General features: G+C 36.1%; 1 protein-coding gene across 1 annotated transcript; it reads right to left on the bottom strand.

Annotated features, from left to right (window-relative positions):
• Nucleotides 1–24,382: 24,382 nt before the first annotated feature.
• On the bottom strand, nt 24,383–85,279 carry LOC129226195 (tyrosine-protein phosphatase 10D-like). The gene is made up of 16 exons (XM_054860795.1): nt 85,271–85,279; nt 83,977–84,154; nt 83,164–83,313; nt 81,242–81,373; nt 79,290–79,440; nt 73,111–73,175; nt 63,390–63,525; nt 55,486–55,557; nt 53,850–53,931; nt 51,567–51,657; nt 45,984–46,060; nt 34,084–34,344; nt 33,037–33,188; nt 32,075–32,210; nt 28,802–28,880; nt 24,383–24,574 (listed from the first exon to the last, which is right to left on the bottom strand). Exons 1-16 carry the CDS (start codon nt 85,277–85,279, stop codon nt 24,531–24,533), a joined length of 1,815 nt encoding a protein of 604 aa, XP_054716770.1. The 3' UTR covers nt 24,383–24,530.
• Between the last annotated feature and the right edge of the window lie 58,900 nt (nt 85,280–144,179).

Here is a 144,179-nt window from a genome sequence, read left to right as displayed (position 1 = left end):
AAAGGAATGGCGATATTTGGTTGCATGGTGAAAACCGAAAAACAGTATTACGTACTCTTTAGCTTCACAAACGGCGACAGTTGAAAAATTTGGCAATTGTTTGAAATTGTGCGCAAAGACAAATTAATGGAAGTTTTTGTGCTGTTTATGGATTTGCTTGATTTAGTTGGCGAATTATTTTACGTGTTGACAAATTTAAAGAAAGAAATATTAAAGAAATGGCGATATTTGGTTGCATGGTGAAAACCGAAAAACAGTATTACGTACTCTTTAGCTTCACAAACGGCGACAGTTGAATTTAATCCTGCTGATCGATTAAATACCCAGTCAACACAAATAAATAAAAAAACAGATTAATTGCCTCAAAGTTGCATTAAAATGGAAAATAATCAGTCAAATCCATGTATTATTTGCCAATCTTGTGCAAAAATCTTGCTTTGTGCAAGATTTGACTTGAGAAATGCCTTGAACAGTCACGAAAAGCAAAGATAGTCAAAAATACAACAATTTTCGCTATCGACAGGAGTTGAGATGGTACACTAAATACTGTATTGAATTGAGGAAAGGCCTTCGAACATGGATCTAAAAAGCTCATAACTCGTTTCTAATTCTACTTAGAAATTTCGAACAGGTGCCATCTTCAGCAGAAAAATCAGAGCTTCGATGGACATGTAATGTAAATATGTGCAAGTATTTTTTCATCCCCATATTAGTGAAATTTATACGAAAATTGTGTTTTATTGCCCCCCTAAGGGAGTTTTGCCCCCCCATATCAGGACGAAAACTACCCAATGTGTTATTCTGATGCAAAGGCTATATTATTGTAAAGTTTCATCAAAATCCGTTCAGTAGTTTTTGCGTGAAAGAGTAAAAAACATCCATACATCCATACAAACTTTCGCATATATAATAGTAGTAAGATTATGAGGAGAGATAGCCCAGGTTTCATCATTGAGTAGAAAAAATAGGCCACAATTTATAAAAGAAAATGAGGAAAAATTAACTATTCCTCTTGCGAATAGTAAAATTCCCTTCAGTTCAGGGCCGGATTTGGAAGTGTGGAGGCCCCGGGGCAACGAAGGAGTGGAGGCCCCTAATCAGGGTTCGAAAAGATCATCATATTTTCGAAAATATCCGATACTTTGATATATATCCGAATATTTTGATATATATGTATATATCCGATATTTTCGACCCGTGAAAGTTAGGATATTTTGTAAAAACTTTATTGTGGGGGCCCTTTTGTTGTGGAGGCCCCGGGGCAGTAGCCCCGCCTGCCCTCCCCTTAAATCCGGCCCTGCTTCAGTTAGAAACCAACAGTAATCTCCCAACATTTCTTCATTCCGTTTTCCTTTGTAACGTTATTCTATACGTTTAATCTTTACTAATATTAAAGCTGAAAGTCTCTCTGTCCGGAGGATATCTGATATCTATAGGATGTCTGGATGTCTGTGACGCGTATAGCACCTAGACCGTTCGGTCGATTTTCATGAAATTTGCACTAAGTTAGTTTGTAGCATGGGAGTGTGCAGCGTGCACCTTGAAGCGATTTTTCGAAAATTCAATGTGGTTCTTTTTCTATTCCCAATTTTAAGAACAAAAATATCATAAGATGGACGAGTAAAATTACGAAATTATCATAACTTGGAACCATAACATTGGGCACAAGCCAATTGGCGAGATACGAAATTATCATATCGTGTAACCGTAACATGGGCACAAGCCAATTGGCGAGAAAATTCACCACACATTATTTGTAAATATACGGGCGAACCAAAAGACCTTTTAATTTTTCTATTACGGGCAAAGCCATGCGGGTACCACTAGAATCTCAATAAAAGTGTTCACCTTGCTCATCACTCATTATTGCAAAATTAAGAGAGAGAATCTCAAAGTGAGAATGCAAGAAATGTTGACATTCTGCACCCCATCGTTTAATATTTTTTGCTATAAGTTTTTCAGTAAAAATTTGCCATTTTCAGTTTTATGACTGACTGAAAATCCTCGAGTTACCTCTCTTAGAGATAACCAAGCCGCTAGTTCTACAGTCGGACCTCCATATATCGAAGTAGCAAATTGTCGGGAAAAAATGCGATATATAGAAATTTTGATACATAGAAACGATCTTATTTTATCCTAAAAATCTCCTGAAACATTAAAATTAAAGCTAATTTTCATGTATGAAACCCAAACTCTAATTTATACGAGCATCGAATAAAATGAAAGTTAATAAAAAATTACAGAAATTACATTTTGCTCCTTCATACATCTTCATTCTTTGGCAATTCAACTTGATCTGCAACATTAGGGGATTTTGGTTTTGACAATGTAATCGAGAGAAAAGTAAAAAACCAATCAACTTAACTTGAATGATTTTTTACTACATCTACAAAGACTGGGAATGATAATCAACAGACAATAGGGATAACTTGAAACTGATTTTACAATGTTACTGGTTACAACTAAGATATTTGAAATAAAGTTGAGGGAATTTAAGAACTCCAGAACGAAACAACGACCTATCTACACACCCTTCAACCCCAAATTCCTAATGAGCTTCGAGGCATCCTTTAGTGTGAACATAATTTTCTCCCCTAACCTTCATTTTTCATGAGACAAACAGTCTACGAATGTCTCGAAAAAAAAATTCGATATATAGAGATTTTTTCGATACATAGAAACAATTTTTCTATGCAATGAACATAGAAATTTGCTGGAATTTCGATATATAGAAAATTTTCATATGTGGAAGTTCGATATATGGAGGTTCGACTGTATTTGGGTAAAATTTTCGTCAAGGTCATTGTTCTTCATAAGTTTTCTGATCTGTGGGCCTTCTTTTAATTTAGCAGCACATAATTTGGGAAATTTTTTTTTTCAAATACAAAAATCCTTTGCCATTCCTACATATAGTGACAAAATTTTTCGTGAAACCGAGTTTTATATGTAAGGGCAGAAGAATAATTTTCTTGCGGAATAAGAGGTAAATAAAAAAATTAAGCGTTGCCACTTCAGAAACTTACAGCAATTTTAATTGAAATAAAATATTATATTAAACACTAACTATTGCAGATGGTATTTTTCACATAACCCTATGCTAATAGGCTGTTTTATACTTCTAATCAGGGCTCGGAGTCGGAAGGAAACATGGTCGACTTCGAACTTAAATTTTTTTTTTTTCAATCCTCTCTCCCTGATGGGAAGGGAGAAAAAACCTCTGAACATAGATTGAAATATTAATTACTTATTATGAAATTTTATAGCTGTATTTTATTGCAAATCTAAGACGCGTACAACGTTAGAAATTAAATTGGAAAATCAAATTCTCCATTAGTTACTATTTTAAAAGTGAGATTACTTAAAAATTCCATGTTTTAAAAAAAAAAATGAAGCAATTTGCTCTGCTTTGGTGTTTAACAAATAGGTGTTGATCAAATCGTGTGCTTTTAATTTTTTAAAGGTGTAACTTGAGAGAAAAAAAAAACTTTTTTGCTTAGTCAAAAAATCTTTCTTAAGAGGGGGCGGTTAGCCCCAAGTGACACCCATCTGGTGGGTGACACCCAGGATTGCCAGATTTAAGAACAGTGATTACGAGACAGGCTGCTAAGTGTGAAATGAAGGGGGGGGGGGATTTTTGTGGTTGAGGGCACTTATTGGTTATGATGCAATTTTAAGGGGTGATATAGTTTTTTTTCAATAGTTTTCGGGAGATTCCTCTGAATATGTTTATGGGTGAGGACATTTTTGGAGGAACTCCAGCTCAAAAAATAAAGTAAGCAATATAATGAGATTCAGTATACAGATCGACATTGATAGGAACAAGTGCTGATTTAGTCACATTTTTCGTTTTATTTAACTTTTTTACCTTAAAATACTGTCTCGTATTGTAAAACATTGTTATTAGTTAGGATACGGGACCTAAGCCATCCCGTATGGAAGTTCCCCAGGACGTGGGACAAATTTTTCAAATTACGGGACTGTCTCTTGAATTCCGGGACGTCTGGCAACCCTGGTGACGCCCTAAGTTAATTTCAGAGTTGATAAAAAAGATAAATACTTTAATTCTGAAAAGTTTTCCCCATAAGTCTTAAATTATATTTCATCAATAAAATTTCAATGAAAACAGGACACTATATTGCGTACGTCTGGAGCAAGTAGTGCTCAAAATGCGGCGGTATACAGCTTTGTACGAATAACTTTTACTATTCCTATATTTTTTCTTCGCTCAATGTTTAATTTTAATTTTATTGGCTGCTTTTAGAACTAATCTAAATATGAAGATCTTAAGATTAACTGCAGTTATTGAGTGTTGTAACCAAATCATATACTTATTTTATTTCATACTTTCTAGTGAGAACCAAGTTTATAGAATACTCTTTAGATTTAGACATATTTTATCGGCTCTTTGGGTTCGTGCTTTTGCACCAAAACTTACCGAACACCCTCAGAAGTTTCCACCCGAGCTACAGGTTACGACTTTCTAAAGTGATACATTTCTTTTATAATTGAGATCGAAGTGAAAAATATATTATTATTGTTATTTAAAAAATGTTAGGTAACAAAACCGTTTGCGGACAGTTGTTAATAGTTAAAGAAAGTAAAAACAAGCAGACTAAGGGACGGTGTAGGTAGCTTTTACAGAAAGTTCGATAAACAATCAAGCCAGCTGGTTGCCAATGATAGGTTTTTTTTCTTATTAATAGGCCTTCATACACATAATGAAAGCAATTGGTAATCAGTTTGTTTTTAAATGCAAGTAGAGTTGGTGAAAATTAAAGAAAAAAAGAAGCCCGGAGTCAGAATGTTTTCTAACGACTCCGACTCCTTTGCCTCAAAATCAGTCCAACTCCGACTCCACTATTGAAATAAATATGAAATTAAAATATTTTTGGTCATATTATAAGAGATGGTGCATGAAATGGTTATAGAGGCTCTAACAAAAAAACGTGACGTGTTAGACACCCATATCAATTGGCAATTTTGGTTACAATTAAATAAGTAATTCAATACACATAATAGTATTTGTGTTAGAAAAATCGTGTCACACAGTATAATATATTAGCTGCTTTATTTAAAAAGTGCTACTACTTTATTTGTTGGTTTATTTATTTTTTAGGCATGTATTTCTTTATAGGAGCGTGGCATATTTTATTTATAATAATCAGCTTAACATGTTAAAAAGTTATGCCTGAAATAATTTGCGATTTTAGCAAATTTTGAGAATATTGATCAGAAACTAGGAAATCAATATTGGTAGGCAGGAAAGAAGGATTGTTTAGTTCTGGATGGAACTTCTTGTTTGAAATGTCATTTTACAGTTTTAGGGAATGTTATTCTAAATATTAAGTAATACAAATACAAATACGACGACCAGCAACAGGCTCTGGGCCCAGCTAGACTGGTCCTAGTCAATTTACAATCCCCAGTAAAGATCAATGGCCCTCTTAAAACTGTCTACTCCTTTGCTCATTGCCACCTCTTCCGGTAAGCTGTTCCAAGGTTCCACTACCCTGCTAAAATAATAATTTTTCCTAATATCCATGTTAGCCTGAGATTTAAATAGCTTAAAACAATGACCCCTTGTCCTGTTTTCAGTGCTAAACTTCAGCCCCGTAACATCTTTCGTTTTAATAAATTTAAACAGCTGAATCATGTCCCCTCGGTCTCTTCTTTGCTCAAGACTGTACATTTTTAGCCTTCTAAGCCTGGAATCATAGTCTAAGTGAGAAAGTCCATTTAACAGCCTTGTAGCCCGCCTTTGAACACTTTCCAATACATTAATGTCTTTCGGTATTTAATGTTTTTCTACAGCATCAGCTTCAATTAGCAAAGTCACAATCGCTTTGTGTGCATAAGATTTCACCACTTCAGAACCAATTATTACTATTTCTTCATTATTATTTTGAGAATCTTACAGGGTTACTTTCATTCTTTAAAGGGGAAGGAAACAACAAAGTAAAAATATGCAGTTCTTTATACCCTAATATGGCTTTGAAAAGTAGTTGTTCAATAAAACCTTTCTTTTATTAAAATCATACATGTCCATGAAGAACCTATGAATTTTCAATCTTCAAATGCATTCAAAACAAAATCATTTTACAATACACCACAGATTGTTACCTTGATTTTGAACATTAATATTTCTGATAAATTTTCTGAACTATTCGAATATTTGTTCTGAACATTAATGAATACTTGAACATTAATATAGTTTTTGAACATCATCCTGCTGTGGGAAACCCCCCCTGCCCCCATAGCCGAACGGAAACTGCTCCATGAGAATTCCTGAGCATCAAATAACTTCTGTGCAAATTTGGAAAATATCTGACAAAAACTAGAATTTTACAAGGAGAACCCTGTATGGGTTCCTCTCCCCCTCACCATAGAGGGACGAAAAAAACCCTGTGTGAATTCCTGAGCATCAAAGAATCTCCGTGTTAAATTTGGAAAAAAATCCCAACTAAAACTTGAATTTTATAAGGAGAATTCCCCTATGGGGGTTGTCCCTCATAGTCAGGCCCCAAAAACTACCCTATGTGAATTCCTGAGCATCAAAGAACCTCAGTGCCAAGTTTGAAAAATATCTGACAAAAACGTGAATTTTACAAAGAGAACCCTGTATAGGCCCCCCCCCCCCTTTTATAGAGGGAAGAAAACACCCCTGTGTGAATTCCTGAGTATCAAAGGATCTCTGTGTTAAATTTTAGAGACGTACCGAGTACTCGGTAACTACTCGGTACTCGGCTTACTCGGCCAATTTGCCGAGTACTCGGCACTCGGCCAAATTCTAATCAGATACTCAGCCAATACTGACCGAGTAGTTACAAAAAATTGAATATTGTCCTAAACAGATACTAAAATTTATAAAAAAAGAGCAAGCATTATATTCTGCAATCATTTACAATTAAAATTTATAAGTCAAATTAAGATTTTGAGAATAATGAAGTTTGTAATGCTTCAATGGAATAAATCTTTATTTTAATGTCCCCAAAGTTAATAAAACTTATTTATTAAAAATTATGCAAAAAAAGTAAATATAGAAAATATGGAATTTTTATATTAAAAATGGATTTTTAATCGTTGCTACAAACAAAAGTTAGTTCTAAAAAATATAAAAGTACCTTTGCTTAAAAAATAAAAGGAAATAAAACAACATTAAAAGCACAGTGCAGGAACACTGCAGACACGTGTTTTGGTGTTACAAGGAATTCCTTTTTCAATGCACAAAATGGGAGCTCGTGGATTTCAAGGCATCCGACAAAAGTTGGATTTTTTTGTCGAATGTCTTTACATTCTTTAGCTCACATGTTATGCACTGAAAAAGATGTTCCATGTAACGGGGGGGGGGGGGGGGGGGGGGCAGAAACACGTGTCTGCAGTGTACCTGCACATTTTTTTTTATCTGCTTTTAAAAATTATTTATGTTTGGCAGACTAGAACTATAATTGGTTGGTTTAATTTGTTTTAATTCCAACTTGAATAATCATACCTTTTATTTATTTATTTTTAATTTTAAAAATAATTTTTTTGTAAAATTTTTTACACAAACAAAATTGTTTATATAGTGCGTAATTAAATTTCAGCAAGAATTTAGTTTTAAAAACTATTATATGGACAAGGAGGTCTATTCCAATAAGCTCAAAATTCATCACATGTGTGTCGGTGGTTCTTCTTAAAACATAATTGGTACTTGGTAACTCGGCCGAGTAGTGAAAGGCCGAGTGCTCGGTAACTTGGTACTCAGCCAAAGTGCTACTCCGTACGTCTCTATTAAATTTGGAAAAAAATCCCAATTAAAACTTGAATTTTATAAGGAGAATTCTCCTATGGGGGTTGTCCCTCATAGCCAGGCCCCAAATACTAAACCATGTGAATTCCTGAGCATCAAAGAACAGCAGTGCAAAATTTGGTCATTTGGAAAAAAATCCGACAAAAACTTGAATTTTATAAGGAGAACTCTCCTACGGGGTTATAGGCACCCCCAACAAAGCGAAGGCCATAAGCTTCTGCTTGTTTTGCTTATAAGTAGAGACGTACCGAGTACTCGGTAACTACTCAATACTTGGTCAATTTGCCGAGTGATCGGTACTCGGAACAAATTTTGATCAGATACTCCGCCAATACCGAGTAGTTGTAAAAAATGGAATATTGTTAAGGCAGATTTTAGAATTAATAAAGAGTACAACCATATAACATACTGCAATCATTTACAATTCAAATTTAAATTTTGAGAATAATGAAGTTTGTTATGCTTCAATGGAGTAAATCTTTCCAATGTCCGCAGAGTTAATAAAACTTATTTATTCAAAAGAGCTGCGTAAAAAATATGAAATTTTTACATTATTATGTTTGGCGGACTAGAACCAGGAGCGTGAACAGGGGGGGGGGGGAGAGAAGGGACACCTGTTGGCCCAAGCCTGTAGACGGCCCAACATTTTTTTAACTAGGCATGAAATTTAGAGGTAAACAATATGGAGGGGGCCCCAGAAAAGTCTTTTGTGACGAACCCTAAAATTTCTGTGCACATCCCCGACTAGAACTAAAATAGATTGATATAATTTGTTTTAATTCCAACTTGATTAATCATACTTATTATTTATTTGTTTATTTTTATAAAATTTTTGACACAAACAAAATTTTTTACATAATGCATAATTAAATTTCAGCTGGAATTTTGTTTTAAAAACTATTATATGGACATGGAGGTCTATACTACTATTCCAATAAGTTCGAAATTCATGACATGTGTGTCTGTGGTTCTTAAAACATAATTGGAACTCGGTACTCAGTAACTAGGTATTCGGCCGAGTAGTGAAAGGACGAGTACTCGGTACTCGGCCAAAGTGCTACTCGGTACGTCTCTACTTCTAAGTAAATCCGGCCCTGGTCATGACGCCTAGATTTGAATTCCCATTTACAACATTGCAGTAACTCAATTTTAACCCCCGACACGCGAAGGAAGGGGGGTTATGAGTTTGATGCATCTGTGTCTCTGCCTGCAGCGCTCTAGTGCCTAAACGGATGGACTGATTTTGAAGAAAGTTTTTTGCTCAAAAGGAGAGTTGATCGAGAGTTTTCTTAGCTAGGTTGCATCTTCGGATGACATTAATTAACAAAGATATTCATTAAAAACCTCTAAAAGGTTCTTCACAATTTTTGCAGTGAAAATATACCAAAAGGTTTAGTACCAAAATAAAGAGTTTTTTTCTGCGTCTGATAGAATGTGGTCGGAATTGTTATATAGAATTCAAATTATAACATATTTTTAACGCAGATTTTATTCACGAGATTGGGAACCGAATTCATGATCATGTTGGTCGACAAGGAAAGAAAATGCAACGATTTAAAATTTTTATCTCTGATCAGTTTCGATTTGTTAACAAATAAATTACTCGTAAAAGTTTTTTAACAGTATAAGGCTTTTAAAAGGCTTTTCGATTCCTCCTTGACTCTACATTTGTGACCCAGTCGGGGTTTTTAAAAATTTTTAATTTTAGCTACTTGTTAGTAAATATACAGTCTCTCTTGTAATGAGCTCGAAGGGGCCGCGATATTTTCTCGTATAACCGAATGCTCGTAAAAAATGGGTTTGTGAGAAAATCATACAAAATCAAACACATTAGCTATGTGTTATTTTTATTTCTGTCAAAGAAGTTAGTTAATAGCTTTGAACTGGTCTTATTGTCTCTTTCTTGTTCTAAAGCTCTTTGAGAAATGGTCATGGCTTGAAAATCATTATCATTTGCACCCCAGGCTTCCAAAATACTGTCAGCCCCGATCAATTGGGGAACGGATAAACGAATATCCATCTTATACAAATAAAACCTCGCGGAGCCGAATATTTCCTCAATGTTAAAGATCCTCGCTTAATCGAACATTGATCAGCTTTCGCAAATATTTTTGCTGAGAAATGTTTTGAAGAAATTAGAAATAAATTATGAAAGAACAATTATTGAAGTAAAAATATAAAGTAATATTTTTCACCAACAACGGGCGAGAAAAACAATTCATATTCCATCAAAACATTTCCAATATTCTATCAAATTTCTTTTGTCTTTGCCATTATATAAAAAAAAAACGCAATCGATATTTAAATGAAACAACACAAAGAAATATGCACATTTTAGATGTCGATAATGGGGTCGTTTCCAAAATTTTAAAGTATTTGTTTTCTGAAAGAGCATGCTTAAAAACATAGGATCTGACCATATTTTAAATAATTTGTTTAAGTTTAATATTTAAAAAAAATTACTTTAATCGGTGCACTTTCATTGTTTACGCTTCTGCCGATGACATAAAAATGATGAAATGCCACTCATTGTTGCCATTCACAGACCACAATATTTAAGTTACATCTTCACTCACGTGTATTGGTGACGATAGGGTTGATTGCAAGCGCAGAGCTCAATTTTAATTTGCTTCTTGATTATCATAACGTGGAAATGCGGTGGAAAGATGCGCCAAAGAGCATCATTTGTGATGTCATCAAGACCACACCTTGCTTGAAAAATCGGACATTTTAAAAAATTAATTAAAAAATAACTGTTGGGAAAATCAAAGTTTTTCCTGGCTCCATGTTTCATTTTTTTTGCTTATTCTAAGTACTTTTGACTGAAGGAAACAACCCCATAATTAAATGCAAAACACAGTAGACAATTAAGGGAAAACGGGAGTCTGAAAAGTGTTCCCAAAAGGCTTTGAGCAAGCAATTAACTATTGTGGAGTTTTTCTTAAAAAAAAAAAATATGTACTGAAAAAGGTGACAAAACAGATTTTGTAATTCACAAGTTGTAAGTTAAAATTTCCATATGTAATTGTTATATATTCTAATTTTTAACTGTTTTGTCGTTTATTAAACTTATCTCAAAAACTGTTCGCCAATACCAAAAAAATATTTCCTTTCTGTAGCTACTGATTTATTATTATTACGTTTTAAGACAAATGTTGCCAATTTAGAAAGTTTAAGAAAATTTCCTCGCTTAATCAAATACCCCACTTAATCGAATAAAATTTCTCGGAACCGATGATATTCGATTAAGCGAGGCCGACAGTACTTTGAAGCTTTCCTGCACATCAAAAGCCACCGACTATGTTGATCGTGGTTCAGTTTGAAATTCTCCACATTTGTCCTTATCGATATCGCTTTCATGCTTGTTTTCATCTGCTTTAATTTGATTTAGAGCATGGCACCACTTAATTCTTATAGGCTGTGACAATCTATGAAACTCATGGCAACAAAGAGGGCGCTACAAGGAATCCCTACCTCCCTTACGTTGCCATTGATTGGTGGATGCAGGGGTTGGGTGCAGCGCCTCTTGGGATCAAAATGGGTCAGTGGCGGATTTATTAGGGGGGGGGGGGGTGCGACCACCGCCCCCCCCCCCCCCCATGACTGTCATTTTCTAAAGCCAATAATATACAATTGAAGGAATTATTAGCAATCGCTACTAATTTCAATCAAGTACATTCGACAAAGTTAAGTTTAGACAGTTAGTGTAGTCGAGGATGGACAGCCTTACCCACTTTTTTCTTTTAACCTAAGTTCGCCCCTCCCCCCCCCCCCTTTTTGAACTTTAAAAGGTGTCTTCCAACATTTTTCATCCATGTACTACACTGGTATGATAATACACTGCTATGACTTAGAACAGTGGTTTCCAACCCTATGGGTGATAGCCCCAAAGGGGAGATTCGACACTACAAGGGGGCGATAAGTTTGTGAGGGGTGTTAGGGGGCAATTAGTATTTAAAAGACAGGATAAAAGGGAGCAATTGACTCCCTGCCCACCCCCCCTACATGACGAGTTGGGGGGGAGAAGTGGCTTTTAGGGTTTTCAACCGCCACCCCCTTGAATAGACTGTAAATCCGCCTCTGAAATGGGTGATGTCCAATCAAAAACAAAACAAATTTTGAACCGTTGACATTGATTAGTGGATCCATAGCAGATCATAAGTTGCATTGGTTTAACACAGAAAAGTCAAAAATGGCCAAGGCGCCATCTAGTGGGCCCATGACTAGAGCTACAGTAATCTGGGAAGTGATAAAGTTGGCAGCAACTACATGACAAATATTTTTCAAATGCTTCTCAACTCCATAAATTAAAGAAAAGTGCAGTCATTACTTGTTCTCAGGCTTTCTAACTCATTACAAACTATTGGTAGACTTTGGAATTTTTTCAGGAATTTTCTCAAGAAACGAGAAACTGAGCTGGAAGTCGATAGCAATTACATGAATCTCAAAATATTGCTCGTTTTAAGCGGGTTTTGCTTGTTAGAAGCGAGTTATGTTCTCTTAGACTTAACATTGTACCAACCAAATAATTCTGATTTCCTCATTAAATGAGGGTTTGTTATAATACTTTCTTCAATGTCTAGTATTTACTGTCAACATTACTGTGTTGCAGAGCAAGACTAGTTTAAGTTAAAAATTTGCTATTTTCTGTTTATTAGTGAATTGTATGTAGAATCTTATTCCATATTGAGGCATGTAAATTCTATAAAAAAAACTCTTTGTCATTTTTTACCAGTGTTGAATACAATGAAATGAATGAAAGGGGGGCTCAACCAAACCAAGCAATGCAACCAGAGGTCGATTGTACTACTAGTCCCCAAACAGTTAAGTCTTAAAACAAAAACAGACCAGTAGCAGAATTCAGCAAACACCTAATAGGAATATAATGAATCACGCATGGTTCAAGCAAATGATGACCAAGGTGTTCAAACCTATAGACAGAAAACACTTCACAATCATACAGGGTGTGAATAATACAGGTTGTCCGAGAAAGATCCGTACAACTTCAAAAATTTATTGAAAAAGAAACAATAGGGTTACAGCGAAACTAATTAGTACATTAGATAGAATAACTCAAAAAGTTTTTTTCTGCAGTATGTTTCTGACTATATATGGCGCTACATGTCACGCAAAGGAATATTAAAGCACTTTAGGTTCAATGGTGGATCGCGTGAAGAAATATCAATGTGTTGCGTAGTTTATCGAAACGAAATCCAATAAGCAAACACAACAGAACAAAACATCCTAACAGCTGTAGCTACTGTTGATGTTAGCATGCTGAAACTGTCGTGGATGGAATTGGATTATTGTCTTGATATTGTTCGTGCCACGAAAGGGTCTCATAACTTAAGTTATAGGAAAAAAACTTTTTGAGTTATTCTATCTAATGTACTAATTAGTTTCCCTGTAACCCTATTGTTTCTTTTTCAATAAATTTTCGAAGTTGTACGAATCTTTCTCGGACACCCTGTAATTTCCTCTTTAAAGATCAGAGATTAAACTCTGCAAATTGGATCATTACTGACGCCCATTACAGCAAGGTGCCGCTCTTTAAGGTGTAAAGACCAATAAGAAGACCAAAGGCATTCCTAATACTATTTTTGCTACGAAGCCTATTGCATTTTCGGCATGTGATCCTCAGAGAGAATCAGATCAAGTTTACTGGTGTTAAAAAAGCACACTTCTCATCCTTTGCAAAAGACTAAAGGTTTTTCTTCTCTTCTTTAAAGTAGCGATTATGCGACTTATGTTCTTCTCAAGGACGTATATAAGGGAGGGGCTGAGGGGGCCCGGGGCCCCCTCCAAAATCTGGGGGGAAAATCCAAAAATAAAGGTAGCTATTCTTGGTTTTAGTTGCTCACAAATAATTTCCAAACTTTTAGCTACAAAAATAATATGAATAAATAAATACTTAGTGATAATAATTATTACAGTACGTTAGATGAGAGATTTCCGAACTAGGTGCCGCAGGAAGAGGTGAGGGGTGCCGCAAAGTGCCCATAGTAACAATAATATGTATATAAAACTAGAGTTGGATGCCATAAGAAAAGTCTAATTCTTCAAAGAGTGCTGCAAATCGTTAAAGTTTGGGAACCCTGCGTTAGATGGCACTAGGCAATTGGCAATGGTGTTCAGAAGGGGTCTGGGGATCCTTACCCCTTACTCAAGAAAAGAACATGTCTTGGGGAAGTGAAGTTATTTTAAGAAAAAGTCAGTTTGAAAAGAAGGGTCTTCAAAATGTTTCTCTCGTTAACTCTCGTCCCCTGCAAGAAATTTAAAATAAGTTTTAATTGTTCGGTTTCAGTACCAATTTAAATTGATGTCCTAAAAACGCATTTATTTAGGCCTTTTTCGGACATCAATTTCAAAACATTTCTGGAGGAGGGTCCCCGAACCAACACCCTTTCACTAAGGTTACTACCAAAAATAGTCTGAAATTGTGCCTTTAAGATTTCAACTTTGAAAAGTTTCGGAGGAAGATTCCTAAAACCGTTCCTTACGTCTAAACGTCTCCAAAGATGACTTGAAATTGTTTTTTACCTTTCAAGGGAGGATTCTTGAACTCCTCTTTTCCAAAAATTGCCTAATGTTGGGAAAAAATCTGAATTGATTTTGAAAATAACCTTAAAATAAAGAAAAAAATCAAAAGTTACTGACTTTTGATCAGGTAATTATGCCCAACTAACCCTATTTCTTTCACCCCCCCCCGTCCCATTTTCCCCCCTTTTTTTCTATTGGTCTAAAAATAAGAAAGTCTTCAAAATGCTACACTTCGCAATCCCCCTCCACCCACTAAAACCATTAAAGAGCTTCTCAAACCTCGTTTTAAGGGCTTCAATGTCGAAAAATTTCCAGAGAATAATTATCAAATGCTTTGCCTTCTGAAAACATCGAAAATAGTTTAAGATTGCTTTTGTGGAGCTTCAATTTTGAAAAACGGCCGAACTCATAACGTTACCAAATTTGTTCATAGGTGCGCTTTTAAGACTTCAATTACGAAACAATTTCGGATGAGGGTTCGACTGCTCTCGTATGAAATCTGAAAAATCAAAAACTACAACTTCGAAAAATTTTAAGGTTAAGAGCGTTTAAATCCCTCCACTTGATACAACTGAATACCTCTTTAAAACTTTTTTTAGAACTTAAATTTCAAAATAGTTTTGGGGAGAGCCCCAAAACTGCGCTGCCAGTAACATCATTGAATCATTGAAGTTAGTCTAAAATTGCATTTTTAGAACTTCAATTTCAAAAAATTGGGTGGAGGGGTGATGGATTTTGCTCTATTTAAAAAAAAAAGCCATTGAGGGCAACTTAAAGTCTCATTCATTTGATTACACTAACGTCAACAAATATAGCCTATAGCGGTGTTTTTAAAATTTCCATTTCTAAAAATTTCCGCAGAAGGCCTTCCGAATTTTTTCTCCCCAAGCATCAAAAGGTCTAAAACTGCGTTCATAGGACTACAATTCCAAAAGATATTCGGGGGACCCCCCCGGGTCCCCCCACCCACCAGAAGTGAGAATATTTTAAAAGTGTCCTCCTAAATCTTTTTTTTTTTTTTTTTTTGCGGCAGACAGCATGAAGTCCTGGCCCCACCTCGAAAAAAATGAGAAGATCAGAGCAATGTTGACCCCCCCCCCTCAAAAAATTGAGATTACAAAAAAAAAATGTATGGGGGGGGAACTAATCTATGGGGCCCCTTAAAAATAAAAGCATATATACGCCACTGATTCTTGTGGCTGTAAGGAACAGGTTTGTGAACTCCATGTTACCTTATATTTCACTTCTCAACATGTGCTATACCATTCACAGGAAAGAAAAATGCTAGATGTAAGTTAAAAAAATGTGCCAATTGGCAACATCAATCACTTGTTTGGCTTGGACAAGAAACTGATGCCAAGCAGACAGCAAATGTGAATTCTATGGCTTTTCTTTCTTTCTTTTTATTCCAGGAAAAATTCCGAAAAGTGGCAAACCTTTTGACAACCTGTTAGTTTACTTTTGAGCTATCTTTTCTGTGAACACAGCACAGAACAATATAACTCAAGAAACAGCTTTACTAACATTGGATTTTAACCATTAAGATCTGGAAATAGAAGCAGCTTATAAGTATAATTAAAAATCTGAGCGAATTCACAACAAATTTTCAAGAAAATTACTCCATTAATAAAATTGGTTCAGCTATTTTTGCTTCTGGAGCTTTGATTTAACATTTGATGGAACTCTTATTTTCTCTATTAATTAATGCATTTATTTGGTGCTGAATTCACTTTTTTTATTCTTCAGTTAATTGAAGATTTAGAACTTATCACTTGTTTAACCTAGTCCTTTTAAAAAAAAAAAATAAGCATTTAATTCTTAATATCAGATTGAAACGTTCGACATAAACAGATAAGCTTTTGGGTGTTTTCGAGAATTCTTTTAAAAACGCGTGAAACGTTACACGTTATGATCATTCCCCCAAACAACTAGAATGATTTTCTTGCAAAAAAAAATAGATTACTTACGTTTAAACAGTCAAGATCGTTTCTTCATTAATCTCAAAGTTCAAAAGTTAACTGCTCGGTAACAGACACGTTCGAATTTCTTCGAAACTTGTGGGTACACTTCAATGCACCGATTAGCACTTCTCAAATAATGTAGTCACATCTTTTCGTATTTCAGCTGTGTGATACAAAAGCGGCAAATAGAAATAGTGAACGACGAATGATCGAATAATCAGACGAATATGGACCACACCACTAGAACGCGCCTTTTTTCTTAACAGATGATAAACAGCATAGTCTGGTCACAGTTAAGAGCCATTAATCTGTTCTATGTTTCATTCTTCTTCTTCTTCAACGTTTTGTATAAATTTTTCCCCCTCGTATAAATTTAACTCAAAGAGTTCTATAATAGGGTAGAGACTGAATCTGGCAACAGTTCCATGTTTCAGTAAGGGGGAAAAAGAGTGGCAGAATACAGAACGAGGCCGTGGTAGCCTGATCGGTAGGGCATTGGACTCGGGGCCGGAGGGGCTCGGGTTCGATCCCCGCTGGTCGAAGACCCACCGTCGTCATTAAAGGGGACTGGGCGACGTTAAATATGCTCGTGGTCTCAATGTCCTCCAAGTGAAACGATACCTCTGGGGGTGCTAGTACCAGGTAGCTATTAGCTCTTGGACTAGTTCTAAATTCTCATTAACTGTTCGATCCGGTGATGGTGCTGCCATCTATCGGTATATAAAATAATGGAGGCAAGGCACTAGTATGCAGACCTCGACATAAAATACAGTTGTAGTCAGTTGTGACTCTTGAATAGGAATAGGAATAGAATACAGAACATTGTATTGAGTTCGAGTCGACTAAAAGATTTTAATTCTGCATTTCGCCTTTGTTTATGTTTTTAAAATGGTGAAATCTTGTTCATCATATGGTTGCACAAACAGAGCAGCCGCACTCAATCAATGCTTAAAAATTTTTAGATGAGTAATTAAAAAAAAAAAAACTTTAATCATGCTTGTGTTAGTGTTTACAAAAATGAAATATTTTCCATTTGATAAAAATATATTTCAAACTATTATCGAACTGTATGATGACAGATGACTTGTGAAATATGTACAATTAACTTTTTATTGGTGATGTGATTTAGTAAATCTGTCTGAAGTTTACTCAAAGGCAACGCAGAATTCTTGTTGGATACAACATGCAGAAGTAATAAACAGTGCAAATAAATTTATTTCATGTTATTAATTAGAGGATCATCTTACAGACTTTGTTTTGTTAAAAATAAATGTGACATTGTAAATAAAAAATGATGCATAAAAGTTTTATTTATTTTTTCTTATGAAGCAGGGTTGAGTGATTTAAATCAGTGGATTTAAAAAATTCATTGATTCACAAAAATCATGATTTTTAAAGATAAAATTTTTAAAAGTTCAAAAGGCTGAGTTTGATGGACATGAAGTTCAGAGTATTTTTATTAGAAAAACAATGAGCAAACAAGTATTAATTATAAGTAATCTTACTAAAAGAAACAAAAAGAAAATCATATTGTTATTAAATAAATTTAATTGAAATATATGAAACGAGATTACCTTTAAATGAAATTAAAAATATGAAATTAAATTGGATATGTACCTATTAAGAGTTAAACTTTGAGAGTGGTTAAAAAAAAAAAAAAAAACTTTTTTTAGCTAGAGTCCAGGACACACCCTATTTTTTATTTATTTATTTATTTTTTAATTTAATTTAATTTTTTTTAGACTTACAAATAGTATTATGCTGTAAAAGTTTCAGTTTCTTACTCAAATTTTAAGAGGGTGCTCAATTTAACATTAGTCTTAGCATGGAAAATGTCACAAATTTGGAGACATTTAATTTCCCCAGCTGAGTTTTTGTAAATAATTTTTTTTGCAATGTATATGCATATTACTTTCGTATATTATAATATGTAGCATTGTTTTTTCAGTTCAATGTAATTTTTAACGCCTCTCCTCATATTTACGATGTTTGGGGGAGGGAGTTGAGCACCCTCTTTCAGTTGAAATAAGAAGTGAAAATTATTTCGGTATATTACTATCCACAAGTCTAAAAATATTGAGGGGTGTCCTGTTATCTAGGAGAAACGATTTTTTTACATGTATTTTTTAACCACCCTAGTTAAACTATTTACTTATTCACTAAAAAATTAACATACAATCCTCCTCAACTTACAGTAAGTCAAAAAAGTGGAAAAAAATATGCATGCGTTTTATAAGATAAGAATTCTAAAAAACAGTCTTCTTTTCATTCCTTGATGAATTTTATTAAAATATTTAAAATACAAGAAGCATATGGTTTCCTTTTTTTTCTTCGTGCATTTTATTTCAGGTGTTATTTTTCAAAAAAAAAAAAGGGGGGGGGGGAATTTAATGTTCGACGCTATTTTTATTCTTTCTCAGATTATGTAATTCCATATTATTTCCTTTTTTTTCTTAGGAAAAAGAAAGATGTTATTTTTTTTGATTGTTAAAAAATGTCTGGGAAATACACCCATATGGATGTGGGACTTGATATTGTAGCAAGATTTTATCAAGCTCTGATGTGTAATTATTTTTCACTGATTTCTGAATTTTATGAATTTTTAACCATATTTAGGAAAAGAATTACCTAATTTCTAGGATCTAACTAGGGCATTTTAACTTGTTAATATCAAATATTATATTTAAATAAATTTAAATTTCAAAAATTCTATATTTAGGGTAGACCGACCTGTGAGTGAACTCCACCCAGTGAATGAACAGCGCGTCATTAAAAAAAAAAAAAAAAAATAAGCTTCCAATTTTTTTTTCTGAATAAATTCACTACAAAAGCGTTCTTTATTGATATTCTAAGCTATCTGACACCTGATTGGTTGCTTTGGATACGTATTTTTTTCCTGGAAAAAATTTGAAATTTTTACTGCCGTGAATCGTTCTTTCTCTCTTTTAAAATAATAAGGCTGGTTTCGTGCTAGCAATTATTTTGATACATATTATTTTTTCGATAAATTTTATTTTTTAACTCTACGAAAGAAAAATTAAGTGTACATATTTAGGCTATGGATTTAAATTGTTTCAGTCAATGCAGAATGCGTAGATTTTCAGGTAGAGGTTCTTGAGTACTGGTTAAAAAATTTCCGATTTATCTGTTGAAAATCACTGTATTCTGTCTGTGCATTATGTTTTTATATATCATTCATTAAAACTGACACAGTTTAACCTCAAATTATTTGACAAAAATTCCCAGCAGATTCCATCGTTATTTCCATTTGAAATTGAATTTGAGGAAAAATATCAGCAATTTGACGCAGTAAAAAACATTTATCGCCTCTTGAATTTCAATACGTTTCATAACGAAACTACTGTTCTTGCCACTCTAATCTCTCTCAAACCGGTCTTCGTGCTTGGTCATGGCGGCCAATGGAAGCAGTATACGAGTCGCTCCTCTACCCTATTATAGAACTCTTTGATTTAACTCCAAAAAGTTGTAGAACACATACAAGCAGCGCATGAAAGAGTTTACAGCAGAAAAGAAATTACACCCGGAAGGGAAAGCGCGAGGTTGTAGTCGAACTTGAAACTAGTGTGCCTGCATGGTGCAAAACCAAGCACTCAGACTAGAGTCTCTATATGAAAACGCAGTTTATAGCAACAATTCTCAATCTTTTTTCCCTTGCGAACCCCTCGTAAAATGTGAAGGAAGTATAGGCGAACCTTTTTTGCAGTAAGTGATGAAAAAGGAGAGAGAGAAAGGTAGAAGGGTTTTTTTTTTGAGATTTTTTTTCCATTTGGGGGGGGGGGGGGCTCTTGTTTTTCTTAGGGGGGGGGTCTTTGCCGTATTAAGGGGGTGCGCATTTGCCCTTAGCGGTCTAGAAAGATTGGGTGCCGTCAACTGAGCGCCAGGAACATTATGGGCTCAGGAAAAGTGGGCACCGTCGATTGGACGCAGTTTTTGGGCACCGAAAATGTTGAAAAGTACCCAAAACCTGTGCGTCCAATATGCTTGGCGTCCAATCTTCCTATTTCGTGTCCTTAGGGTGAGGGGCACCCCTGAAGATAATGTACAAATATAAAAATTTGGGAAAGGTCTTTCAGTTTAATGTTGCTAAACAGTTCATAACAACAAGCAACGGTAAAATTAAAAAAATTTAAAAAACACCGACTGAGTCGCAACTGTAGAATCAGGAGGGAAAAGTGAAAATCCCTTTAAAAGCCTTATATTATTAAAACTCAATGTCAGGTATTTTATTTGCTATTAAATAGAAACTGGCAACAGATAAAAAATTTAAATCATTGCGTTTAATTTCCTGGTCGGCCAACAATGAATTCGGTTATCAATCGCGTGAATAAAAGCTTAGCCTTTATTAAAATTTGCTTTAAAAAAACCTTATGATTCGAATTCTATGAAACATGGTAGTACTAAGGCCCCTATATATACGAGCCGACGCATCAGCTTAAGATCAGCCTTTTTGGATCGGAGCGCGTGTTTGAGTGGTTGTCTTTTCTGGCGAGTAATCGCGTTTGGTGATTGCTCACTGCGAGCGATTATTAGCGGCACGTGAATTGTTTATTAAATAAAGTATTATTTTCGGCAAATTTGGCGAAATCCGAAACTTTATTATGGTAACCCTGGCAGTGCAACAATGAAAAATCCGATCCAAAAAGGCTAAACTTAAGCTGATGCGTCGGCCTGTCTATATAGCAGCTCTAGGTAGTACCAAACACATTATATCAGACGCGGAAAAAATCTCCTTATTTTGGTATTAAATTAAAATTTTTTTTTAACTATATGTTTTCACTGCAAAAATCGCGAAAAACCGTTTAGAGTTTCTTAATTAATATCTTCGTTAATTAATTTCATCCAAAGATGCAACCTAGCTAAGAACACTCTCGATCAACTCTCCTTTCGCAAAAAAAATTTTTCTTCAAAATCGGTCCATCCGTTTAGGCGTTAGAGTGCCACAGACAGACACATAGATACACAGACACGTCAAACTTATAACCCCCTTCCTTTGTGTGTCGGGTGTTAAAAACGAAAACGTTGCGGTAAAATAAAGAAGCACACATTTCTACCAACTAAAGTGATAGCTAGAATGAATGCAAAACTAATTAAACAAACAAAAAACCCAGTGATTATTTTCTGTTAAGAATGAGTTAACTTAGGAAAAACTTAAGTAGGATAGTTGTGGAATAAATGAGCTCAAAGTTTGACTGAAATATCTGACAATTTCAATCTGATTTTAGGATCAGCATTTAATTTGTTTTTGTATTTATCTCCGTGTGTGTTAAAATCCTTCTTAACATTGAAACCTTTTAGATAACTCTCAGTTTAACAATATGATGTTTTAACTTGTAATAAAATCAGAATAGTCTATAAATTTATATCTTCTTTTAAAGGACTACGAGTCTAGCTGTTGGTAGGAATATACTGCGTTCTTTAATCATGTGACTGCACTCTTTGAGAGATAATCATATTGCGATTTGAAGTTAGAGTGTTGAAGAATTTTCTTGTCCTTATGCTAAAAATGCGGAATGAATAACGTTGTTAATTTTAATTTTATTTCTGAAAAATAGTAGAAACGTGTAGAATTAACTTTTATCATTACATAAAAGGTAATTTTTACCAATATTATTAAAGTCGTTTTAAAATTCGGATATATCCGAATTTTAAAACGATTATCGATTCGGAATAATCAGTCACACTCTAAACAGCTCAATATCAGCAATCAGCCGAAAATGGCCGACTATTGGTAATGCGGAAGAAACCAATACCTAATGATCGCTCCACCCCTTTAAATACAGCTTGGTCCACCGATATATTTATTTTTTCATTGACTCATTTGTTTTTCACTCCAGTTGAAGTCATTAAAATTTACAATATTACGAAAAACAAACGAATACTTGCCATTTAATAAATGTGTTTTCAGTTAACGAAAAATAAGCGGAATGGTAAACTAGAATGTTCGAGCGCGCGACTTTAAATAAAAGGATTTATTAACAATTTCAAGAAAATTTTCTCACAACTGACTGCTATTAGCTGATGATTGGTGATAGGCAATTGAAGGCGGGAATGCGTCGTATTTGATTTTAAACTATATATGTTCTATTAATAGGATGTTTTACGTCATTGTGACTGACTTCTGGAGACAGGTCGAGCACCGGAGCACTTACCTTAATGGAGAGTTTAAGTACAAGAGGGAGTAGGATAGCAATTTTTCCCTGTTGAACTGTGGTCAGTCGTGTATGGAAATCAAATTATAGAATGAGACAATAAAGATACATATTTATGCTTCCACATACGTACCAAAAACATTGAAACATTTGTCATATCGCTTGATTAGCTTCAAAAAGCTCTCCAAGAAAAAATCACGACTGGTTTGACATCAGCATTGTTTCCGAAGCGCCTTACGCACGCCAGATTCTTCTTAAAAGCCGGGAACAGATGAAAGTCACTTGGTGCGAGATCAGGAACGTAAGGCGCTTGGTGTAGCTCCCAAAAATGAGTTGCTATATGATTTTGCATTGTCGTCGCTGAGTGTGGTCTCGCATTGTCACTGCTTAAAAAAATGAGACGCTGCAATTATATGAAATCGATGACTCACAGATGAGTCGCGAGAAGAATCAAATTTTTATATTAAGAACTTCCGGAGTAAGCAGCTCTTTCCTGCTGAGGTGGGGAGTATTGGTGGAAGCTGGAGGGAATTTATCGCATGAATTGGCACTTCTGGGTCACTTGACAAACTGAGAGGAAATGTCTAGTAACCTTTTATTTGTGCTCATTGATGTTTCTTTAATTTTATCACGTTACGCTCAAAATAACCTCCTTATAATGTGGAGATTTTTTTTTCAATATTAAAAAGAACAAACTATGGAACTTTGTTAACAATAAATATTTTATTCACAAAATGAATATGTACATATTTCTTCAATTCACATGTCCAATATCGCATGCTCCATAAACCAAGCTTCAAATATGCAAGTATAAACGATAAAAAATATGCGTGAAAATAACAAAAGGCGAATGGCTATTTGTTCATAGTAACACTCAGTTAAACTCCCGAAGTTGGCATTTCAAAGTTACATCTCTGTAAAGGTGTTTTTTCGGTGTCACAGCTCTTCTGATTCATCCTCTTTCCATATAGATACTTTTTAGGGTTTTTGAGTTTTTGATATAAGAACTGTGGATTAGAGGGGTGCCCACAGGAGGAGGGGGGGGGGGAGAGAATGACTATGACGCAAGTTGCGCCATCAAAATTTTTTGGGGGGAGGGATTTTGTTTATTTATTTATTTAAATTTATTTATTGATTTATTTTCAGTTTAATTAATTTTATTTATTTCATTCTGTTTACATTTTATTTCATTTATTTATTTAGTTTGTGTGTGTCACTGACGTTGCACAGAACTTTTCTAATAAAATAATAATAATGATAGCAATAATTAACAATAAATAAATAACTCAATCAAAGTATTTAAAAGAATAAATAAATAAAACACATTAAAAAATGAATAAAATAAAAAAAAAGAGCTAGAAAGTAAAAAATATACAAGGGAAGGAGAGTTGAAAAATTTTTTGGAGCGGAATTTGCGCTATTGAACTTCTTGGGAGGGATAGCCACCCATGTGGACTATTAACTACTTTTGAAAGACCAAGCTTTCGAAAAGATTTTATACAATATCTTTTTAATATTTTATTGAAAAATGAGAATACTTAATTATTATCAGGAAGGATTTTTATGACCTGCACAGTTATTTATTTCTTTGCGATGATATTGGGGTTGTTGGATTTTCATTAAGTTGGAATATATACAACTAATTATTTCTATCGCTTTTTCGCGATATCTTTTTCGAGTTGAAAATTTTCTACTACCCCCAATTTGAAAATCAATGATACATAAAAGTTGAAATATAAGTCTGCAGCTATCCATGTCTCATATATTTAGGAATGTAAAAATATACTGAGAATAAAATGTATAGTTTTCAAAAACTTTTCTTTGATCGACTGCAATACAAATCAGATCCTAACTCAAAATCCATCCTCGTCTTTTCTTCGTATTTTCAGTACAGATTTGAAGTTCTGAAGATTTGATTAGTCTGAGTTTTCTTGGTCAGACTACAATAAAGATCACAGAGTAAGAAAAATCAACCGATAAGAGTTCCTCTTACCGAAGAGATTGCATTGCGACTAGATGCTTTCATGGCGGATTCACCGCCCAGTAAACTAAAAATATACAAAGAAGTGTTTAGACTCCAGACACGTGAGCTCCAATGTTAGAGTATATCACATCTGAAAAGAAAAAGAGAAAAAAAGTTTACTACAGACGAAGGGGATGTTATAAATGATGTCAGACTTATTTCCGACATATTCGATCACCTCCCCCACTTTGTCAATGTGTCACACTTCATCTTACTCCTTTCTCCTTACCTTGTCACAGTCCCGCTGATTGCATGAGCTTATTCTGCAGTGGGCAGGTAAACGGCAGTATCTGCAGAAAGAAGCCTTTGAGATGTTTGAAGAAACGCATTTTGAATTCTAATTGGGAAATGATGGATTTACTCTTTTGCGTGCTATATTTTTAGTGGAAACTAAGTAAGCAAGTTTGTACAAAAAAGCTAACGTTAACATACAATGGAAGACAAAAATGTGCAAAAGAGAGGGGAAAAAATGGAAAATTTTCAGTTACTGCGATATACTTGCCCATGGCAGTATTTTTTTTTTTTTTTTTTATAAAAACACGCTTTTGTTTCAACTAAACTCTGGCATGTGACACTTCTTATCAGAGCCTGATTACCGGAGGGACATGTGGGGCACAGGCCACTCCTCTTAGATTTCAGGGGGGCCCCAAATCCCCTTAATTTATCATGCTAATTAAATAATGATTTCACTCAGAATCTAGAGTACAATGATATCACTGATAGTTTTGCAAATGCAAAACAATTAAAAAAATCGATTTGTTGATAGAAAAAATTCTTTTTAAAAATGTAATCTCTTTGCAAATCAGAAAACCACTCAAAATTTGGTCTGTATTTACAATTAAAAGTTATATCATAGATAGTTTTGGTATTTAAAGTTTACTGCAATGGGCAAAGTTTAACCACATTTTATTTATTTATCGTATAACTAGCTGCGTTGCCCGGCTTTGCCCGGTCTACCTTGAAAATAAAAATTGTGTCAAGTGAAGTATATTCAACAATCAGGCGTAAAAAAATAAATAAAGAAAACCCTCATGATTTCCCTTCCAAAAAATGACGACAGATATTAAAATACTTTTGAGAAATTAAATCCAGAAAGATGGATTTAAAATGCGTAACCATGGAAACACAAAATAAAATAAGTTTAAGGAATCGAAATGCGAAAGAAAATGGTTCACAATTTGAATGAATCGAGATTTCTTAAACTTGATTTAAAAAGGCTTGTAACTTTTTTTCCTTTCGAGATGAAAGCTTATTATTTCGACCATAGGTCGAGTTAGATCTAGAGTAAAAAAGGTCACTTTTTCCAATGGTGTCAAAAAGAAAGCTGTGGGGCAATTCCTTCATTTTTTATTGATTTTTTAATGAAGAAAGTAGTACCTAAATTTCAGCGAAGCCTAAAAAAATTCGAGCTAAAAACGCAAACTGCTCCCACCGTAATAAAGTTAGAGCATTGAAACAAATTGCGTAGAACGCGGAAAATTCTACCCTTTCTAATGATATGTGATATTAATATGTGCAAGTAATTTTTCACCCCCATATTTGATAATTTATGTGAAATTTGGGCCTAAATTGGAATAAAAAAAGAACTATTCATCGAATTTAATTCGAACTGGTCTGCAAACCTTCTCAGGACTCAAAGGAACAAACTGTGAAAATTTCAGCGAAATAGGTCGGGTAGTTCTCGAGTTTTGCGAGTTCAAACACACAGACGCTTTTTGGGGACTTCATTTTATACTATGTAGATATAATATATCTCTTCTACGTTTTAAATGTATATATTACATTGTGATATGAGGTACCACCAAATTTAGTATGGTTGTGTAAAAATGCAAGTATCGAAATATTTTATGGCTTCAACATTTAAAAAAAAAGAAGGAATGGGGGGGGGGCACAAAATGAATTTTGTGCCCCGTGTGTTCAAAAATCTTAGTCAGGCCCTAGGGGAACGCGGAAATAGAAATGTGCCCCATGTCCAATGTCAGGATAATCGGGTTCTGCTTCTTACCACCTCCCTCACCCTTGTCTGAATCTCAGACTGTCACAATTTTATAAAACCTCCTTCCCCTTAAAGCGTGACATTATTTATGGACAAACCCTGATTCAAAAATCAAGATTGCACACAGTTTTAACGCCATGAGAAACCAGGGACATTAATCTCACTCTACTCAATCGAATTCACTTCCCTTCTTGTGAACCAGTTCATCAGTTCTTTTGGTTACAGCTATAGATGTAGTATTAACTAAATATACAAAGAAAAACCGGTTCCATGGGCAACCCAGCCTTTCTAGTAGATTGGCAAACGTCCAAAAAGCGTATGCGTGCGATTTAGCAAACGACTTTTGCCGTAGCCTGATAAGATGCTTTCATCCTCGTATGCTACGCTTTTTCCACACTTTTAATGACCGTCAGTGGCTGTCGCTATGGAGTTGTGCGTATAGTGGTACTTCATCTAGGGTTACAGCCTGTGAACTTGTCGTCAGTTGAGATCTTAGAGTAGGAATTATTATAAATAGAGGGAAGCAAGTCCAATCATTGACTAAGCAAAAGTTTGGATCAAGTCACGTGACCAAACAACGACGCATGATTGACGCGTTTTGCGTGAAACTAGAGAAGGAAACTTGATTTCTTCCAATGCTTCTCTTTAAAATCTATCACATGACTTGGGGTATTTCCTTCATGATGAAAGTCTTCACTCCCTCGTTTCATCTCTTCTCAATGGTTGAGATATCTTTTGCAAACCTTCGAAGTGAACAGAATGACAGTTGGCACTGAATCCCGCGGAGTGAAATGAATCGAACTGAGTAAAGATAGGGAACTAAAAACCTTATTACAGTGGAGGAATTGACTTTCGCAAAATGGATATTAAGCGAGTTTTTCACCATTAGTGTATCGCATAGCTAACGTGAACTCCTTGCTCGAAACACGAGGTTTTTCGGAAGTGAAGAGCAGGGATAATCATCAGCAGCTCGGTAAGTAGTAAAGTGACGTTCATTAAACGCAATTTTGAAGTCAAATTGAAATCAGAAAATAAGATCCTGACGCTTTTAAAACGAGTTTAAACCCAGAAACGTGAATGGATAGTTTAGTACCTATTAATTTATGACCTGAGTGGTCTGAAAGTGTACGTACTGCCTTTCATATTTACCATATGCCCCTCACAAAGGGGAAAAAAAGAAAAAGAAAAAAAAAACTCAAAAAATCAGCATCGAAGAAAATCAAGATTTTACGCAATAGTCGTTTTAAAGTATTTCTTTTTAACCATGAAATTTTAATGATGATATCGTTTGAATATATCGATTGATTTTATCGTTTATACGCCACCACGCAGCAGGCATGTAAGCTAAATTTTCGCGTGTTTTACGGCAAGAAAGAGCGTTAAATTTAGACTTTAAATCAATATTGAGTACGTTTTTTGAAAATTTTGAGTTGCGCCGTTTTCCTTGCCGGGGTGCGACATGCTACTTATGGTTGAAGGTTTGTAAACAGACACATTGAAGTCTTAAGAGTCCTAAACATCGGCGGAGCACCATCCATGTCGGGACACTAGTGAATTCTGAGCAGGGCCGGATTTGGAAGTGTGGAGGCCCCGGGGCAATGAAGGAGTGGGGGCCCCTAATCAGGGTTCGAAAAGATCATCATATTTTCGAAAATATCCGATACTTTGATATATATCAGAATATTTTGATATATATGTATATATCTGACATTTTCGACCCGTGAAAGTTAGGATATTTAGTAAAAAATTTATTGTGGGGGCCCTTTGTTGTGGAGGTCCCGGGGCAGTAGCCCCGCACGCCCGCTCCTAAATCCGGCCCTGATTCTGAGCTATGTTCTCGCAGATGTTTTTCGGTCAAACAACTCTCCGAATCCCCAAATTCCTCAAAGTATCTGCTTGAACAGGGCGCAGAATGCATCTGTGTCAGGACACGGATAGTGTTCTGCTGATGTTTATGACTCTTAGGCTTTAATGTAACTGTGTATGACAAACGTTCAACCAAGACTAACAAAATATTGAAAATTAGAGCCCACTTTCGGAACAGTCTGTACTGTGGCAAACGTCTTATAAGGATCTGACTGGCTTAATTAGTTAAGATTAAAGTAGGAATGAAATTTTAGAAAAGTCCAACAATTTCTTGTACCACTTCGACATATACTAGCAAATTGTACATGTTTTGAGGATTTTGAAGATTTCCTTATTTACGATTAATCGGTGTTTCGATTAATCGGTACTCCGATCATCGATGTTTTACCATAAACCGAATCTTCCGACTAGGGAATGGTGGAGTGTTGTATTAAACATAATAAAAAAAATTGTTACCTTCGTACTTATCACCGACCGGTTTATTTCTTTCCAGCAACAACTGCAGCACACACCTGTGGATGTAGACGTACTGGTCCTAGAGGGAGATAAAACGGGGATATATATATTTGTATCAATAAGAATTTGTAGTGATGACTTAAAGAGTGTTGTAATTAACATAATACAGTGTGTCAATAATAAACAACTGTACTTGAAAGTTTCCTTGCGACGAAACTACTGCTCAAAAATTTTCGAAATTTTGTGTACAACTTAATGAAGGAATGAAAATTTCATTAAATGAATAATAATAAAAAAAGTGCCCTATTTTGCCGCCAGAGAGCGTTTTTAATGTGATACATCGATCATCAAACTTCGATTCACTTGACTTTTAGCTTTGGAGGGATTTGAAACATCTCGTAAATCGTGATAGTCCTAGAACTTTACCTGATCTCAAATGCAACATTCAAACAGCTTTCGCACATCATTTTCGACAGGACACTGCTGTCGCTGCAGAACAGCCGACATAAGAGCAATGCATAAGAGCAAGGGCGCACCCCCCTAAGTATCGAGAAGACCCCCAATAGGGTATAATAACCCTCAAAACAGACCCTCAAAAGAAAAAATTTAAATGGCGCAGTTTGCGCCATGCCTCCCTCCCAGGTGGGCACCACTGCTGTGGAATATGCTATCTCACGATTACAAGGTGGACGAAAATGATAACCGTTATATTGCATTCGTTTTGAGGCAAGATTTGTTTTAAAACCATCTTAAATGTGTAGCAAATGTGTAACTCATAAAAATGGGACCTCTTACTGCGAAATTATAAAATAATTTTTTATTCTCTCAAATTCCCATCCCTTGATTATGTTGCTTACAAAATTTCTTTAATTTCTGAGCAAATAATTTCATCATCTGACAACTTTAAAGTAAGGCCGTTTAATTGCCCCCCCCCCCTGTATTTCTATCGCCACTGTATTAATCCTACTAATTTCCACGGGCAGCGTAATTGTAGCAAAATTTTATCATCCTGATACCATAAGATATGATCTTAAGTCTGAAATTTAAAAAACAACCGAATCTGCAAATAAGGTAAATTTTGGTGTTTGACGCAAGTATTAGGAATACATAGAATGTTTCTGAAATGAAAAAACAAGGTAAATAAAGCACTAATTGATAGCTTTTTCTCTGCAATTTGTGCTTTATTTTCATTTTTTTAACACTTCAATCATATTTTAGCGCAAAGCTTATGTGATCAATTTTTACATAAAATGTTGTTGTTAATGCCACTTGGGTACATAAGCCCCTTTCACGCGTAGCGAGCAAGGATTTGAGGCATAACGGAGCAGCTCCTGCGAAAGTGAGGCCCACTAGTGCAATGCAGTCCGGCTTAGCCCCGACGGAGTGCAGCACCATCTCCATAATTTAGGCATATAGTTCTGAAGGGAGGCAGGAAGGCTCAGGAAACTCTGTGCCCATTACGAGGGCAAATCAAAAAGTCGTTGCGCCTGTTTTATTTTAGCCAAAATACGGCTGTGAATACAAAGCAAGCATATACATTCCCAGCAGTGACAGTTCCTTGAACCGTACCAGCCGTATCTGTTTTTTGTTCGGAAGAGCGGAGCTGCTACCTGTCATTTAAGATGGCGGTGGTTCTTCAGACGTCCACAGCTTATGAGCATCGAAGTGTTATTCGTTTTGTATGGAGCAGCGAACAAAAGCCCATAGCAATTCACAGGGGCACCTACAGTCCAGACCTTGCCCTAGTTATTTTCACGTTTTCGCTCAACTGAAGAAATTTCTGGCAGGACAGAGATTCACGTGTGACGAAGAAGCCAAGAATGAGGGCCAACGGAACTTCCACATGCAGCTGGAAGAATTCTACCACAGGAGGATCTCTATTTTAGTGCTGCGATGGGACAAATGTCTGAACCGGTTGGTGACTATGTGGAGAAATAGTATAAGTGGCATAGTTTACCACGTATATTTGTAAATACCTGTATGTATCTTTTTTTTTTTTTGGCAAATAAAAAATAGGCGCAAAGACTTTTTGCTTTGTCCTCGTTCTAAGACGGACCACAGGACATTCTCGAAGGCTCCGGAATCTCTGTACCCTTAGTAACTGCTAATACAGATCACAGGACATTCCGACATACGGATTTAATGAGCGCGTAATTCGCGTATACTCGGTAGTATTTGGCCGTACCATCTGTCTAACTCGGAAACTTCCGATTTTTAGTCCAACTCCCTCTCCCCGGCCAACATATGGAAATTCTGTCATGTTAATCATGAAAATATTAAAATTTTGGGGATGACACATTTTATAATATGAAAGTTGTTTTTTTCTAATCAGCGATAATTTAATGTCTCGTAGATGACTTTAACCTTTGTAGGTGAAAGAAGTATTTAACAGACCAGATTCAAGATCGGTTGTTTGATCGGTTGGTTCTAATTTTAGTGGTTAAGTTCATCGCAGCTTAAAGTGGTAAATACCCTTAGTTTTGGAAACTACCTTTTGTGTCATAGACCAGCGACAGAGTTGTTTCCTTGAGGCCAGCATAAAACAAGTTTTTATTTAATTATTACCATCCGTCACTCTCCAGAATTTCAGTAGAGTCGAATGTTATTTATCAGTTTTTTTGGAGAAACAAGTACTGCGTAACTCGAATTCACATACTTTGAACAACGATCATTGATGATCTGTTTCATTAAAGTGAATACGAAGATCTGTCACGTGTCAGCGAAGAAAAGTGACAGATCTTAGCCGAGCTTTTCTCATGTTTACATGAAACCTTTTGTTTCATCGATTACCCAATGTTTTAAATCTAAAATTTTAGAGCGCTCAAATTTTAACAAAATTACTTTTCATGTGTATATTTAACTTCAGCGGAATAGTTGAAATTATTTATAATATTTCATCATTTGCTGTTTTTAACAAAACGTTCCTTATAGTAATAGTTCGTTAGATAAAATGTAGCGAACTACCTATCAAAGTTCAGCCTTTAGAAGCCATAACCTGTCCTGACTGCGGAAGAATACATAAGTATCGAGTCAAAATGACCGACCGTGTGAAGAACAACGTGGAATTTAGAAGATTCTTTTGAATATTTTGAAAGTAAGATCATGAACTTTGCAGCACTGAAATTATTTTTCCTGTTTTAACTGTACGCCGCACTCTTATTTCTTAGTATGATCAATCTGAGATCAACTCGCGGCACTGAAACTAAAACTCGTATCATTGATTTTGAAGCAACCTATCGCTATCTCTATGTGATGTCAGCTCTGGGATCTTACCTCTGTTTGCACCATGTTCGTCCTGTGCTGCCTGAGATCCATCACAGTCCCGTAGACATCTATATAATTTGTGTCCTGCAGTTCTTGTGCAATGCGATCCACTGCGATGAAGGTGCCCGTTCGACCGACGCCAGCACTGAAACCAGGATTGATAAAAAACATGATTTTAAAAATAACATTTAAAAAAGAAAAAAAAATTAATTTGAATTTTGACCTCTTGAATTCAAATTATGTTTTTCGCAATCACGAGTGTGCGTGTGTATGTAGGCGTGTGTGTTTATGTGTGTGTGGGTGGGGGTATGTGTGTAGGCATGTGTGTTTATGTCTGTGTGCAGGTATGAGTGTGCGTGTAATTGTGTGTATGAGTGTTTGCGTGCGTGGGGGGGGGGGAAGGAGTATGTGTGTAGGCATGTGTTTGTGTCTGTGTTCAGGCATGAGTGTGTGTGTATGCGTAGGTGTCTGTATGTGTATGTGTTTGTGTGTGTAGGCGTATGTATGTGTGTATATGTTTGTGTGTGTGTGTATGTATGCGTGTAAGTGCAGGATATGGACGCAACCTGGAGACGGTTTTCGCAAGAGGAGCAGCATCGGGAGGAGCCGGTCGACGGTGATGCTGCAGAGGGTGCTGGCGGGAAAATAAAATCATAGCACATTAAAACAGTCAAATAAAAGCAATAAACAATCGTGATTGCTCAAAAAAAAAAAAAGGTAAGATCTCTTAGCACTTAATCGAAGTTTTCGACCAACGCCAAGTCATGACTTAAAAAAATATAAGAAAAAAAGTCCTTTCAGAATTTAAATCAGATTTTTTGACCGACGCCAGCACTGAAACCAGATTTGATAAAAGTCCTGTCTTTATCAACCCTGAAAAACTGAAAGGGAGTCATTTTACCTCCATCTAATACACTAAAGATTTATGGTTTATGTTATACCTTCGAAAAGTAGCCACACCTCCAACTTACCTGCAATGGACAATGATGGGTCCAGGTTGCGTCCGGGGCAAGTGATCTCGTACAGCCCTGACAAAGTTGAGCAACTCTTCCGGACTTTCTGGGCAGCCAAAGTCCGGCCACCGGGTGAAGTGCAGCTGCTTCACTTCACGACCTCTAGTCCCCTGGAAAAACGAAAAGCAGACTTGAAGCAGGTGACTATTCAAAACACGGATGCTTTTACGTTATTTTTTCACAAATATTTCAGCAAATATGCTGAAACACTTCTTGAAAAATATTATGTACGTAGAATATAAAAGTAAAAATACGAAGGCAAATCAAAGTCTTTGTGCCTAGTTATTATTTGCCAAAAACAGGTACATACAGGTATTTACAAATATACGTAGTGTACTACGTACCTTACATTATTTCTCCACATAGCCACCACACCGGTTCAGACATTTCTCCCATCGCAGCGCTAAATTAGAGATCCCCCTATGGTAAATTCTTCCGGCTGCCTGTGCGACCGCCGTCAGACCGCGTTCTTAGCTTCTTCGTCACAAGTGAAACTCTATTCTGCAAGAAACTTCTTCAGTGGAACAAAAACATGAAAATCACTAGGGTAAGGTCTGGACTATAAGTGCCTCCGTGAATTGCTATGGGCTTTTGTCCGTTACTCCATACAAAACAAATAACACTTCGCTGCTCATAAGCTGTGGACGTATGAAGAACAACCGCCATCTTAAATGACTAATAGCAGCTCCGCTCTTCCGAGCAAAAAGCAGATACGGCTGGTACGGTTCAAGGAACTGTCACAGCTGGGAATGTATATGTTTGCTTTGTATTCACAGTCATATTTTGGCTAAAAACAATTAGGCGCAAAGACTTTTTTATTTGCCCTCGTAATATGGTGTTGGTGGTGGCACTAAGACATTTGATCTATCAATACTAGACCAGGTGCACGAGTCAAGAGACATTCAAGAAGTCAAGGAACAAGATGTTGCTCTTAGAAACATCCTCCAAGGAGAATCCCATAGTAGCTTTTGAAACTAGTATAAGATGACAGAGAAAGTAACTTACCAGCTGCACCCGGAAGATCCTGATAACGTACGAGTCCAGCATGGATACGGAGATAGTTCTCACGAGGAGGTCTCCGTAGTGCGCGCCCCCTTGCGTCGGAGGCGGCCAGTATTCCTCGCACTTGCTTTTCCCTCGCTCGACGCACTGCGTCAGCATGACGATGGTGCTCACCGACTGCTCCCAGATCATGCGCCAGAAATCATCCACAGTCGTCGCCAGAGGGCCCTGAGTGGCTATGTATTCGCGGAGGCTGGAAGTACCCTGGTGGGGAAAAAGAACATCAACCCTTACTATTACTCGACGAAATCTGTCATAAAATAATTTTCCAGTACATAAAGTAAATGTAATCTACCAACATTTTCGTTACAATTGTCCATCAACTATAGAATGAGAAGAAAATTACGGTTAACTTGGCAAAAACAGAAAAGTTTCGTTTACGTCGTCGCCATGTTTGCCCTCCGTGCTTTTCATTTCATATGTTAAAGGAGTTCTTAATTGTTAATGACTTGATGTATTCATTTGGCGGTCATTTTACAATATAATGGAGCTTGAATCTTCTTTCATAGTTTGTATTATTAAAAGTTATTAGAATGACAAAATGTACGGTACCGTCATTTGACTACTTTCCATGTCACTATGACTAAACATGATGACAAATATTGGTATTACCATACAGTTGTATAACGTTACCAACTAGAGATAATTACTATACAACAGCAAAAAGTTCATTACATCTCCAATTTTACATTTTAACCAACATTGACATTCTGAGCTGACACTTCCAAAATTTTGCACCAGTGCTTTAAAGGCACAAGGCCGAAGGTCTTACTTCCGAGAAAATTAAGGTTTTCTCCATTATTTATTTCGATTTTCTTCTGTGAACTTTAGTTACGGGATGAACTGCACCCTAGATATTATTTTGAACGAGTGACTGAACACTCCTGGTTCTCTCAGGACATTTCTGTTTATAAGGTTTGACTACAGAGGGCCGCCCCGAAAAAATGTTTGGCCTAAAAACCTCTAATAGCTCAGCCGGGCATTGCAAATATTTTACACTAAGATCCAACTCGTCGCGAGAAACGATTATTATGTAAGGCCAGAACTTACAAATTGACCTTAATCACTGCCAATTCGTTGGAGCGTTGTTATTAAACCTGTCACATATTTACTGAATGCAGTGATTTTTCCTGGAAATAACTGGACTGTTGACTGAAGTTAGGGAAAATATGCAGGGAGCAATCCTTGTTTCTAAAGCCTATGCTTGCTTTAAAAGTACGCTAAATGGAGTTAACCAGCGCATTTTGTCCATAACAGCGGAACTGATTTGAAAAAATCGAGCTGGTAGAGGAAAAAAAAAATCTTATTTCGATTCTGCTGGGATTTTTTTTGTTTTTTTTTTTGTTGATATTCTAGTGATATTCTTATTGTTTACTAATGCTATGCAGAACTATGGATATTAGGTTAATGGTTAAATTGAGTTTAGTTTTACAGTGCAAATCTGCCAGTATAGGCCTCCATGTTTGTTCCCATTGAGAAGAGGTAAAATGAAGGGAGTGAAGACTTTCGTTCGTGAAGCCAAGTCAAGTGATGGATTAAAAAAAAAAAAAAAAAAAAGCGTTGGAAGAAATCAGGTCTCTTCCGCTAGTTTCACGCAAAATGCGTCAACTATTCGTCGCTGTTGAGCCACGTGATTTAGGATCTTTGCCTCATTTTTTGCCAAGCAAATGGTTGGACTCGCTCTCTCCATCTACAAATCCCTACTCAACGAGTGTTCCTAGTATCGGATATCAAAGTGTTCCATTGATCCAATTATCGCCCAGTAAGCGCTACACAGAACGGAGGAACAAAGGAAAGAATATCTTTTGCAAGCTCCTCAACATCATTACACAGGTCTGATCATAGTACTATCAACCAATACCAAGTCTTCTATTACTCTCTACTAGGACTCGACCGATGCATCGGCCTGGCCGATGCATCGGCGCCGATGGTTCAACAATTTAGCCATCGGCATCGGCATCGGCGGCCGATGCTAACTTGCAGGAAACATCGGCCCATCGGCCTTAAAAAACATCGAAAAGCCGATGGAATTGGCCGATGTTTTTGAAAAAAAAGGACCTTTGTTGTTTTACTTTTTAATACAAAGTAAAGGGAGTTATTGTTTTTATATAAATTGTTTACTTAAATTTCAGTATGAATTTCTATTTTAGTCACAACTGGAAGAGTTTTGAATACTGCATTCAGGTACCAAACAAATACATGAATGTACGTATGTATCTCTTATAAGTCATAACTCAAAAATGGTAAGCTGTAGAAGGCTAAATTTTCGCATGTGGGATGTGCGTACGTTCCAGCTGTGCACTTCCCTTTTTGATTTCGATTGGATGTTCTAAAAATCCTATTTACTCATTTTTTGTGGCTATTAATTACTTATTTCAATGCAAAACTCATATAGCGTCTCAGACTGACGATCATTTGGTGATATATTGCCGAATTGGAGACTATGGAAACAAATATGAGATGGCGAAACCGGTTTTGTTTCATTTTGTTAGATTCCCGTTGAACGGAAGGTAACTTTTAATTTTTCTATATTTGTATTATGAATCACAGTAATGCAGTCTTTTCTGTATCGGTTCGGCGGAGCTACAAGTTTGGGGCCCGTCGAAATACATTTTGGGGCCCTATTTCTCTATCACAGAAGTTGTAAAACATTTATCATAAGCATTGTTGTAACTCCTACGGTTCCAGTATGGTTATGGGGCCTCACGCGCAATTGCAACATTTGCTATATTTTAAATCCGCCACTGCACGTCAAAACAAACTCGGGTGCAAGTTTTAAAAGGGTATTTCTACTCAATGTTTATGATTATTTTAAACTCTATTTTTTACGACCATTTTTTGTATTTCCGAGAAAACTTGCGAGCCCCTCCTCCAAATCCCAGTTTCTGAAATTAAACTCTAGTTGTTCTTCTGAGTTGCTTAAAACTAACACCATCCATAAAATTAGAGTTTCTTTTCAAGCTTTATCTATTGTTTAGGAAGAATTCAGAGCATTAATGTAAGAAATTGATTAAAGACGTTTTCAATGGTAGCATAACTCGGAAATCAAAATGACTTTTGAATTTTTTTCTTCTTAAGTGCTGGAGTAGCTTCAGAAACTCTTCTAGGCGTTGGTAGAAGCGGTTCTGTACTAAAAAAAACGAGGCCGTAGTTGGGGCCGAAGTTTAATGTTGTGAGTTACTCCAAAATCAGAATGTGGCCCCCCCTAACCCACACTCGTTGTTTCAAGCATTTCTTGAATATTTAGCAATTATTTATTTTGATCAAGAAATATCATTTTGCGTATTTCTTATACTTGTTTCACCTATATTTCGTAATGCGCTATCTTTTTGGCATCATTAATAGCGATCGATTTTTTTTTCTGTTGTAAGTAACTATTTTTATGTATTTATATAAAATCAATGAATAAGTTATTTTCGTTTTCATCATATTTCTAATAATATGTTATAGAAAAGTTTAAAGGATTTTCTATTATGCAAATTTTTGAATTTCAGAAAATTATTGTTAAATTAAAAAAATTAATTTGAACTTGTTTGTAGTGCTTCATAAGAGATTAAACAATCAAATTGTTCAATATTACGTGTGCAAACATCAGATCGAGTAGTATATGTATTCAGTTATTAACTTGGTCTAAATATTGAGTTTGTTTATTGTGGCTGCGTTTTAAGAACCTCGCTCTTTTCATGGCTATTTCTTTTTTTCGCAAAATTTATGTCACTGTTTATAGCTTTTATGAAAAATGCAAACTTTTCAGTTCATAAATTTTAAATAAGTATAAAAATATAACTATTATGATTTAATATTGTAATTTATCTGTTACCTTTTTTGTTTAATTTGATGACTAAAAAATGTCTACGTGCAATCTTTCCACTTTAATTGCGTAATTTGTTGACGGTTTCATAGTTTTATTCTTATTTATTTATTCACTTTTCGAATAATTAAACAATATAATTTAATGTTTTTTAACTATGTTCAGTGTACCTAAATCCATACATTATTATAATATTACTGAAATCTTAGTTATATGTTCAATTAAAAAAAAAAAAAAAAAACAAATCAGCTAGTTATTAAACAGCCTCTTTGTTTTTCTTCTTCTTTTTCTTTTTATTTTCTTTTTATTTTTTTAAATTTTATAGCTGTTGTTCTCTGTCTTCCATCATACAGCAGTCAAAAAAGGAGAAGTATAACTACACCCTATACAGATTGTACGTAGTACGATCCAAAAATTTATGGACAAGCTGCATAAAACCTTACCCAGAATAGTTCACATTACCGAAGCACATCCACCTTCAAAAGGTTACCCTTGAACTACTATGTACTTCTGCCAGTGTTCATATAACTTTTGGAAACACTCCTGGAAGCCATTTTTCGCTACGTTTTGTGATGCTGCTTTACCTTCTCCTGACGGAAGAAAGCGGCGTCCATGCAATTTCTTTTTTTTTTGCTGGGAACAGGTAAAAGTCGCACGGAGCTAAGTCCGATAAAACGTTATGTTATTCGTTTGTCATATCAGAGTATTGACCAATCGAACCGTGCATCCTCAACATGAAAGTCGCCTTCTTCCCCACGATGAAGTTAAAGCAGCAGCGCAACAGGTTGCGATAAATGTCTTCCAGGAGTCCTTCTAAAAGCTATACGAACGTTGGCAGAAGTGCATAGGCGTTCAAGGTGACTATTTTGTAGATAGATGTACTTCGGTAATGTGAACTATTCAGGGTAAGGTTTTATGCAACTTGCCCTCGTATGAGTTTTCAACTTACGATTTCATAACGTTTTTGAGTGACGCAAGTTTACGCGCATGAAGACGTCACAAGAGAATTTACGATAATTAACTAAGGAGGCGTTCAAAATGGATATTTCGATCATCTATATGTTCTTAGGTACATATGCATGTACAAATGTGCCGAAAAAACTTGTGAAGTTTCAATTGGGTGGTCGTAAAATAGAAATTTAGATCGAAATCTGATTTTTTTTTTTGTGATTACAATTCCTTATTCGTAGAAAGGAAGTAAAGTGAAATAAATCAATGATCCTTTAAATCCCTGACATTGTTATCAATTTATTTCTATGTTTTTTTTTGCCATCGGCCAACGGCATCGGCCATCGGCCATCGGCAATCGGCCATTTGTAGGAAAACAATCGGCCATCGGCCATCGGCCATCTTTGAACAATCGGCCAACAATCGGCATCGGCCCATCGGCCAAAAAATGCCATCGGTCGAGCCCTACTCTCTACATCAAGTTCCGGAGCTAGATCAGCAGTTATATCAGTTCATGGCCCCACTGAATGCGCTGGCGCTTACCAGGCCTTGACAATTTTTGACTTTCCTGTGTTAAACCGGGGCAACTATTTCTGCACTTGAATATGGCCACACTAGATGGAAAAACTTCATATTTGCCCATTCTGACCGCAAGAAGGCGTCACAAGCCACGGTTGCACCAACCAATCAACGACAAGTTTCAAAGCTTGTTTATTTTAATTAATAAATGAAACAGAAAACAAACATCAATATTTCGCAAGATGCTCAGAAACATGCCGAATCAACCAATTCGAATCGAATCAGTAATGTTATTCAGCTGATTATTTAATGCGTAAATGGATTATTTTACGCTTAATGGAGAAACTTAATTATTCAGAGGATTATTTTTTATTTTAATGGACTTTTTGATCTTGTTTTTAGGCTTGCTTCGCTTATAAGTCTTTAAAAAGACAAGATAGTTTATGGTATCGCCAAATAAGTACTTTATATGTAACTTGAAATAGTCCCTGAATAAATAAAATTGAAACTAACCGCCAGCTTAAAAAATGCACCGCTACGTACCTATAACGGAAAATTACCCCCCTCCCCACCCTTTTTTTAATTTAAGAAATGCTAGATATTTAGAGCTGCTCCTAATGCTATACAATTAGAACAAGATTACAAAAATTTGTAAGCAGATCTTAGACTGCTGCGGATTCTTGACGGTTTACTGTGTGTGTGTATTTTATTTTTCCAACAGAAAATTCATATCCTAATTTTCGCAAACTTGGCGATCAAATTTCTTTCAAAGTTCCTAGTTCAAAGCTCTTTTCTCATTCATTTTTCAAGTGTAGAAAATAGTTTTTTATGACTAGAATTCAATGTTTACAGGATCGCTAAATATTTTAATTTTCTTAAAAATACAGTCGATTTGCGATAACTCGAAGCCCTGTAACTCAAATATTACTATAACTCGAAGTTTTTATCAAGTCCCGACTTTTTTGTCTTTAATACCATTTGAATTATTCTAAATAACTCGAAGTTAACTTCTTTCAACTCGAAGTTTTTTTCAAGATTACTCGAAATTTATTTCGAAAGAACGAAAAAAAAAAAAAAAAATAAAGAAAGAAAGAAGTGACTATGGGAGAATAATTATTTCACCTTCACTTGCAATCCGAATTTGAAACGAATGAAGAAGTGCACATTTCCTGAAGTAGAATCAGCTCTATTCAAGCGGTTACAGCATGCTTTTGATTTTTTTCTATCAATACATTTGATTAAACTGTGCATATTGTGCTAAAAAACTTAAGTTCTCTAATTTTGTCTGTTATATGTACATATTAAATAAAGTATTCGATGGTTTTTAATATTAAAATATCAAAAACCAAAACTATCGTTAAGTCAAACTTTCCATAAGTCGAAGTTTTCCGTCGGTCTTTTCACATTCGAGCTATCGCAAATCGAATGTATGTTTAAAAATATCTTAAAAATGGCAAGTAAAAAAAATCATATCATTGTTTTGCTTTTGCAAGGAGAAAATAAATTTTGTACGGAACTCTCCCCTGCTAGGATTTTACAAAATATCAACAGTGTTGATATTTTGTAAAATAATCTGTTCCCCATTTTTTTTTTTTAATTTTTTTCATAAATTCATGTGTAGATATTTGAGGAGTTTCTTTCCCTATTGCATGTATTTGTTAAATGTTAAAAATAAATTAAAAAAAAAAAATAATAATTTGAATTTTGGCTGCTTGAGTTCGAATTAAGTTATTCACGATTGTGAATTGCGATAGGATCCTACTCGTTGGGTTTCTTGTTTTTACAAATGGAATGAAAGGGAAATGACCAAGAAATTTGCACCCGTCATAATATGACTGTTGATTTTCTAGAATAGGTAATACGAAGCCGTAAATAAGATAAATATTTTATGGCCGAATCTGACCTTTATCATAAAAATTATTTACTGCGTGAACACATTATAACAATAGAAAAATATATTGAAGTAATAGCACCTGGGATGCTATAGGTAAGGTGGGAGCCTGGGGGTGGGGATAGAACCTGAGCTAAAATGAACGCTCTCCGGTCTATGCGCCTTCCGATGTATGTGGTACAGTACACCCAAACATGTTTTTGTGCGGACTTTTTTTTGTGTAGTTTATAAAAATTATCTATAAAACGAGCGAAAATTATTTATCAAACGAGTGCTTGGTAGTATCATCAAGGGCCGACAGAGGCATCCGATGGGAAGTCACTGTGACTTTCCAAAAATTTCTTAATTCGGGAAATTTTTCGGGAGTCGGCAAAATTATCATCGCTTGGTTTATTTTGATTTCGTTTAAATATAATATTTTGGGTATTTTCTACGTGAGACGTTTTTTATGCAGTCCCTTCCACAGCATAAAAAAATATTTTTTAACTCAGTTGCGAAAACTTTTTAAAGCTACTGGTGAAGTTTCAAGCATTTTTTTTTACACGATTTTTTTATTCGGTCCCTATTCACCGCATAAAAAGAGGATTGGGTGTATATATATACATTTTTTTAATGCTCAAAGCGTGTGAAGCAACAGGGTCGTTTCCGAAATTTTAAGGGGTTTTTTTTTTTTAAAGAACATTTTTAAAATCATAGGAGCTGACCATTTTTTAAAATAACTTGACTAAGTTTAATATTTAAAAAAAATGCATTAATCGGTGAGCTTTCATTGTTTACGCTTCTGCCGATGACATCACAAATGATGAAATGCCATTCACTGATGCCACTCACAGAGCACAATATTCAATTAGTTTCTTTACTCACAAGTGTTGGCAACTATATGACTGATAGTAAGCGTAGAGTGCAATATGTAATTCGCTTCTTGATCATCATAACGTAGAAACGCGGTACACAGATGCGCCAAAGTACATCATTTGTGACGTCATAAAGACCACGTCTTATTTTCAAAATCGGACATTTAAAAAAATTAATTAAAAACTAAGCTTCGGGAAAATGAAAGTTTTTTCTAGCTCCATGTTATTTTTATTTATTTTTTGATTATGCTATGAATTTCCTTTTGTAAGGAAAAAAATCTGCACTTTTTCGAAATAGCTCTTGTGCACTAAACGTTTGTGCATCTCATGCGTATTATGCACTAATATACTACTAAAATCTACACTAAAGTTATTATAACATGAGATGTGCTAAAAATGGAAGGGGAAAAAGATAAATGACATTATTTTGGTGTCCGTAAAATATTGGTGCGAGAACCACGCACCCGTCGTAGAACCATGTATTAGTTACACTCTGATTTTAAATGTTTTTAAAATTATGTTAATGGTTCATTTTCTTAAATTGCCATCATATTTTTAACATTTCTATTGTTCTTCTTCATTTGAAAAAGAATATTCCTAACCAGGCCTGTCAAGTGGGGATATCACGGAAGGGGGGGGGAGGGGGCAATTATGACACCCATAAATTTTACAAACATACTAAAATTAGGCATTTTGCTCGTATTTTGTTGTTTTTTTCTCGAACACAAAACCTGTGCCCCCCCCTGCAAATTTTTAATTGTCGGGCCTGTTCCCAAGCGTACATTTTTAATTAAATTCTAGTCGTTGTAAAATATACACTACATTACGAGCGAAAAGAATGGCAATTGTTAACGTAAATTCCTATACCCCCCCCCCCCCCTCTAATCCCCATCATGGTCAAAAGGGGCAATGAATGACCCTCTCAAGTTTTGAGAAATGAATGTATTTACAGATTGCGCAGCGTGTTTTTTTTTTTTTTTTTTGATGTAATTTATTGAGCAGAAAAAATTCGCACGTAAATGAGCATGTAAAATTAGCAATGAGGGCTGCCTGCCATATATCATCAATCTTAGAACTGTTGTATTCAAAAAGGAAACCACAGGGGATTTTCAATAAAAAATTTGAAAATTATTTGCAAAGCTTTCAAAAAAAAAAAAAAAGTTTAAAAAATATAGTAAGAATTACGCATTAATATTTAAAAAAATCATGTTTTCTGTGTTTAGTTAAAATTTTTTTATTACGCGTAATTTTTGATATGATATTAAAATAACAATAAGAAATGCTCTTCACCTTTGTAATACAATGTTTATTCAGCACTTTTTCTCTTCATTCCTTCTTTTGAAATTAAAATTTTCATCAAATGACGTACGCCCGATAATAAGTGGAGAAATCACGTATTCACAGATGCCAAAGCGCCAACGCTCACAATCACGCCAAGTGGAAACAAAAACAGGGGTAGCCAGTGGCGCCCTCTTTGTTGCCATGAGTTTCAGCGATTGCCACGGCCGTTAAGTATTAAGTGGGGCCATGATCAGTTCTATACAAATACCATCCAAGGAAAAACTAGTATGTTGTGGCCATCACGAAACTTTCTTCTATATTTTTCTTTTTTTTCTGATCCCTCCCCATGCTTGACGAGGAAGCAATATTCCCAACAAAAACAAAATTACACATCCAAAAACTTGACGACCAACCCAATGTCTGAATTATTGCAAAAGCAAAGCAAAGAGCGAAAATTGAAAGTTATTTTAAAAGCCTTGCTTGAATTAATTACAAATATTTTATTTGTTAACAAACATAAGATGGCAACAATTAAAAATTTTAAATCATTGAGATAATATTTCCGATCATTTCCATACAATTAAAATCACGAGAAATACGCAGACGACAATGTATCACGATTTATCTTTCTTATTGTTGCATTAATAAAGCTATTTTTTTTATTCGCAAAAAAAAAAAAAAAAATCAACACCTCTTGGAGCGATTGGCGTCAAAATTGAACCGAAGCCTGTTTACATATGGATTCACATATATTCCAAATTTCAACCAGAACGTAGCATTACTTCTTGAGATAGGGCACTCACAATGGAAAAAAAGAACGGGTGATTGCGCTACCCCCTTTTTAGCTGTTGAAACCAAAATAAAATCAGCTCTTATACCCACTAAGGGCTACTTGCCGATAAATTTTTCTTTCATTCCGTTCATTATTTCTTGAGATACAGCAGTCACAATTGACGACAAAAAACGTTCTATAGCTCAACCCCTCTTTGAGTTATTGACACCAAAATTGAATCAAGACCTTTTCCTGTTACTGGCAGCATATGGACCAAATTTTGTTTGATTCCGCCAGTTACTTCCTGCGGAATAGCAAGCACGCGTAACTCAAAAAACGTCTCATTGCTCCATCCCCCTTGGAGGAATTCGCGCCAAAAACCAATGGGCACAAGATCACATAGGGGCACATATGTGCACCAAATTTCGTTCGATTTCATGCGGTAGTTTTTGCTGTAGAGCGGCCACAAAAAACTGGTCACACACAGACGTGACACACACACAGACAGACAGACATTTTTCAAAAATAGTCGAAATAAACTCGGCACTCCTCAAAACCTTCGAATCCGTCAAAATTCGAAATTCGAAAATTTGCACGAATCCAATACTTTCTTCTATATATTAGATATAGAAGAAAGTAAAAAAAGAGAGCCACGCCACAAGGGGATCAAACTAAAAAGAAATGAATCGCGAGAAAGAAAACGTCTTCTCCTAATCCCTCCCCTTCGGCTGATGACGACGAGTCACACTGATGATGATGATGACGCACTGACGATGATGACGAGGCCGCACAATGTGGCATTTGTGAAAGATTTTATTCATTTGCGAGCATGGTTATTGGTGAAACTTGATTAAGATGCTTTAAGTGTTTTCATTGGTTTCGGGAAAATCGAAAACGGGAGAATTCAAAAGTTTTGTATTTTCCATGATTTTAGCGTGTTTGTCCACAGCATGTTTCACAAAATGCATGCAAATGTATGTAGAACTATAACATTTGCTTTAAAATTGTTTCTTTGATTTTTCAAATCTTTCTATGCAGGCATAATTAAATACACGAGGTAGGCGGTATTAGAAGATCTTATTTTTTAACTAAAAAAAGTTTTTGTTTGGCTATTTTTTATTAAAATGTCCAGCATGCTGATGATAATAAAAATTTATTGCATGAATATCTGATAAATGATCAATAAATATGGCTGATGCATATTTATTGCATCAGCCACACAATATCACAACAACTTCAACTAAGGTCCCTATAGGTGATAATGTGAAAGAGAAATTTCGCTGACATTATTTCTATGTGTGACTGAGCGTTGTCCTGTTAAAAATGCCTCCTGGGAACCCTGCCATGAGTGACAACATATGTGACTGAAGCATGGCATAACACAACGTTAGGCTGTCATAAGGCCCGTATGTATACGAGCCGACGCATCAGCTTAAGATGAGCCATTTTGGATCGGAGCGTGTGTTTGAGTGGTTGTCTTTTCTGGCGAGTTATCGCGTTGGTGATTGTTCACTGTGAGCAATTATTAGCGGCACGTGAATTGTTTATTAAATGAAATATTATTTTTGGCCAATTTGGCAAAACCCGAAACTCTGCTGTGGTAACCCTAGCTGCGCAACAATGAAAAATGCGATCCAAAACGGCTAAACTTAAGCTGATTCGTCCGCCTTAGAGACTCTACTTCAGATCATTTTCATGCTTATTTCCGAAGTATTTATATCTTTGGGAAGCGATATTTAGGCCCCCTACCGCATCACCATAACTTACTGGAATGTAGTTGGCATTGATGAAATCAGAACCTGGTTCGTCACCCAGCGGAAGTAGTTTCACTCGTGAGTGGTCGACTATATAAAAATAAAAAATAAACTATGAATCAGAAATCTATGCAAGAAATTAAGCAATATGATTATCGTATTATGACTTGTTATGTACTGTCTAACCACGGGTTGCATGGAAAGGCAAACAACCGGTTTACACGCGGAAATGGAAGCATCTATTAGTTTTCAGGGATGTCAGATTTTGCAGATGTATGTTAGCCTCTAAATTAATCAGAGTCTCATTCAAATAAGCGGAACACGCGCATAAAATTTTAATTTCTCCCCTCATTCAGATGGAGTCGCTTTAGCTGGATGTTTGCCAATTCCATATAATCCGCTGGTCAAACAGTACTTTACATTTATAAACATAATATATTTCCAACACAGTATAAAACAGTCAGGTCAAACAGTATAAAAATTATATAATTCTTTCGAGCTACCTTTCCAACTTGACGTTAAATCCCGGTTATCACAAATTTGCCATTTCAACTGCGCTTGCGCACGGACTTTGCTTTTTGGGCTTTCTGTTTTAAGATTTCGTGTTGCTTGTTTATATATAGGCTGAGCTATAAAGTCCCAACATATTAATGAAAGCGATTAGAGTATTTTCACAGCGATTTCGGGATACATTATATGAAACTACGGATATGAATAACTGATAATCTTTATAATATTAAGAGAAAAATGACATTTCAATATTTATTGGTTTGGAAATATTTATTTAACGTAAACATAAAACACGTTATGTACTTCAAAAATGATCGGAATATTACAAATATTCGTCTTTTGCGGATATTTTACGTTAGGCGTAAACAGCTTAGTATTATACATTTGTATTAAGTTGAGGGTTCGGCTTTGTATTGGAAGTGATGCTGCAGATCGAGAACGCTCTTCTGAGGTTAAAAATTTGGCCCTCGAAAGGGCCTTTGTTTGATAGAAAAATCAGACTCCGAATCCATTAATAATTAAGACGCAAAACTCAATCTTTACCGAGGCGTAAAAACTAAATCAAAGAAAGCTTTGTAATTTCTAATTTTTATCTGTTCTTATCTCATACTAGCATTCCCGTACCCGGCATTGCTCGGGTAGTGGAATTAGCTGGGGTTAACAGTGCTTGGTGCACCTAGTTTCGAAAATCCCCTGTAATAATAATTACTTATTTTAATATATAAAAATCTTCTGTGCGGACGTTTGTCACCATAAGGCTTTTAAACGGCTGGATCAATTTTGATCAAATTTTTTGTGTGCAAGCATGGTTTCGAAGCGCGATGGATCGAATCGGAAACGTTTTTGTTAATTAATTAATTAATTTGAACATTGGATGGTTATACTTCCCAAATGATTAATATTTATTTTAACCTATTGTTGAGTGAGAACTGAAATAAATATTTAACCTGTTGCCAAAGGACAATAAGAAAGCCAGTTCTGCTTTTTGGAATGAAATTTCCTACTGTGATATGTCAATTGAGAATAGATAAAACGTAGAGAGAGAATGAAGCTTTCCATTTCTTAAAAGCAACGATTTTAGGTCCCGTGATATATTTTAAAGTAAAGTACTGGATGGTTCACGCAAAACGTGTGTTCTGTCGTCGTAGTTGAACCATGTGACCGGATCGGTGCTTTAGATTTTCTTAACCAAATGATCAGAAAGTACCGTACCTAGCAACATTTGTTTCTCGGCTCAAATCCATCTGAGTTTTGGCACCAATGTCAAAAATACTTTAAGGATTATCTAATTAATCAGTACATTATTAAAGGATAAAATGATGGAATTTAAAGCCGAAACAAATTTTATTTTCGTCCAGATAAATTACAACAGGGTACTTCTGTACACAAAAGATCAGTGCAGTGGACGATCTTTATCTTTGGTGGAAAGAACAAATTAGGCAATATATGAAGTTTAAAAAGTTTTCGTTCAAAAGATCGGAGCGCTAATCGATCGGAGTTGGCTTCGCTCACTTATCGGCTGGATTACAGTAACGTGGTGGCTTGGCGACTTTGGCTGTAAACAATAGAGTTGTGTGATCATTTGTTTACAATTTAAAGCTACTGTTAATGTAATTTATTGTATATTTTGTATATTTGGCGAATTATTTCCAATTGCAAAGAGTTGCTTTTCGTTTTTTAAAGAGTTTTTAGTCATTTTAGTTGAAGAAAGCGTTTATTTTACATCGTTAGGGGTGGGGGAGGGATGAGTGATTTTCGCTTATTCAGAGAACTGTTTTTACCTTTATCATTTTTTATACGATATCTTTTTCATTGTTTTCTTCTTTTTCATATGGGGGATGTTGCAACGGGATTTCCCGTTTGTTTTAGATGGGTAGTTAGTTTTTTACACTTAATATCTGAGGACGCTTTTTATCCTTTGAGTATGGCTGAAAGAACAAACCATCAAGTACGGGAGAAAAAATAGTTAATAAAACAACTGCTCAGTGGGCATTAGATAAATCAAGTTGTAATAAATATACGCATTCTGACACCAAGCAGCTTAAAACCTTTTCTTTTTACTTATTTTTTTCAACAAAACTACTTCAAACACTTGATAGTTTATTGAAATTTTTTTACTTTTCAATTTACAAAGTTTGAACAGAATAACGTCTGTCGGGTCCTCTAGTTACCTATAATTTTTCCTAATTTTGGGAGGATCCCGGGGTCCCTGGACTCCTTATATATATGCCCTTGTCCGTAATCGATCTTTAACTGTTATTAACGATCCTTTTAAAGTATTGATTATCTTTGCAAACACAGACCATCCACATTTTATTGTTATACCTATGTTTAAGCAAGAACTTCTTTGTATATAACATTTTTAGTTTCTTTTCCTGGTGCTATAACATTGGCCGTGTGAAAAAAGTCTTCTCTTAAATCGATCCCTGCTACTTCTAATGTATGTCCTTGTGACTTATTAATGGTTATTGCAAAGCAAACTTTAACAGGAAACTGCACTCTTCTAACTTCAAAAGGATAGTCCGCCTGTGATGATGTTCTTAAAAACTACGTTTCTAGTTTTGAAAAAATAAAAGCAAAAGACAGAAATATTATGATTTGACTTGAGAAAAGCCTCGAAGAATCACGTGAGAAACAAAAACAATATCAAATTTATAGTTCGCTATCGACCAAAAGTTGAGATGAAGTACTGAATAATGATTTGAATGGAGGAAAGCCTTCGAAAATAAGGAATTTGAATTTCAATGATAGGTTTTAATTTCGCAGAAATTAAGAGGTTTTAATTAATTTCTCCTGAACTAATTGAGATTTCAAAAAATCCTTTCTTAGTGGTTACTTTCGTAATCATGCAGACATGCCTGCCAAATTTCAAGTCTGAAGCTTCAGCGGTTTCGGCTGTGCGTTGATATATATATATATATGTATATATGTTATCTCAGGACATTGATTTTTAACACGCTTTTATTAGCTTCACCTGTATGTATGTATGTATTTATGTATGTATGTATGTATGTATCTTGTAACGGAGTCTTGCAGCTCAAATTTCGCCCACTTCCTGCGATCGGAGTCTTTTGAAATTTGGTACGCGACCTCAGACCCGATGACAATGCAATATTCTATAATCAAATTAATTAATTAACACTTTTAATTGTTAGTTTCCCCCAATTTTAATCAATATTTTGGCATAAATCCAACAATGTAAAAAAGGAAATTTTTTTAAAAATACATTAAACAATGCTCGCAAAAATTATTTAAAAATATCTACAAAAACCTTTAATTTTCCTGCATCAGACAAAATTTGTTCCAATGTTCCAAGGTAATTAGAATATGAAATATAATTGTTTTTAACTAATTTCATGCCAAAATTTTGGTGAGCCTTCAGTTAGAAATTCATTGCTGATCAGACCATTGTTGAACAAAACTTTTATTCAAATGCATCTCAAATTTTCAAAGTAATGTAGATATGATTTCCGCACACATACATCGATATATTTTCGTAAAACAAGTTAAACTAAAAAGAAGAAAATAAAATAATAGTTTAAAAAACTAAAAAAACACGCTTTCGTAGCAAAATGAACTATAAAGTGAAAAATAATCTTTGGATGATAGTAGTTGACCAATCACTTAATTTTAATGTAACACAAAAAAGCGTGGGGGGCTTCTTATCAGTTGCCTTGAATTTCTTCCATTTGTTGTCCAAGCAAAAATGTAAATAGACAGCACCCCACGCTTTTTTGTATTACATTAAAATGAAGTGATTGGTCAACTACTATCATCCAAAGATTATTTTTCACTTTATAGTTCATTTTGCTACGAAAGCGTGTTTTTTTAGTTTTTTAAACTATTATTTTTTATATATTAAGATTAACAAATTTAAATGTTTTTCATTAGTTTGAGCAAGAGTTTCGAAATCAGCGAAGTCCGCGCGCAAGCGCAGTTGAAATGGCAAATTTGTGATAACCGGGATTTAACGTCGAGTACCTTTCCATATACACAAGGAAAACGAGTTTTATGTGGTGAAAAACAGTAACATTACCACAAAGTAGGTTGTCTAATTGGATGTTAATAAAACTAAAATAATTATCTTTCAAATTACATAGGTATAAGTAGTATTTATAATTAGAAAACAAATTAATTTTACTTTTTAATACATTAAAAAAATTTTTTTTTGTTCTTATGTTACTGCAACTGACATTTTGGGTAACTTTACATTTACTGGTTTTAAATTATTTACTTCGAACCTAGCTGGTGAAGATATTATTAAAAGCGCCCATTCGTTTATTTAGATGGAAACAATTGCAGGTTTCATTATTTCTACAAAGAGAGGATTAACTGACAGGGGCGCAGCAATGGGAAGTCACCGTGACCTTCCGAAAGTTTTCTCATTCGGCAAATTTTGTCTGATGATTTGGCAAAATTGTCATTATTCGGCCAAAATTTGGAGAGTTCCATTTGGCAAGGTTATCATCATTCATTTGGCGAAATTTGGAGTTCCATTCAGCAAAATTTAGAGCTCATTCGGCAAAATTATCAACATGCGACGAAAAATTTGGAGTGACATTTTCCAAATTGAGAATTTCCGCCCATCCAAAACTTTAAGCTATACCAAGAGCGCCCATTCAGGGGGGAAAGGGGGGGCTCCCCCCCTAGAAATGAGAATTTTCTTGCTTTTAATTTTTTTTTGCAAAAATGTATAAAAATGTCTTTTCCAGCCATTAATAAATAAGTTATTAAAAATGCCAAATTTTAATATCGCTTATCTGTACTGAAATCGGTTTCCATGGGGAAAATATTCTGCTAAACCATGGGGAAAATTTCGAGTCCCCCCCCCCTTTAAAATTTTGTATATGGGCGCCCTTGAGTTATACGAGATAATGCTGAAGGAGAAGTGTACATTTGGTGCAAGCCCTAAACGTGGAACTATTTTTATTGATGCTCTGATGTAGTAAATGCAGCAATTCATATCTGTTTCCCGAAAAAAAATTCTTGATTGCAAAACGTTTAAACAACAAAAACAAATTCCTTTGAAAATTTTAAATTAATAAATTTTGCAGTGGACCTGCTCAAAGGAATAATATATACTTACAAGGGAAGATATTCATCCATCTGTTCTTGGCTCTGTTTTCCTCCATCTCCGCCACAGTACATGGAAGTTGTTGACTGTCATGTTTGAGTTTCTGTCGGAATACAGGAATAACACAGTCTGTACAATTTCAAACATAATTAATTTAAATATCGTAGCCTCAGAGCAACACTAAGATATCTAATCCCAGAAATAACACTAAGATATCCTACTGTTGCTCTGAGGTGACGATATTAGGGTACCGCGGTCGATTCAACTCTTAGTATTTTATTGCAAAACATTTTTTTTTTTGTTTTCATTTAACACATCCATACACTTACTTTTTTTGAATTAAATGTTTAACGCCAACGATTCATTCTTATCTGTAATCAAGACTGTTTTTGAAAAATAAGTTGTTTCTAAAATGTTAAATAACTTTTAATCATTTTGCAATTAATTCTCCTCATCATTTATGTTTTTGAAAGTAACATCATTTTCTCTTCAAAATTGTGCTTAAAAAAAAAAAAATCATTTATATGTTTTTCTTCAAGTTGCAATCAACCTTCATTATGTACACAAAATGTTGATTTTGATGGCGTTACTGTATTTTTTTCACAATTTCAATCAAGTCAGGTGTTGTTCCGGGTTTTTTAGTTGGATGGCGTCGGAAAGTCACTCCACATCTCCCACCAAAGGAGGTCTTGTTACCATTCGGGGGAAAAGTGGAGGAGTTGCCTTTAACGCCAACGTTTCGGACTCCAACATAGAGGGGTGGTTTTTAATCTTGCTTTAAAAATCCTTGCAAGTTCCTCCGATATTAATTGTACAGGTCAATATTACAAATATGTACTTCAGAGCCAACTAACGTAAGTCACACAGTCGCTACTTTACAGGAGATAAGAAAAACATTTGTCTGGTGCATGCAAGGGATAGGACGCGCGCTCTTTTAACACTGGTGAATAATTACAGAGGATTTCTTTTTATAGAATTACGTTTGCATGGCTCGATGTGGACTAAGATTCTACATACAATGCAGAAAAAAAACAGAATAACGCAATTTTTGGACTTACGTCAGTTTGGCTTTGAGGTACAGAAATGACGTAGTCATTATTTGAAATAATCTTTTAAAGTCAATTATTTTTAGACTTTTTCGGTCATCTATAGTCAAATATATCATTTCCCGGGACGTGAAGTAAACTGACTGGGACACTGGGATTTTGTCTGAAAGCCGCGACTGTCAAGGGCAAATTGGGACGTCCGGCAAGTCTACCCAGCAGTTAACTGAGTGCATCAGGAAGAGAGGAGGGGGTGCCACGAAGTGTCCATGGTAACAATAACACAGTCGAACCCCGATGAGCCGAAAGTTTTGTACGTTAAATTGGGGTTATTCGTAATATCAGGGTGTGAAATTTTTCTTTTAAAAATTGCACTTGCCTTACCTAAAACCCCTAATAAGCAACGGCGCAAAAATATCCGTTATTAGAAAGTGAACATTTTTTTTTTTAAATTTAGCATTTCACGACTTATTATGCACTAGATAATTTGAATTTTTAAACTACTGAGTATAATAGATGTTTGACAATTTCCTTGATACTTGCCTCGAAATAGTTCTCTTTCGACTTTATGAAGAGAAGAAAATACAGTGTCATTTGCAGCCTGCTGCATGAGATATGGTTTTACAGTTTCCAGGCCACGCGTAAAGTATTTGAAAAAGCAAGGTTTAATGGGAGTTTCATTATCTCTTTCTGCATCAGAATCGCTATTCATTGGTTATCCCCTGGCCCGTTATAAAATTGCTGATTCCAAAGAAAAGTTTTTTTTTTTTTTCTGCTTCGGACAATATGGATATACCATTTGGAAAACAGCCCGATAATGCCTAACTCAAATACTCTAATTTAAAAAAAAAAATGATTCGTTAATTCGGGGTTTATTGTTCGGTAAATAGGAGTTTTTGCCTTCATTTCTGTCGGGGAAAAAGAAAAATTCACTAAATCGCGAAATTCGTTAAATAGAGGTTCGTTAAATCGGGGTCCGACTGTATGTATTAAATAGAACTGGGCTAGGGTACTGTGAGAAAATTCTGATTCTTCAAAGGGTGTCGCGAATCGTTTGGGAACCCCTCGGTTAGACAATGTACCTCAAAAACCAATCCACTTTGCTAACACTGGGAAACGAAAAAAGGCGGTCCGGATAGTCTGGTGCCTGGTTTTTATACACTAAACTTAACCAACTGATAATGAGTTGATGAAAAATAGCGGATAATAAAATGAATCGTCAAGTTCTTTTCAATTTTCCTTGCATACCTACCTCGAATTCTTGCGAGAACTTCAGTTGAGAATCCAACATCATCACTCGCACGTGCTCCGGAAATTTTTCCACTGACACTTTTCTATGGGGGGAAAAAGTGAAAATTCTGTATCTTTATATGTCGTACTCAAAAAGTAAAGAAAAGTAAACCTATATATTTAAAGGATACTAAAAAACTTGAAATTTTTGAAAAGATTCACTAGCGACTCCCTCTTATGGAATTCCTATCATGGCATTGCCCGGAGTAAAAACAAACTAAAAGTCCAGTCGGTTCATCTTTATACAGCTGTGTGTAATCACTTAACCTGAACGACCTCTATTTTCGCAACCGTTAGTCTTAGATGCATACTCCTAAATGCAAAAATGGTCAAAATTAGATGCAAACTGAAGACATGAAAAGTTTGAAGCGGAAAAAAGAGAAAAAATGCTAAATCTAACTTTTTATGTAGTCCCTAAGTCCTCCTACATTGCATTTAGGGAAATCACAAGCACGGAAAAGCAATTCGAACACAAAAAGTTTGACATTACAATGACCAATAGGGGGACCTATGAGGAAAGTAAGGAGTCTGGTAAACCACTAGAGTCTGGTTTTTAGTCAAAAAAGTCTCAATCGAGTGCGAGAAATGTACAGGACAATTGACACCGAAAGCCAGCTGCATCTTCCGAATGTTTTCCACTTAACTCCCGTCCAGTTTTTTTACAAAGTTTGATACAGTAGCACTGCTCCAGTCGTTCTGTAATTTTTCTTGTAATTAAAAAAAAAAGAATCCACCTTGAGCACTACAAATTACATCACTCAAGCACTTCTTGCCAGCGACTGAGGCCAGATGCAGGCGGGGAAAAATTACGCATGCGCACAAATGTTCTAAGCACATGTAGGCGCGAGATTTCGTTTTCTCGTTTTATTTGTAAGTTAATCGAGTAACTTTTCTTGATGTTACTATTCGCAATCATCACGCACTGGATTGCGATATCCAGTGCGGCCATGGTGCCATTTAATTGCCTGTATTTTTGCTGAACTTGATGTTTATATCCGTCATTTGAAAAATTTGGAACTTAACAACCCTATTGTTCTCGACTAGATAAAATGAGCGAAGATTTTGTTGATGGAATTGCTTCCAAGGCAAAAAAAATCCGGATTCGTCGAACTTCATGGAGCTTGGCTATGAATGTTACACGAGTTACAGGTAATTGTTTTTTTTTTCTGTTGTACACGTACAACATTTTACAAGCTCGCAAAATTGGAGAGGGAGGATTGAATTTTAGAGAGATTACTTTTACTGAAACTCATTAATAATGTTTTCCAGCGTCATTTCTTAGTCCGCAAAATGACCATAAATGAATAAATAAAATGAACGTGAAAATTTCAATGCAATATTGAACAATACAATTACAAAATGCTCATGAAATATTTCGGGAACATTTTGACAACTAGGATTTTTTTTCTAATTGTCGCCAAAAGCTAAGAGGCAATGTATTTCAGCCTAGCAGATATTGACAGGAATAAATCGATTACTGCTCAAATTTGGTGGTAAAAAAGTCTCAGTTATCGAAATATTCCCAATGTCCAAAAAGCAATTGCATGACTTATTATTTTTATCGTCATAATAAAGTAGATTGAGGAATAATACCGCACCCTTTGGTTTGATACTCTTGTAGAGTCAAAGAGAGAGGTGCATCAGGCTCGGTGCGGTTTCCAAATCTTGTCCTGAAAAGAAAATATTTCATTTCACAAAGATCACAATATTAAGCAATTGCAGTATGAAATTATGTAGAAAAGCTCCGTTACTGTTTCTGTTGTAGATACGTCACTTGGAGCATTTTTTTTCTTTCGGCGAATTTAATTTGTTTATCGTTATTGCAAACTATAAGTTTTGAAGTTGGCGAGATTCAACAACTTCAATTTCTGAATTCTAGCGTTGCCACGAACTTGTAGGCATCGCCATTCTCTTTAAGTAATTTTTTTATTGTCACCAAGGTAGAAAGTAACACGAGTAACGAAATTAAATGACGTACCTTTAACAGAAATGTATCGCAGAAAAATATCAACATCTACTTAACCTTCTCATTTAACTTTCGAACGTAATTAAATACTTTCACATGCAACTATTTTAATACTACACATTTCGTGCTTTTAGAATAAGTGTTTCAATTTTTACACTCCATTCATAATTTGTATCAGCCTTATTGTTTGCAGACGATAGGAAATTAATTTATCCGCAGACGATTTATTCACAGCACATCATTAAGCTATGAAACCAACTGGAATACCATCTGTCGACCGATTAACTCTCAAGACGCTCCATGCGGAAGAATACAACGCTTGGCTCATTAGTAGTTAATTCAAGAGCGTATAATACCACGATCATTGTGTGCGATGCACAAGTTTAAACTATTTTTTTTTCTGCTAAAAATAGTTATTTTAAAATTCTGTGTCACATACGATTTTTCTAGCCGCTAGGCAAGTCATAGTAATGTAGTAATGTCAGATTATCAATAGTTGGGAAAACTGATAATATGGATAATTTTGTTACAGTACTAGTGAAGTTTTGAAACAAATTTAAAATTCAAGTACTTCATTTTTATTTAGTTTTCAAAAAGTATTTCGACTCGAAGTGTTCAATTAGTTATTCTAGTCATGTGGAAAGTTGCTAAAAAATTATTTGTGAATTTCACCAACCTCGTTATTTTTGATACGCCATTTACTTGTTTCTATTTACCTCACACATGCTGCAATTAAGGGTAAATGAAAAAAAAAAACATTGATCCTTTTTTTTGTGGAAGATTAAATTTTGATTCAAACCACACTTTTGTATGTATTTTACATAACATTAGAGCATAATTTAATATTTGCATGATTTTTTAAAAATATGATTGCTAATTACATTTGGCAGGTTCAATGGGCCGCATATTGAGCATTATTGGGGTAGGAATTCTTAAGCTGCTAAACTGATTGTGTATATTGCGATTATCTACCTACATCAACCTCATGGGGAAAGAAACCACTGGTTTCATGTAATCCCTAGTCTCTGTGGAGAAAGGACACACGCTGTGTGGTTTAAATTTAAACATTTCATTCTCTAACAAATAGTCATGAAGTCAAATTTTTCTCATACTTAGTGAAAGTAGTCTTGGACGGAAAACACAATGCAAGGTTCATGCAATGTAACGTTAGTTTCAATTTCATTTTAATTTGATTAAAATTCTGCTTTTTTTAACCACAACTGACCCCACACGCAAGAATATAGCAGGAAACTTTCCGATTTACCAATTAAAGTAATGATTTTTTTTTCTTAAATGCCACCACATAAATCCAATTGTTTTACATTTTGTCTTTTATCGGCGCCATCTATCAACGAATGAAATAACTACAGGGATTGATGGCCTGCCACATCCATTAAGATTTTTTAAAAAACGATATACTGGAGCAGAAAAAAATCCATGAAAACATGAAAAAACACAAAAAGATACTGTTACAAATTCTGTAAATAGTAATTATTGTAGAACGTAACCTGTAAATAGTTTCCCGTAATGAATATACAACCCCTTTTTCATTCGGCTAAAGTATACGACCCCTATTTTCTTTCTTTTCATTGATAACGGTATACTACTTTACAGAAGCGTGTGGAATATTTGAGAAATTTCTTTTCGGTGTATTTAAGCCGTTAGCGATGGATAAACAGTTAGTTTCGATTGGTATTTCGAACTGAGAAGATTTTTGCTCTGTTGATAGCGAGGCATTTCGCTGTGTTGTTTTCGTATTTGGAAGTAAATACGTGTGTAAGCGTTGAGTTTACGGTGTTGTGTGATAATTGCTTAATTGCTGATGAATAATTTAGCAGTTGTTGAAGATCTTTCCTGTACATAGTGTAAATAAATTTCCTGTGTTTTTATCAAGAACTGTGTCTTCATTTCAAGAAAGTGGAAGTCGCACCGAATCCGTTACAATTTGGCGCCCAACGTGGGGCTTCTTCTGGACTTTCTTGGAGTAAGTGACTTTGGACATTTTTTCATAAAGACTTTTTTTTTTTGAATTAGGACTTTATTTTTATGGTGATTACTCGCGCAATGGATGAACAATTAAAACAACTTCTTGACGCAGTCACCTCTGTGAAGAGTGATATGGCGGCTAATCAAGAACAATTAAAAAATGATATGGCGGCTAATCAAGAACAATTAAAAAATGATATGGCGGCTAATCAAGAACAATTAAAAAATGATCTGACTGCAAGTATGTTGGCAAATCAAGACCAGTTAAAAAGCGATTTAACGGTGCTGAAAAAGGACTTAACGTCTAACCAAGAAGAAATTAAAAACGACTTTATTTCGGTAAAGACTGTGATGGAAAATAAATTTAATGACATAGAGCATCGAGTTGATGCTATTGAAGAAAAATTTTTAATACCGTTGAAAGCCGATTCAATGCTGTAGAAAATAAATTTGAAGATGAAGATAGAAGATTTCATCTACTAAAAGAAGAGATCTTTAAGGACGTGGAAAGGAGATTGGCGACCGCGGAAAGCAGCTCTGTACAGTTTGGCGCTCCCACATCGGTTGCTCGACCGTCCATTAAACTTGCCACATTTGATGGGAAAACTTCGTGGCAGGTTTACAAAACTCAATTCATGATAGTGGCGAAAGCGAACGGATGGGACTCTGCTACCAAGGCCTGTCATCTTGCAGCATCCCTGAGAGGTGACGCAGCGGACATTCTCCAGACCCTTCCGGACAGCCAGCGCCTGGATTTCGCCGCCCTCACATCTGCGTTGGAGCTTCGCTTCGGTGAGAAGTGCCAGAAAGATTTCAGCCGACTCCAGTTGAAGTCCCGTTTCCAGAAAACCGGGGAAACCCTGCAAGAGCTAGCGGCGGACGTCGAGAGATTGTCTCATCTTGCTTTTTGTGACTGTCCTGCGGACGTTCGAGACAACCTGGCACTCAACTACTACATCGACGGGGTTCGAGATCCGGAAATCCAGAAAGCTCTACGGATGGCGGATGTCAAAGACCTGAATTCTGCCGTTGTGTATGCGATGAGATACGAGGCCGCCCAAGAAGCAACCCGTGTGGATCGCCATCTAATCCGGACTCAGGAAGCTGATGAGTCTGATTCCAGGTCGTCCCACCTCGCTGAACTTGAGAGACAACTCGGTGACTTGACAAGACATCTGAGCAGCATAACAGCCCAAAAGAACAAGAGCAGAAGTGCTGGAAATGCGGTAGTGAAGGACACCTGCGAAGGAGTTGTCCGGCTCGCCAAGCTAAGCGAGGGAAGGAAATCACCACCACTAGAGCTCTGCAGATTTCCTCTTCTAGTAGTGGCAGTGATGGACTTTTCATTTACGCACATGTAAATGGGAACCCCTGCAGACTGATTGTCGATACTGGAGCCAATGTGACAATCATTAGGACGGATGTGGCTCGTGAATTTGGATTGAAACTGCTGTGGACATCGCCACGCGTAAGTCTCCAGACTGTGACAGGTGACAAGATCGAGATTGACGGTAAAGTGGACTTGGAAATAGTGTTTGGGAATGCCACCTACCATCATACGGCATTCGTCGCTAATATCACGGACCCCTTCATTCTCGGATTGGACTTTTTGAAGAAATATGACTTCACTCTCGACTTCAAGACTAATGAGCTGCACTCGATGAGAGAAGACATAGCCGTTTTCCCTGCAGAGAGTGATGTAAAATCCGCTCATCAAATAATAGCTCAAACAGATTTATCGATTCCCTTAAGGTCAGAATCATTAATACCTGGCTCCCTTGAAGAAAGCAATAGTTTTCGATTTGGACTCATTGAATACCCTAACCTAAGCAATAGCCTAAAAGGAGTGCTGGTAGCATCTACGCTTGTGGACCTTTCTAAGGATGTAATTCCTGTGAGAGTCGCCAACGTGAGTGAAAGGCCAAGGAATATCCGGAAAGGCGAAGTGTTAGCAACTTGTACTCCCGTAAACTGCATCATTAGAAGAATCAATTCCCCCGAGACTGTGTCTTCTGAGTCCTTGACATCGAAGTTAATTGGGAGTGCACCCTTATCGAAGGATCAAAGAACTGCTGCGGAACAATTGGTGGACGACTTCAAGCATCTGTTTTCATCTACATCGGAGGATGTTGGCCGTACGAATTTAACGCAGCATAGGATTTACACTGGAGAACACCCCCCTATTAAACAGCATCCAAGACGACTACCGTTCGCTAAGAAGGAAGAGGTTGAAACCCTTCTGAAAGAGATGAAGGAGAATGATGTAATCGAACCGTCATCCAGTCCTTGGGCCTCTCCCATCGTCTTGGTCCGAAAGAAAGATGGCTCCACCAGATTTTGTGTCGATTACCGACGACTGAATGAAATCACCAAGAAAGACAGTTACCCTCTTCCACGGATAGACGACACCTTGGATACTCTTTCCGGACACAAGTGGTTTTCGACCCTGGACTTGAAGAGCGGCTACTGGCAGGTTGAGATACACCCTGATGACCGAGAGAAGACAGCGTTTACAACTGGACAAGGCTTATGGCAGTTCAAAGTGATGCCCTTCGGCCTCTGCAATGCACCAGCTACGTTCGAGCGTCTTATGGAGACAGTGTTAAGAGGACTCTCTTACGAATCCTGTCTGGTCTACTTAGACGATATCATCATCGTGGGACGCAGCTTCGAAGAACATCTGGCAAATCTTAGGAAGGTGCTGCAAAAGCTTAAGGAAGCCAATCTGAAGTTAAGCCCGTCCAAATGTAATTTGTTCCGCCGGGAAGTGAACTACCTTGGTCACATCATCTCTTCTGAGGGTGTGCAAACCGATCCAGAGAAGGTATCTGCGGTCAGGAGTTGGAGTCGTCCCGAAAACATCCATCAGTTGCGAAGTTTCCTGGGGCTCTGCACGTACTACAGGAAGTTTGTGAAGGGTTTTTCCAACATTGCACGACCTTTGCATAAGCTGACGGAGAGCAAGCAAAAGTTTGAATGGACCAAAGAATGCGAAGCTGCATTTCTACGACTGAAGGAGGCTTTAACATCAACGCCTATCCTCGCCTATCCTCAGCCTGAAAAATCCTTCATCCTGGACACTGATGCGAGCAACGAGGGAATTGGAGCTGTTTTATCCCAAGAAATTGACGGAAATGAACATGTCATCGCTTACTGGAGCAAATGCTTATCAAAGTCGGAGCGAAATTACTGCGTCACCAGAAAGGAGTTACTGGCCATAGTGAAAGCTGTAGAACACTTCCATCATTACCTCTACGGCCGAAAATTTCTGCTTCGGACAGATCATGCCTCGTTAACTTGGCTTTTGAACTTCAAGAATCCAGAAGGCCAGATAGCCAGATGGATACAGCGGCTCCAGGAATATGACATGGAGATCAAGCATCGAAAAGGGTTATCTCACGGTAATGCTGACGCTTTATCAAGGAGACCCTGTCCTGAGAACTGCCACCTTTGTTCCCGAATCGAGAAACAGTATGGAACGACTAGCCCTACCGCCTATCAGGTGACAGTGACTCCAACATCATCAGAACCTGATCCATGGAGTGATGACCAAGTTCGAAAAGATCAACTTGAAGACCCCGACATAAAATTAATTTTAGAGTTCATGGAAAGTGACAGTCGACGCCCTAGCTGGCAGGACGTTTCCATCTTCAGTCCTGCAACAAAAAGATACTGGGCTTTATGGAACTCACTCCATTTACGGAACGGCGTGCTACACCGGAAATGGGAATCTGACGACGGCAAGACATCTAGGTGGCAGTTACTACTTCCTCGATCCAGGATTTCAGATGTTCTGAAAGAAATACATAGTAGTGCGACTGGAGGACATTTTGGTGTCTTGAAAACTCTCAATAAAGTTCGGGAGCGCTTCTTCTGGAGCAAGGCGAAGGATGACGTGGAGAAGTGGTGCCATTCTTGTGACGCCTGTGCTGCTCGTAAAGGACCGAAGAAGAGAAGCAGAGGGAAGCTACATCTGTACAACGTTGGAGCTCCTTTCGAACGAATTGGGATCGACATCCTGGGTCCTCTACCAAGAACTGCTGATGGGAACAAATACATTCTTGTTTCCATCGACTACTTCACCAAATGGCCGGAAGCATATCCCATTCCAGATCAAGAGGCTACTACCGTAGCAGAGACTCTAGTCCAACATTGGATCTCGAGATACGGAACACCTTTGCAGATTCATTCCGATCAAGGGAGGAATTTCATCTCTGCTGTGTTTAAGGGCCTATGTAAAATTTTCGGAATTGAGAAAACTAGGACAACACCACTACACCCACAATCGGACGGCATGGTGGAGAGATTTAACCGCACAATCCTAAATAATCTCTCGCTTATGGTATCCAGAAATCAACAGGATTGGGACAAGAAGCTACCTTTGTTCCTGCTGGCCTACCGCAGTGCTGTCCACGAGACTACCGGATATGCCCCATTTCAGATGCTCTTCGGACGAGAGCTTCGGCTACCTTGTGATCTCGTCTTCGGTCGTCCTCCGGATGCGCCTTCATCGCCTGAGGAGTACATCCAGGATCTCCAGGCCCGGTTGGAAGACGTTCATAACTTCGCACGAGAGCGAATCAACATCGCGGCGGAGAAGATGAAGACCCGATACGACACAAGGTCTACTGGACATGAATTCAACGAAGGCGACAAGGTTTGGTTATGGAATCCCATCCGACGGAAAGGTCTTTCACCCAAATTGCAGTCGCATTGGGATGGACCCTACAAAGTCCTTAACCGACTAAATGACGTCGTAGTGAGGATCCAAAAATCACCTAATGCAAAACCTAGGGTTGTACATTATGATCGGTTAGCCCCATACTATAGCCATAGTTCATGAGTATTACGTAAACAACCATGGTTGATAACATAAAAGTTGTAGATAATTTTTGCTTTTGATGTTTAGTAATATTTCTTGTTATTATTGTGTTTTCTGTATCTGTTAGTTATTAATGTGAATATTTGTAAACTTGTGATAGAAGTTCGACACCCTTTCCGGGGATTGTACTGCCCGGGACGTGCAGTCCTTAGGAAGGGGGCAATGTTACAAATTCTGTAAATAGTAATTATTGTAGGAACGTAACCTGTAAATAGTTTCCCGTAATGAATATACAACCCCTTTTTCATTCGGCTAAAGTATACGACCCCTATTTTCTTTCTTTTCATTGATAACGGTATACTACTTTACAGAAGCGTGTGGAATATTTGAGAAATTTCTTTTCGGTGTATTTAAGCCGTTAGCGATGGATAAACAGTTAGTTTCGATTGGTATTTCGAACTGAGAAGATTTTTGCTCTGTTGATAGCAAAGCATTTCGCTGTGTTGTTTTCGTATTTGGAAGTAAATACGTGTGTAAGCGTTGAGTTTACGGTGTTGTGTGATAATTGCTTAATTGCTGATGAATAATTTAGGAGTTGTTGAAGATCTTTCCTGTACATAGTGTAAATAAATTTCCTGTGTTTTTATCAAGAACTGTGTCTTCATTTCAAGAAAGTGGAAGTCGCACCGAATCCGTTACAATACTTTGATCCAAAATTGAATACTCACTCAAAGACTTTTACTAGAGGATCCATGCCCCTTCTTTTCCTGTAGGTGATAATTCCTGCCATAAAAGTAAGGATGAGTAGGCATATGATTATGCCAATGATAATTCCAGCACCCATGCTGGGTTTAGGATAAGAGCCTAGATAGGACAAATAATGATGTTAATATACAAGACAGTAATATTTCTACACGTTCTATACAAAACCGTCTAGAATAACTATCTGACATCAAAATGTAAGCTTCAAGGACACCTTTAGTGCTACATACTGCGCTTTGTGAGCTTTTTTAAAAAGTTAAAATCATTTCTTCCAAAGCCTGCGCGATTCAGCTTAAATAATAGCAAACCTTCCCTACCTAAAGCCACTATATAGATAGGCCGACGCATCAGCTTAAGTTCAGCCATTTTGGATCGGATTTTTCATTGTTGCGCTGCTAGGGTTACCAGAGCAAAGTTTCGGATTTCTCCAAATTTGCCGAAAATAATATTTTATTTAATAAACAATATACGTGTCGCTAATAAATTGCTCACAGTGAATAATCACCAAACGCGATAACTCGCCAGAAAAGACAACCACTCAAACACGCGCTCCGATCCAAAATGGCTAATCTTAAGCTGATGCGTCGGCTCGTATAAATAGGGGCCTTATTCCTACCTTCTATGATATGCTTACGTAGAAAAATTTTGGGCCTTTATACTGTGACGTAGGTCTGAAACTCTAAGGCCCTTGGACTAAGCCCCCTTTATATACGAGACGACGCATCAGGTTAAGATTAGCCCTTTTGGATCGGAGCGCGTGTTTGAGTGGTTGTCTTTTCTGCATGGGCGGATTTATGGGGGGTCAGAGGGGGGCATTGCCCCCCTCCCAGTTTTGGGAGGACTTTATGTAGTAACAACACATTTTCCAAAAATTAAAAAAAAAATCATTATTTTTTCGTGTTTGAATAGTTTAGAAGAGCATGGGTGGATTTATAGGGGGGGGGGGCAAAGGGGACAATGCTCCCCAGTTTTGGGAAGAGTTTATATAGTAACAACTTATCTTCCAAAATCTTACAAAAAAAAAAAAAAAAAAAAAATCATGATTCTTTTCTCTTTTGAATAGGAAATTAAAGTTTATTTTTTCTTTTAAACTTAAAATAGCCGTTTCTTACAAAGATTGAACACTACTGTACAAGTGTATAATCTACTACTCAATTTCAGAGGCTGGAAAGTGCAAATTATTGATAGGTTCTAAAATCCCTGAAAAGAATTGGCGCAGTATAGCCTACAAGGGCTCTTGAATGAAAAACCCAATCTAACCAACCAAACCTTGAAAATAATTAGACAAGTCTTTGAAACTCCTAAGCAAAAGTGTGCTTCAATTTTATTTCTTATCAAGTGTATAAATTAAGAATTGTTCAAATGGGTAGTATGTTACTCTCTTGATACCTATTCTCTAAATCTGTGCACCATTTCTTTTAAAGTAATAACTTGCATCACAAAGCACTTTTAAATCTTTAAAAAAAATATTTGCCTATTATTTCCAATTAACCCTTATAAGACTTCAAAATGCAGAATTTTATATCCATTTTAGATAATTTCCTCCGGGAGAGTAACCCTCGGGCCCCTAAAACTGGAGATATTTTATATCCCACTTAAAAGGGAGCACTGCGTTACTCTCTTAATACCAGCCCCCTCTCTTTTAAGGTCAATTTAAAAAGGACAGCATGATTACACACAGTAATGAAAACGACACATAAAAAGTAAAGAATGGCCTTACGCATCGCAGAAAACAGACAAAAACATGGAAGGGGGGGGGGAATTAAAAATGTTGCTCAAAAAAAAAAAAAAAAAAAATCCTGCCCCCCCCCCCCCCCCCCAGGAACTCAGTCCTAAATCCGCCTATGCTTTTCTGGCGAGTTATCGCGTTTGGTAATTCTTCAATGCGAGCGATTATTAGCGGCACATGAACTGTTTATAAAATAAAATATTATTTTCGGCCAATTTGGCAAAACCCGAAACTTTGCTCTGGTAACCCTAACAGTGCAACAATGAAAAATCCGATGCAAAATGGCTAAACTTAAGCTGATGCGCCAGCCTATCTATATAGCGGCTCTACACCTTGGACTATTACCATATTAACCAAAAATTAATGGTATTTCCTCTTCTGGTCAGGATAATTTTGTGTTCGAAGAAGAGATATACAGGGTGTTCCGTTTTGACCTGCAAGACCTTTATTTTCGCAACCGGTAGTCCTAGATGTATACTTCCAACTGCAAAAATTTTCAAAATCAGATGCAGAGTTAAGATAGTGAAAGTTTGAAGTGAAAGTAAAAATGAGTCACAAAATACAAAATTTCACTTTTTATACGGGTCCCAGATTTCCCAACTTATATTTAGGAAAATAATCTCTACTGAAAAATAATTCTAACACAAAAAGTTTGAAATTAGTTCGACCAGTATTCACCGAGCTATGAAACGCAGCGTTTTGTTACTTTCACCCTTTTTCACTCGCCGTCAATAACACCTTTTGGGGGAAAATATAGCTGTTAACAAGCGTTTAAAATTATATGTGAGCAGAGTGTGGTTTTTCAAATTGTTTGAGGTTTTGCAGCGTGTTTTGCGTATCACGGCATAACATTTGCATGAATTTTTGAATAGCAATGAAAAATATTATTATTATTATTTTTTTACTTTGCCAACCAGTCATTGTTCTGATAAGTTCCAATCTCATCTTCTGTATGGTCCCTTAAAACTTTGAACTGGAATATCTCCTTTAGTATGAGTCGCACAAATGTCATGTTTTTTTGTGTCAGTAATAGTTTCGAATGGAGATCGTTTCTCTAAATATTAGCTAGGGGACTTAGGGCCCGTATAAAAAGCTAGGATCTTGTATTTTTTGACTCATTTTTATTTTTGCTTCAAACTTTCAATACCTTAACTCTGCATCTGTTTTTGAACATTTTTGCAATTAGACGTATACATCTAGGACTAACGGTTGCGAAAATTAAGGTCTTGCATGTTAAAACGGAACACCCTACATCTTTCATCTGAAGATCGAGTGGAATATTTAAAGAACTCCCATTGCTTAACAGAGTTAAAAAAAAAAAAGTCAAACAAAACTTTTATACTTTTTTATAAATTAAATTGCTTGAAGACAACGTCCACTTGATTACTTAAATGAGTTAATTCATTAAAACTATTACTGGTAGATCCAGAAGGCTTCCCATTTTACACGATTTAACATTCCCCCCCCCCCCTCCAATTGCTAGCATTTGTCTTTTACGATTCGGCAAAAAAGTTTTTCTCTGCTCATATCTCTCTAAAGAAATATCTTTTACACTGTTTGTTCTTTGAAGGATCCTTAAATTAAAAGAGAGTTATTTAAATGTGTAATTAAGATAAGCAATTTTTTTTTCATAGGAGGGCACAATTGTGATCCCTCATGATTCACCTAAAAATAAAAAATAAAAATACAAAAAAAAAAAAAATAAATAAATAAAATAAAAAAAAAACTGTCAAATGAACCTAAAACAATGCAAAAAAACGAAAAAAAGTCAAATGAAAGTCGAAAAATTATAAAATATTAAATAATAATTTTTGGAAAACTATTTCTATTAGCTTGACTTGTAATAAAAAGGATGAAATAAAATAATTATACAACTTCTTGATAACAACACTCAAAAATTTGCAGTTGCACGCAAAATCTTTATATTAATTCTAACGTAGCAAATAATATTTTAAATTAAAATTGTAAGAGAAAAAATAGGTGTTATAAAGCTTTGTAAGAATAGCTTTGATCTATACCTCGTATTTCTTGTTTTCTCACTTTTCCAATTTAAATTTTATTGGGTGCTTTAGAATCAATATAAATACTATAAAGATTTGAAAAGCAATTGTAACTTTTGAGTGTTGCAATGAAGAAATCATGTAATCATTTTATTTCATACTTTTTAGGTCGAGACAAGCAAATAGAAATTGTCTTTGAGTTAAAAATATAATTCATATTTTATTTTAAAGTTCTTTCGTTTTGACATTGTGTTTGAAGCCAACTTCTTAAAAACTTATAACGTATTCATCTGTCCTAGCATTATAGAGTAAGAGCCTATTAGAACTGCTATATAGATAGGAAGACGCATCAGCTTAAGTTTACCCATTTTGGATCGGATTTTTCATTGTTGCGCTGTTACTGTTGCCACACCAAAGTTTCTGGTTTCGCCAAATTTGCCGAAAATAATATTTTATTTAATAAACAATATACGTGCAGCTAATAATTGCTCGCATTGAACAATCACCAAACACGATAACTCGCCAGAAAAGACAACCATTCAAACACGCGCTCCGTTCCAAAACGGCTAATCTTAAGCTGATGCGTCGACTCGTATATATAGGGGCCTTAAAGCCCATGAGTGCCAGATCTACGTCATACTATTACGGCCCAACATTTTCCTCCGTATGCACAACACAGGAGGTAAGAAGGATTCGCAATTATTTAAACTGAGTCGCGCTGACTTTGCCAGGAAACATACAGCAAAAGGTGCGTCAAAAACTGAGCCAATCCATGTCAAGAGACCTCGTCGTCCCCACCCGCCCATCTCCGATTTGAACGAAATCTTATAGAGGTGCACAGACATGCCTTTGAAACTCACCTATACAAATTATCAGCTTAAAAGACCTAAATCCTGAGGATCTAGGATCGATTAAAAAAAAAAAAGGCTCCAAAATGTCGGATCAGCTTTATGAAACGAATTGTCATGTTTGACCCGGTTCCCCCATTGGAGGCCATTTTGGAGTCCACTTTTTCTTTTCTTTTTGAGGTGTCCTAGGTCCTCATGGTTTGTGTCTTTCAAAGGCACGTCTGCACCTCTCTAGATCGTCCTTCAAATCGGAGGTGCTTGGATCGGTACCGCCAGGTCACGTGACATGAAATAAACCTATAATGTTAAGCTTCTTGCAGCAGTTTTATGCACCTCCGCGACCCGTTTCCTGCCAAAGCCAGCGCGACTCAGCTTAACCAATATCCTCGTTTTTCCCCCATCAGGTGCCAGTTTTTTCCGTACACTAATAATGTTAATTTAACCATTGGATGGAAAGCTTGTTGTTTAGGAATTTCCCAGATTTTACGTTTTCCCCGGAAAGTAAAACAGAAGAAAAAAATTAATTAATTAATTTGAATTTTGACATCTTGAATTCAAATTATGTTTTTCGCAATCACGAGTGTGTGTATGTATGCGTGTGTGTTTGTGTGTACGGATTATGTGTATGTGTGTTTGTGTCTGTGTGCTGGCATAAGTGTGTGGGTAGTTGTGTGTATGAATGTGTGTGTGGGGGGGGGAATGTGTATGTGTGTGTAGGCATATGTGTTTGTGTCTGTGTGCAAGCATGAATGTGTGGGTAGTTGTGTGTATGTGTGTGTGTATGTGTAGGTGTCTGTATGTATGTGTATGTGTGTTTGTGTGTGCGTGCGTGTGTGTAGTTGTGTATGTATGCGCGTGTGTGTAGGACATGGATGCAACCTGGAGACGGCTTTCGCTATAGGAGCAGCATCGTGAGGAGCCCGTCGACGGTGATGGTGCAGAGGGTGGCGGTGGGAAAATAAAATCAAAGGACATCAAAAACAGTCAAATGAAAACAATAAGCAATCGTGATTGCTCAAAAATGTTGAAAACTAAGCAATGTTCACTTTTGTGCTTTTTTAAAGCTAATCCATGATGTCGAAAGTTAATCTATGAAAACAGAAATGGAGCGGTAGTGGCTCCCGGTAGCTTGTCAATAGTCCCGGTAGGTAGTCCCGGATATTGTCATTGAGAAGATGAACAAGAAGAACCAGAACAAGTAACTAAAATAAAAAATTTAAAAAAAAAACCCCGACTGAGTCGCAAATGTAGAATCAGGAGGTAAATATGAAGATCTTTTTAAAAGATTTTTCTATTAAAAATCAATTACAAGTAATTTATTTCTTAACAAATATAAACTAATAACAGATAAGCATTTTAAATCATTGCGTTTTCTTTCCTTGTCTGCTAACAACGAATTCGGTTATCTATCGCGTGAATAAAGGCTTAACTTTATTTAAAATCTCCTTTAAAAAAACTTTATACGTAATTCGAATTCTATATAACATGGAAGTTCCAAACATATTCTATCAGACGTAGATAAAATTACCTTTTATTTTGGTACTATATATTTTTAAATATGTTTTCACTGCAAACATCGCGAAAAACCTCTTGGAGGTTTTTAACTAATATCTTCGTTAATTAATGTCATCCGACGGCGCAACCTAGCTAAGAACACTTTCGACCAACTCTCCTTTCGAACAAATTTTTTACTTCCTTTTACAAAAAAAAAAAAAAAAAAAAAAAGTATTGTATTCGCGAAAAAATTTTCACTCAAAAATCGGCCTTAATTTCCATTTTACTCACCCCCGAATGAATGTTGAGTTTTCTTTTCCAACCCGACCACCCGTGGATATATGCCTAAGAACGAACAGACACCCAAAATATACATTTTGACGATCCCCAAGTTAATTACAACGAGTTTTCTCGTGACGTCTGTATGTACGTATGTATGTGCGTATGTGTGTATGTGTGTATGTATGTCGCATAACTCAAGAACGGAATGTCGTAGAAAGTTGAAATTGGTACGTAGACTCCTAGAGGGGTCTAGTTGTGCAACTTCCTTTTTGGTTGCATTCGAATGCTCCAAAAGGGGTCTTTTGCCCCTTTTTGGGGGGAAATCATTGTTAATTTCGATGTAAACTCAAGTGGTGTTATAATTTGGCGGACACTTGGCGATATATTGCCAGTCTTTTGGTCGCCAAGTTTTGTCGCCAACTTGGTGACACATTTGGCGATTTTTTTTTTTTTTTTTTTTAATTTTTTTTTTAAAATCTGGTTTCAATTTGGCCATTGTTGTTGATATTTAGAGAGTAAACTATTGAATCGCATTAAAACTGCCAATAATGAGAAAATGACATTAAATTGGAGTAAAAGGAAGTCATGTGATGCACACATCAGCTCGTTTTCTTCCAGAATCTGTGCATCCGTTTAGGTGCTTGAGTGCCACAGACAGATACACAGACACGAGAAACGTCAAACTTATAACCAACTCCCTTCCTTTGTGTGTTGGGGGTTAAAACCAGTCGGTTCCTTCTTTCAATATTGCATTAAATGGCTCACAACTACGAAAGACTATTTTCTTTCTCATAAAGACCAGGAAAAAAAAAACATGAAAAGTATATTTCAATCCTCGAAGATGCTGCATTTACTTCGAACTCAATGTCCAAAAAGTAATCCACTATATAAAAGACATTTCCAACCTTAACGCCCGGATTCAGAACTAAATATGTTAAAATGATCTTAAGTGATGTGTTTAATATTGTTCTTTTCGTAATCTTCTTTACTAATAATAAAGCTGAAAGTCTCTCTGTCCGGAGGATGTCTGGATGTCTGTAGGATGTCTGGATGTCTGAAGGATGTCTGTGACGCGCATAGCGCCTAAAACGTTCGGCCAATTTTCATGAAATTTGGCACAAAGTTAGTATGTAGCATGGGGGTGTGCAACTCGAAGCGATTTTTCGAAAATTCGAGTTTGTTCTTTTTCTATTCCAATTTTAAGCCCATTTTTCACAGAAATTTAATAAAATGGGAAAGAATCTTTATCTTTATCTTCATTACTAATAATAAAGCTGAAAGTCTCTCTGTCCGGAGGATGTCTGGATGTCTGTAGGATATTTGTGACGCGCATAGCGCCTAAAACGTTCGGCCGATTTTCATGAAATTTGGCACAAAGTTAGTATGTAGCATGGGGGTGTGCACCTCGAAGCGAATTTTCGAAAATTCGATGTGGCTCTTTTTCTATTCCAGTTTTAAGAAAAAAAATATCATAAGATTTACGAGTAAATTACGAAATTATCATAACGTGGAACCGTAACATGGGCACAAGCCAATTGGCGAGATACGAAATTATCATAACGTGGAACCGTAACATGGGGACAAGCCAACTGGCGAGAAAATTCCCCATACATTATTTGTAAATATACAGGCGAACCAAAAGACCTTTTGATTTTTCTATTACGGGCAAAGCCGTGCGGGTATCACTAGTATATATATATTTTGCCTTTTAAAAGTGTCATCTTTACCATTTTTAGTTTTTTTGAGCAATCACGATTGCTTATTGCTTTCATTTGACTGTTTTTGAGGTCCGTTGATTTTTCCCACCGCCACCCTCTGCACCGTCACCGTGGACAGGCGGGCTCCTCACGCTGCTGCTCCTCTAGCGAAAGCCGTCTCCAGGTTGCATCCATGTCCTACACACACGCGCATACATACACAACTACACACACACAAACACATACATACAGACACTTACACATATACACACACAAAAACCTACACACACACACACACAAAACTACCCACACTTTCATGCCTGCACACAGACACAAACACACATGCCTACACACACATACCCCATACACACAAACACACATATCCCCCCCACACACTCGTGATTGCGAAAAACATAATTTGAATTCAAGATGTCAAAATTCTAATTTATTTTTATATTTTATTTTTGTTTTCTATGTATTCCGTTATTTTCCCGCATTTTACGTTTTTTTAAAAAAAATTCAGTCCCTTGAGATACGTGAAATCGGGGTTTCACTGTACAGTGAAATCTGTGTAAGTTGACCACTTGCGGTGCACTACTTCAGTGGTCATCTTAAACAAGTGGTCAACTTAAAGAGGTTGAATTATGCGGTATAGAACTAATTTTGTGCCCGAAAATAGCGGTCAACTTAGAGAGGTGGTCAACTTACAAGGGTGGTCAACTTTGCAGGTTTTACTGTAATGTAAATACATGGCACATGAAGATAGAAAGCTAATCTGCTCTAAATATTGAAAGTATTCCCGAATTTCAAATCATTTTTGAAAAAAATGCAGTTCGAGCAAAAAAGCTATAGTAGCGCATTATACATTGCCCTGTTTTTGAAAAGTAAGTCAATGATCTTAGTTTAGCATTTATCTTCAAATACTTATCAGTTCATTTGGGGGAAAAAAGTAAAGCGTAAAAATGCACTTTCATTTTACTTATTCTCAAAAATTTGGCTTCAAATCGAAGAAATAAAAAGCAAATCCCCCCCCCCCAAAAAAAAGTTTTTTTTTAAATCTTTTTTCTATTTTTAAGCATATCTGTTGCGTCAGGTAACATTTTGAATGGCTTGTTTAATCCCTCTCATCTCAAATATCTGAAAAAGGGCGGGAAAACTTGCGATGTCCAATTAGTAATGCATCGATTCGATAGGACAAATACATCTTAATTTAATATCTTACTAGGGCCGTTTCCATGGGCACTTTCGACCCCAGAAAAAACCTGCTTTTCACCGCATTCCGGTTATTTGCGGGGTTTGTGTGGAATCTTTCTACTCCTGCTAGCTTCTGGAGTGAAAGCGGTGTTTTTACCCAGAATGCATTACGCGAAACAAGTTCGTCTACTAGCCGCTAAGGATGCTGGGTAAAAACCGCTCTCTCTGGTACAATGGAAGAACCTCTTTTTACATGAAAACGGGGAATTTTTCGATCGGTTTTTTGTGGAGGCAGAGTGGGGATTTACCGGGTCGAAAATTTTGTTGTGAACGCGGCTTTTAAGTGCATTTTTATTACATACTTCAATGATAACTTTCGTTTAATCTACGAAGTAATAATTCTTTAACAAGCGATTTTATCAAAAAATGCAAACTTTACCCACCTGTTCGAGCGAGTAAAAGGTGTGTATCTGCGTATCCTCCTCGAGTAAAGGCGCGAATTTTCATCCTAAAAGAGAGACGGAAACACAGCTGATATCACGAACACATCAAAAGAACAAATACAGAAACACAGAAAAGAGCGGGTTCTTTTATTTCGTTCGATTTTCGATTCCTTTTCGTCAATATGAGGAAATCGAAGGAAGGTTTGGTTAAAATGTTGTGCTTTGTATTACCAAGGTAGCAACTACAAATTTGATTCGGTTTAACGGGGGGCGGATAAACGAGGTTATAACGATACTAAGATTAAAAGCAATTTTTGAGTGTTCTAATCAAGAAATTATGGTACTTTTCTGTTAGCTGGGCGCAAGCGAAAATCGCCGAAATGATTATGCCCAACGCCAAGCGATTATTCGCCTAATTGATGTAGAAATCCGCCAATTTTCTTACAACGCTTGTTGGACGTATTCGCTTGGCGAATCATTTGGCGAATTATCGCTTGCGCCCGGCTAACGGAAAAGAACCGACATTATATACTTATTATATTTTATATTCTTTGGTGCAAACCAAGATTATAAAAATAGTCTTTAGAATTTGAAAAAATATTTTTTTTTTTTTAAATATTTTATTGTATACGTACAAATTGAGATGACACAGAAAACCGAGAACTTTATTGTCAATTACTAATAGAATCATCATTTATATTGCAATTTAACAAAAACAAAACAAACATCAAACATTTATATTGCGTTGTAATTCCAGCTATTATTATTATTACTTATAACAATAATCTATCTTATACATATAAAATCTGAGTATCTATCTATGTCCAAACTTCTTCTCCCGAACGACAGTGAACTGACCATCGAACCAGGTATCGATGGATTCGTCATCTTCCCGTCTTCATGTTTGGCTATTTAACATAATCCTCCGATAATAATTAGCGGAGATATCAATTAAAAATTATTAATTATGACTCTTAGATTTCAAAATAAAATCCATATTTTTCGAAGGCTTTCCTCCATTCAAATTATTATTCAATGCTTCAACTCAACTTTCCGGATGAACGCTTTTATTAAAATTTACAGCGTGAAGAAAATCATTGAGATGAAAGATCTGTTGCAATTTTTTTTCTCGAATATAAAGAAATAAAATTAGGCTTTTGTTTTAAGGCTTTTCCTGTAATCAGGGTGTTTAAGTTGTTTACTTTTCGATTATTTTGCCGTAATCTGCAAATTAATTACTTTTGACTAAAGGAAACAACCTCATTGAGAAATTCAAGTCATAAATATTCAATTAAGACATCATATTTTGTGTTTTAACGGAAAATAATGACAAGCTTATAATTTTACTGCAATTTGTTTTCTGACCAGTAGGATTCTCAGTGCATTTATTACAGCCCCTGACACATTTGTCTAGAAACTAGTGTCAGTGTACTACAAAAGCATCAACTGGACTCCTCTTACATTTTTTAGGTAGCCCGTGCAACGCCGGGCACGCAGCTAGTCTTATACATATAAAATCTGAGTATCTATCTATCTATGTCCAAGCTTCTTCTCCCGAACGACAGTGAACTGACCATCGAACCAGGTATCGATGGATTCGTAATCCTCCCGTCTTCATGTTTGGCTATTTAACATAATCCTGCGGTAATAATTAGCGGAGATATCAATTAAAAATTATTAATTATGACTCTTAGATTTCAAAATAAAATCCATATTTTTCGAAGGCTTTCCTCCATTCAAATTATTATTCAGTGCTTCAACTCAACTTTCCGGATGAACGCTTTTATTAAAATTTACAGCGTGAAGAAAATCATTGAAAAGAAACATCTGTTGCAATTTTTTTTCTCGAATATAAAGAAATAAAATTAGGCTTTTGTTTTAAGGCTTTTCCTGTAATCAGGGTGTTTAAGTTGTTTACTTTTCGATTATTTTGCCGTAATCTGCAGCAAAATTTTACTGATATTTTTTTTTTTTTTTTGGTCAAGCCTGATTGTTGAACACGCGTCACTTCACATAACTTTTACTTCCGAGGTAGACCGTGCAAAGCCGGGCGACGCAGCTAGTACTAATATTATAAAGAGAGAGGGCGGATTTTTGTGTGTTTATATGTTCGAGGTAATTTCAGGAACCACTGCACCAATTTGAAAAATTCCTTCACTATATGAAAGGTGCTTTCTTACTGAGTAACATAGGCTATAATTCGAAAAAATCCGATAAACAGTTCTTTCTTAATTCCAATTTAGGCGAAAATTTCACATAAATTCCCGAACATGAGAGTGAAAAATTACTTGCACATATTAAAATTATATATCGTTGAAAAGGGTAGAATTTTCCGCGTTCTAAATAATTTGTTTCAATGCTCTAACTTAATTACGGGGGGAGTAATTTGCGTTTTTGGCTCGAACTTTTTTTGGCTTAGCTGAAATTTAATTACTACTTTCTTTATTAAATCTATCAATAAAAAGTGAAGGCATTGTCCCACAGTTTTCTTTTTGACACTATTGGAAAAAGCGACCTCTTTTACTCCAGATCTCTCTCGACCTGTGGTCGAAAAACTTAAGCTTTTATCTTCAAAGGAAAAAAAAGTTACAAGCGTTTTTAAATCAAATTCGAAAAATGTTATTTTTATTCAGGTTGTCAACCATTTTATTTTCGCGTTTCCACGGTTACGCTTTGTAAATCCGTTGTTTCTTTCCTTATTTTGCATTTAATTTCTTAAACTTATTTTATTTCGTGTTTCCATGGCTACGCTTTTAAAATCCATCTTTCGCATTTTAATTTCTTAAAAGTACTTTAATATCTGTCGTCATTGTTTGGAAGGGTAATTTTGCATGGTGTTTTTTTTTTCCTTCTATTTAAGCCTGATTGTTAAATATATGTCATTTGACACAATTTTTATTATCAAGGTAGACCGGGCAAAGCCAGCAACGCAGCTCTTAATATATAAAGATTTGAAAGCTACTGTTAATGTGATTTTATACTTTTTTGCTCATTTGGCAAAACATTTATTATTGTTAAAGAAAAATCATCCGCTTCACTCGCAAAAGGGCTGGGTTCCAGTAGCGTGGTCGCTTGGTGCGTTAGGAGCTGAGCAGTTTAGTCTAGGATTACTGTTTTAAAGCAACCGTAAATGTAATTCATTGTTTTGGCGATTTGTTTTGAAAGAAAAGAAACTTTTGATTTGTTTTTATCCGAGTGAAATGTACGACATTTTCTTTTTTTTTTTTTTTTCCTGACGATGATTTTTTGAATGTTCCACTGGATTTTTTTTTTTTTTTTTCTGTTAAACAGATGGATTATGATAGCGTGGTTGCTGGGCGAGTTTGGAGATAAACAATAGAGTTGCGGAACTATTTTTACATTTGAAAGATATTATTTGATGTCTTTTTCTGTTTATTTGGCGAACTATTTTAAATTGCAGTAAAAACCACTTCACTCGCTAAATAGAGTTTTAAAGCAACTATAAATGTAATTTAATGATTTTACGAAAAGTTTTAAATTCCAAAAAAAAAATAATAGTTTTTTTTTTTTTTGAAAAGGTTTGTACACATTTTATACAAAGAGAAATGATCATTTCACATCAGAGGTGGAGGGGGCGTCAATTTTATTTCTTCAACGGACTTCCATTCAATTTTTAGCACGGGCATCGCTGTGCGGGTGCTGCTAGTAATAAAATAAAGTACTTTTACTGTTATTATTATTTTATTACTTTTAATAAATGTTATTGAGCAATCACGAATTGCTTATTGTTTTCACTTAACCGTTCCTTCGATTTTATTTTTCTATGCTTATATAATGCAGGCGTCCATGGGCCTCAGAATTGAAATATTTATAAACGACCTTCTTGACATTACACAATCCTTTTTATGGGAAAACAGTATCCAGCACATAACATCCAGCTCCTGACATTCGTTTGAATTTTGACGTCTTGAATTCAAATCCCGGTTGCGATAATAGCCATTAATAGAAACAAGAAATTCAACGAGTTGGGTTCTATCGCAATTCGTGATTGCGAGAAACCTAATTTGAATTTAAGATATCAAAATTCAAACTAATGTTTCGTTTTTCTTAATTATCATTTTTATTCAATTTACTAGTGGTACTCGCCCGGCTTCGCCCGTAATAGCAAATTAAAAGGTCTTTTGGTTCGCCTGTATATTTACAAATAATGTATGGTGAATTTTCTCGCCAATTGGCTTGTGCCCACGTTACGGTTCCACGTTATGATAATTTCGTATCTCGCCAATTGGCTTGTGCCCATGTTACGGTTCCACGTTAGGATAATTTCGTAATTTATTCGTTCATCTTATGATATTTTTTTTTCTTAAAATTTGAATAGAAAAAGAACAAAATCGAATTTTCGAAAAATCGCTTCAAGGTGCACACCCCCATGCTACATACTAACTTTGTGCCAAATTTCATAAAAATCGGCCGAACGGTCTAGGCGCTATGCGCGTCACAGACATCCTACAGATATCCTACAGACATCCAGACATCCAGACATCCTCCGGACAGAGAGACTTTCAGCTTTATTATTAGTAAAAGATAATATTATTTATTACTTTTTACTATTTGTAATAATAATTGCTTTAGTTATAATTTTCAAGCATTTACGGCGCATTGTTGTCTGCTTGTGTCTCGGCAAAGAACAGTGAAATAACTCTGTACGTCAGAGTCAGACTAACATATGTTCAAAAATTTCGATTTTCACGTTATTACTGCATTATTTGTATAACCTCATTCTGCATTGTGACATAACAACGTAGTTATACGAAGAAAGTTCGTTAAAAGTTATTTACCAGTGTTAGAAGTGCGTGAGTCCCTACCTCTGTATGCACCAGACAAACATTTTTACGCTCTCCTGTTAAGTAGTGATATTGTGACTCACGTTAGTCCTGCTTTGAGGTATCGAATTGAAACAAAAATTTGAAGAGAAAATTCCTGGTATCCCACATGAGATGTTGCAGCAAAAACCTCAACAGCAGATTGCAAGAAGGCATGCGTACAAAGGGGCACTATCAGCTGCAAGTAAGTTCTGGCATTAATGATTCACATTTCTGCCTCTTAAAATGTAAGTTGCCTCAGTTACAGTTACAGTAAATAAAATTTGTGTGATGAATTTAACCTATTTTACAGGGTACTAGCGGTAGTAGAAAATTAAAAGATCCATTTGGTTTTATTTACAAATAATGGATGATGAATTTCTCGCCAGCATGGCTATGATTTGCTCGCTCATGTTATAATAATTGCTCGTCTACGTTATGATAATTTACTCGATAAAATGTTCTCAAAATTTGAATAGAAAAAGAACAAAATCGAATTCTCAAAAAATCGCTTCGCGGTGCTACGAACCAATTTTGTGCCAAATTTCACGAAAATTGGCCGAACGGTCTAGGCGCTACGCGCGTAACAGAATCGAGAGACACAAACTTTCAGCTTTATAATTAGTAACGATTCCAAAGTTTGTTTTTCTGTGCCATTATGTTCAAGTGCAATTTCACAACAAGGTCAACAAGTTATTTTTACTTCTTTTTCAAAAAAGGAAGTATTGTATTCGCGAAAAAAATTTCACTCAAATATCGACCTTAATTTCCATTTTACTCACCCCCGAATGAATGTTGAGTTTTCTTTTGCGACTCGACCACACGTGGATAAGTGCCTAAGAATGTATAGACACGCGAAATATCCATTTTGACGATCCCCGAGTTAAATACAACCAGTTTTCTCTTGACGTATGTATGTATGTATGTGCGTATGCATGTCGCATAACTCAAGAACGGTATGTCCCAGAAAGTTGAAATTTGGTACGTAGACTCCTAGTGGTTTCTAGTTGTGCACCTCCCCTTTTTCTGTTGTTTCTAAAGGTGTCTTTTGCCCCTTTTTGGGGGGAAATCATTGTTAATTTCGATGTAAATACAAGTGGTGTTATAATTTGGCGGATACTTGGCGATATATCGCCAGTCTTTTGGTCGCCAACTTGGAGACAAATTTGGCGGGTTTTTTTTATAAAAATCTAGTTTCAATTTGGCCACTGTTGGTGATATTTAGAGAGTAAACAATTGAATCACATTAAAATTGCCAATAATGGGGAAATGACATTAAATTGGAGTAAAAGGAAGTCATGTGATGCACAAATCAGCTCGTTTTTCTATGTGGAAGTAAAAGATTTTAAACCTTACGCATAGGATGTATCTGGCTCCAACGGCCCGTTGCAGTAAGCTTCATATCCCGAGCAGTCTTCCTGCAGTCCCACTGCACAGCGCAGGACTGTTATATTATGATTCGGCCACTCTTCCGTCTCCAGTACTTCGCATTTCAAAGGATCCTCGACTAAAAAGAAGTGCAACTTTTTTAGAACTCAAAACCAGCACTTAGAATGGTTGAACCAATAAATGGTGATTAGAATTGAGACACTCTCATTTATATAGGGCGAATCTAAACTGTTGAGAAAACTTGAAGGGGTGATACTGCACATCAAGCCAAAAATATTAAATGAATACTACTAGTCTAAGATCCCACTAGGTTCGACCTAATCTCATCGAATTTCCAAAAATAATTACCATAGATGAAGAGTAAAAGTTGGAAATAAAACGTGAAAGTAAGAATTTCTACCTCTTTCACGTGAACTAATCAGGGTTGCCAGGGGTTGAAAGGCGTCTAAAAATAAGTAATTTACCCTCATCGAGTTTCTGAAAATTGTTATCATAAATGAAGAGTAAAAGATGGAAATAAAACGCTTAAGTTCGGTTGCCTACCTTTTTCGAGTCCCTGATCAGGGTTGTCAGGGGCTAAAAGGTGCCCAAAGAAGGAGATAATTTACCTCGCACCGAGTCTCTGAAAATTAAACCGCTCATGTAAGGTTGTCTACCTTTTCCCAATCCCTAAGTAGAGTTGCTAGAGGCTAAAAAGTGCTCAAAAACGAGTAATTTACCCTCATTGAGATTTCAAAAATTGTTATCATAAATAAAAATTAAAAGCTGTAAACGAAAAGTTCAAGTAAGGTTGCCTACCTATTGCGTGTGAATGAATCAGGGTTGCCAGAAGCTAAAAGATGCCCGAAAAATGGAAGAGAAAAAGCTGTAAATAAATCACAAAAGTAAGGTTGCCTACCTTTTTCCGGTCCCTAATGAGGGTTGTCAGGGACTAAAAGCAGCCCAGAAGTGAGTAATTTACCCTCATCGAGTTTCCACATTAAGTTATATAATAAATAAATAATTTGAATTTTGAACTCTTGAATTCAAATTATGTTTTTCGCAATCACGAGTGTGTGTGTGTATATAGGCGTGTTTGTTTATGTGTGTGGGGGGGATGTGTATTTGTGTAGGGGGTTTGTGTATATGTGTGCAGGCATGTGTGTTTATGTCTGTGTGCAGGGTATGAGTGTGTGTGTGTGGGGGGGAATGTGTATGTGTGTGTAGGCATATGTGTTTGTGTCTGTGTGCAGGCATGAGTGTGTGGGTAGTTGTGTGTATGTGTAGGTGTCTGTATGTATGCGTGTGTGTATGTGTTTGAGTGTGTGTATGTGTTTGTGTATAGGCGTATGTATGTGTGTGCATGTGTTTGTATGTGTGTGTGTTTGTGTATGTGTGTGCATGTGTTTGTATGTGTGTGTGTTTGTGTATGTGTGTACGCGTATGTATGTGTGTGCATGTGTTTGTGTGTGTACGTGCGTGTATGTAAGCGTGTAAGTGTAGGCTATGGACGCAACCTGGAGACTTGGCTCGCTAGAGGAGCAGCATCGTGAGGCGGCCGGTCGACGGTGATGCTGCAGAGGGTGCTGGCGGGAAAATAAAATGATAGGACTTCAAAACAGTCAAATGAAAGCAATAAGCAATCGTGATTGCTCAAAAAAATGTAGGTCAAAATATTATGAAAATGATGCTCTTGGGTTGCCTAAGCAAAAAAGGTCCAATCATATAGGGTTGCCGCTATTCGAAGTTTCAATACTGAAACTTTGAGTGCACAGAGAACAAATGTTTGGACTGTCCCAACGCCAACAATCTTTACCGCAATGCAAATCGGCTTTTTTCACCCCCATTTTAACAAATGAAATCTTCAAGTTTTAGCCAATAGAAACACAATCTATCAGAGTCAGGCTGTATACAAATAGACAAAAAAGTTCTCTGTTTACCTTCTGTGTTTCGTTCGAAAGGGTTCCATTCGACAGGCGTAGCTTGATAGAAGTCCGAAAAACCGTCCGTGAAATTTTTCCAAGTTGGAATCGCAACATCTTCTAAGCCCTGACCACTGCTGCTCAAATTTCCTGAAATGGCAAGATCAGAAAAGTTGTATCCGTCTATGAAATAAAATTTAAACCTTACTTTTCGTTCAAGAAAATATATTTTCCATATTTTCTTCTACATATTTTGGATAGAGAAGAAAGTACTGCATTCTCCTGATGTCGACCGATTTACACCTTTTAGGACGTGTTGACATTTTTTTTTGTGTAAATTTTTGGAAATTGTCTGTCTGTCTGAAATACAAACTTTTTTTTTGGTGACTACTCTAATTCCAAACTTAGAGCCCTACTAAAAACTAGTACGGAAAATGTATGGCACTAATTGCTCCAAACGGTATGCCACAATCGAACGTTTTTCTTGTCAAACCTGGCTGTTATATCCCCAAGAAAGAATTGCAAGGACTGAAACCAAATGCGATATGGAGGTGGACTTCTGCGAGAATACACGCTGTGAAGTTTATCCGCAAATAGATTCAAAGATCGTAGTTCGATTGGACATTTTCCTCGTTAAGGGGGTCCGGGACACAAAAATCGTCAAATTTTGCATTTTTTTTTTTTTTTTTTTTTTTTTTATCATTTAAAAATTTACTCCGTTTCCTCTGCTTAAAAAGACGTTTGAATCGTGTTTCTATCTTTATTAGAACAAAAGATATAATTCTTTTTGTTTCCCGCACCTAACTAATGCGTATTTAACTTTAAAACTTTAAACGCGTTTTTCTCCATGATGCAATTTTTCCAGATTTCTTGCATTCAAACTCTTATAAGTCAGGAACCAATGAAGATAAAGTAATGAAATTTGGAGCATGTCTTTTTCAAACAGTTTACTTTAATTTTTATTCGGCGATTTTGAAAAAAACGTTTACTGCAAAAAATATGATTTTTTTTAAAAAAAAAGTATCTTCGAATTTTTCGAAATTTTTCTTCAAATATTTTTAATTTTTTATTGAATTAATATTTTTAAAATCGCCGAATAAAAATTAAAGCTTAGATATTTAAGCATACTTTTTAGAAAAAAAAATGAAAATTGACCAACAATATTTTGAGTTATAGCAATTTAAAGCAACCCCCCCTTTTTTTTAAACAAATTAAATTTAAATGAAATTTTTTTTTTCATATTTATGTTGTGATTTTGCTTATTAATTAAATGGTGAATCAGTGTAAAAAAATTCAAAACTCTAAAGTATATAATAAAAAAAAATTCACAATGTGTCCCGGACCCCCTTTTAAGCCAGATTGCACTATCTCAAGATGTAATGCAAGGATTCAAGAAAAAACTGGCATGTTTAGCCACTCTAGAGATATCCCCTGTACACATCGATTGCTTAGTTTTCGGGTTTTAAATAAAAATCCCTATATAGCTGGACCCCCAGATGGTCGGTGTAGGTTTGTTCGCATGAAATCTGTAGGTGATTCATCATGGTCGCAACTTACTAGTTGTGATTTAAGACTGCATATTCAGGAGTATTGAAAAAGCTTTCCCTACACACGATATCTTGTTACCTTCGATATCTTACAGGCAGAGCCCGACAAATCACGGATGTTAAGTAGCCTAAGAGACTAAAAAACGTCCTCGGTGACTAGTTTTTTTTTTTTGAGAACAAAGATCTGTTACAGTTTTACTCTACACCCTGAGAAGAAGTTTAACCGAACCTTAAACTGTTTGGGTCCTTAGATTTTTACCATTTTCGTTGGTCTTGCTTATAGTCGATATTGATTCTACTCTATAAAGAGCAATTTGAAAATCATTTCCGTTAAGAGCGAAGGCGTTTATTGGAGTCGGATACCCGTACGGAATTAGTTTGAAAAACACTGACCTATAGCGTCCGAAGTACCAACTAGGACAGCATACTTCAGCAGCGTCCCCATAGCGTCAGAGAAGGTATCTTGACTCCATTCGATGAACAGAGATTTGACTCCATTTCCACTTTTGACTCTAAGGATACTTGTTTTGGATACAGGAGGAACTAGAATGAAACATCAGCGAATATGAATCAAAAAAAAAAGGCAACAGAATGGAAAAGAACTTTTTTATTCTGTATTATATCTTAAAAATTTCAATATTTTCCAACACTCAAAACCTTCCGGCGCTATCACATGAGCAATTTTTGGAACAACTTACGTTCTATCAATTGCTTCCCTAATGATTTTTATTACAGATATGCTCCTGGAAGAGCCATTCAGTCACCTTATCACTCAGAATGCAGTTTGAAATTCTTTTTGTCTTCTGGTGGGAGTGGGGTTGTGTTCTAACAATGAGCTCTTCGCTTAAATTCTATTTTTTACGGGGGGGGGGGAGAGAAAGACTTTAATTATTCGACACGGAACTCCCAACGCGTTTTCCAATCTGATTCTTTCTTCTTGATGATTTAAATCTTTTGCAAATTAAATAAAATTACAAAGCAATCTTCAGGGGTTGGTGATCAACAGCGAGCTGTGGGTGAACCCCCCTAATGTTTTCAAGATTTTTACGATTTTACGCGGTAAGGGAATAAATTTAGAATAGTTCGACTAATTTTGTCTAAAGTTCCAATTGCAGAAACTTCTCGCTAAATGGACACTCGAATTTTCTGTACTGCTCGGTGATTGTGGCAGTTGAGGCGGTTAATCATATGAAAATTTCCTCTTACCACCAGCATTAAGTTCACACTCTTGTTGAGGATTGGCAGCGAGACTTGTTCTGACCACGCCCTTTACTTTGGTCTTGACAGAGATGGTGTAGGGCTGTTCGGGGCGAAGCTTCTTCAGCAAGATGGACTGGTCGCTGCAGGCGTCATCTACGTGTATTCGGAGAGATCTGGTGACATCCTGTCAAGAGACAAGATTGCTTCATTTTCAAACTTTCTAATACTAGTCGAGAATCAAGAATGATGCCAACATTGCTAAAACCATTGACTGTATATTCAGTAAATTACCGCCCATTAGCCTGGGCTAAAGCAAAAATACGTGAAATACACCGCCAGCTCAGTCATTTCCAGCCGAGGACTGCAGTTTCAGTGCTTATTAGCCCGGCAAGAAACTGCAGTCCTCGGCTGGAAATGACTGAGCTGGCGGTGTATTTCATGTATTTTTGCTTTAACCCTGGCTAATGGGCGGTAATTTATTGAATATACCTTGCCTCGCGTTCAATCTTCGAGTTGAACCGAACCATTGCTTCGGTCACTCGTCTGGTCTGCTAATTCTATATTAGCTATGCCAGTTTGTTTCGCACTCTTGGTTTCCTTAAGAGGTTTTCAATCTCCAGTTCAGTCACTTTCCTATGCCGGGCTGATGAGTGCTAATAAGCACGAAACTGCAGTCCTCGGCTGGAAATGACTGAGCTGGCGGTGTATTTCACGCCATTCACTGTATTGACTGTCTTTAATATTACCTACTTTACTAAGTTGAATGTAGTAGAATCATTATGATTTAAGATCCGACTAAAGTTGACCTACGCTTATCGAGTTTCCTCAAAAGTTATGTATACAAAAATATACTACAAACACGATGGTGTAGGGTCGTCTATGCAAAAGTGGTCAAATAATAGGGTTGTCGCGATTTCTAGTTTCCAAAATTGAGTAATTCTGCAGATTTTATGAAGGTGTATCTTCAAATTTTTCAGGAATATACGAATTTTCTGAACATTTTTTAAAAAATTAAAAGTAGAATTTCTCGCAAATGAAGCTTATTCGGCTCAAAACTCGGCATTTTCTCAGGAAGATTACGTAAGGGCTTTTCAAAAATCTGCAGAAAATTTTGAGATTTCTGCAAAAAATTTTCTTAAGATTAAAATTTTCACATCGCGAAAATCCTATTCTTGGACTCCTTTTGCTCAGACAACCCCATACCATCACGTTTGTAACATTTTTATTTACATTTTTACGAATAGTTAACTGCATTTACATCACTTCATCCATTGTACCGAGATTCATTCACCCTACGTACAGGGTCCATTATGAAAGTAATGAGCATAATGTTATTGTGACGCGACGATAGATGGCAGCACGGTAAAACCAGCTGGGAAATGTGGTGCGGGATATGCCCTTTCAATGCATCTAGTCGTCAGTTGCTTTCGAGCAGTGTGAGCGTAGATAAGTGCCTCCGCTTGAAGTATGTTTTCAACTTTTGTAACATAACGCGATGGAGCGTTCGCTTGAACAATGATACGCCATTAAGTTTTGCGTGAGGTTTGGAAAAAATGCAACCGAAACATTCCAGATGCTGCAAGAAGCCTTCAAGAACGATTGCATTTCAAGATCACAGTCTGGGAAGTGGCACAAGGCATTCAAAGAGAGCCAGGAGGAGGTCGCCGACGAACCCCGTTATGGATGTCACCTTACAGTCCCTACTTAGCTCCATGAGACTTCTTTTTGTTTCCGCGACTCAAGAGAGAGAGAGAGAAGAAAGGAAAACATTGGGAAACCTTGGGAAACATCCAACACCATGTTACAACGTTCCTGAGAGGCATTCCCTTGGAAGAGTTTCAGGGTGCCTTTCAGGCGTAGCAAACACGTCTCCGCAAGTGTATTGATGCAGGAGGAATGTATTTTGAAGAATATTGAACATTTGTACAAATTACGATCAATAAATATATTTTGCCAGTAAATGCTCATTACTTTCATAATGGACCCTGTACATTACGAAGCTCATTGCAGTGGGAGGCTTTAACATTGCGTATGTTTCGCAGCCAACGTATTGAAAATCATTGACATTATTCACAACTATATTATACACTAGAGCTTATGAAACGTTGACACAGTGAAACCTCTTCGAGTGGCCACTCCTCTTAATAGCCAATTTTTTACGCCACGGATTTTTTAGAACTTAATGTTAAAAACACCCTATTGAAAGGGCCACCCATCCCTTCTGAAAGGTTGCCGAGTGGATGCGACCATCATTTTCCATCATCAGCATTTTTCAGAAAAATCTATTCACTTCCTCTTCCTAATTTACAGCCTTTCGCTTCAAGGAGGAGAAGTCTTACTGGCTGCTAAAGAATTCCAATAATTTAGGAGTAAAAATGCCACTAAGGTTTATTTTATTAGTTGACTAGCTGTACCCGACGCGCGTTGCTACGCCAACAAAAAAATACATCATTATACTGATTTTCATGACAATCGGTTGAACGGGGCAGAAGTTGCTACTCTGCAGTGCCACTTGGTGGCGAGTGGCTTCAGTGAGCATATTATGCACCTTCTCCGTGGAAAAATACATATATATATAGCAATTTTCATAATAATCGGTCCAGGTATCAAGTGAAGCCGTGACTATACTCAAATTTTGTTCTCACGCAGTTTGCGAGATCAATCAATCGCTAAAAATTATCAAATAGAAAAGGTTTTAAATCCCCCGTTGCATGAAAAGCCATAAAACAATAAAGAAAGAATTTATTTGTTCAAACTCAAGAAAAATGGCAACAGCTGACTTCTTATCAATGAGATCTTTCACGCGAATTAATTTCTGCAGCCGATCATTTTATTCGTATTTATCCAATGGATTGTGACTTAAATTGGAATAAAAAAGGAACGATCGATCGGATTTTTTTCGAACTGGTCTATAAACATTCCCAGTACCAAAAATAACAAACGGTGATAGTTTCAGCCAAATCTGCCGGGTAGTTTTTGAGTTCATGGATGACATACAGACAAACATTCATTTATATATATATATAGATTAGTGTGTGTATGTGATCTGGGTTGCAGTTTACACCGTCGACTATCATTTTCATGAATCTCGAACGATGTTGGTATCGCTGGTACTGCCTTAGACCTGCCTAAGGGGCGGTAAGCTACTGCTAAACGCATTGAAGTTCTGAGCAATATGGCGAGAGGATTAATAGATTACGGTTTGGAATTCTTTCCAGCACAAAACAGCAATGGTGTACTTTGATAATTACAGTGCAAACTGAGAAAAACGTCTTTTGATTAACGAGTCTGCGAAAATGAGCGTTTTTCAATCAAATCTAATTTTAATTCGAGATAGATTAAAATCAAATAATCACTCGACGTTAAATCCCGGTTATCACGAATTTGCCATTTCAACTGCGCTTGCGCGCGGACTTTGCTGATTTCAAAAATCTTGCTAAAATTAATTACAAACATTTTAAATTTGGTAATAAATATGAGATGGCAACAGATAAAAATTAGAAATCACCAAGTTTTCTCTGATTTAGTTTTTAGGCCTCGGTAAAGATTGAATTTTGCGTCTTAATTATTAATGGATTCGGTGTCTGATTTGTCTGTCCTTTTTCGGGACCAAATTTTTAATCTCAGAAGAGCGTACTAGAATAGGGAAGTATTCGATTTTCTAATTTTATTTTTATTTGATAGAGTAACATACATGAACATCATCTGCGAAAAAATTTTTACGATACGACTAATACTTTTTTTTAAAATAATTTTTTAAAGTTCACGCGCGAGTGACGTCATTTGCTTGTAAGTCCTTTGACTGACGTCACTGCCGCGCTGCGAGGCGGCGGGGTTGGCTAGGACAAAGAAGTGCTTGGCGATCTTTAGGGGAAGGCGCGGGAAAACAAGAGCCTTCTAACAGCAGCGCGCATAAAAGGCTAGTGAAAATCCTTTGCTGTCCAGGGACGTAACTAGAGGGGGGCAGACGGGGCTTGTGCCCCGGGCGCCAGATTTTAGGGGCGCTAAACTGACAAAGTAAATGCTCAAATTAGTTTTTGTAAAAAAAAAGAAAAAAAAAAAGAACAAATTTTTTGCAGTATAAAAGAAAAAACTCTCAGTGCGGGCGCAGGCAGGAAGCTTACATGGTTTAATGGGATAAAGAGTGGTAAAGATGGACCGAAAGAGAGCGAGGATGGCGCAGTAAATAGCATGTAAGTATTTTCTTAGAGTGACTAGTACTTGTTATATCTTATTTAAAGAACCTCCCTCTCGGAGGAGGAATATAGGAGCAAAGCTATGAGAAGTACAAAACAGCGGAAATAATCAAATGTCATTTTTGTACAATTTAACGTCATAAAGCTGCCAACATGATGTCTTCCTATTATTTACAATGACAAGAGCTTGTCTGCCCCATTGGCATAAGGGAAAATCGTTACACTGTTCCATTGGCCTAGTTTAGTTTACAATTTTTCTCATTCTTGGAGGGAAAATCTCGCACTAAAATAATGGAGATTCAATTTAAAGAGCGAGAGGGTGCCCATTTTTGTTTAGAAAATACTAAGGTTTTTAGAGATAAATTCAGCTAAAATGAGAAATTTTAGACTTAGTTTCGACACATTTTTGCCGCCCACACAATTTTTTACATATGCTCAAATCATCTACTTCAATTAATGTGTTAGAAATCAACTATTTTTTACACCTCTCAAATTTTGCTTTGGTACTTTTGATGCATTTCATTTATCTGGCTCACGTTTATCCAGACGTCCGGCTTATCCGGATCAAATTTGTAGAGTTAAAAATATATTCACTAAAACGATAATTCTAAATTAATGATAGTAAGAACAAAACTATAAATGTGCCAGATATTCGCCTATTTTGATTAAATACACAACTGCTATATATAGGTCGTGCAACAAATTATAGTCATGTAACGAACTACGTGACGTATTTGGGAGTGTCAGTCTGACACCACTGCCAGCTGAACTATTAATGACCAAGTATTTCCGAGTAACAATTCTATGTAATTTTGCTGCAAAAGATCGTTTCTCTCTGCTAATAAAAGATAAGTCTTCTTATTTGCGAATTAATTACTGCTTATTATCCGCATTATCCGGATCTGTTTTTCTAAAAAATGTTTTTCAGATGTATAACTAAATACCAGAGGTGGGTAACGTGCGTCCTTTATAAAAATTAGCTCTTGTAATAATAAATATTTAACTATACAGATTGCGACAATTTAAAATGTGTTGCATATAAAATTTTCAAGGTAATGTTTAAATAATACAATTTGTTCAACTCGAGCTTGTAAGTTGTCGGATCAAAATCTATATACTAAGTGTAGTAGCAACATTCAATTAATTTCACGTGAGAAACAAAAACAAATAGCCCACTAAATTTTTCATTGGAGTAAAAATTATTTCACACATTATTGTGACATATTGTTGAATACTGTTATTTTCCTTACAAATTTCTTCATAGTAGTATAATATAAATACTTAAAATAAATAATTGAAAGCATTTCTGTTTTATTGTTTTCATTTAAAGTGGTAATTTTAAATTCGCATCTCGATACATTAAAAAAAAAAAGTAACGTCAAAGAAATTGTGAAAAGATGCCTGTGGCGGGCCTACGTCCAGGATACCTCAGAGCACCTAGCCTTAAAATGTTGTACAAAATTACTTCGAGCCCCAAGGATTTGAACATGGGGTTGTTTTCTTTAAATTTCTTATTAGGTTTTTTTTTTTTTTTGTAATTAATTTTTTAAGCTAAAATTTCACATAAATTGCCTTTCAAGGGATAAAAGATTTCTCACATCCATTAATATTTCATGTTGTTCCAAAAAGATTTTTTCTGCATCAAACAAAGCTTGTAATAATTTTATCAACAAACTAGAACAGCAGGTATAAGGGTTTCTATTAAAGATAAAAGTCCTATGTTCAGTCCGGAGCTAAAGAGCAAAACATATTATTAGAGACTACGAACGTAAAGCAGTTTTTCAAACGTACAAAACTGTTGTTTTGCAATGCTCAGGAGCCCTTTTAACACCAGCGCCTATAGCTGTGGAAGTTGATTCAAGTTAGTTTAGAACAAGGAAAAATAATCTTCAAAGCATTTGTTTTCCCAACTATCATCTCTTTTATGCATATTTCAATCAAATTATTTTTATATTTTCGGGTAGGAGTGGAATTGTGTTCAAAAAATTAGCTCTTCATTTAAACTCTATTTTCTATGGGAGGGAGAGGGGAATTTTCACTTTGTTCGAAACGGAACTCGTAACGTGTTTTTCAATCTGATTCTTTCTGACAGACGATTTAAATCTTCGCGAATCAAATAAGGTTGCGAAGCAATCTTTGGGGGTTGGTATGCGTCAGCAAGCAGGGGGCAGAGCCACCTGATAAAAACAAAATAATGCAACAAGTTGTTAATTACTCTCTTGTGGAAATACAAAATAGTTTTCCTTGAAAAACTTCGTATGTAAAATAATAAATGAAATATTTAATGATTTTTATCCACTATCGAAATTTTAAAAAATGCAATCCAGTGATAAAACTCTATAAAAACTTATAACTACGTAAAAGTCGCATTTATAGGCTTATCAACATATGCGAACTCCTTATAACTGCCTAATTTAAATTTATATTTTTAAAATAATAACTTTTTGATATTTATTTTTATGGGGAGGGTCGTCAAAACGAGGTCTTGCCCCAGCTCGAAAATGACTTGGTTACGTCCCTGTTGCTGTCTGCAGGGTTTAATGCATTCTGCGATTGTTTTTAATTTGATTTTCTTTGTCATGGCTAGTAGAATCAATTACAAGTATTGCTTCGTTCCTGGATGCGTATCTACATCTAAAAAAACTCCTCACAAGCGATTTGTTATTGTTCCGTCCCAGCAGGATCTTCGAAAGAAGTGTTTTCAAGTGTGTTTATTAATTAAAATTTGAAAATGAAAATTTGCACTTCATTTTAATTAAAAACTATGTCAAGTGAGAAATACAGTTTGAAATATATGTTCACAACTGTTCATAAATAAATGTTTAATAAGCATATAAGATATTTTTAAAAAAAATGCAAGTAAACAAAGGAATTTAAACCCCGCACAATAAACTTAAATAGAAAGTAATAGATGCATTACTATTTCCATTTTAATAACAATGCAAAAACTATTAATACTTTCTTTTTAACATTCAAACTATCTTCAAATTTTAACTATTACAAATTGATAATTTAAAAATACATTTTCAGTTTATCACCAGAAGCGTTTCTATATATACAAGACCTTTCTCACCTGCAAAAAGGTACTTATTTTATGAAATGAACACCATTTTCAAATTTATTATTTTTATCAAAAGAGCAAAAAAATATATTTTTCCTTTTTTTGCTAAGTTGCACAAAAACTCAAGGATAATTAACATGTATTAGTGGATTTAAAACAATTTTCCACAAAAAAAAAAAGCAGATCAACTTTTATTGCCAACAAAGCGAAAAATTTTCATGCAAAAACTGCTCTAAAACTTAGTACTGGAATCACTTGCAGTAGGGTTGTTACAAAATGCGCGCCTCATTAAAAGCCGCCAAGTAAGAACTGGAATAGCGCTCTTACATTGTAATTTATATATTCAGATAAAAAAAACCATCGACACACAAATGGAAATGATCAATCTTGATAAGGGAAACTAATGCGAATAATATGAACTGCAAACATAGACGGATATGTACATACAATTTTAAAGAATAACAATGGTGAAACTTTGTTGTCTCACTCCCCGTACTTCTAGGACATTAAATCTCTCGTCCTTTCGAAAAAAGTCAAACACCATGAATGACTTTACTTGAGGAAGGTTATTGGATTGACCTTTCGTGAATCCTAGCCCCATGATGGAAAAAATGCTGGTTAAATGATTTTAAAAGGCTGAAAAAGACAGTGCTATTCACCTCCTGGTAGGCGCAACACGGCATGGAAATGGAGCTCTGATCGGAACAGGGAAATGACGTCAGCTGCTGACGTTTTAGGCCACACCTCTTTTTTGCGCATCGCTCTTTAAAAAATTCATAAAAAAATCAATCGTTAGTTTTAAAAATCCGGCCATGGTGAATTTTTGTGTTTTGTAAGCCTGTCAACATTGTGCAATAGTTAAAATTGGAATATTTGATAGGTTGATACTTCCCTATTGCAGCATCACTTCTAATACAAAGCCGAACCCCAAATAAAAATGTATAATACTAAGTTGTTTACGCCTAACGTAAAATATCCGCAAAAGACGGATTTCTGTACTAATATTCCAAAAATTTTTGAAGTTTTTTACAACGTGTTTTACATTTATGTTAAATAAATATTTCTAAACTAATAAATATTGAAGTGTCATTTTTCTCTTAAGATTATCAGTTATTCATATCCGTAGTTTCATATAATATATCACGAAATCGCTGTGAAAATATTCTAATCGCATTCATTAATTTGGTGGGACTCTCGCTCAGTCTAAATATAAACAAGCAACACGAAATCTTAAAACAGAAAGCCCTAAAAGCTAAGTCCGCGCGCAAGCGCAGTTGAAATGGCAAATTTGTGATAACCGAGATTTAACGGCTAGTCAAATAATCAGTTCGCTGTGTGCATTATTGACACTCTCACAACAATTATTGACACTCTCACAACAATTGATTCGGCCTCTGACGATGAATTTACTAATACGTTTTGTAATCGCCGGCAGGCTAAACTTTCAACTGAAGTGCTACACAAAAACGTCCTACAATATCAAAAACGTGCTACAATAAAACAATCACCTCACAAGCATATTCGAGTACATATTCATAGATCTCTCCATTTGGTTCCTTAGGTGGTTTCCAACAAACTCGGGCTTCGGTTGGACTTGAGTCACAATCAGCCATAACGTCTTGCGGAGAGCCGGGAACTAAAAAAAAAACATTTAAACGGGTACAATGAGATTTCTGTGAAAAAGTACTAAGTGTCAGTTGATTTGAAACATCCCAACAACCTATAGTTGGAATAACACATTGGGAATAAAAATTAACGTGTCAGTTCAGGAAAAAAAAAGTAAAATTTAAAAAGACTATCATTCTAGTGAATAATATTTCAGATGTGTCGTATTTGCTAAAATAAAATACAATACGGATGGCATTTATACTCAATGGGTCAGTGAAGATTAAGTGAAAAAATATCCATGATTTTAACTTTAGATCCATCCTTTTATTTTGGATGAATCGAGAAAGAAATCTTTGCACATTGCATAAATGGATACTGATTTTCTTAACCACAAAGTTGGTGTAGGACTAGGCTGATTGCAATTATAATACACATTGCACAATCAGTTCAGCTGCTTAAGAAGTTCTACAGCAACGATACTCAACCCCGCAGCCCACAGGTCATATGCAAACAACTAAATCTGCCAAATGTAAACTAATTTTTAAAGAAAATCCTACAAAAATCTAAATTATACGCTAAATCTACGAAAAATAAACACAAAATTTTATCAGAATCTAGTCATCCAAACAGATATTCGGAGAAATGACAAACTAAGTTCTTTCCGTCCACTTCAGACTATAAGTATAGGGGAGACCGGGGCAGGTTTTCGCGCGGGGCACGTTTTCGATTTGACTTTAATTCGTTAGCGAGCCGGTAGAGCGAAGCAACGACCAGACTATCTGAAAGGTAGCACCACTAGACGACAACTACGAGAGTTTCAGTTGGATGGCTGTTCACGTCGCTGCGTAACGTCAGTTTCACTTGTTTTTATACAGGTAAGTAAATTTTGATGACCTCATTTAAACTAAAAACAAACATATACGTCTTAAGTTAAGTTTTTGTCTGTTGTAATATTTTGAAAGAGCATATTTAGGAGCTACCAGTGATGTGATAGTTTGTCCATAAAATTCTTTTTTTTGACCGTCTGCGTGAAGTTAAAGGAAAAACCTGGCGACGGGGCACGTTTTCGAACATCAAGCGGGGCATATTTTCGCATCGAAAACGTGCCCCGTCGTATCGAAAATATGCCCCGCCCCTTCGATCGCTACTTTTTATATTATTTACTCTTAAATGAAGCATAAATAGTTAAATACACATGAAAAGGTAAACTTCTTATTTGACAACTTATATTTTTAAACAAAAAACAGACAAAAATAAATCACAATCTCAATCATTCATGAGAGATACATGTTAAAACAAAATAGGCCTAAGTGTTTATAAAAATGGTATTAAACTGATATGTTCACAGAATGACTTGATTATTATGACTTGATATTGATCTGTGTGTTGGGTTTTCAGATTTGTCATGGTACGACACTACAAAAAGAAGTCTGAAAGAGGCAAGTACACCATAGAGACTATGGTAGAAGCTGTCAACAAAGTTAAAGAAGGAAGAATTATGAAAAGTGTAGCGACAGAGCTCGGATTGTGCGACAGGACTTTGGCAAATTATTGTAGAAAGTTAACCTCTGAGAAGGTAACAGAAACTCCCAGACAGTTCTATGCTCCTGCCTCATTAAGTGCGACTCCTGGCCCATCAAGTGCAGTTTTTGACTCATCAAGTTCGACTCCTGGCCCATCAAGTGCGGTTTTTGACTCATCAAGTGTGACTCCTGGCCCATCAAGTGCGCCTCCTAGTTCGTCATATTCTACAACTACTAAAATTGTGGAAAAAGCGGGTCCGAGAAAACAGACCGGCAAAGGAAGAAAGAAGAGAAAGTCGGCCATTTTGACCGACACTCCGGTTAAAGAGCAGCTTAAACTAGAGCATCAACAAGCTAAGCAGAGAACACAAATGAAAAATGAGGATGAAAAGAAAAATAAGAAAAATGTAAAAAAGAGTTTATTTAAGAGACAAATTGGGGAAAACCTAACAAGCCCGAAGAAAATGAAGAATCAAGTGATGAAAAGGAAAAAGACTGTGCTTGCATTTACTGCTTAGAATTGTACATTGAATCTAAGGCTAAAGAGATATGGGAAAAGTGTACTCATTGCAAAAGATGGACCCACGAGTCTTGCATCAAAGGAAACCCTATGTTCTTTGTATGCATAAATTGTGACAGTGACGATGACGTTTAGTGTTTTTAACAGTCCTACATGTATTAAAATTATTAAGTAGCCAAGTTGGTGATGAGTTTTTTTAATGTATATTTACTGAAAATCAATAAATAACCTACCTTGAAGATATTTTGTTTGATTTCCTAAATAATATTAATATAAGTGCATGCGAAAACTTGCCCGTGTCTATTAATAAGGTATGAGAAAACTTGCCCCCGGTCACGGGGCACATTTTCGCACGTGACATAACGACACTTAAAACTATTTTTCTGTAAAACGAAGCTTAATTAATTGATGTAAGTAGATCCCCGTTGTAGCCAAGGTTTCTCTGAATGGTGTAGTACAGTTTTTTCAAACTTAGGTAAATAAATAAAAAATATAAAAAATAATTTTAAAAAAGCGCGAAAACCTGCCCCGGTCTCCCCCACACGTTACTGTGAATGGAAACACCTGAATTACACATCAAAAATAGCAGAGAGGGCGAAACTCGCAACAAAATGTTCTTAGTAAACTTCCGCGTGACAAACTAGTTAAAACCATTTAGGGAACACTAGGGCAAGATTTTCAGCTATTTATTTATATATTTTTTTCTATTTTTATCTATTTTAGGGAAAACAGAAAGTCATTGTATATTTTCAACATTTTTTTTATCTACAAACAAGCACAATTATTTTAATAGGTCACTATAGTTTTCTATAGCAATTGTTAAAGTCTTAGCATGTTGGAAAATATTCTTCGTATGCGGGACAAGCTTTTAAATCCACTAAAATGTGTCAACGGGAGTCCCATTAGCCACTGGTTATCAGGGGAAAATTTTGAGCATAATGTTAACTATTATCTTTCTTACACCGGCTTCAGTTTGCTCTTTTAACCCTTCATAAAATGTATCTAGTTTCCGTAAATGGAATCCCCGCACCAGTTAGTCGCATGAGTCACTTCTACAGGTTGGTCGAGCAGTTTCTCTTACCATCAGGTTTTGTCCATACGTTGTCCGAATATTCGCTTTCCCGCTGACCAGCTTTCGTCTTCAGAACCACTTTGAAGAAGTACTTGGTGTGAGGGACAAGATCTGTGACCCTCGTTCTGTGCTTGCCCAAAATCCAGTCCACCCTTCCGTCCAGATTCTTTGCGATCAAGACTCGATTGCCAGAACAAGGACCTAGGTTCTTCCACGCCTGCAGTTCATACTCTGTGGGTCCTGGTTGCGTGCCTTGTACTTTCCAGGACACAATAATCGTCCTAGAATCTTCCACTTCGATGACATCAAAGAGAGCTGGAACTGGTGCTGTAAACATTCATTGGAATAGCTGTAAGCTTCACAGAAAAATACTGAGAAAGTATTTTATTTATTTACACTAATAAAAATTTTATTTACTTGACTCTTAAGTATATTTATTTTGCTTTCAGCTTATTTACTCGACTCTTATTGTCCGCCTCTGGCAAGTTGAGCTCCGTTGGCCGGCGGATTAAACGATTCCATTTGCTGAAATAGGGGTGAGGAAAAACGAATGAAGGTCAAAAGCCTTGATGGTAGCCCAACTCTGAGCGAAAAATACCTCTTCGTACTGTTCGCCCTCCCTTGAAAGAAATGGGCTTACTCACAAGGCCACAGCTCAGCTTCTCAGAGGCGAACAGTAAGTACATTTATTTTGCTTTCGGCTTATTTACAATATTCTTATTAAGTATGTCGTGGTAAAACTCAGTATATGTACTGTCGTTCTAAGCACAGAAATAATGTCTGCAGCTGTGCTTAAAATGGGAAATTGCTTTCCAAAATTTTACACCTCCATTTTTTCAGATTTTTTTTTTTTTTTTCAATATCTCGTATTACAAATGACCATAAAACATTGCATGTAGGTAAAATATGATACAAAAAACCACCTGTTGACGATAAGTCAATTTTGATTAAAAATGCAGGAATTATTTTTGTGCTTCACACGACAGTACAGTAAAATACTGACTTGCGCTGATTCACATGATATCGCTGTTCCAGTGGAACATTGACGTAACTGCAAAATTAATTGAAAATGAGTTGTGATCGTCACTGAATCCAAACGTGGTTACCCCATTTGAAGAAACAGACAGGTTTGTTTTTCAACTTTTTGCCACCAGGGCAGCAACTCAACTATGTTTCATTGTATGAGGTAATGAATAAAATAAAATAATTTTGTATATGTGGCTCTCCTGTAAAATCTTGCAGTTGCGTCAGTGTTCCACCGGAACAGCAAATGTAATAAAGAAACCCTGTGCATATGGGATTCTTTCTCTCATTCTTGATTACTTAACTTGCAACACTACAAAAGCCTTGTTTTAGTGAAAATTGTGAATCGTGCTCAAGAAATGTTGCAGCCCTCAACCAATCACCACGAGCTTTTTCTTAAGTAAAAACATTGAAACAATCAAGATTCCCATGATGGAACCAAGAAAATTTTGATCGCCAATTCCTCTAAACTCTTATTTGAATCTTGATGAGTTTTAATTTTCCCATGTTTTTCCTATTCATTTTATTAAGCACTAGCATTCCCGTACCCGGCATTGCTCGGGTAATGGAATTAGCAGGGGTTAACAGTGCTTGGTGCACCTAGTTTCGAAAATCCCCTATAATAATTACTTATTACCTATAACTTTTTCTAATTTGGGGAGGATCCCGGGGCCCCTGAACTCCTTACATATATGCCCTTGTCCTTAACCGATCTTTAACTGTTATTAAAGATCCTTTTAAAGTATTGATTATCTTTGCAAACACAGGCCATCCACATTTTATTGATATACCTATGTTTAAGCAAAAACTTCTTTGTATACAACATTTTTAGTTTTTTTTTTTTTTTTCTGGTGCTAAAATTATTAAGCTGCTTGATGAACTGACTTTGGAGCAAGCTACATAACATTGGCCGTGTGAAAAAAAGTCTTCTCTTAAATAGATCCCTGCTACTTTTAATGTCTGTCCTTGAGACTTATTAATGGTTATTGCAAAGCAAACTTTAACAGGAAACTGCACTCTTCTAAACTCAAAAGGATAGTCCGCCTGTGATGATGTTCTTAAAAACTTCGTTTCTAGTTTTGAAAAAATGAAAGCAATAGATAGAAACATTATGATTTGACTTGAGAATAGCCTCGAAGAATCACGTGAGAAACAAAAACAATATCAAATTTATAGTTCGCTATCGACCAAAAGTTGAGATGAAGTATTGAATAATGATTTGAATGGAGGAAAGCCTTCGAAAATAAGGGATTTGAATTTCAATGACAAGTTTTAATTCCGCAGAAATTAATGGGTTTTAATTAATTTCTCCCGAACTAATTGAGATTTCGAAAAATCCTTTCTTAGTGGTTACTTTCGTAATCATGCGGACATGCCTGCCAAATTTCAAGTCTGAAGCTTCAGTGGTTTTAGCTGTGCGTTGATATATATATATATATATGTATATATATACAGTCGACGCTCGATATAACGACCATCTCAGTCCCAGAGAAAAAGGTCTTTATAACGAGTGGACGTTATAAGAGGTATAATTTTTAAAAATATATACAGTCATCATGCATGCCCCGTTGTTCCATAAAAAAAATGGTACTTTTTCAAACATTCCAGTTAAATGCCCAAATTATTTTTATCATAGGAATTTTTAGAAAAAACGTGTGCAAAATACTGTGACAGGATATTAAAGAACTTTTAAAGCAGAAAATATAGGGAGGAAAATGTTACACACTTACAAATCTGCTACCACTACACTTTCTGAAGATAAAACAGAAACAGACGTTTGCCTTTTTAGCAAACTAGCAGACGTGATTTTTGCAAAACATTATTTTCCGTTTCAGATATAGGTGATAAATTGTGCTTTTTTTTTTTTTTTTTGCTTTTCAAAGAAACATTTAAAAGTCCCTCGAGAACCTCAAATCTTAAAAACCACTAGATTCAAACACCAAGCTACCAACACGTCTGTCAACTCCCTTTTCTTAGGAATCTGGAAATTTCTCGATTTTTCCTCCCATTATTTTTCTGTGCTAGTTGTGGTGAATGGTAATTACCCCCCCCCCCCCTCTCAAAGTTGTATTCGACATTGAAAACTTCAGACAGATGTCCGTAAACAATAATCAAGGTCATTTCAAGCTACAAATTTGTTTTATTGGAAAGAACACCAGAAATAGCGTCCGTGAATTCGGTCGTTGTATTGGATTAGATGATACAAAACGGTCGTTATAACGAAGGCAAATTAACGTAGATTTCATAGGAACAATATTGGGACTTTTACCACTGGTCGTTATAATGGGACGGTCTTTATAATGTGTGGTCGTTATAATGAGTGTCGACTGTATATGTTATCTCAGGACATTGATTTTTATATATTAAGACTAGAACATATCGTTTCCATCATTATGTTTTGTTGAAGTTGATGTAGTGTGATTCTTTTTTCGTTCTTACTTTTGGAGTGAGTAATAAAAGTTCTTATTATGGCTTTGTTTCGCAATGCATTTCCCCTCCTTGCTAGGCAAGTTTCCTCCAATCTTAATATATAAAAATCAATGTCCTGAGATAACATATATACATATATATATCAACGCACAGCCGAAACCGCTGAAGCTTCAGACTTGAAATTTGGCAGGCATGTCCGCATGATTACAAAAGTAACCACTAAGAAAGGATTTTTCGAAATCTCAATTAGTTCGGGAGAAATTAACTAAAACCCCGTAATTTCTGCGAAACTAAAAACCTGTCATTGAAATTCAAATCCCTTATTTTCGAAGGCTTTCCTCCATTCAAATCATTATTCAGTACTTCATCTCAACTTTTGGTCGATAGCGAACTATAAATTTGATATTGTTTTTGTTTCTCACGTGATTCTTCGAGGCTTTTCTCAAGTCAAATCATGTTTCTGTCTTTTGCTTTTATTTTTTCAAAACTATAAACGAAGTTTTTAAGAACATCATCACAGGCGGACTATTTTTTTGAAGTTAGAAGAGTGCAGTTTCCTGTTAAAGTTTGCTTTTTGCAATAACCATTAATAAGTCAGAAGGACAGACATTAAAAGTAGCAGGGATCGATTTAAGAGAAGACTTTTTTTCACACGACCAATGTTATGTAGCTTGCTCCAAAGCCAGTTCATCAAGCAGTTTAATAATTTTAGCACCAGAAAAAAAACTAAAAATGTTGCATACAAAGAAGTTCTAGCTTAAACATAGGTATAACAATAAAATGTGGATGACCTGTGTTTGCAATGATAATCAATACTTTAAAAGGATCGTTAATAACAGTTAAAGATCGGTTAAGGACAAGGGCATATATATATATAAGGAGTCCAAGGGCCCCGGGATCCTCCCCAAATTAGAAAAAGTTATAGGTAATAAGTAATTATTATGGGGGATTTTCGAAACTAGGTGCACCAGGGGGATAATGTTAAACCCTGCTAATTCCATTACCCGAGCAATGCCGGGTACGGGAATGCTAGTACCTAATAATAATACAAAGGAAAAAAAAACATGAAGGTAACAATTGACCCTTTGAGGCATAGTGGCTTTGTTTCAATTTACCTAGACTTTTTTTTCAACAAACTGACAGAGTAGCTTCAACTGAATACACCAGGTTTAGCTCAGTATTTTTATGTTTTGTACCTCAAAGGGTTACGGTAAGTTTTTGGATACTATGTGTAGTATATTTGCACATGATGCTTGGAATGGTAGTGATTTTTTTTCTCGTTAAAACAAAATTTATTTTTCTGTTTTTCTTTTTAATGGGGTTGCGTATATTGGCTACAAATCAATCGCAGTCCTAGTGTGACCTCCCGATATGGCATCCAGTCTTTCATATGCCACCATTAATGTGCAGACGTGAATGGCACAGATAATTTTGACGTCCAGATGGAGGCACATAGTTTCTTTTCGATGCGAAAGTGCACTGGGGATTTAATTTTCCCGAGGGCATTCAAAGCCCCCCCCCCCCCCCAAAAAAGAGAATATGGAAGAAACAGCATTGGGAACACAAACTTGTGAAATAAACTAGGCGAGCGTATTTCGGATTGGACGGCCCAAATGAAGAAAAATGTCAGCTTCTTGGAGTAAGCCAGCTGACTTATGGAACTTCGATGACTTTATTCGGATTATCTAGAACCAAATAGAAAAAGATATGAAAAAGGAAGCTTCTTAAAATTTAAACACGCGTTTGAAATTTTGTCTGAATATTAGTGCATAACAACCCTGTTTCTCCCACATTCAATTTCAGCAAAAAAAGGTAAAGTCTTACTTCCGATGTCTGTTTGAACTTCGAGCGTCTCGGAGCACTCTCCACGTCCAGCAGTCGTTCGAGCAGTCACTCGAATGGAATAAAAAGTGTAGGGGAGGAGGCCGCTGCGTTCGAAATGAAGGCTGTTGCTCTCGAAAACTGCCGATGAATTTACATCGTTCAGCTTATTCCAACTTATTTCGTACGGTAACAAAGGTCCGTTCGGTTTGGCTGGTTTTCTCCATTCGAATTTCAAGCTCGTGTTCGTCGAGTGCACCAAAGTGAGGTTCAGCGGTTGGGATGGAACTGGGAGAGAGAAAAATGTGGGTCGGTTTTTATTTGCATAAGTATGGTCATTCATTATAACTCTGATTAACAATTTCTCAGTTTTCAACTGCATCACTCATATTTTAGTAGTGTTTTTGCATTTGGCATAACATTGAAAGAAAACTCGTAAAATACCGTGCAGTTCTCAAAAATTAAGGATAAACATTTACGAAGTGTAAAACAAGGATCTGATTTAGTTCTTTTCCGTTATAGCAACGTCACGGCCACGTTACAAATCGATTATTTTTTTTTAGTTTAATGTTGCCAGGTTTGGTCAAAGCGACATAGAATTCATAGAAATCACTTTAATTGATACCATACTTATTTCATCCTTTTAAAGATAAAAACCTCGAAGCAGGATTGAAAGTTGAAATGAAAAATATTCCGTTACACAATTAAGTTACGTCATTAAAAGTAAAACAATAATAAAAAAAAGTTGTTGTTGTCGTGTGCCATCTAGGCTGGTAGTTTGGGGAAGTGGGGGGGGGGGGGGGGGCGCTGCTTCACCTTTCTAACTGTACCGTAATTTGGTGTGAAGTCCGACGCATGCCAAAAGGGCCTCTTTACAGGGTAGGCAACCATTCTTGCACAACAACAAAGAATGGATAAAAACCGGAGAGAGAAAGTACGTCCATGCCCGAGTCGGGATTCAAACCCGGGACCTCCTCTTCGCAATCAGATCCTCTGACCACTGACAAGGTGGGCAACTTTAGCGGCAAACAAGGCGGGGCGTAGCAATTAAACAATAATAACACCAAATAAAAAAAAACAAGTTATTAAATAACATGAGAAATTCCATTTCGACTAATCAACTTTGAATTCTCCATTAAGGCTTGAAATAATGAGCTAAATAAGAATATAGAGTCAAAATTAAAAAAAAATATTAACAGTTTCATTAAAATTTAAAATTAGAAAAAAAAGGGGAGCAAACATGGGAACGATGTAAACGTTACTTCTCTCTTTCCGCCAACGTAGAAAGTAAACAAATTCCCAATCCAAGATAAATGAATGGAACGGATAAGTAACCCAAGTTTTTTATAGTTGAGAACAACTTCGACAGAAATTTTGTACCTGATGCTGGTTTCATACCAACCGTGATAGTAATTGTATCTTTTTCGCAGTCTTTGAACATATATCATAGAATCTATGTCCAAGTGTTTTCTCATTGGCCTAATGTTTATTTATCTTTGAGAGTTACTTTCACATAGACGACGATGACAGGCTGAGTTCACCATGCCGTAATTTGGGATACATGTTTTTATGAATTCCAGAGAAACAATCTATTGCAACAGACGCAATTTGTTCCCGCTACAAAACATGTAAATTCGCTGTTATAAAAACAATCAGCAGCAACATTTTAAAATTTTTGAAACTCAGTCAAAAATTCTAAATTCCCACAGAACTAGTGGAACTAAGTCAATAAGCAACAGTTGATCAAAGCAAGAGGCTGTGAGGCATAGATGCCCTATTTCCTTAAGTTATGTGCTCAAATAAAGTGACTATGAACAAGTATGACATATTGTGCGTTCGCACTCATTGCGACAGCGGTAATTTCCGTCTGTCGTAAGAGACTACTGCCTTTTGTCCAACTAAAAGCGAAGACTCATCTATTAACCTGAAGTCCAGCGTACCACGTATCTTAGTGGTTACGGCAGCTCTTTTGCATGCAGATGACTCGGGTTCAATCCCAGTGTGAGTGAACCTACCGCCTTTCATATGCTGTATGGCAATACTTAGTCATGCTAAAAAGTAGGGAGTTGATGGAGATAAATTGATGTCACTGCACAGTTAACAAACGAAGGGTTCTCTGGGTGAAAGTAATATTTAATGACAATTAAAAAAATTTAAAAAAAAGGGCAATGAGACAACACGAGGGCATATTCATGAAATTAGGCAGAGCCGATTACATGCGCCGGTGGGCTGTTACAAACTTTTCGTCTCTGCCGCACCCAATCATATTTTTTTGACTAAAAAGCTAAGATTAAAACGAACTTGTAAAATTAAAAATGTTAGTTAAATGGTTCTGACGAAGATCTGAATCGCGAGTCAATATTTTTCTGACTGTCTACCAGTTACATCATGTTTTATAACAAAAGCCAAAACTACCACCTTTTACTTCTAATATCCAAAGCAAATAGTTCCGAAGACTCAGATAAATGCACCTGAAGACTAATGCCGCCACCGATGGATAATAGCAGCAATATCTCTTCACTTCCACAATTTATACATAACACTAAAGGTAAGGGAAAGTTTCTAGTACCTTGTGGCAATGGTAACTGCTAGCGACTATCCATATGAGGCAGTGAGAAGAAAAGGGATGTAAGTGGCAAAATTAAAAATTTGGAAATAACCAGTATACAAGGTAGGTCAACCTCTCCTCTGTCTTGGGGCAAGAGATGGTACTAGTAGCCCTGGTAGTTGCTGCTATACAGCATCATTTAGAAACAAAATTTCAATGAAAGCCTACCTAGTATGTTATCTATAAATGCGTTTGACTCAAAACTTGAAAATGTCCACTTACATCCCTTTGATTCTCACCGCTTCATATGAGAACCACATAACCAGTACGTAATCGCATATATGCTGCGGTGGTGGACTTCAAACTCAGAATCATCCTATTCAAAGCGCAATAAGCAGACCATTAGAGGCTACCCACCTCACGACTCATAACCGAAGATTTTTAAGCAGTTATGATTGAAGACAAAGTATAATGAAAAAAAAAAAATCCTCGATTTGGAACAAAAAATTCAAGTCAGTTTAACGGTCACGAAATTAATCAACAATGTAAACATCTTACCATGCTACTTACTTCCGATATCAGTGCGGAAGGTCTCCTTTGGCGTCCAGTTTCCATATCCGGCATCTGTTCTGGCTCTTATCCTAATACTGTAGTTGGTATAGGGATCCAAATTTAAAAGGGTGTAGGTCCGGTCATTAATGTCATCCACGAAGCGTCTTTCGGATTCGTCTATCCGACCCCACTCAAGGGCGTAATCTAAGATTGGGCCATGGCTTGGCATTGCATCAAGCCATTCCAAAGTCAATGATATGTTGGTGGTAGAGGTTGCAGACAAGTGCACGGGTGGTAAAGGAACTACAAAAAAAAAAAAAAAAAATTTAGATCCTTTAACACTAAACGGACGGGACGACTCAAATCTACTCTGCCGTTCCGGTTTCCAGACATTTGGAGGAGACTTTAATGTACGTAGAGTGATCATTAAAGACAGATCATATTTTTTTAAACATGCAAATAAAAAACCAAGTCCATTAAAATAATGTACGTGTAGTGGGATAGGTAAAGATAGAACCGTAAACAATAAGTCCTCCTACCCACGAAGCAGTTTAGTTGAATCAACTTTCGAACGGGCGGTTATCAGAAAGTGTAACCTGGTAGAAAAAAGATGGAATCGCCCGGCAGCTTCACAAGACAGTTATGGTTGGTCAAGGGTAAGCAATGTCTGGTTGGCCAACGGTAGACGATGACCGGTTGGCCAACGGTAGACAATGACCGGTTGGCGAACGGTAGACAAAGACCGGCTGGCAACGGTAGACAAGGACCGACTGGCAACGGTAGACAATGACCGGTTCGAAACCGTTACCCAATCAACTATTTGCCAACGAAGGACCAACGATCTGCTACAGTGCCTAACAATTTCCCAACGATGGCCCATCGAAAGTATTCACGGTTGGCCCAACGATGGCTAGAAACTGTAGGGCCCTCGTTGGCTCATCGTTCGTTTCCAACCCACGATTCCCTACCGGTTTCTACCGTTAGCCACCGTTGGTCAAACATCTCCCATCGTGCGTGCTAATTGGGAGTCATCTCATCAGGCACGCCGGGCACATGTGCCGCTACCATTCTCATCCCAATGAGTTGAATCAACTTTTTAGTTGTTCAGTAGAAGACGTTTAGCGCAAAGAAACCAATCAAAGTGAAGTTTGTATATTGTTTTTGCTTTAGGCAAAATGATGTCATCTTATTAAGCCATTTATGAAATTTCTGAAAAATCTGTTTCACAGAATTTATTTTTTTTCGACATTAATACTAATTTAACACAAATGGAATGCCAAATACACATCCCTCCCCTGTAACACTGAATACCGAAAGCAGTTTTCTCTAGGGAAGGGATTCTGAGGAAAGGAGGGCAAGCTCTCCAAGGGGGAGTCGAAAAATTTAAAGAGAGGGGCGTGAGTGCATAAAAAAGTTAAAAATTAAACAAACTGTACTTCACTCAGTTTTGTACTCAGATATAAGGATCATTCTCCAGAAAACGTAACTTTTGGACGCAAATCTTTTTCTATTTCTAAACCTTTTGTTTTCTTTTTTTTTTTTTTTTTTCACTCTTACATAAAAGTGTTACCTACTAGAAGTTGCCATAAACAATGGCCCAGCTAAGTTCCAATTATTTTAATCATAAAAAAAAATAAAAAATGCCTTGTTCATGGAAATAAAAAAAAAAATGGAAAAACCTTTTAATATTTAAAAATGGATGCCAATTTAATATCAAAGTAGTAATTTTGTTAATTATCAGCTATTTTAATGATTAGTGGGACTATAATATAAAGTTCTCTTAATTATAGTACGGCTAAATAAGTAGTTTCGAATGTACCTTAAAAAATAGTATCTAGTAAATTTGAGAATATACTGGCAATTCATAATTGTGGTAGAATGCCTAAGATTGATGTATTTCACCTCCATCATTTATTTTCACCTCAGAAGTAATGGCATTGATAAGGTCTGTCACGGAGGTGAGGATCTTTCCATTAATAAAGGCGTAATAGATACATATTTGAGGGAATTTTTTTTTTCCTTCGTTGCTACAATCTGCGCATGTTAAGCATATGAAAACATGTTCACTTTTTTTTACATTAATTTACATCGCTGAAATTTGAGTTCACAGAGGTGAGAAGTCAGAATAACCACACTAAGTTTTTAAAGCAAAAAAAATTTTGAAAAAAAAAAATAGAACCGACTTCAAAATTGCTCTAAAAAGTGAAAAATAATTTTATTCTTTAAACACCTTCGATAATACTTTTAAACATAATTTTTGAAGTTGGCGCAAAAACGATCGATAAAACCATTCACAGCCATAACTCAACTACAAGTATAAATTTAACCACGTCCAGTTTCTTCACTACCACATGCATTACGCATTGGTGACAGCATATTTGAGTAACGATATAAATGTTTCGTTCCTAAGTTTGGATGATTTTTTGATAAAAATATGAACGAAGTATGGTTACAATGGATTTTACTTTTTGTTTTTGCGCCAACTTCAAAAATTATGTTTAAAAGTATTATCGAAGGTGTTTAAAGAATAAAATTATTTTTCACTTTTTAGAGCAATTTTGAAGTCGGTTCTATTTTTTTTTTTCAAAATTTTTTTATTTCATTCTTTTTAGTGTAAATGTAGATATTTCAGTAAAAGTAAGAAGTTACCTAGTAAGAAGTGCGGCTCTATATCACTGTATTGCTTTAGAAAAGCCTTTATTCAAAATTATCATTACAATTACTATTAATGTTACAGTTATATGGCACCAAACTTTTATAACAATGAGTTTCATATTGTCGCGTAGATGAAGATAGCGAAGACAATGTGAAAGCCAAATGAAGCGAATACTCGTTAGTCTCAACTCGAGATCTTTATTCAGAACCACGAATGAACGTTACATCTCCTTATATACAACTTGAAAAAGTGCTGGAACTTTCCAGACTTGAAAAGATACAGAAATTAATAGAACATTCGAGAAAATACGGGAAACAGTAGAAACGAAATTTTAGTAAAATTCACTTTGTCCTAGTCGGGATTTGAACCCGGGTTGCTCGTGTGGGAGACGAAAATTCTACCACTGAGCCACCGTTATCCACGGATGAAAAGAGCGAACTTCGCTACAATATGATTTTAATCATTTAATAGGGAAATTTACTGTTTTTTGCCCATAACTTTTTATCTAAAGAACAAATATGGTCAAACAAAGTAATGGGACCTAAGTTGAGCCCTCCTCTATCCATTAAAAAAAGAATCATTAAAATCGGTTCACTAGGAGAAACGCTATGAGTGGACAAACAAAAAAAAAAAAAAAAACATACATACGGTATGAACTGATAACCGCCTCCTTTTTGAAGTCGGTTAAAAATCTATCTTCTTGTGTTTCGAAAAAAAATCTCACAACTTCAACTATGGCTGAAAAAAAAAAACAAGGGGGCTGTTCCCTTGTATCATGGAAAATAAAATGTGATGTCACAATGATTGCTGCCACGTGTCAATGAGAAGTGGCATTTTGTGTTTAGGTAACGGAGGTGAGAATTTATTGTGTGACACGATTCCTTATCCTACTAAAACGACCTAAAACACAATATTAAAAAAATAAATGTACTTAAACAATTAGTATTTGAGATTCTTGTAAAAAGGAATAAAAAATAAGTAAGTGTATTCTTTTAATTGAACAAGTTATTAAGCAACATAAACGGTCACACAAGGTGTGTGACATGACACGAAGGTGAGAATTCAAATGTTATGAACCAAAAATATACTAAAATAAAAATTATTATCAAAAAATTGTTGACAGGTTTAAATACAGTCGGACCTCCACATATCGAAGTAGCAAATTGCCGGAAAAAAATTCGATACATAGAAATTTCGATACATAGAAACGACCTTATTTTATCCTAAAAATCTCCTAAAGCATTAAAATTAAAGCTAATTTTCGTGTATGAAACCTAATTTCTAATTTATACGAGCATCGGATTAAATGAAAGTTAATAATTATAAAAATAACAGAAATTACATTTTTGCGCATTCATACATCTTCATTCTTCGGCAATTCAACTTGATCCGCAACATTAGGGGATTTTCGTTTTGACAAATCGAGAGAAAAGTAAAAAATTAATCTACTAAACTTGAATGATTTTTACTGCAGCTATAAAACGACTGGGAACGATAATCAACAGACAAAAGGGATGACTTGAAGCTGATTTTACAATGTTACTGGTTGCAACTAAGATATTTGAAATAAACTTGAGGGAATTTAAGGATTCTAGAACGAAACAACGACCTATCTACACACCCCTCAACCCCAGATTCCTTATGAGTTTCGTAGCAAACTTTAGTGAACATAATTTTCTCCCCTAACTTTTATTTTTCATGAGACAAACAGTCTGAAGAGGAAAAAAAATCTACGAATGTCTCGAAAAACAATTCGATATATAGAGATTTTTTCGACATGTATAAACAATTTTTCTATGTAATTAACATAGAAATTTGCTGGGATTTCGATGCATAGAAAATTTCGATATGTGGAAGTTCGATATATGGAGGTTCGACTGTAGATATATCTTTGATGAAAGTAAAAACCATTGTTAAATGAATTGTTCCTTAACGTTTTTACCGTAAAAGGCGCGTGACAGAAAAGTTACACTTTTTGGAGAATGACCCATAAATGCTTGCATCATGACTTTTTTTGGCGTTTCTATAATTGGGGCTCACTAACCTAGCCTGGCAGCATCTTAATACTAATTAATATCTGCGTAGCCCTCACAATGCTGCCAGGTTAGGTTTGCCCTAACTATAGCGCAGTTTCCATCCACATATCTCTGTTAAACTGGATTTTAATCATGGTACATCGTCACATAGATGTTGTGAGATAGATTGGATTACATATCAACTTCCCCTAGATTCAAGATTGCCTCTAATGAGTTTGTATTTAATTCTTTGGTTTCAAGTGTTTTAATAATAATATGCAACTGTTCAAAATACAGCTATGTGCAGAATAGAAAATATGAGTGCGATTCTATTTTCATTTAATACGTCCGCTATCCTAACTTCAGTAGCGAATTTTGGTTGTACTACCTGGATTGATTACATTCGGTAATTGGAGCAGGGGGCGGGACCTCCCATCGGTGTTTCAGATGTGGGGGGGGGGGGGGGGGGTAGAGTCTGAAAGGTGGAGAATCTCTGCTCTAGGGTAACACTCTATACGAAATTGGATGCTTTCTTCTTATAACCTGGGTAGAAACTCTGCGGTATACATTCCTGGGTTCTCGAAGATAAGGATTCGACAAGAGTCGATCTTGCTCTGAGGACACAATGTTTTCGGGAAAACTTTGTCCACTCTGGAGACAAACGAAAAGAAAAATTAAATACTCATAAAAAGAAAAACTTACTTCCAATTTTAGTCTCCACGATTAGCACTGCTGTCCAATCACCGAAGCCTGCAGTAGTCCTGGCCCGCACCTTGAAGGAGTAACTGGTGTAAGGCAGCAAATCGTCGATTAAGTAGAAAGTGTCTTCCGTTGAAATATTCCTTATAAGTATTGGATCACTCATCTTCATTAAGTTAACATTATAGTCAATCACTGGTCCTGTAGAAATGTTGGCTTCCTCCCATTCTAAAAGGATACTAACATTGCTGACGTCTGCTGCTTGTAGGCCCCATGGTGGATGTGGAACTAAAAAAATGTGGGGAAAATGTTTGTACTATAGTAAGATTCTTTCAATCAATTTTTTTTTCAACAACAACGATAAGTACAGTTAATCTGGATAACTTTGATCCACAGCTTCTCGATTTTTAACTGCCCAATTTATATTCTGAAAGTGTACAAACATTAAGTGGCATAAAACTAAAGACAAACTTCTGATGCATTGCCTGGTCATCCAAAGTTAAGAAATAATAATCATAAAAACTGTTTGAAATAAATAATTAATCAAAATTATTTTGTCAATTAAGGGAACATTGAGCCATTTCAGAAATGGTACGAAAACAAGTTGATATAAGTTGTGCAACTTTGAGCCGGGAAAAATGATTTTTTTTTTAGAAACTACCCATTTAACAGCATCATAAGATTTCTCTTATTATGTTTCACAGAGGTCACAGCATTATCGGATAAGAGACTTAACCTTTTAAATCGGTATTCAGGCGTAGGTTCAAAACAGCAGCTTCAGAATAACTAAATAATACGATTTGTGCGTTGTTGCTTACTCATTTTGCAAACATGAAGTAGAAAATTCGATAATATGACTTCGCCAGCAGAATACAGCAACAGACCTTCTACAATTTTTTTTGAAGTGAACTATGTTGGAAATATCATGAAGTATAAAGTTAGCCTACATTGTTCAAAGTTACTCTGCATGACTTACGGCCACATTCACCAGCTTAGTGGAACCTCAGCCACAAGCCCGATCCACTGTTCGATGCCTTCAGATTGGATGAAGAAGGCTTCGATAGATGATTCGGATGTCTAACTAAGGTAAAACTCGGTTGGTGAATAAAGCCGAAAAGAACTCTTTTGAAACACTCCATTATATAAAAAAGAGAGGTGGACAACTAAAGAGGGTGTACTAGTCTTACGTACAAAATTCCAACCTTTCGACAAACCGTTTTTGGTATGTGAGACACCACGTACATAGAGACATCAAAGCAAAACTCGTTAAAATAAACTCGTTGATTGCCAAACGGGGGGGGGGGATGTTTGGGTGACCAATGTAAAGAACATAAGCATGTACGGACGTGCCGAAAAGTGACATATCAAATTTGCGTATTATGGCTACCTGATTGGTGTGATTTAACGTCTTAACTGAATTTCTAATTTAATCCTACTTAGCAGACTACTTAGATAATAGTTAAAGCCTTTATTAAATCTCAATGTAAAATAACGCCATTATTGATCTTCTGTCTGCTGGAGAGAATAAATATTCAGTGAGGAAAAGAGAACCAAAAGTGAATATGGCATCCCGATAAAGTCTCAGAATCAAAATGTGTACTAAAAGACAACTAGAATTTCATTTGATTTGATACAGACAACGAAAATGGCAATAGACAAAATTAAAATGATTAAGATTTTTTCGATCGTCTGTGAAAAAGACATTGCAGTCAATCAGCGGGAAGAGTTATAATTTGGGCTGGCGACATGTCCTCAGAATCAAAGCTAAAAAAGTTAAATATTCTTTTCAATTTTATTGTACATTTCCGCTTGCCACTGCCAACACTACAGCGTGCCACCAGGAATGTCAATCCACTTGGACCCTGGTATAGACGGATGCAAAAAGAAGTCGTTTCTTTAGGCCCCGAGGCACAAGTCAAATTTTTTTTTTTTTTTGCTTTTATGTTTTGTTGATTTGTGTTGTAATAACGGTGTGGTGCATATAAAAGGAATAGGGAAGTTTTCGATTTTTCATTTTTATATGATAGTGTAACATGTATGATTATCATAGGTGAAAAAATTTTTGCAATACGATAAGTAGTTTTTTTTTTAAATTAATTTTTAAAGTTCAAGCACTCGTGACGTCAAATGGCATAGGAAGTGACGTCATGCGCTCTTCCGATAGGGGAGAAACCGAAGGACGTGCATTCGACTTCGAAGACGAAACGTAAAAGGCTTATCCCCTCGCGTTTCTGGAACATTAAACCTCTCATCTTCTCGGAAATATTCGAATATCATCATTGAGATGTTACTTGAGGAAGATTAGTTAGATTGTGCTTTAACGAATCCGGCCTCCATAGTGTGTTCAAAAGGATTATTGAATTTCTAAAAAATAAAAATATCAGCACGCTCAAAATGTCCCTAGCGAAGACAAGGGATCTTTGGCGGAAGGCTGCCCATTAGTGCCCTGTGACGTAAGCTCGTGACGTTTCAGAAGAGCGCACTTTTGAGAGTGGATTTTTAAAAATTCATTAAAAATCAACCACGGTGTTTTAAAATTCGGCGATGGTGAATTTTTTAGTTTTGAGGGTCAATTAACAATATCCAATAGCCAAAATATGAACATTTAATAGGTTGCAACTTCCCTATTAGTAAGTGGTGGGAGCAAGTCCCATCATTGTCTTAGGAAAAGCTGAAGCAAAGATCCCAAGTCACGTGATTCAACGCCGATGAATGGACGACACGTTTAAAGTAAAACTAACGAAAAAAATCTGGTTCCTTCCAGTACTTTACTTCAAATACTATCAACTGACTTAGGATCTTTGCTTCAGGAATAAAACTCTTCACTCTTACCACCTTTTGTTCCTTCTCAATGGTGTTGTGTAAAAGCAGCTCGTACTAATTTTCGTTCAAAACTACGCGCGTGACTTAACACCTTCGGTTTGAACATTTTTGTCTGTGCTTTCGGAATTACTGTCGTGCTTTCAGAAAATACTTTACATACCTCCGATTTCTGTTTCCACTATAAGCTCCACCGACCAGCGACCGAATCCAGCAGAAGTCTCCCCTCTCACCTGGATGCTGTAGTTGGAGTAGGGCTGCAAATCACTCAGAAGCAAATCGTTGTCCAAGGTGCTGTTCTCTTGGAAGCCATCAACACGGTCCTCCACTTTCTTCCATCGTACCACATACGACAAGATGATGCCAGTAGGAGGGTCTGGGTCCTTCCATTCTATCCAGATAGTGTCATTCGTGACTTCAATGACTTGTAAATCCCTTGGCTCATTTGGAACTGGTGGAAGAATGTTTTTGGATGTAATACTTACCAGGGAACACCACGAATCGTGCAATAATGAATAAATTTAATAGATAGCATTCGAAACTGCAGAGTGAAACGTTTGTCCTTGTCTCCCCGTTGTCAAGGAATGAAGTCCCGAAAGTCGCCAAGAAACGTCGCCGAATTGAACGAATTGGCGACAAATTGAAAGTACCGCGTGAGTTCGTCGTCTGCATCTGCAAAAGCATCTGAAAGAAATCTTCCATTTCAAAAGAAACTCCCTAAATTTGGCTTAAAATTTCGGCAGGCTTAAGACGTCACATTTCGATAACGGGGTGACGAGGGCAAATAATTTACGCATCAAAAAAACAGAATTCCCTGCTCTCTTTTTATTGCTGTTTATTCTGATGTTTTTCATAAAACACTATTGGTTAGAATTCAAGACAACATTTCATGAGGTTACAATAAATGATTTACACTTTTCATGGAAAACTTATCCGTATTAGTTCAAAACAGAAAAACTAAAAATTTGAATTTTACTTTCTTCTAAATCGAAAGGATATGGAAGAAAGTGTTGGCGTTATGAAACAATTTTTTTCACTACTAGTTCAAAGAATCAACTACAACATGGTATGAAGATCGTCTGCGATATGAAACGAGTCTAATTATAATTTACTAGTCAAAAAGCTCCAAATAGGGGACGGAAAAGGAAGGTCTTTCTTGGTAATTACTTAATCCCAAATATTTGCGCAATGAATGAAATTAAATATCACACGCTAGAAACTAAAGTGTCACTTTTTATTTATTTATTTATTTATTTTTTATTAAATTCGAAAATTTTCGATTTTGTGAAGAAATTATGTATTGTTCTCCAGTCTTTTCTTTAAAACAAATCACTTTGAAAAGTTCCTGTAACTAAGATACTAAGAAAACTATGAGGAAAAAAGAAACAGCTCATTTAAGTTATTTAACATTCCTATTTTAAAAACAGTAAACGGTTCATCTCCAAACTTTATATATATATATATATATATATATATATATATATATATATATATATATATATATATATATATATATATATATATATATACACTGTAGTTATAATCTGGACAAGTCAACCAAATTGAACTTCACTACTCAGTTCAATTGGCGCCATAGGCTGCTCTATGATACTGGTAGACAACAAATTTGATAGCAATATAAGGATTGAACAAGAAAGAAAAAATTCTTTTAAAAGAACGAAAAAATGAAAAAGTCCCAAAGTCACAAAACTAGCCATGGCTAGTTTTGTGAGATGTCGGGGACTAGTGCTGCTTTTTTAGGCAATTTCGCCAGCAGCACTCACGAAACATCTCAAGGTTTTTCCCTACCCTTGGGGAGTACCCCCTGATGAGGCTCCAGGGTATATTTTGGGATTTTTTCATTTTTTCGTTCTTTTAAAAGATTTTTTTCTTTCTTGTTCAATCCTTTTATATATATATATATATATGTAGGGTGATTATAATTAAAGTTCCACTTTCAAAACGCTATGAAAATAAAACCACTGGTCAGAATGACGTCAAACTTCAATGGAATATTATCGAAGAAGGGGGGAACTTGATGGCAGAAGAAAAATAAATAGTTGGAATTTTTAGCAATAGATGGCTCTGTAATATGGCGCATCATATTTAATAGTGGTCGACCACATATGACAAATAAATCAAAAAATATTATATAAGGTGTAAACTATACGTTAAAACACCGTACTACTCAGCGTGCACGAGGGTATTGGTGTGATACTGTTAGTTAAGTAAGCAACACGGAAAGGTTATATCACATCGGATGGGAAAAATTGGTTTTTAATTGTCCTGAGACCGAAAACCGCATAAAAAGCATCAGTAAAAATCAAATCGGTCTTTAATTTTCGTGACACTGGCGCAAAAGATACCCCGTAATGTACCCCGTTTTCTGTAACATGTTGAAATCGAGAAACAGCATGTTCCACGACTGATTGAAGTGTTTCCGGGGTCACGTTTAGAATCAGCAAAGTTTGCAATCGAAGCACTGAACACAACAGCTTTCAGATAGGCCCCATATCCAGAAGTCACACGGGTTAAGATCGGGTGATCGGGACGGTCAGGTCTTTCATTGAGCCTGTCATAGTGAACTTCTTAGATGCGAAATGAGGAAAAAAACGTGTATTTGGAATTTTTATAACAACTTCAATGAGTCGGGCGCATGACAGGTGTTTTGATTTACCTATTCTGACACTCGCAGTGCCATCTATTGCTAAAAATTCCAACTATATATTTTTCTTCTGCCATACGTTTTCCCCCTTCTTCGATAATATTCCGTTGAAATTTGAGATCATTCTGACCAGTGGTTTCATTTTTACAGCGTTTTGAAAGTGGAACTTTAATTATAATCACCCTGTATATATATATATATATATATATATATATATATATATATATATATATATATATATATATATACAGGGTGTTTTTTTAACCCTATAAGACCTTTATTTTCGCAATCGGTAGTCCGAGACGTATACTTCCAGTTGCAAAAATATTCAAAATCAAATGCAGAGTTAAGATATTGAAAATTTAAAGTGAAAATAAAAAAAAAAAATAAAAAAAGTCAAAAAATACAAAATTTAATTTTTTATACGGTCCCATGTCCCGTAACTTATATTTAGGGAAATTATCTCCATAGATAAACAATTCCAACACAAAAAGCTTAAAATAGTACGACCAATATTCACCAAGCTATAAAACGCAGCGTTTTGTGACGTGCAACACATTTCACTCGCAGCCAATAACGCCTTTTGGGGGAAAATATAGCAGATAACATGTTGAAATAATCAATTATCCAACGTCTTGAAGCACAAAACATGCAAATTATTGCATGTTAACATGTGTTTAAAACTATACGTGGGCATAGAGTGTGGTTTTTCAAATTGTTCTAGGTTTTGTCGTGTGTTTTTAGTATATCACGGCATAACATATGCATTTATTTTTGAATAGCAATGAAAAATATAAATTGCCTTGCTTTTCTTACTTTGACGACCTGTCATTCTTCTGAAAGGGCGGTAAGTTCCAATCTCATCCTCTGTATGGCCCCTTAGAATTTTAAACTGAAATATCTTTCTGAGTTTTGGTCGCACAAATGTCAAGGTTTTTTTTTTTTTGAGCAATCACGATTGCTTATTGCTTTCATTTGACTGTTTTTGGCGTGCTATCATTTTATTTTCCCACCGCCACCCTCCGCACCATCACCGTCGACCGGCTCCTCACGATGCTGCTCCTATAGTGAAAGCCGTCTTCAGGTTGCATCCATGTCCTACACACACGCGCATACATACACAACTACACACACACACACACGCACACATACACACACAAACTCATACACACATACACCTACACACAAACACATACACACACGCATACATACAGAAACCTACACATACACACACACACACAAAAACATACACAAACAACCACCCACTCATTCATGCCTGCACACAGACACAAACACATATGCCTACACACGCATACACATACCCCTACACACAAACACACATACCCCACACACAAACACACACGCCTACATACACACACTCGTGATTGCGAAAAACATAATTTGAATTCAAGATTTCAAAACTCAAATTAATTTTTTTTTTGTTCGTAATGTCTTTCAATGGAGATTATTTCCCTAAGCATAAGTTAGGGGACCTGTAGCGTATAAAAAGTTAAATTTCGTATTGTTTTACTCATTTTTATTTTTGCTTCAAACTTTCGATATCTTAACCCTGCATCTGATTTTGAACATTTTCGCAATTGGAAGTATACATCTAGGACTAACGTTTGCGAAAATAAAAGTCTTGCAGGTTAAAACGGAACACGAAACATTAAAATTCTGTTTCCATTTCCCCTGAAGAATGAATCACTGAGAAGTGTGTATAGAAAAACGATAAGTCTTGCTTTCCTCCAATGCTGTTTAATTTATTTTATATATTTTTTAGTTTTGTCACTTGTGTTGCCGGACTTTGCTATATATTCATATAGACCCTGAAACGAATTAGTGCTGAAGAATTTTTAACGTCAATGAGACGCTCAATGAGATCTCGTCACACGACAATTCAAAAAAAAAAAAAAAAAAACAGAGTATTTAGATAAAAATGAAGGAAAAAATTTAGTAATACCATAAAAATTCGTACAATTTGATTTGTGCTACGTAGAGTGAATACCGTGATGAATTATCACCGGATGAATTTGTGCTAAATGAAGTAAATGCTGCAACGGATCTATGTTATGTTGAACTAAAACGGTGACGCATTACCGCGCGGTAAATTAGCGTCATATGGATTTAATGCTGAGACGAATCGAAGCATGACAGACGAACGTTTTGCTCCCAGGGGTGTCCCGAACTCAAACTTTTGGGAGGGCGTAAATTCTCAATTTGATGAATGGAATTCCAAATTTTGTCAAAAGGAACTCCAAATTTCGCCAAATGATGATAATTCTGCCAAACGGAACCCCACATTTTAACGAATGGAACTCGAAATTTTAACGAATGAAACTCCAACTGTCGCCGAATGATGAAAATTTTACCGAACCGTCCGATATGCAGAAAATTTTTGGAGGTCACAGTGACCTCCCACCGGGGCGCCCCTGATAACTCCACACCAGTTATTTTATAACTTACCATCTTCCGCAGTTTCAGCTACCATCTCATCGGACCAAGTTCCGAATCCTGCGGAGGTCTTTCCCCTGACTTTGATGCTGTAGTTTGTAAATGGCTGTAGATCTTGGATTGTGAAAAACCTTTCCACCGTAGAATTTTCGAAAGTCTCGTAACGTGACTCGTTCCATTTTCTCCAGAGGACTTCGAACAATATGATAGGACCCGCGGAAGGGTCTGGATCCTCCCACTCAATGGTAATGCTAGTACTGTTGATTTCTGTGATGTTCAGGTTTCTGGGCTCTTTTGGAACTAGACAAAAAAAAAAAGCATAGCTATAAAAAGCCTGTTTTATAATGAACTAGCTGCGTTGCCCGGTCCACCTTGAAAATAAAAATTGTGTAAAGTGACGTATATTCAACAATCAGGAGTAAAAAATAAATAAATAAAAAAACATCATGATTTCCCTTCCAAACAATGACGACAGATATTAAAATACTTTTAAGAATTTAACTTTAGAAAGATGGATTTAAAATGCGTAACCATGGGAACACAAAATAAAATAAGTTAAAGGAATTAAAATGCGAAAGAAAATGGTTCACAATTTAAATAGAATCGAGATTTCTTAAACTTGATTTAAAAAAGGTTTGTAACTTTTTTTCCTTTCGAGATAAAAGCTAATTTTTTCGACCATAGGTCGAGTTAGATCTGGAGTAAAAAAGGTCGCTTTTTCCAATGGCGTCAAAAAGAAAGCTGTGGGACAATTCCTTCACTTTTTATTGATTTATTTAATGAAGAAAGTAGTGTCTAAATTTCAGCTAAGATTAAAAAAATTCGAGCTAAAAACGCAAATAACTCCCGCCGTAATAAAGTTAGAGCATTGAAACAAATTGCGTACAACGCGGAAAATTCTACCCTTTCCAACGATACATAATATCAATACGTGCAAGTAATTTTTCACCCCCATATTCGTTAATTTATGTGAAAATTGGGCCTAAATTGGAATAAAAAAAGAACAATTCATCGAATTTTTTTCGAACTTGTCTGCAAACCTTCTCAGGACTTAAAGGAACAAATTGTGAAAATTTCAGCGAAATCGGCCGGGTAGTTCTCTAGTTTTGCGAGTTCAAACAAACAGACGCTTTTTGGGGACTTCAATTTGCGAGTTATAAAAAAATTTTTGGAAAAAAATAGAACCGACTTCAAAATTGCTCTAAAAAGGGAAAAACAATTTTATTCTTTAAACACCATCGATAATACTTTTAAACATAATTTTTGAAGTTGGCGCAAAAACAAAACGTAAAATCCAGTGTAACCATGCTTCGTTCATATTTTTTTCAGAAAATCATCCAAAGTTAGAAACGAAACATTTATATCGTTACTCAAAGATGCTGTTATCAATGCATAATGTATGTGGTAGTAAAGGAACTAGGCCTGGTAAAATTTATTGTTGTAGTTGAATTATGGCGGTGAATGATCTGTTCTATCGTTTTTGCGCCAACTTCAAAAATTATGTTTAAAAGTATTATCGATGGTGTTTCAAGAATAAAATTATTTTTCCCTTTTTAGAGCAATTTTGAAGTCGGTTCTATTTTTTTCCAAAAAATTTTTTTTCATCCTTTTTAGTGTAAATGTATATATTTCTGTAAAAGTAAGAAGTTACCATCATGAAACTTTACCCTTTTTTTTCCTAAAAATGCTACATACTAAAAAAAAAACTATAAGCACATCTTAAACTTTAAGCGATTGACATTAAAAATGTATCTTTACCACTTGAGAAAATGCCGGAATTTTCCAGAATCGGAAAGATACAGAAATCAATAGAACATTCGAGAAAATACGAAAAGCAGAAACGAAATCTTAGTAAGATTCACTTTGTCCTAGTCGGGATTTGAACCCGGGTTGCTCGCGTGGAAGGTGAGAATTCTACCACTGACAACGTTATTCACGGATGGTATGCGCCAACTTCGTTACAATATTTTAATCATTTAATAGGGAAATTGCATGAAATTTATGGTTTTTTGCCCATAACTTTTTTTCTAAAGGACAAATATGGCCAAACAAAGTAATGGGACCTAAGTTGAGCCATCCCCTGTCCATTAAAGAAAGAATCATCAAAATCGGTTCAGTAGGTGAGACGCTGTGAGTGGACAAACAAAAAAAAAACATACATACGGTATGAACTGATAACCGCCTCCTTTTTGAAGTCGGTTAAAAATGGGGAAGTATATATAATTTCATTTCAAGTCATAGAAATGGCAGAGGAAAACTGCTTTGATTGAATCGGACTATTTTCACAATATTGTTACGGATCCGGTGCGACTTCCAACTTTCTTGAAAGGTCGACACAGTTCTTGAGAAAAACACAGGAGATTTATTTACACTATGTGCCGGAAAGATCGTCAACAACTGCTAAATTAATCATCAGCAATTAAGCAAATATCAATCAACACCGTAAACTCAACGGTTACACACGTATTTACATCCAAATGCGAAAAACAACACAGCGAAATGCCTCGCAATAAACAGAGCTAATACATACAGAGCAAACTAAATGCTCTCAGCCCCACGCTTCAGTCGAGACTGACTTTTTATCATGCGGCACGGCTATTTATAGACATCGAAATAGAACTCTCAAATATTCTACAAGATTCCCGAAAATCGCAGACCGTTATCTTATTTCTTTCCATTCACAAATTTTATCATTCAGAAATGAGGGGACCGTATACTTCGGCCGAATGTACGGGGGCTGTATATTCATTACAAGAAACTATTTACAGGTTACGTTGCTACAATAATTTTAGATGAAAGATAATGGAATAAACGCCCAAATTTAGCTAGATTGCGACAAATTAATCACAAAAATAATTTCTATTTACAGAATTTGTAACAATATTTATAATAAGGTGTTCCACAGTCAGACGGTCATACATTTCTCATAACTCTATCAACAAATGTTACAATATTCATTGCTGGATATTTTTTTTTTTGGCGGGGGGGGGGGGGGATCCAAGTAGGTTTTCTCAAATATTTTGACGGGGGGAATAAACAGCGATCAAAATTGATTTCATCCATTTGATCCTAGCGAAAGGCTTTAATTCAATTAATTACTTAAGTGCCCTTAATTCCTGTTTCTATGACATTTAAATTGATAGAAACATGAATTAACAGCACTTAATTCGTCTTTCTATTAATTAAGGGGGCGGTCTAGCCTGCGGCTTGACAGGACGAATAAGTCAACAACAACCATCACATTTAAAGAAATTTCATTTTTTTTTCTCATCTAAAACATTAAAATATTTTTCCACAGAAAAAAAAAGAAAAAGAAAAAACAAATTCACAAATGAATAGTAAACCCGAGTTGTATGGAAGATTTTTTACTGGCAAAAAAAAAGTTTGAAAAGGGAATTTTCAAATAAAATTTAAAAAGGTATTTGCAAACATTTTACCATTAATAATGAAGAAGAAAACGACAAGAAATGAAAATTGTTACCCACAAGTGGTCAAGATGATCTATACACCATAAGATAACAAATTTCAAGATAATGTGCATATACAGGGTGTTCCGTTTTAACCTGCAAAGACCTCTATTTTCGCAACCGTCAGTCCTAGATGTACACTTCCAGTTGCAAAAATATTCAAAATCAGATGCAGAGTTAAGATATTGAACGTTTGAAGCAAAAATAAAAATGAGTCAAAAAATACAAAAATTAACTTTTTATACGGGCCCTAGGTCCCCTAACTTATATTAAGTGAAATAATCTCCATTGAAAAATAACTCCAACACAAAAAATTTAACATTAGTACGACCAATATTAACCAGCGCAGCGTTTTATGACTTACACCACTTTACATTCGCCGTCAATAACACTTTTGGGGGAAAATATAGTAGTTGACAAGGGCTTAAAACCATATTCGTACATAGAGTGTGGTTTTCCGAATTGATTGAGCTTTTGTAGCGTGCTTTTACGTATCATGGCACAGCATTTGCAATTATTTTTGAATAGTAATGAAAAATATAAATACTTTTTTTTTTTACTTCAACCACCTGTCATTCTTCGGAAAGGGCGGTAAGTTCCAATCGCATCTTCTACATGGTCCTTTAAAACTTTGAGCTCGAATATCTATTTGAGATTTGGTCGCACAAATGTCAAATTTTTTGTGTAAGTATTATCTTTCGATGGAGGTTATTTTCCTATACATATATAAGTAAGGGGACCCAGGGAACGTATAAAAAGTTAAATTTTGTATTTTTTGACTCATTTTTATTTTCGCTTCAAACTTTCAATATCCTAACTCTGCATCTGATTTTGAACATTTTTGCATCTGGAAGTATACATCAAGGACTAACGGTTGCGAAAATAAAGGTTTTGCAGATTAAAACGGAACCCCCTGTATATTGGTACCAGTGTTGGGCATTAATCAATTATTTTTTCAATTGCCGTGTTAATTGATTGAAAAAGTAATTGCAAGTTGATTAATTGCAACTAAATTAGTTGCAATTAAACTTTTAATTGAACTTTGAAATTGATTTAATTGGATTAATGTACTTTAATCGTTCCTCAGAATTAAAATAATTGCAATTAATTTTTTAATTGTTTCTCACAATTAAAATAATTGCAATAAATTTTTTAATTGTTTCTCACAATTAAAATAATTTCAATTAATTTTTTAATTGTTTCTCACAATTAAAATAATTTCAATTAATTTTTTAATTGTTTCTCACAATTAAAATAATTTCAATTAATTTTTTAATTGTTTTATGTAACAATTAAAACTAACAATTAACTAAATGTATCAATAGGTACAGCGCAGGGTACAAAGTTCAAAGTATTATTCGATTTCGTTTTTTCGTTCAGTGCTGATTGCTCGCTCGCCGCGTGAACTAGTCTCGTCCTGGCAAGTTTTCTCCACACGTAAATTTTTGTGTTTTAATTAAGTGTTTCAAGTTTGTGCAAATCATTGTTTTATATTTTAAACCGTAACAGGGGAGGTGAGAAAAAAGGACATAACAGGGGACGTAAGATCTCAGAGATCGCTCTGTTTTAAGTGTTTTTTTCTTAAATCGTGTAATTAAGATGCTTTTCTGTAATTTCTCTCAGATGTTCTTTGGACTTTTGCCAGCACGGAAAAATTTTTTTTTGAATTTTTAATTGAAATATACCTTTTTTGAGGAAATTTTGCCAGAGCCATAAGATTTTTTGAGAAAAGTCATTTGCTGCAGAAAATAATTTATTACCCGTAATAAAGTTACTCTTGTGCACTGATATTTTATTCGTTGCTAACATATGTATTTAAAGAGACAGTAATATGGTATCCCTCCGGCGTCCTCGTCCCAGGTTGACCTGTCGCCTGTAGAGTATATTATACAAAACCAGTATTTTTTTAAAGAGATAGTTTTAATTAAAATTCACAAAACAAATGACAATTGTTAATTGTAGTAAACTAAAATTAACAATTAATTAATTGTTAACTGTGGTAAACTACAACTAACAATTAACTAATTGTTAACTGTAGTAAGCTACAATTAACAATTAATTAATTGTTAACTGTAGTAAGCTGCAATTAACAATTGATTAATTGTTAGTTGTAATTTTACACAATTACAATTGATTAATTGTTAGTTGTAATTTTACACAATTACAATTGAGTAATTGTTAGTTGTTGTGGTTACGTTTACCAATTAATCAATTGTTAATCTTTAATTGTCAATGCAATTAAAATTTGCCCAATTCTGATTGGTACGTACTTCCTGCTTCTGTTCTGAAAGAATCGAAGGACCAATTTCCAGTTCCCCCTTCGGTTGCTGCACGTACTTCCACATCAAACCACGTATAAGGTGACAGATCGTATATTTCATGACTGTTGTTGTACAGTACAGTGCTATTCATCCACACGTCGTATTTTGTTCTCCACCGAAACTCATACTCTAGGACAGGTCCTACGAACGGCTCAGGCTCCTTCCACTGGATCCGAGCACTCGTATTGCTTGCAATGATTGGCTGGATTTCAGGAGGGGACGGTACTGCAAGAAAAATATCATCCAATAATAGGAGACACAATAATTCAAAAGAATTTTCTGCGTTGCAACTAGAGGATTCAAACTCGACTGTAAAGACGCCGATGATATTGTACTTTTTCCGAGTGTTCAAAGGGTCACATTACCTTCAAAACATTTTTTTAAATTTAAGTAAATAATGTAATTCTTTGAAATCTTAGCATGCATACTTTTTGAACAATCAATAATTTATATTCAAAAATCAAAAATTTTTCCCACTTTTTTAAAAAACTCAAAACTTTTAGAAAATTTTTCAATTTTTAAAAATTTGGTAGTTTTCTTTGCTTTTGCACTTATTTCAAAATTCTTTTTTGATAAAAGATCACAATATTCATCTCTAAAAATCTGTGCATTCGTTTGCTTATATATGTTAAAAATTTTCTGTGATTAATTATATAAAAATTTTTTAAAAATTTTGTTTTTAAAATTACAACGTGCTCTAAACTTTGCAGTAATTTTTAAACAACTTATCCAATGCAAAGTTTTGTTATATATATATATATATATATATATATATATATATATATATATATATATATATATATATATATATATATATATATATATATATATATATATATCTTGACTGCAAGAAGTATTACTTTAAAGCTGTATCTTAAGAAGGAAAAAATTCTTAGGGATTCCAAAAACATGAAAATACACAAAAGCGAGCTGATGTCACATGACTTCCTTTTACGTCAATTTAATGTTATTTCCCCATTATTGGCAATTTTAATGCGATTCAATAGTTAACTCTCCAAATATCGCCAATAGTGGCCAAAATGAAATCAAATTAATAAAAAAAAAAACGCCAAATCTGTCATCTAGTTGGCGAAAGAACTTGGCGACCAAAAGCTTGGCGATGTATCGCCAAGTGTTTGCCAAATTATAACACCACTTGAGTTTGCATTGAAATTAACAATGATTTCTCCCACAAAAAGGTGTAAAAGATCTCCCTTGGAACATCCAAATGCAACCAAAACGAGAGGTGCACAACTAGACCACACTAGGAGTCTACGTACTAAATTTCAACTTTCTAAGACATACCGTTCTTGAATTATGCGACATACATACGCACATACATATATACATAGAGACGTTACGGGAAAACTCGTTGTAATTAACTCGGGAATCGTCCAAATGAAGATTTCGGACGTCTATATGTTCCTAGGTATATATGCACGTGTGGTCGAGTCGAAAAAAAAAACTCAACATTCATTCAGGGGTGAACAAAATGGAAATTAAGGTCGATTTTTGAGCGAAAATGTTTTCGCGAATACAATACTTCCTTTTTTGTAAAAGGAATAAGCTACTTCCTTTTACAAAAAAAAAGTATTGCTAAGAAAAAAGATGATGAAAGAGCCAAAGATCGTCATCAAAGTAGGTGTTTGAAATTACGATCCCGGATCGTTATGCATGCCTCACATCTCCGGCGCATTGAAGATCGAACGTAAAAGCGAGTGCTCCAACAAAAACCGCGTGTGCGCATGCACCGTCATCTGACGCTTCGGTTTACGTAACGACGTCTATCGTGTACATCAGACAAAAACATACCAGCATTTATGCTGGATTAGAAATAACAAACATGTCTTTTCCTCTAATTTGTGTCATATCTTTTTGTACTTTGTGTCGTCACTATCGCGTCAGGATAGCGTTTCCGACCATACATTGCTATGTGATTTCCCATCGTCTAGTTGTACTCTATCTGCCCTGAAAGTTTGTATACGCTGTACGGTTACACCCTGTATATATATATATATATATATATATATATATATATATAACCCAGCAAAAGAATTGCTCCTTTAAAGGTATAAGATTAAAAATAGGAAATGCAACGTGATAGAAAATTTCAAAGCAAGATGTATGTGTGACTTAGGGGGGGGGGGGGCATTTTGAAGTTTTGCCTCACCTCGGAAAATTCCTATATCCGGCACTGCCCCTGTTCCTCATCAAGAAAGGTTCACAAAAGTCAACGTTGTAGCTGCATTGGTAATAGAATAATAGAATGAAACCTGTGTAAATATGGGGAGATAATATTTCCGGGCTTATTGGCCGTGGTTCTAATTGGAGTAGAAATTCCAGACGTTTCGGCTTGCTTTGCTGCAGCCATCATCAGTGGTTTGAGTTTGGTGAAACTGATTCCTGGCTTCGGTGGCTGCGGTATTTAAGCAAACTGCTGCTGGGCTGCTGGTCCTTATTGGGAGGCGTTCTCAAGCCGCTGGTGGAATAAGGTTCCTGATTGGATGAGATTCAAGCCGCTGGGTGATCCTGGTACCTGATTGGATGGGATTCACAAGCCGTGGTGGCTACCGGTTTCTGATTGGATGGGACCACAGTATGTTTTAGACTGTTGTGGCGAGCGGATCTAAGAGCAGGGTGCCATGTTTTTGGTAAATTGAAATTCTCCTCTTTTCTGTTGAAATTAAAGGGGTGTTTTAAAAATTTCTATAGCTTCGCGATGAAGACGGGCAAAGTAATGAGATGTTGTAGCCAAGATTTCTGCGTCTTTAAATTTGATTTTGTGGACTCCTTCTTGTTGGCTGTGTTCGGCTACGGCTAACTTATCATAGTTTCCTAAACGGCAACGACGAACATGCTCAGGAAGGCGTGTCTTGATGCTGCGCTTCGTAGTTCCGACATAAACAGATCCACAGGAGCACGGAATTTTGTAAACTCCAGATGTGGAGAAAGGGTCATGGGGGTCCTTCATCGGGCGATAACAATTCCTAAGTTGAGTGGTGGGCTTGGAAATGGTCTTGATGTTGTGTTTTTCAAGGAGTTTTCCAATTCGGTCAGTAACTCTGCGTAGGTTGGGTAAGAACATTTTCCCTAATGGTTCAGATGGGGTAGGCTTCTGTTCGGTATTTTGGGACCTCCTGGGATGAAGGGCTCTTCTAATTTCTCCTCCAGTGAATCCATTGGCTTGAAATGCTAGCTCAAGGTGTTTCAGTTCCTCCTTCGAATGTGTCGTTTCGCAGATTCTTTCTGCTCGGTGCATAAGGGCATTGATGACAGCCATTTTTTGTCTCGGGTGGTGGTTTGAGTTCTTATGAAGGTAACGCTTTGTGTGTGTGGGTTTGCGGTACACTTGGTGACCGAGCGTCCCGTCTTCCTTTTTTCGTCACAAGAACGTCGAGGGAAGGCAGCTGATTATTGCTCTCCTTCTCCATGGTGAACTGAATGCTGGGATGAATGCTATTCAGATGTTGAAGAAATAAATAACTTCAGGTCTTCTTCTCCAAGGCTCCACACCGCAAAAGTGTTATCAACGTATCGGAACCAAACCACGAGCTTCTTTGTGGCGGAGGCAAGGGCTTTCTGTTCGAAGAAATCCATGTAGAAATTAGCGATGATAGGGCTTAAGGGGTTGCCCATGGCAACTCCATCCCGTTGTTCGAAGAAATTCTACGAAATGTTATCTCCCCATATTGATGCCGGCCGTGAAAGCCTTAAACAGTATTTAAACCTGTGTAAGTTGACTACTTGCGGTGCACTTCTTTAGTGGTCAACTTAAGTAAGTGGTCAATTTACAAAGGTTGATTTATAGATATAGGACTAATTTTGTATCTGAAAATGGTGGTCAACTTAGACAGGTGGTCTACTTACAAGGGTGGTCAACTTTGAAGGTTTTAATAAGAACGTTTGTTTTAATAAGAAATCTAAACCCCGGGGAGAATTGTGACATATCCTGTACTTTGGGTCCACCCTGCACAGTTACTAAACGGGTGCAAAAAACATAACTAATCACTTGAGAAACTAAACATTTTGAGCTACTTACATCCACTTAGAGTCCGTGAGAAGACTGGATTCGTTCGTAGTCCACACTGCTGCAGATGGCAGGCCGACACACTGACTGCATGGGTAGTATAGGGAGCCAAATGCTGAAACGTGAAGTGAAGTTCGGATATGTTTCTTTCGGTGTCGTCGAGAAAGACCGTGTAAAGATCGATTGGTCCATACGGGGGCTTCCATTCCGCCAGCAGAGTGGAGCTGGTAGGGCTTTTGACAGTCAGATCTTCCGGAGCTGAAATTCATATTCAATTCGTCACTTTGCTTTATTTTGTTTTTCGATGTGCGATTTGATTTGTTTTTTCATTCTCTGAGCTTTCAAAGCAATTCAGGTTTTATAAAGGGTGTTTTTTTAGATGCAGAAAACTTGAAATGAAAATAGAACTATTGTATTTCTACGAACGCAACAAGTGAGTGGCAACACGTTGAACTGGGCACGAGACTCATGCAATCAATCTAACAATAGATTCACTCCATCAACCACCGAATCTATGCTGTGCTGCAGGGGATCTCTATCGAATAGTTATCGAATTGTAGTATTTACTCAAAGTTAATTGTTTCTTATGTGTGCTAAATGTTAGTAATAAACGTGTTTCTTGTGCTACAACGGAATTATCTAATCAATACGCGGAAACTCGGACACTTACGTCACAACTAAAAAATCTCATCAATATTTATGTAATTTGCTTTAATTTGAAAGATAATTTTATGGCATTATTGTTTAAATATGATTTAGGGCATGTGGCGCAAGCATGGCGTAACCTGTCTCCAGTTTTCACACACCTTTCGCGGTAGATCTACGGCGGAATGTCGGTAATAATGCCCCGAATATTGGCTTCCAAGTGAAGATTATGAGCGTAGACAAGAGACTTCCCATATCCCCGAAGGAAATAATCCAAGGACGTCAAATCGCAAGGTGCGACTTATGGGCCGGTGGAATCATTGGTCCATGTATCTTCAGAAATGATGATGGTCAGAACGTTACAATCACGGACGGATACCAGGGAAGGGCGATGGGGGCGGTCGCCTCTCCCTTGAGGGACTCTACAGGCAATTTTTCGACGTTAAAGTTCCAAAACTATTTTTTAGGCAATTTGAAAAAAATGTAAGGGAACTCTCAACCGGAAAATTTTTGGAATATCTCAAATTAGAGGTCTTAATCACGCGATTTTAAACCATTTTTGGTAACGTTAGAGGAAGAAATGACGTTCAAGATCTTCCCTCTGCTAGTTTTTCAAAACTGATGTTCCAAAAATACAATTTTAAATAATATTGGAAATTTGTTAGGGGAGAGAGTTCGCGGACTTCGCAAATTTTTCAAAGTTGAAGTTCTAAAAACGCAATTTCGCCCCAGGATTCCTGGATCCGTCCTTGGTCACAGTCAACAGTAAGTGTTACCGAAACATGATTACTAACATTCTCATGCTCAATGGCAAAGAATAAATGCTGCAGACATGTGGTTTCAGCAGGATACAGCGCCACATGCCACATAGCGCGCGAGGGAATCAATTTGCTGAAAGTTACATTAGGCTAAAGAATAATATCCCGAAATAGATCAGTTAACTGGCCACCTCATTTCTGAGATTTGGCGCCATTGGATTATTTCCTATGGGGATTGGTGGTGAAGTCCCTTGCCTTCTCTGATCAACCAGGAACAATGCAGCACTTCCGCATGTCCAAAATCATGTTCAAACATAGAACCACGAATTTGTTTTTAATTAAGAGCTAGCCTGTGGGGGTTTTTAGATTTTGCGGGCTTAGTTTACCTTTAAAATACTTAAAAGTAATTCATACTGTTGAATCCCGTTGCGGTGAAGCTCAAGGGACCACAATTTGTGTTCGCAGTAACGGGAATTTCATTGTAATGGAATTCAAGCAAAGTGACAATTTAAACGGCACAGAACATTCATTTCGCTGTAACGGATATTTCATTCCAATGGTATTCAGTGTAATAAGATTTTCCTATATCAGCCAATAGGGAAGTATCAACCTATCAAATATTCCAATTTTAACTATTGCACAATGTTGACAGGCTTACAAAACACAAAAATTCACCATGGCCGGATTTTTAAAACCAACGATTGAGTTTTTATGAATTTTTTAAAGAGCGATGCGCAAAAAAGAGGTGTGGCCTAAAACGTCAGCAGCTGACGTCATTTCCCTGTTCCGATCAGAGCTCCATTTCCATGCCGTGTTGCACCTACCAGGAGGTGAATAGCACTGTCTTTTTCAGCCTTTTTAAAGCATTTAACCAGCATTTTTTCCATCATGGGGCTAGGATTCACGAAAGGTCAATCCAATAACCTTCCTCAAGTAAAGTCATTCATGGTGTTTGACTTTTTTCGAAAGGACGAGAGATTTAATGTCCTAGAAGTACGGGGAGTGAGACAACAAAGTTTCACCATTGTTATTCTTTTAAATTGTACGTACATATCCGTCTATGTTTGCAGTTCATATTATTCGCATTAGTTTCCCTTATCAAGATTGATCATTTCCATTTGTGTGTCGATGGTTTTTTTATCTGAATATATAAATTACAATGTAAGAGCGCTATTCCAGTTCTTACTTGGCGGCTTTTAATGAGGCGCGCATTTTGTAACAACCCTACTGCAAGTGATTCCAGTACTAAGTTTTAGAGCAGTTTTTGCATGAAAATTTTTCGCTTTGTTGGCAATAAAAGTTGATCTGCTTTTTTTTTTGTGGAAAATTGTTTTAAATCCACTAATACATGTTAATTATCCTTGAGTTTTTGTGCAACTTAGCAAAAAAAGGAAAATTATATTTTTTTGCTCTTTTGATAAAAATAATAAATTTGAAAATGGTGTTCATTTCATAAAATAAGTACCTTTTTGCAGGTGAGAAAGGTCTTGTATATATAGAAACGCTTCTGGTGATAAACTGAAAATGTATTTTTAAATTATCAATTTGCAATAGTTAAAATTTGAAGATAGTTTGAATGTTAAAAAGAAAGTATTAATAGTTTTTGCATTGTTATTAAAATGGAAATAGTAATGCATCTATTACTTTCTATTTAAGTTTATTGTGCAGGGTTTAAATTCCTTTGTTTACTTGCATTTTTTTTAAAAATATCTCATATGCTTATTAAACATTTATTTATGAACAGTTGTGAACATATATTTCAAACTGTATTTCTCACTTACATAGTTTTTAATTAAAATGAAGTGCAAATTTTCATTTTCAAATTTTAATTAATAAACACACTTGAAAACACTTCTTTCGAAGATCCTGCTGGGACGGAACAATAACAAATCGCTTGTGAGGAGTTTTTTTAGATGTAGATACGCATCCAGGAACGAAGCAATACTTGTAATTGATTCTACTAGCCATGACAAAGAAAATCAAATTAAAAACAATCGCAGAATGCATTAAACCCTACAGACAGCAAAGGATTTTCACTAGCCTTTTATGCGCGCTGCTGTTAGAAGGCTCTTGTTTTCCCGCGCCTTCCCCCAAAGATCGCCAAGCACTTCTTTGTCCTAGCCAACCCCGCCGCCTCGCAGCGCGGCAGTGACGTCAGTCAAAGGACTTACAAGCAAATGACGTCACTCGCGTGTGAACTTTAAAAAATTATTTTAAAAAAAAGTATTAGTCGTATAGTAAAAATTTTTTCGCAGATGATGTTCATGTATGTTACTCTATCAAATAAAAATAAAATTAGAAAATCGAATACTTCCCTATTGAAACAACATTTATTTATTTTTTCATTATATTCTATAGGACAGGACAAAATCTGTTGGAAGCCGGATATAGAGCGCAGGCTATAGGTTAAAGGCCCCTGCTCTAAAACCACAAAAATGAGTTTCAGTTTACATTTTACTATATAGCAATGCATTGTGATTACATTATCATACAAAAATATGTCTACCCATAATGCTTCCAATAAAAACCTTAGACGTCCATATGACTGCTCATCTGTTGGCCACTGCGGCATGCCTTCATAAAAGACTTCACAAGGTTCCAGAAGTCTTGAAAAAGGTCTTATCTCGGTGACAAAAGACCTTTTAGAAATTTTGGCAGAAAAACGTGGGTTTTTTCACCAGGATGGAAACCAGATATCAGTCTTTCTAGCTCAAAAATATAGTTCTACATGTGCAGAAGAAAAAAACCCAGGGAACGTCAATTTTTAAAAAACCTCATGATAGGCCCTTTGGAAATTTGATAATTCATTATATTTTATCAGGAAAAAAAGAACGTCTTCTTTTAGTCTGAGACCATCATGGTTTTTTTTCTCCGTGCAAATGCTTGATGACATGCCATCATTTATCAAATATTTAACCACCAGTTCTGTGAAGACAGAAATTTTACCTCCAGGTGTCGTCCAAACGGTTGTTTCATCTGTCCAGTTGCCTTCTGCGCAATTCAAGATGATGATGACGTTGTATTGACTATTGGGACACAAGGGAATTGTGTCATCGAATCTTAGTTGCAAACTTGAGGATGACACCGTCTTTTCCCCGGACACCAGGCACTTGACAGCAGGATGATTCGCGGCTGTCACGTGAACTTCCACATTGGCGTCGAGTCCAGAATCTTCCCATTGGACAACTAGATCTGCCGTTACTGACCATATCGCGCTGCAATTCGTCGAATTCTGAAACAAAAATGAAGTTAAAAAATGTTCTATTAGGTGAAGTAGTACAAAATAATCGAAATACAGTTCAACTAATGCATTTTAGTCTGTTGAGGTTCTTGCGTCAACAAACATCAAGTTTTCATATAACTTTCTACAGTTCTTCTTCCTTTTCGTTCCGATAACCTTTGCCTTTTGCGTTTCAGATTTTATAATAGACTAGGGGGTTCCGTCCCCTGCTTGTTTCGCTAGTGACCCCCGTTCGCCACCTGCGGCGGGTGTCAAATGATGATTTTAATGCTTTTCAGTGTATCAGGACAGCCTCAGGACTAGGTGTCTGGACCTATAAAGTTTAAAGGGTTGAAAACGGGGTGAAATCGCTTTCTTTGGATGTACTGTATAAAGCGGTACTAATATTGATCCAAGGTGTATAGAAGGAGTGGTAGGTCAAGAGATTCTCGGCAACTTTGTCCCTTAACGAGTTCTTGGAACTATGACGTAGCTTGGTCCCCTTCTCCTGGTTTCTTGGGCTCGGATATGAGATAACACACAGGTTTTAATAGTCTAGATTAAATATAAAATCTCATCGAAGATGCATTTATATCAGCTTAAAGTCAAAAAAATGAACATTACTTTCTAGTCTTCTCATTATTTTGGATGTCAATCAAATCATACAGCAATTTCCAGAAAATGAGAACTCAAGCTGTCAATAACTGGAAGTTCATACAGTCAAAAGAGTTATTAAAACTTCAAAGCCTCCGAAAAGCTGTGGGGACACTTCAGAAAACAAGTATTTTGAAACAAATATGGAATAGCAATTGAAAAGCAATTTTGAGGATTTGAATCATCTGTCAGGGTTTGTTCTGACTTATAGTAGAGATAGTGAACCTCAAGCCTTATCTTCATAGAAAAGAATACAATCAGTTCACACGAGACAAGACGATAACAGTTGTCATTTATTTCAGTGATTTTCGAGCAGATTGTACTTTCATCCCAAACAATAAACATATGTAGAAGAAAGACTTCCTGTATGCTGATACGGTAGTTAATTGTTTGACTGCGTTAGTGCTGTTTGCAGAGTATAAACAAGCGATTTTTACTTTTTAAATGTTCTCTACATATACAGAGATGCTACCTATTAAACAGATAGTAAGTATTATAAATAACATGTGAAGTGAAAAGTCGTGACGTCACTGATTCCAGCGAGCGGGCGACTCAACTCGAGCAGAGAGAAGAACGAGAAGAAAAACAATTCGGCGATCAAATAGACGCGTTTGATTTTGGTGTGTATTATTGTAAGATTAATAAATAATTGGAGTCGGATGGTAGTGTTTACTGAAACAACAACTACATTAAAGCTACATAACAAAACGAATTCAGCACAAATTGTTGTGCTGATCATGGAATAAAGGTGTAAATCATTTCAAGGTGTAAATCAAGCAAGGTTTTCAATCATAAAAAATTTGAGTTGAAACATGCACATTTTTCTTAATGGGAAAGTTTGGTTTAAAATGACTTGAGCGCACTTTTCTTCGTTCTGAGAAGTCTTTTTTCTTGGAATAATTGAAAACTACAAGAGTACTGGAATTGTCCTTTCTGACCCAGAAAAGTTATTTTGTCATTTTGAGTGCATTATGAAAAGTGCTTAGTATTAAAAAAAAAAAAAAAAAATCTGTTATTTTAAAGTTTTTTCCGTTTTCAAACAAAATTTTTATGCCCAGAGAAGCCTTGATTTACGAATTTCATTATGATTACTATTAACATTACTGTCGCAAGGCAAAAAAAGTTGTAACAATGGGTTTTACACAGTTCAGTCACATTAATGTGACCACCACGTACTTTCCACGTCAGAGTTAAAAAACTAGTCACAGAAGGCACAGCAGCACAGTGCAGTTGAGCGTATATAAAGGGTGCGTGAGGGCTTCGGAAAACATTTCAATCGTTGGCGTAATGCAGAAACGAAGAGATTTATCCGACGTCCAAAAGGGCATGATCATTGGCTTTCGGGCCGAGGGTGGAAGCATTTCCGAAACGGCTGAGTTTGTGAACTGTTCGCATGCCTCCGTGGTAAAAGTGTACCGTGCATGGCAAAATGGGACTGTCCAAAATCAGCGACGTGGCAAATGTGGTGCACCACGGGCCATAGATGACAGAGGCGAACGACGGTTGCGGAGATGCGTTCGGGCAGATAGACGGGCTACCGTTGAGCAACTGTCCACCAAAATGAACCAAGGGGCTACCAAAAGTGTCTCCCAAACTACTATTCAGCGAACATTGCTGCGTCTGGGCCTCCGAAGCAGACGCCTGGTTCGTGCACCTATGCTGACTGCTGTTCATCGACGACGAAGGCTAGAATTTGCACGCCAGTACAGCAGCTGGACGTCCACTGAGTGGCGACAGGTAGCGTTTTCAGATGAATCGCGTTTTATGCTCCATCGGACAGATGGACGTTGGCGTATAAGGCGTGAAACCTCTGAAAGGAACCACCCTGTAACCATTGCCGGAACGGTCCAAGCTGGAGGCGGGAGCATTATGGTCTGGGGAACGTTTTCCTGGCATTCTCTGGGTTCACTGATCATTGTGGAAGGCACGATGGATCAATACAAGTACCCATCTGTCCTTGCGGACCATGTCCACCTCTACATGCGCATTGTTTTTCCTCAGGATGATGGCATCTTCCAGCAGGACAATGCGAGGTGCCATACAGCTGCCAGTGTACGTGCGTGGTTCGAAGAACACCAGGATGAGTTTACCGTCCTCCCCTGGCCAGCAAACTCACCTGACTTAAACCCAATCGAGCATCTGTGGGACCATTTCGATCGAGTTGTTCGCGCCATGGATCCTCGACCGCGTAATCTAGCGCAGCTGGCCACGGCATTAGAGTCGGCATGGCTCAACATCCCAGAGAACACCTTCAGGGACCTAAGTGACTCTCTTCCTGCACGTCTCGCAGCAGTCCGCTCTGCGAAAGGTGGTTATTCTGGATTTTGACAGATGGTCACATAAATGTGACTGGACTGTGTATATTTAAACATTTAATTGAAAATAAAATTTGCTGTTTTCCATCCTAACCGAAGTAATAATTTTGTTTCAGAATTTAATTTTTTAGCGTTAAGTTGTACCTTAGGATTAAGTAAATCATTTGATGAAATCCTGAAGTCTCTAAGTGGTCTAGTTGCTGAGATATAAGCAAAACCAGGCCTCGAATTACTCCGTAACAATCAGGCCAAGTATAATAAAAGTACTTAAAAAGCGCAGCAAAAAGAGAGATTATTAGCAAGAGTAATAAAAGTAAAATCATGGACAGCAAAGGTAAAGTAAGTAATATCGGCGTAATCACCAATACTTAAGAGAAACAACTTGGAAAACATTTGATGATTAATTTTGGCGAAAAAACTTGGCAACCAAAATACTGGCGATATATCGCCAAGTGTCTACCAAATTATAACACCACTTCAGTTTACATCGAAATTAACAATGATTTCCCCCAAAAAAGGGGCAAAAGACCCCTACAGAAACACCCAAATGCAGCCATAAGGGGAGGTGCACAGCTAGACCTTACTAGGAGTCTACGTACCAAATTTTAACTTTCTAGGACATACCGTTCTTGAGTTATGCGACATACATACGCACATACATACATACGTATATACAAATGTCACGAGAAAACTCGTTATAATTAACTCGGGAATAGTGAAAATGGATATTTCGCGTGTCTATAGGTTCTTAGGCACTTATTCACGTGTGGTCCGGGTTGAAAAAAAACTCAACATCCATTCGGGGGTAAGTAAAATTGAAATTAAGGTCGATTTTTGAGTGAAATTTTTTTCGCGAATACAGACTTCTTTTTTTGTAAAAGGAAGTAAAAAGCAAAACAATGAAGGGATTAGTTTCAACAAACTAATTTTAAGTGACATTCCATTGTTTATTATTATTTTTTTTATAAATGGCAAACAATTATCGCAGCACCATTCCCATCAATAATACTACAACATTTAACACACGATTATATTCGCGAATTGGTAAACAGTACTAAGATAAAGTTATCATTGCCGTGTTAAGATAACGGAAACAAATACCTACACTGATTCAAATGCTCTATTTTCATGACGTAAAACATTGTTCAGAACAAATAAATTCAGCAAAATCTACGAATTATTTTTGACACTCTCTATGCTTAAGGTTACTCGTAAAATTTTGAAATTTGTTTTTATTGTTTAGGCCTGAGCTGGTAAAGTTTTGAATTAGACTTCTGCTTTTCTGCAGGTATGGAATAAGATTAATTTTTAAAAGATGTGTAATACTTCACTTAAAGAGTGAACATTTGTTCATGCACTTCAAGTATCAGTTATCCTAAAGCAAACTAGTATGTTGTGGCCATCACGAAACTTTCTTCTATATATATATTTTTTTTTCTGATCCCTCTCCATGCTTGATGAAGAAGCAATATTCCCAACAAAAACAAAATTACACATGCAAAAACTTGACGACCATCCCAATGTCTGAATCATTGCAAGAGCAAAGCAAAGAGCGAAAATTGAAAGTTACTTTAAAAGCCTTGCTTGAATTAATTACAAATATTTTATTTGTTAACAAACATAAGATGGCAACAGTTAAAAATTTTAAATCATTGAGATAATATTTCCGATCATTTCCATACAATTAAAATCACGAGAAATACTCACACGACAATCTATTACACACACACAGACAGACAGACAGACAGACATTTTCCAAAAATAGTCGAAATGGACTCAGCACCCTCAAAACGTTCGAATCCGTCAAAATTCGAAATTCGAAAATTTGCACGAATCCAATACTTTCTTCTATATATTAGATATAGAAGAAAGTAAAAACACCATCAAACCTGCATTTTTGATTTCAGTATCTACGAGTTTTTTTACATTCATTAAGGTAGGTTATGTCTCCCTAAGTATCGGGTAATCTAGGGACACTTGACCCATTTGCAGATGTGTGGATTTCTTTTTTTTTTTTTTTTTTTTTTGGGCCATTTCTACTTAGACTGATGGTATTATTTTTGGTCATAATAATGTGTAAAATAGCAAACTATATATATATATATATATATATATATATATATATATATATATATATATATATATATATATATATATATATATATATATATATATATATATATATATTATTTCGTTCTAACTACAAAAAAAAAAAAAAAAAAAAAAAAAAAAAAAATGGTCTCCCTAGTTTTCCCCAATGACACTTCGTAACGGGGGATTACGATCTACATTTGACATTAGGTGTGGTATCGAATGCTTGTTTCGGAAGCTCTTATCCATCCATACTGAATTCTTATGACAGCCCCCCCCCCCCATGGCCTTTATTTATTGAGCAATCACGATTGCTAATTGTTTTCATTTAACTGTTGAATGATTTCTTTTGATTCCCCCCCCCCCACCTCCCTCTGCAGCACCAATTTGTCGACCGGCCCTTCCCGATGCTGCTCCTCTAGCGAGTACCGTCTCCAGGTTGCATCCATATCCTGCACACGCACGCACACAAACACACACACACGCCTACATACACACACATGCATACATACTGTTACAAATTCTGTAAATAGTAATTATTGTAGTAACGTAACCTGCAAATAGTTTCCCGTAATGAATATACAACCCCTTTTCATTCCGCCAAAGTATACGACCCCCTGTTTCCTTTTCTTTTCATTGATAAAATTTGATAACGGTCTACGCATTTCGGGAAGCAGAAAGAATGTTGTGGAAACTTCTTCGATGTTCATAAAGCCGTTAGCGATGGATAAAAAGTTAGTTTCGATTGAGAATTTGTTCTGAGAGTGTATTAGCTCTGTTTATTGCGAGGCATTTCGCTGTGTTGTTTTCGTATTTGGAAGTAAATACGTGTGTAAACGTTGAGTTTACAGTGTTGTGTGATTATTGCTGATGAATAATTTAGCAGTTGTTAACGATTTCTCCTGTACGTAGTGTAAATAAAGCTCCTGTGTTTTTATCAAGAACTGTGTCTTCATTTTAAGAAAGTGGAAGTCGCGCCGGATCCGTTACAATACATACACACACGCCAACTCACGCGACTACATACAAACACGCCTACATACACGCACACACACGAACGCATACATACACGCACGCATACATACACACACACGTGTGCCTACACAAATACACATACGCTCGTGATTGTGAAAAACATAATTTGAATTCAAGATGCCAAAAATTCAAATTAATATTTCCTTTTTTTTTGAGCAATCACGATTGCTTATTGTTCTCATTTGACCGTTTTTAGTGTCCGTGCCTTTTTCAACTTGGACCAGAAGCCTATGCAGCACCACCGCCCACCGTCCTCTGCTGGCGGCACGGCGCGGCTGCTCAGGTTTTGAGCGATCGATCTCCTGGTCGGAGGCGTCCATGTCCTACACACACGCACGTTCACACACACACACACACACGACTTCACACACTTACACTCACACACGCCTACGTGCATACACACATGTTTACGCACACACACAACTATGCACAAGTAACCGCCCAGGAGGAGAGGCAGGCTTTGGGGGGGGGGGGGACAGGAGCCGTTTCTAGAAACTATAACTCCAATGAGTAGGGTCCTGTCTCAGTTCGTGATTGCGAAAAACATAATTTAAATTCAAAATTTCAGAATTCAAATTAATTTTTTTTTATTTATTTATTCTTTGTCATTAGCGAGTATCCAAAACCAGGGTGTTTGTAATCCGAACTTTCCGAAATTTTTGAAAATTATGGGTTTTTGTTTTCGACAATTTGATCTAACAACACATTTTAAACCTGATAAATTATGCACAAAAAAAAAACTTTATTTTTTTTGCAATGGTTTCTGTATTTTTCCAATGATTTCTGTGCTTTCTCCAAAAATTTCACTCTGTCTTCAGAAAATTGTACTGGAGTCCACACTCACCCCTGAAAACGTGCAGTTCAACCTTAAATGGTGACCAGCAACGTTTTGACGCACAAAATTAGCGGACTACTGCATACACGGGTTCGAGGTTTCAGGGAACCTCTTTTTCAATGCAAACATAGTGAGCTTCTCGATGAAAAGACATCCAGTAAAAGCAAATGAATTTTACTTTAATGACTGTTACTTTGTTAATGACTTTTACTGGATGTCTTTTCATCCAAAAGCTCACTAAAGAGAAATCCCGTGACAACGAATACCAGTATAACGAAATTTTCGCTACAACGAAATAAAATTTCAGTCCCAATCTAAATTCTAGTACGGGAATTAAATTCTGTTATGGTGAAATTCCCGTTACAGCGAACAAAATTTACGGTCCTTTGAAGCTCGTTTCAACGGAAATTTCACTGTATCTGCATTGAAAAAGAGGTTGCTCGAGACACGTCTATACAGTAATCTGCTAATTTTGTGCGTCAAAACGTTGTTGATTATCATATACTTTTCCGCACAAAGTATTTATTTTTTTCCTTTGCTACAACCTTCTTTATATGATGGACTAACTAGAACCAAACGCAGTCTTTATAAACAAAAATCCGGATTGCCGGGGTAGTAAGGATAATAAGGAAAACAAATCCTGAAATAAGTAGACTAACCGCTCACTACGACCAAAAAAAAAAAAAAAAAAAAATTTGAATTTTGACATCTTGAATTCAAATTATGTTTTTCGCAATCACGTGTTTTTTTTGCGTGTGTGCAGGCATGTGTGTGTGTGTGTGGATATTCGTGTATGTAGGCGTGTGTGTTTGTGTCTGTGTGCAGGCATGTGTGTATGTGTGTGTATATGTGTATGTGTGTGTGTGAGTGAGTGTGTGTGCGAGTGTGCAAGCATGAGTGTGTGGGTATGTGTGTGTGTATATGTGTGTATGTGTGTGGGTGAGTGTGAGTGTTTTTGTGTCTGTGTGCAGGCATGAGTGTGTGTGTATGTGTGTGTGTCTGGGTATGTGTGTATGTAAGGGTATGTGTGTGTGTGAGTGTGTGTGTATGCGTGTGTGTGTATGCGTGTGTGTGTGTGTAGGATATGGACGAAACCTGGAGACGGTTTTCGCGCGACGGTGGTGCTGACAGAGGGTGCTGGTGGGAAAATAAAATCAGCGTAACGCCAAAAACAATCAAGTGAGAACAATAAGCAATCGTGATTGCTCAAAAAACGTATTTTGTAACTCCAACTGGATAGAATTGTCTGCGTAAGGCATTTAAAAACATCAAAACATTTTTTCACAGCATTTCTTAACAGAGTTAGTTCAGTGTTCTGATTCACACGACACACGTGAAACAGTTGAATATATAGTATGGCCACACAAACGCTTTTTCTTCGATAAAAAATAAAATGCGAATGTAATGCGCAATGTCAAAATTATCAATGTTAACACAACTTTTTTAATGTCCACAAATTCGATCCCGATAATCCGTAGACCCGAACAAACGATGGTCGGATAAGCGAGGTTCTACTGTATCAATGTATTTAAAAATTGCGCAGTGGGAGGCAACTGGAGGAACTGGAAAGTCATATCCTAAAGGGTTGTCATTAAACAAAAAATAATGGGTCAACGTCGTAATAAATGAAAGATTAACTCCAAATTCCAGATCTGAACACTTGTTGATCAGATATTGATTACATTACAAACTTTGACGTTAGTTGAGGGGAAAATGGTATTTATCTTCCTACACAAACAATTGAACGAATTGTACAGTTGCTTCACAAAAAGCAAAGGTTTAACGTCATTTAAGGGGAGTCAGTATCCCCTATACCGTCAATGTTAATTTGTACAGTTCATGTACCTTTTTCAGAATATCTATTAAAGATACAATTATGATTTTTTTTCTGTGCCTTAAGTAGACTCTTTTCTCTATACCGAAGCAAAATTTTACAGAAAGAAAGTTTAGTTTTTTTTTTTTTTTTTTTTTGAAAAAATACTAATGCGTACGTCAGTGTTTTTTTTTTTTTTTTTTCTTTTTTTCAAAAAATGCCATTTTGCAACACGAAATCAGCTCTATAAAAATATTCTTACAATATGAGAAAAAATTTACTTCAGTATATGCAATAACATTTATGGAATAGGTGGTAAAAATTTCAAAGCCTAACACAATTTAGTTTCTAAGAAAAAGGAACATTTAGTTTCAAAAATACCATTTCGAGATTTTGCAATTTAAAGGAGAAAATCATACCTCATCATAATATGTTTACATTTTTTTTAAAGCTTATTTTAACTTACTTCTAATATGAGCACGATCAAGAAGTTTGTATCATTGAAAAGGTATTGAAATAGAGTTTCAAAATATATAAAAATAAAAAAAATCGACTTTTTGAAAGTATTTAAGGTAGACTCCCCTTAAAAAGAAAACAAGCGGTTGGCATCATATAAAAATAAAGGGTTGAATACGTAATTCCAGACTTGTACGTCAAATTCTCTAATGTTAGTTGAAGAAAATAATGATTATCATTGTACACAATTTTAAAAAATTAAGTAGGAACATAAGATCATAGAGGGTACTCGATACCGGACTTGTACCGTCATTAGAGAGGGATACATTTTGATTTCCCAAACATGAAATCACATCATTTTATGCCAGTACATCAAAAACGAATATGAATAATATACAACGTCAAATATTTACATTATCTTTTATTGTACGTTTTCCTTCATTCGCCAAAATATAAAAGCACGATTTTCGAAAATATAAGGTAAATACATAAGGTTGATAACTGCTTGAGCAATGGTGCACACGCCAATTTTTCAACAAAATCTTAAAATAGTACCGTCAAGCGCGGTTACGTTACTTTATGAGAGCAGGGCTTAGATTGTGCGAAAAAGATTGTGGCGTAACTATAAGAGGTGGAATGCTGTTTTTATGACAGATCGAAGGTTTGAAATGTGCTGCACTCTGCTTCATCTTTCGCGTAACGTAATTTAACCTCTTTGTATTGGTGTTGGTACATATGTTGTGGTACAAATGCACCCTATTCAACAGTAATGAATAACAGTATACCTATGTCTTTAACTTAACATACAGTCGGTTGTATTGTACTCACTTCTTTAAGGAAAACAATACCAAAACATAATTTACGCAAAATTAAAGCCGGAAACATAGGACAGAATGTTTTTTCTCGGATGGCGGCCGAAAAGTATCTTTATACATAGCACTCTCAGATTTCAAACAAAAATAATCAGTCAAGTCCACAAAATACATTTGACGACATTTAACCAGCATTTCCAGTTGGCGACATTTTGATAGAAACCAGTTACACAATTTACGACTTGCAAAGCATCAGTAAAACAACAGGAGTTAAGAATTTAAAAAAAAAAAGTTTTTATTTTTAACAGTGATTCAGATGCTTAAAGTGATATTAACTTGAGCCTCGAATTTATGGCTTTTGCTTGCCTGCGGACTACATAAGACTAAGGAATGAATATTTATCTTTTATAATTTTTAAGTATTATTATTATAAATGTTAATGTTCTGATTCGAAGTCAAAGCTTGCGACAAAGACTAATAAGTGCAAGAAAACAAATACATGCAAGCAAATGATTTATACAAGCGAATTCTTTCAATGAATCCAATCAATCCACTTACCTGGGAGAAGACTTTTTGGAACGTCAAGAGGATGGTGAGGAAGACCAACTCGCGCGTTCGCAGCATGGTCGCTGCAATTGTCGTCGACTGTCACCTCCCCCTTTTTTTTGTTATCCGCTCCAAAACAGATAAAGGTGGTCGAGATAAACTTCGAAAAAGAATTCGGCTTCCAGAGCAGCTACTGCAAACCACCGGAAGGAAACATGGCGATAAGAACGCAGAACAGATGACGTTTAGCTCTGCCGCGAACACCAGCAGATGACGAATTCCGGTCAAAGAGTTCTAAGATTGTTCATGTGGTCAAACGAAATGTTTCGTAATGATTCAGTGCTAAATTTTGGTGTTCATTAAAAATTTACTCAATTAATGTTACCGCAGTACATTACCCAGGAATGTTTGTTTTTCAGAAATGATTAGTTTCTACCTGTTCTTCTCAGAAATGGCAGAATGTGAAACATCCTTTCTCGCTTATTCTAAAGCCCAAGTAAGATGAAAAAAATATGGAAATGGCAGAGAAATTCTAGCCAGCACAAATCTGAGTGCACATTTCCTTAGTTTCCTTTGATTTCATAAGTTCAACGATTTTCGCGAATCATAGAAGTTTAAAAACAGTTGCCCTTAAGCATTTCTTTAAATTCAGCATATTAAGTGTCATTGAAATTGATACAAACAATGTTCTTTAGGACAGTACCGAAGAACAATGATCGAACTTCATTTTTGTTTCCTTCATTTAATGAATAGCTGTTCTTCACAGAAATGGAAGAATTAAATATACATTATTTCTTATTAATTCTGAAGTAAAGCTCTTAAGTAAAATTATCAAACTTCGAAATGGCTTCGAAATGGCTAAGATGTTTTGCAGTAAAGTGTTTTAAAAGTGCACAATTTCCTAGTTTCCTTTTATTTAATGAGTTTGACGTATTTCCTGAACCATAGACATTTTAAATCAGATGTCCACAATCATAGCACTGAATATAATAAACTTCCATAGCTATTGAAAATAAGTTGTTAACCTTTTTTCTGTTGTAAAATATCAAGAAAAAGATCGATCATCATTTTTGTTTGTTTCCCTGTGCTGATTAGCTTTTGTGTTATTCCTCACAAAAATGGCAGAATTCATCTTCTTTTTGTGCAACTTCCAAGGTGAAATTCCTAACTCCCATGACAATTAAAGTGATTAAAATTGTACCGCGTATTGAATACTCTAAATACTTATAGAATAGCAATGGCCGAATTGGCTAAAATTCCGTTCAATACAAATTGTTCAAAACATACATTTTATTATTTTTCTTTGCTTGTAAAAGTGAACGAAATTGACACATTTCTTGAATCTTGGAAGTTTGAAATCAAATACAGTCAAACATAATTTACGGAAACTTATCGAAAAGCATGCGAAACTAATATTGAGTAGTAAAATATCAAGAAAAAGTTCAAACTTTTTGTTTCGAACCTTTTTTTTTTTCTTTCTAAGTCTGAAATAAAAAATTCCTAATTCTCAATCTCAACTAAACACATTCAATGACGATGCTAAAAATCTAT

This window comes from Uloborus diversus, chromosome 7, assembly GCF_026930045.1.
Source record: "Uloborus diversus isolate 005 chromosome 7, Udiv.v.3.1, whole genome shotgun sequence".
In the NCBI taxonomy this organism is placed as follows: Eukaryota; Metazoa; Arthropoda; class Arachnida; order Araneae; family Uloboridae; genus Uloborus; species Uloborus diversus.
Note: the sequence above shows the minus strand (reverse complement) of the source record. Positions and strands in the feature narration are given on the sequence as shown.

Coding starts and splice junctions, on each gene's coding strand:
- LOC129226195 (XM_054860795.1), bottom strand. Junction 32,211..33,036: donor CCCATCATTGTCCATTGCAG/GTAAGTTGGAGG, acceptor TCCTGGTTTCAG/TGCTGGCGTCGGTCGAACGG. Junction 24,575..28,801: donor GGTCGGTGATAAGTACGAAG/GTAACAATTTTT, acceptor TTTTCTTTTCAG/ATGTGATATACTCTAACATT.